Below are 144,179 nucleotides of genomic sequence, written 5' to 3' on the forward strand. Positions count from 1 at the left end.
CAGAGTTAGACAGTGAGAGAGAGAGAAAGAGAGAAAGGTCTTCCTTTTTTCCGTTGGTTCACCCCCAAAATGGCCGCCACGGCCAGCGTGCTGCGCCGATCTGAAGCCAGGAGCCAGGTGCTTCTTCCTGGTCTCCCATGTGGGTTCAGGGCCCAAGGACCTGGGCCATCCTCCATTGCCCTCCCAGGCCACAGCAGAAAGCTGGACTGGAAGAAGAGCAACTGGGACAGAATCCAGTGCCCCACCTGGGACTAGAACCCGGGGTGCCGGTGCCGCAGGCAGAGGATTAGCCAAGTGAGCCACAGTGCCGGCCTCCTTCCCTCTTTCCTTCTCTCTCAAAACAGAATTCCCTTCTTTCTTTGAAGCATATCAATTGGATGATTGGAGAAAGGTAATTTTTTTTAAAGATTTATTTTATTTATTTGAAAGAGTTACACAGAGAGAGGTAGAGACAGAGAGAGAGGTCTTCCATCTGCTGGTTTACTCCCCAATTGACCTCAATGGCTGGAGCTGCGTTGATCTGAAGCCAGGAGCCAGGAGCTTCTTCCAGGTCTCCCACACTGGTGCAGGGGCCCAAGGATGTGGGCCACCCTCTACTGCTTTCCAAGGCCATAGCAGAAAGCTGGATCGGAAGAGAAGCAGCCAGGACTCAAACCAGCGCCCTTATGGGATGATGGCACTTCAGGCTAGGGTTTTAACCCACTGTGCCACAGTGCTGACCCCTGGAGAAAGGTAATTTGTACTTAACTGTGCAGAAACCTTTGGACTGAGAGTTAAGAGGAGCAAGTATATATTTTACTTCTGTCTTTAACTAGTGTGAGCGTCAGCAAGATGAGGAGACCTTATATGTCTCAGCAGCTTCTTATGTAAAGTCCTTAATCATGATTTTCTGTAAATTAAGCATTAGATACCATTCATTTATGTGCACTAAGTTATAAGTACTAGGTGGGCTTAAACTTCATCATAGTATTTGCAAGCTCTTATCTGGAGAAATAAGTCACTAAATGATGGCTCCCCACCTCCAACTTTTTTTTGTCTAAGCTTAACTCTTGCCTTTATTTTCTCATCATGAATAAAGGAAAACTACTTGGCATCTTATTTCAGAAAGATGATCACTTCCTAATGTGAATGTAAGATTAGGTTAATGGCACTGTATGTTGAAAAAGCTATGAATATTTGTTGTTTAACTCTCTTTCTTATTCAGTGCAATGCTGGGGAGAGGTGCCATAGGCAGAAGAAATATTTCCCATGTTCATGCAACAATACCTGGTAAGAACAAGTTATCTCTAAGGAAACAAAATATCCAAGAGGGAGGAAATGCTCTGGCTCAAGAATTTGCCTTATTTCATCTTAGTGGCAAGATGAGAGTCCTGGCCCCAGGTTGACCTATCCTGGGCCTTTAAATATTCAATTCCCCTGCCCTGCTTCAAGTTTACCAAGTAACCCTCCAATTAAGAGTTAGCTTCTAATATAGATTGCACCAGCAGAGTCTTTTGGTAAGTAGTATTTCTCATTGTCAACTAAATATCCTAGCAGACTGGGTTTTCCGTGGTATCTATTTTGAACTAAGAGAGTAATAACAGGTTTCTTTACCTGGGAAATTTGGACACTAGTAATATCACATTTGTAGAACTACAAGACTGAAGGCCAGAATATGTGATGTGAGAAATATAATTCAATACATTTTGAGATTTGATAATTGTTTACAGCCCTTGTCTCTTCTGTTGAGGAACAGTGTTTTTTTACTTCATACTATTTCTTGAGCTCTTTTACATACTGTAGGGTTAACTTTACAATCATTAAGCAAACTGAAAGCAGATCTTTGTAAAAATTAAGAGTAAGAATGGGAGAAGCAGGAAGAAGAAGGGTTGGAGCGTAAGCAGGAGGGAGAATAGGGTGGGAAGTAGCACTATGTTCCTAAATCATCTGTGCATATAAAATACATGAAACTTGTATAACTCAAATAAAATTTTAAAAATAGTACTAAAAACAAAAGAAATATAACTCAATAGAGGGGTGTTCCAAAATGGCAGAATAGGAACAGGACTGTCCCAATCACACAGGACAAAATTAATATTTAAAAGGGGAGAAAATACATGCCTGAGATAAAGCCATGGGAAATTCACAGTGGGAAACCCAGCGAGACCAGCAGAGATGGTACAGGTGCTCTCCAAAAGAGCAAATAAGAAAAAAAAAAAAAAAAAACAGTGGAGGCTCGGACCCAGGGAGGTGAGCGCCAGTCCCTGGCAGACCAGGTGAGATGGGAATCTGTGGGTCTGCGGAGCTGTAGATAGTAGTGGGAGGGATAACTTAGTGAACTGCTTTTGAAGTTGCACACAGGAAAAAAAAAAATGAAGGAACAAATAGGGAAGTTGCACACCTCCCTCCCACCATCCCCCACCCTGCAGGGACTTCCAGCCAGCTGGGAGAAACCATTTTGTTTTTTGTTTTTATTTTTGGACACAGGCAGATGGCTGCTGCCCCTGCCTCCCAGGCGTGCACCCAACAATAGCAGGGTCACCTCACCTCACCCCTCACCCAAAAACGAGGGCCAGAATTCATAAGAATCCTTTCTCCCACCATGCAGGCTGTATGGCAAAGGGATGCCCTGCCTAGTGGAAGCTCGTATCTGCCCCCACCACCAGTGAGAAATGAGCTGGACTCCAGTAGGAGGGGCCCCTGCACTGCTCACAACACAGACCTATAGCAGCTCATAACAGAGGGAACTGGGCTCACAGGAAAGTCTCCACAGATCAAAGTGCAGTTCATTAAGCAGTGCGAACTACTGTTGAACGCACCAGGGCATCCTACAGCTGTAAGGAGAAGGGTGGGTAACACCAACAGAAGTGAACATCCTTCTACATCCAGATAACCAGAGGAGAGCTACAAAGCCCCACAGGGGCCTTTCCTTGGAAATTTGCTACACCCTGGAATACTGAACAGAGCACCCTTGGCCACATCCAGCACACCCCTCTTAGTACTCACTGAAAGTATAGACATTCCACTAAACCATAAAAACACAAATCAAAGAGAAAATCAGCAAGACAAAAAATATACAAATGCTGAAAAACAAAGGAAGAAACTTAAATAAGAATAAGGAAGACACTATGAGCCCTCCCCAAAGGAATGCTACAACACTTCAATAGTAGACAGAGAAGACAGATTGAGGATATGCCAGAAATGGAATTAAGAAAATTAATCACCAGATTATTTAGAAGCAATCAGAAGCAAATTCACGAACTAAATGAAAATTTTTCCCATGAAATTGAGATATTAAAGAGAAATCAGAATGAAATATTAGAAATGAAGAATTCAATAGAACAAATAAAAAATGCAGTGGAAAGTCTTAACAACAGAGTAGGTGAGACATAAGAAAGAATTTCAGAACTAGAAAACAAATTTCTGGAAATTTAAGTCAGACAAAAAAAGAAGAAGAAGACATTAGAAAACTAAAAACACTTTTTGAGATCTATAAGATACTATCAAACAACCCAACATATGGGTCCTAGGAGTTCCTGAAGGCATGGAAAGAGAGAAATGATTAGATCTTTTTAATGAAATAATAACAGAAACTCCCTTAATTTGGAGAAAGAAAGGGACATCCAAGTATAGGAAGTACACAGAACTTCTAATAGACGTGACCAGAAAAGATCTTCACCACAATACATTGTAATAAAACTCTCCACAGTAAAACATAAAGAAACAGTTCTAAAATGTGCATGACAGAAACCCCAAATCACATTCAGAGGAACCCCGATTAGACTCACGATGGAATTCTCATTAGAAACTTTACAGGCAAGGAGAGAATGGTGAGATATATTCCAAGTTTCAAGAGAAAAAAACTGTCAACCCAGAATACGTAACCCAGCAAAGCTCTCATTTAGGAATGGCTCACTTGGCTCACCCATCTATTTGCTGCCTACAAGAAACACATCTCACCAACAAAGATGCACGCAGACTGAAAATCAAAGGATGGAAAAAGATAATCCATGATAACAGAAACCAAAAAAAGCTGGTGTAGATATCCTAATATCAGAGAAAATAGACTTTAACACAAAAGCCAAACAGAGCTCTCAGGCCACACCCATCTCAAGCCTCTAAGGCTCCATCAATATCAGACAGTCCACTTAATACAGTCATAGTATAACAAGAAAAAACACCACAGCGAGGGAAGAAGAATACAAAGAATATCTCCACAATGCCAAGCAACAAACGCAGAAACTGAAGAAACAAGAACAAGGAAGACATTATGACACCCCCAAATGAACAAGACACCCCAAGCCAAGATTATGAGGATGATGAGATGGAAGAAATGCAAGATACTGATTTAAAAAAAATTTATGATAAGAACAATTATAAGTTTTCAAAAACAAATGGTTGAGCTACAGAAATCCTTACTTCGAGAAAACGAAATCTTAAGGAGGAATCAAAATGAAATGCAGAAACTAGTAGAACAGGAAAGTGTGATAGTGAAGAGAAATCAAAATGAAATGAAGAACTCAATAGATCAAATGACAAACACATTAGAGAGAATTAAAAACAGAGTCAGTGAAACAGAAGAGGGAATATCGGACTTAGAAGACAGAGAACACGAAAGGATACAGTCAGACCAAAGAAAAGACGAGGAAATTAGAAATCTAAAACATATTGTCGGGAATCTACAGGACACTATTAAAAAACCCAACATCCAGGTTCTAGGAGTTCCTGAAGGCATGGAGAGAGAGAAAGGATTAGAAGGCCTTTTTAGTGAGATAATAGTAGAGAATTTCCCAGGTTTGGAGAAGGACAGAGACATCCCAGTACAGGAAGCTCATAGAACCCCTAGTAAACATGACCAAAAGAGATCCTCACCACGACACGTTGTAATTAAACTCTCCACAGTGAAACATAAAGAAAAGATTCTAAAATGTGCAAGAGAGAAACGTCAGATTACTCTCAGAGGATCTCCAATTAGACTCACAGCAGACTTCTCATCAGAAACCCTACAAGCTAGAAGGGAATGGCAAGATACAGCCCAGGTACTAAGACAGAAAAACTGCCAGCCCAGAATATTATATCCTGCCAAGCTCTCATTTGTGAATGAAGGTGAAATAAACCTTTCACAGCAAACAGAAATTGAAAGAATTTGTCGCCACTTGTCCAGCCTTGCAAAAGATGCTTAAAGATGTGTTACACACAGAAACACAGAAACACGGTCATCAATATGAAAGAAGGTAAAGGAAGGAAACCTCACAGCAAAAGATCACAGGAAGTTCAGAGCATATATTAGAAAATATCTTTGGCAAATGGCAGGGCAAAGTTGCTACTTATCAATAGTCACATTGAACATTAATGGCCTGAACTGTCCAGTTAAAAGACACAGATTGGCTGATTGGGTTAAGGAACAAAACCCATCTATTTGCTGCTTACAAGAAACACATCTTTCCAACAAAGATCCATACAGACTGAAAGTGAAAGGCTGGAAAAAGATATACCATGCCAACAGAAATGAAAAAAGAGTGGGCGTAGCCATCTTAATATCGGACAACATAAACTTCAACACAAAAACTGTTAAGAGAGACAAAGAGGAGCACTATATAATGATCAAGGGATCAATGCAACAGGAAGATATAACGATTATCAATGTATATGCACCTAATTACAGGGCACTGGTTTATTTAAAAGATTTGTTAAGGGACTTAAAGGGAGACTTAGACTCCAATACAATAGTACTGGGGGACTTCAATACTCCACTCTCAGAAATAGACAGATCAACGGGACAGAAGATCAACAAGGATACAGTAGATTTAAACAACACTATAGCCCAAATGGATCTAACAGATATATATAGAACTTTCAATCCTACAGCTAAAGATTTTACATTCTTCTCAGCAGTACAAGGAACCTTCTCTAGGATTGACCACATACTAGGCCATAAAGCAAGTCTCAGCAAATTCAAAAGAATTAGAATCATACCATGCAGCTTCTCAGACCATAAAGGAATCAAGTTGGAAATCAGCAACTCAGGAATCCCTAAAGCATATGCAAACACATGGAGATTGAACAACATGCTCCTGAATGAACAATGGGTCATAGAAGAAATTAAAAGAGAAATCAAAAATTTTCTGGAAGTAAATGAGGATAACAGCACAACATACCAAAACTTATGGGATACAGCAAAAGCAGTGTTAAGAGGAAAGTTTATATCAATAGGTGCCTACATCAAGAAATTGGAAAGGCACCAAATAAATGAGCTTTCAATTCACCTCAAGGATCTAGAAAATTTGCAGCAAACTAGACTCAAATCTAGTAGGAGAAGAGAAATAATTAAAATCAGAGAAGAAATTAACAGGATTGAATAAAAAAAATTACAAAAAATCAGTCAGCTGGTTTTTTGAAAAAAAATTTGTTTATTTTTGAAAAAATAAACAAAATTGACACCCCATTGGCCCAACTAACTAAAAAAAGAAGAGAAAAGACCCAAATCAATAAAATCAGAGATGAAAAAGGAAACGTAACAACAGACACCACAGAAATAAAAAGAATCATCAGAAATTACCAAAAGGACTTGTATGCCAGCAAACAGGGAAACCTATCAGAAATGGATAGATTCCTGGACACATGTAACCTACCTAAATTGAACCAGGAAGACAAAGAAAACCTAAACAGACCCATAACTGAGACAGAAATTGAAACAGTAATAAAGGCCCTCCCAACAAAGAAAAGCCCAGGACCAGATGGATTCACTGCTGAATTCTACCAGACATTTAAAGAAGAACTAATTTCATTTCTTCTCAAACTATTCAGAACAATCAAAAAAGATGGAATCCTCCCAAATTCTTTCTATGAAGCCAGCATCACCTTAATCCCTAAGCCAGAGAAAGATGCAGCATTGAAAGACAATTATAGACCAATATCCCTGATGAACATAGACGCAAAAATCCTCAATAAAATTCTGGCCAATAGAACGCAACAACACATCAGAAAGATCATCCACCCAGACCAAGTGGGATTTATCCCTGGTATGCAGGGATGGTTCAATGTGCGCAAAACAATCAATGCGATACACCACATTAACAGACTGCAGAAGAAAAACCATATGATTATCTCAATAGATGCCGAGAAAGCATTTGATAAAATACAACACCCGTTCATGATGAAAACTCTAAGCAAACTGGGTATGGAAGGAACATTCCTCAATACAATCAAAGCAATTTATGAAAAAACCACGGCCAATATCCTATTGAATGGGGAAAAGTTGGAAGCATTTCCACTGAGATCTGGTACCAGACAGGGATGCCTACTCTCACCACTGATATACAATATAGTTCTGGAAGTTTTAGACAGAGCTATTAGGCAAGAAAAAGAAATTAAAGGAATACAAATCGGGAAGGAAGAACTCAAACTATCCCTCTTTGCAGATGATATGATTCTTTATTTAGGGGATCCAAAGAACTTTACTAAGAGACTATTGGAACTCATAGAAGAGTTTGGCGAAGTAGCAGGATATAAAATCAATGCACAAAAATCAACAGCCTTTGTATGCACAGGCAATGCCACGGCTGAGGAAGAACTTCTAAGACCAATCCCATTCACAATAGCTACAAAAACAATCAAATACCTTGGAATAAACTTAACCAAGGACGTTAAAGATCTCTACAATGAGAATTACAAAATCTTAAATAAATAGAAGAGGATACCAAAAAATGAAAAAATCTTCCATGCTCATGGATTGGAAGAATCAATATCATCAAAATGTCCATTCTCCCAAAAGCAATTTATAGATTCAATGCAATACCAATCAAAATACCGAAGACCTTCTTCTCAGATCTGGAAAAAATGATGCTTAAATTCATATGGAGACACAGGAGACCTCGAATACCTAAAGCAATCTTGTACAACAAAAACAAAGCCGGAGGCAGTTGTTATCAAAACATTATGCTACTGGTACAAAAACAGATGGATAGACCAATGGAACAGAATTGAAACACCAGAAATCAATCCAAACAGCTACAGCCAACTCATATTTGATCAAGGATCCAAAACCAATCCCTGGAGTAAGGACAGTCTCTTCAATAAATGGTGCTGGGAAAATTGGATTTCCACATGCAGAATCATGAAGCAAGACCCTTACCTTTCACCTTACACAAAAATTCACTCAACATGGATTAAAGTCTGAAATCTACGACCTGACACCATCAAATTATTAGAGAACACTGGAAAAACCCTGCAAGATATAGGTACCGGCAAAGACTTCTTGGAAAAGACCCCAGAAGCACAGGCAGCCAAAGCCAAAATTAACATTTGGGATTGCATCAAGTTGAGAAGTTTCTGTACTGCAAAAGAAAGAGTCAGGAAAGTGAAGAGGCAACTGACAGAATGGGAAAAATATTTGCAAACTATGCAACAGATAAAGGGTTAATAACCAGAAATACAAAGAAATCAGGAAACTCCACAACATCAAAACAAACAACCCACTTAAGAGATGGGCCAAGGACCTCAATAGACATTTTCAAAAGAGGAAATGCAAATGGCCAACAGACACATGAAAAAATGTTCAAGATCACTAGCCATCAGGGAAATGCAAATCAAAACCACAATGAGGTTTCACCTCACCCCAGTTAGAATGGCTCACATTCAGAAATCTACCAACAATAGATGCTGGAGAGGATGTGGGGGAAAAGGGACACTAACCCACTGTTGGTGGGAATGCAAATTGGTTAAGCCACTATGGAAGTCAGTCTGGAGATTCCTCAGAAACCTGAATATAACCCTACCATACAACCCAGCCATCCCACTCCTTGGAATTTACCCAAAGGAAATGAAATTGGCAAACAAAAAAGCTGTCTGCACCTTAGTGTTTATTGCAGCTCAATTCACAATAGCTAAGACCTGGAACCAACCCAAATGCCCATCAACAGTAGACTGGATAAAGAAATTATGGGACATGTACTCTATAGAAGACTATACAGCAGTCAAAAACAATGAAACCCGGTCATTTGCAACAAGATGGAGGAATCTGGAATACATCATGCTGAGTGAATTAAGCCAGTCCCAAAGGGACAATTATCATATGTTCTCCCTGATTGGTGACAACTAACTGAGCACCAAAGGGGAAACCTGTTGAAGTGAAATGGACACTATGAGAAATAGTGACTTGATCAGCCCTTGTTCTGACTGTTGATGTACAATGTAATACTTTATCCATTTTAGTATTTTTTGTTCTAGTACTATTGGTTGAACTCTGTAATTAACACACAATTATTCTTAGGTGTTTAAATTTTAACGGAAGTGATCCCTGCTAAATATGAGAGTGGGAATAAGAGAGGGAGTAGATGTACAATTTGGGACATGCTCAATCGGACTTGCCCCAAATGGTGGAGTTAGAATTGTTCCAGGGGATTCCAATACAATCCCACCAATGTGGCATGTACCAATGCCATCTCACTAGTCCAAGTGATCAATTTCAGTTCACAATTGATCAAACTGATAGGTCTGAGAGTCAAAGGGATCACACAAACAAGACTAGTGTATGCTAATACTAACTGATAGAATCAAAAAGGAAGAGAATGATCCAACATGGGAAGCGGGATACACAGCAGACTCATAGAATGGCAGATGTCCTAAATAGCACTCCGGCCTCAAAATCAGCCCTTAAAGCACTTGGATCTGGCTGAAGAGCCCATGAGAGTATTTTAGGCATGGAAAGCCAAGACACTCTGAAAAAAAAAAAGAAGAAGACCTAAATGAAAGATCTCTGTGAGTGAGATTCCAGTGGAAAGAACAGGGCCATCAAAGAAGGAGGTACCTTTCTCTGAAGAGAGGAGAGAACTTCCACTTTGACTATGACCCTGTTGGAATAAGATCGAAGTCGGCGAACTCAAAAGGCTTCCATAGCCTTGGCAACTCATGACTAGAGCCTAGGGAGATTACTGATGCCATAAACAAGAGTGTCAAATTGTTAAGTCAACAACAGGAGTCACTGTGTACTTACTTCTCATGTGGGATCTGTCCTTAATGTGTTGTCCAATGTGAAATAATGCTATAACTAGTACTGAAACAGTATTTTACACTTTGTGTTTCTGTGTGGGTGCAAACTGATGAAATCTTTACTTAATATATACTAAATCGATCTGTATATAAAGATAATTGAAAATGAATCTTGATGTGAATGGAATGGGAGAGGGAGCGGGAGATGGGAGGGGTGCGAGTGGGAGGGAAATTATGGGGGGGGAGCCAATGTAATCCATAAACTGTACTTTGGAAATTTATATTTACTAAATAAAAGTTTAAAAAAAAGACAAATAAGAGCACTATATAATGATTAAGGGATCAATTCAACAGGAAGATGTAAGAATTATAAATGTATATGCACCTAATTATAGGGCATCTGGCTATTTAAAAGAAATGTTAATTGACTTAAAGGGAGACATAGATTCAAATACAATAGTATTGGGTGACTTCAATACCCACTTTCAGCAATGGACTGATCACCAGACAGAAAATCAGCAAGAATATAACAGATAATCAATACTATAGACCAAATGGACCTTACATATCTACAGAACTTTCCACCCTACAGCCACATAATACACATTCGTCTCACCAGTGCATGCAACTTTCTCTAGGACTGACCACATACTAGTCCATAAAGCAAGTCTCAGCAAATTCAAAAAAATCAAAATCATATCATGCATCTTCTCAGACTACAATGGAATGAAGCTGGTAATCAACAACTCAGGAAACTCCAGAACATATGCAAACACATGGAGACTGAACAACATGTTCCTGAACGAACAGTGCATCATTGAGGAAATCAAAAAAAGAAATAAAAAAATTTTCTGGAAACAAATGAAGATGGCAATACAATATATCAAAACTTATGCTAAGACCTGGAACCAACCCAAATGCCCATCAACAGTAGACTGGATAAGGTGGCATGTGCCAATGCCATCTCACTACTCCAAGTGATCAATTTCAGTTCACAATTGATCATAATGAAAGGACTAAGAGTCAAAGGGAGCACATAAACAAGTCTAGTATCTGCTAACACCAACCGATAGAATAAATAAAGGGGAGAGTGATCCAACATGGGAAGTGAGATACTCAGCAGACTCATAGAATGGCGGATGTCCTAAATAGCACTCTGGCCTCAGAATCAGCCCTAAAGGCACTCGGATCTGAAAAGCCCATGAGAGTATTTCAGGCATGGAAAGCCAAGACACTCTGGCAAAAAGATCTCTGTGAGTGAGATCCCAGTGGAAAGAACAGGTCTTCAAAGAGGGAGGTGCCTTTCTCTGAAGGGAGGAGAGAACCTCCACTTTGACTATGACCGTGTCTAAACAAGATAAGAGTCGGAGAACTCAAGGGGCTTCCATAGCCTTGGAAACTCATAACTGGTGCATAGGGAGATTACTGATGCCATAAACAGGAGTGTCAATTGGTAAAGTCAACAACAGGAGTCACTGTGCACTTACTCCTCATGTAGGATCTCGGTCCTTAACGTGCTGTACACTGAGGCTTAATGCTATAACGAGTACTCAAACAGTATATTTCACTTTGTGTTTCTATGGGGGTGCAAACGACTGAAATCTTTACTTAATGTACACTAAACTGATCTTCTGTAAAAAAAAAAAAAAGAAAAAAAAGAAAGAAAGAAATTTTCAATTCCCAACTTGACTCTCACTGGGATTAAACATGACAATAGGTTTGATCTGATTTCATCATCATTTAAAAAAAATCATCTATTATTTTTCACTTTATGTTTCTGTGTGGGAGCAAACTGTTGAAATACTTACTTAAGGTATACTAAGCTGATCTTCTGTATATTAAGATAATCGAAAATGAATCTTGATGTGAATGGAAGGGGAGAGGGAGTGGGAAAGGGGAGGGTTGTTGGTGGGAGGGACGGTATGGGGGGGGAAGCCATTGTAACCCATGAGTCGTACTTTGGAAATTTATATTCATTAAATAAAAGATAAAAAAAAAAAAAACAAAAACAAAAAAAAAAAAACAGTAGACTGGATAAAGAAATTATGGGACATGTACTCTATAGAATACTATACAGCAGTCAAAAACAACGAAACCCGGTCATTTGCAACATGATGGACGAATTTGAAAAACATCATGCTGAGTGAATTAAGCCAGTCCCAAAGGGACAATTATCATATGTTCTCCCTGATCGGCGACAACTAACTGAGCACCAAAGGGGAAACTTGTTGAAATGAAATGGACACTATGAGAAATAGTGACTTGATCAGCTCTTGTCCTGACGGTTGATGTACAATGTAATACTTTATCCATTTTAGTTTTTTGTTCTAGTACCATTGGTTGAACTCTGTAATTAACACACAATTATTCTTAGGTGTTTAAATTTTAACTGAAAAGTGATCCCCGTTAGGAATTTGGAAAACATTATGCTGAGTGAAATAAGCCAGTCCCAAAGGGACAAATATCATATGTTCTCCCTGATCGGTGACAACTAACTGAGCTCAAAAAGGAAACCTGTTAAAGTGAAATGAACACTATGAGAAACGGTGACTTGATCAGCCCTCACCCTGACTGTTGATGAGAAACTTGATATGTTATCCCTGTTAGTATTTTTTTGTTTGTTCTACTTAATACTTTTGGTTGAATACTGTATATTGTGTAATCAATACACAATTCTTCTTAAGTGCTGAAACTTAACTGAAAAGTGATTGCTGTTAAATATAAGAGTGGGAATAAGAGAGGGAAGAGATGTGCAATTCAGGACATGCTCAAGCTTAATTACCTCAAACGGTAGAGTTAGAAACATACCAGGGGATTCCAATTCAATCCCATCAAGGTGGCATGTACCAATGCCATCTCACTAGTCCCAGTGATCAATTTCTGTTCACAATTGATCATAATGATAGGACTAAGAACCAAAGGGATCACAGAAACAAGAATAGTGTCTGCAAATACTAGCTGATAGAATAAAAAAGGGAGAGAATGATCCAACATGGGAAGTGAGATACGCAGCAGACCCATAGAATGGCAGCATTGGCCCCAGAATCAGCCCTTAAGGCATGCAGATCCGGCTAAAAAGCCCATGAGAGTATTTCAGGCATGGAAAGCCAAGACACTCTGGGGGAAAAAAAAAACTAAATGAAAGATCTCCACAAGTGAGATCCCAGTGGAAAGAATGGGTCATCAAAGAAGGAGGTACCTTTTTCTGAAGGGAGGAGAGAACTTCCACTTTGACCATGGCCTTGTCTAAATATCAGAGTCAGTGAACTCAGGGGGCTTCCATAGCCTTGGCAGCTCATGACAAGAGCCTAGGGTGATTACTGAGGCCATAAACAAGAGTGTCAATTTGTTAAGTCAACAACAGGAGTCACTGTGCACTTACTCCTCATGTAGGATCTTTGTCCTTAGTGTGCTGTACATTGAGATTGAATGCTATAACTAGTACTCAAACAGTATTTTTCACTTTATATTTCTGTGTGGGAGCAAACTGTTGAAATCTTTACTTAATGTATGCTAAACTGTTCTTCTGTATATAAAGAGAATTGAAAATGAATCTTGATGTGAATGGAAGGGGAGAGGGAGCGGGAAAGGGGAGGGTTGCGGGTGGGAGGGCCGTTATGGGGGGGAAGCCATTGTAATCCATAAGCTGTACTTTGGAAATTTATATTCATTAAATAAAAGTTAAAAAAAAAAACTTATGGGATACAGCAAAAGCAGTGTTAAGAGGAAAGTTTTTAGCAATTGAAGGCTACATCAAGATATTGGAAAGTCACTAAATAAATGAGTTATCAATGCATTTCAAGAACCTAGAAAAACAACAGCAAACAAAACCCAAAACCAGTAGGAGAAAGAAAGAATTAAAATTAGAGAAGAAATTTTAAAAAATCAAAACCAATAAAATTACAAAAAATCAACAAAATGAAGAGCTGGTTTTTCAAAAAAACAAATAAAATTGATACATCATTGGCCCAACTAACCAAAAAAAGGAAAGAGAGGACGCAAATTAATAAAATCAGAGTTGAAAAAAGAAATACAACAACAGATACCACAGAAATAAAAAGAATCATCAGAAATTACTATAAAGAGCTATATGCCAACAAAACGGGAAACCTAGAAGAAATGGATAGATTCCTTGACTCATGACCTGCCTAAACTGAGCCATGAAGACACAGAAAACATAAACAGACAATAACCAAGACACAACTCAAATCAGTAAAAAAGACCATCCCAACAAAGAAAATCTCAGGACCAGATGGCTTCACTGCTGAATTCTACCAAACATTTAAAGAAATTCTCAAGATATTAAAAACAATCAAAAGGGAGGGAATCCTCCCAAATTCTTTCTATTAAGCCAGCATCACCTCAATTTCTAAACCTGAAAAAGATATAACAGAGAAATAGAACTACATACCAATCTCTGATGAACAGATGCAAAAAATCCTCAACAAATACTATCCAATCAAATCCAAAAACATGTCAGAAAGATCATCCACCAGGACCAAGTGGGATTTATTCCTAGTATGCAATGATGGTTCAACATTCACAAATCAAGTAATGTGATACATCACTTAAAAGACTGAAGAATAAAAACCATATGATTATCTCAATAGATGCAGAGAAAGCATTTGACAAAATACAACAGTCTTTCATGATGAAAACTTAAGCAAATTGGGAATGTTTCTCAATACAATCAAGGTGCTGAAACATAGACATAAGCCTCAGCCATTCTTGCTCATGCCCAAAAGATAAATATTGGAATTTATTCATTGCCCTTGAATTTCAATTGAGTCTCACAACCTACTGCCTTCATACCCCACCCTCCATGGCCACCTGAAAGACCAGTTCCAGAAATTCACACCTCTGGCTGCCCCATACCCCCAACCCCATCTCTAACACTCCTAAAATAGAAAAAGGCCCAGCCCCTGGGGGTCAGGGCCTTCTGCCACATGCTGGCAGTTGGTTACCCACCTCTACAAATTTTTTTCTCTGAATAAATTTGGTCTGGCTGTAAATTCCTACACTGCCTCCTCTCTATTCTATGCCTCTTTTCCTAACATTTTTGGTGCCCCATGTGAGGAAGCATCATTTATGCACCTCTTTTCCTAATACAAGGAAATTTATGACAAACCTGAAGCCAGTGTCCTATTGCACTGGGAAAAATTGGAAGCAAACCCACTGAGATCTGGAACCAGGTCATACTCTCACCACTGTTTTTCAATATAGTCCTGTAAGTTTTAGCCGGAGCCTTTATGCAAGAAAAAGAAAGCAAAAGGATACAAATCAGGCAGGAGGAAGCCAAACTATCCCTATTTGCAGATGACATGATCCTATACATAAGGGATCCAAAAGACTCCACTAAGACATGATTGGAACTCATAGAAGAGCTTGGAAATGTAGTAGGATATAAAATCAACACACAAAAATCAATAGCTTTTGTATACACAGCTTTTATATGGCACAGCAGAGAAAGGGCTTTGAAGATAACTATACTTAACATAGAGTTAATCATATATGTATAAAGTTAATTTAAAATAGACCTTAGTAAGGAAAAAGAGTGAGAAGAAAGGGAAGATGAAGTGGGTGGGAGTGTGGGTGGGAGGGCAAGCACAGTGGGAAGAATTACCAAGATCCTAAAGCTGCAATTGTGAAATGTATGAAGTTCATAACTGCAAAGTAGTATAGTTCTATATATTTTCCTATGGAATTACATCTAAGGGTACAGCTTAACAACTTGCCATAGGGCCCCCAAATCCCTTAAGCTGGCTGATAAAAAATAGCAGCTTAAGTGTTATAAAGATCAAATGGATATGATTAAGTGGAAAACTGGCCATATAGATAGGATCAAGTGATAAAGTTATCATATAAATAGGACTGTTTGGAAACAATAATAGAATTAAAAACAAATAAGTGAAGGCTGCAACAAGAGAAGCAGTCCATACAGCAGATTCATAGAATGACAATCACTTTAAGTAGCACTCCAACCTCAGAATCAGCCCTTAAGGCAGTCTGGCCTGGCTGTAAAGCCCAGGAGGAGCATTTCAGGCATGGAAAACCAAGACTCTCTGGCAAAATAAAAGTGTCCTACTTAAAGGACCCCTATGGGTGAGACTCCAGTGGAAAGAAGGCGCCACCAATGAAGGATGTACTTTTCTCTGAAGAGAGAAGAGAAGTTCCATTTTGCTTATGGCTTTGACAAACTAGTGGATCCAAAAGGCTTCTGTAGCCAGACAGCTCATTTCAAGAGCCTTGGGAGATCACTTACATCATACATAAGAATGTTATTTGTTAAATAAACAACAAGAGTCACTGTGCACTAACTTCCCAAGCAGCACCTCTGTCTCCAAAAAGTGCTACCATGAGACTTAATAGTAAAACTTGTTGTTGGCCAGCACCGTGGCTCACTCCTCCGCCTGCGGCACTGGCACCCTGTGTTCTAGTCCTGGTTGGGGTACCGGATTCTGTCCCGGTTGCCCCTCTTCCAGTCTAGCTCTCTGCTGTGGCCCGGGAAGGCAGTGGAGGATGGCCCAAGTGCTTGGGCCTTGCACCCGCATGGGAGACCAGGAGGAAGCACCTGGCTCCTGGCTTTGGATCGGCGCAGCACGCTGGCTGTAGCAGCCATTTGGGGGGTGAACCAATGGAAGGAAGACCTTTCTCTCTGTCTCTCTCTCTCACTGTATAACTCTGCCTGTCCAAAAAAAAAAAAAAAAAAGAACTTGTTCTTAAGAATCACTTCCTTTTAGTGATATTATTATGTCTCATAAGTTATATCTAAGAGCTCACAAAAGATGTATCATCCTTGGGTTCTTCTTTAAAGACAATTACATTTCTAAAAGGAAGGAAGGGAAAAGAGGAAGAGAGGAAAAAAGCAAAATCACCTTTGAGAAATAATAGCATAGAACAGCCCTTGTCTAGATTTTGAGGAACAGTTCTATTAGTTTTTTTATTCCATCCTTTTTTCTTTCTTTTTCTTTTTCTCTCTCAGATAAAACAGGAGAGAGGGGAGGAAGGAGAGGGGAGAATGGGTGGGAGGGCCGGTACAGTGGGTAGAATTACTATGTTCCTAATGTTGTATTTATGAGACACATACAATTAAAAAAATAAAACTCAATGGATACTAGGAACTCCATGGTGGTCCCAATCAGTAACTCTTTCTTCAGTGACTCTTCAACCTCACCTTGTGTGCAGTTCAACACTACAGAAGTCCCACCTTCATCTGGGACTACAGGGGTGGTGATTAACCCTCCCTGAGGACCATGGGTGCCCACAGTACACCAAGAATGAAGTACAGTTGGTGAAGAATCTGGATGTTAATTTGCAGAGTGAGGTTTCTGGTCTATTCTGTTGAAAGGTTGAATAAAATTTTAAGTTCAAAAACCAAAAATGGCCATAATTTTATTCTATCTATCACTACCAGGCAAAAACACACTTAAGATACCTTAAAAAAAAAAAAACAAACTCCAGGGTCCTGTGTTGTACAGTAAGCAGGTTAACCTGCCAACTGCAATCCCATATGGGCAGCAGTTTGTGTTACCGGCTGTTTCACTTCTGATCCAGCTCCCTTTTAAGGTTCCTGGCAGAGCAGCAGAGGATAACCCAAGTGCTTGGGCCCCAGCCACCCACACTGGAAACCTGCAAGAAGCTCCTAGCTTCTGCCTGGCTCCACCCTGGCCATTGTGGCCATTTGGGAAGTGAACCAACAGATGGAAGCTCTCTCTGTCTCTCTCTCTTTCTTTCTCTTTTTCTTTCTCTCTCTCTGTCTCTCTCTTTCTCTCTTTCAAATAAATAAATAAATCTTTAAAAAATAAAAAAAGAACTCCAGTGAACCCCACCCAATCCGGGAAGGCCGTTTGTAGTTTGCTTGTGCTGTGGCTTACCATTTTATTTTTAGTACTGTGTTTTATTTTTATTACTATGTGTTACATTCTAAAACTAAGATAGATGCAAGATAGATAACTAAGCCAGGCCCAAGCTCTGCCTAAATAAAGATGCTGGCTGCCAGCCTGTTTCACTGGACTCCTATGAGGATTCAGAGCTGGCTTGAAAACTGAGAAAGTACTCCCTCAAGAAGCTATCAAAATCTCACTGCAAATAATTAACCCACTCTACTTATAAAACATAATATGTTTGTTATATGATATTATGTGTATATATATATCAGCATTGGAAAGTGCATAACTATATCTATCTGCCGTAATTATTGTGAAGATAATTGATTCCAAATGCCTAGCATGTGGTAAGAGCTCAAAAATGATAGTAATTGGTTTTAAATTATTATCATTACTATTACAACTGGCAACAAGATTGCCGACATAAAGCACAATTTTTAAGAATGGCAAGAAAGCTACCTAACACATTCCCGCCATACCACTTATCCTACCATGCTAGTACTTGAACCATTTATTTGGCAGATGGGGGAGTATGGAAGAGAACATAGAATGCTGAGTAAACACATTTGCCACTTTCTATTCGTTAAAATATGGAGATAACTTTATAAATATATCAAAGATAATATGGCAGGAATAGGGCCAGAAGCAGCCATGAAACTCTAATTTAATGTCTATTTCTTTGCCATTTGCCTTCGTATCATTCTGATATGAAATAACTTCTCACTTATCATAAATTCTTTCTCTCTAGGGATTTGTGATAACAAAGTCCAGTCAACAGGAAAGCCTTGAAGTCTTTACCTCAAATGAAACGACCAAGGAAAATAGTGGACAGGATTAGAATAGAATTATAAATCATTGGTTTATAGTCTCATGTGGATAAGAAAAAGAACAAATAAGCCCAAAGTAAGAGATGAGCAGGTAAATAAAAACTGAATGAGGAAGACCAGCTAATCTCTTTCAGAGGAAGTAACTCCGAAGGTCATCAACTAACAGAAGAAACATCTCATTTTTGCTTAGAACAGTAAACATTACCCAGCCCCACACATCATCTCAGTGGATCCTCATAATGACAATGTGGGCAGAAACCATGAGAGAATATACAAGCCTGCAAGAAGAGAATTAAACCCAAAGACACATTATTGGTTCTCCCAGGAAGGATTTTCTTTCAGGTTTTTTTTAGTTCTGCATTTTTTTTTTTCATTTCAAACAAGATTTATTTTCCAATCAACTGATTTGAATTAGAAAACTGGTTTTCAGTAAATCTGGTTCAAATACTTACTTGTTTTTAAGGATGTGATTTCTACTCCATCCCAAGCTAAAACAGTCTATGAAATATAGCAAATGCCAGGCGGTATACTTAAGATCAGAATATCTGATGTAAAGGAAAGAAACCCGCAAATTTAGGATGCAACAGACTTCCCAGTGATTTCAAACATGTACCTGATCAGTTTGAATCATGATAATCACAGAAAATGCCTTATTCCAGGAAGTTCCCTGGGAATTATTGTGTGTTCCCTCCCCAAGGTGACTGCAGGACAGTAGCTTGCTCAAAGAAAGAATCAGATACTCTCAGAAAATATCAGGCAGTTAGAGGAAGATTTTGAAATAGCAAGAAAGCAACTGGTTCCTCAATACCCATTTCCAGTTCTTCTCAATCCTAATTCCTTTCTTACTCCAGTTAGGCAAATAACCGTGATTAGACTTAAGGCAGAGGTGCTGTGTCCCTATCTCTATAGGTCTTAGCTCACTGTTCAACAGCTGGTAAATTTGTAAGTTTTAAGTATGTATTAGATAACAATACAGTGTTCAGCATATAGAAGATGCATAAAAAGTGTTTGCTAGATGGATGGCTGGCTGAACAAATTAGGTACCTGGGAGTCTAATAAAGGAAACATCACTTCTTTATGCCTTATCAGAAGACTCCAAAGAGCCATGCCTTTATTGAAAAATATTTGTGAATACTCCCTTTACCTTTCCAACTCATTGAAATGCAATACCCATTATATGTGGATTTTTTTTCTCTGTAAATATTCAGTGAGGATCAGGACTTTGTAATCCTATGGATCTTAGAAGCCAGAGAAACTGACGTGCTCTTGGGCAAAATACTTGGGACTATAATTGTTTCAGATTTCAGAGATTTTCAGATTTGGAGATATTTCTGTAAACTATTGGTTAAGTATATGCAATCCAAAAGTATGAAATTTGAAATGCACCAAAATTAGATTTTTTTGGATTAGTAATTCTCAATCTGTACTATCTTCACCCCAAGCTGCTTTAATATTCATAATTAGGCCAACTGCCAGTTGAAAGTGTTGGTAAACATCTATACCACTATATCACAAATTTATTTTTAATAATTTGATAATGGTCTGTTTTGTAATGTTTCCTTAACAGTACTAAATATTTTACTTTATGCATATAAAGTTTTATTTTAAGAGGAAATTCTTAAAATTTTAAATTGACTTTCCCAGGCTACCAATAGGGCCCATAGAACAAAAGCCACTGGTAACCACTGCTTGAAAGGCAAGATCTCAAGCATTTCCACTCTCTTCCAGCTGGTAAGAACTCAGGTACATGGCCACACCCTGCTGCAAAGTAGACTGGTAAATGTAGTCTTTCTCTAGGTCAATGCCATTAATGATGAGGCCTTTGAGTCCTCTTTCTGAAATCTGGATTAAAACATGCTTTTGAGCAGCACTAAAAACAGTATTTATCTGCTCTAAAGGAGATGCTATTTTATTATATTGGGGGTAAAAACCTTGGCCATCGGTGGTTTCCAACTAAGATTGATTATCAAAATCTGCTGACAGCTCTACAAAAATATATATTCTTGGCTCTCATCACCTGAGTTTATGACTCAGTAATTCCTAGGAGAAATCCACATAATTTTTAAAATTTTCTACAGTGATTCTGATGATCACTAGATTTAAGAAACAACACTCTTGATTACTGTTTACTGAGTACAAATCTGCCTGCATACATTCCCTCTTAGGGTATAACTTACACTAATTACATTGGATGGTAAAGTTAATAATACTTCATGTAAATTTTGTAAAAATCTGACCTTTCTTTTCTTTCTTTTTTTTAATTCAAGCACTCTCTCTAATCTCTCTCACCTTCCTTCTCTCTCTTCTTGATAGTTTTTGATCCATAACAAATAGGATACTGAAATATTAAAATAAAGCACATAACTGTGTTTTCGCACTTAATGCTGATTGGCAGGTAGCTGTCATAATAAAGATGAAAGTAATCTGCAATGATGTATTCATGCCTTTATTTGTATAAGATCTTTTTTCTTAAAAAGAAAATATACATTTATATGTAAACAAGTAATTATCATAGTTGACACTCATATAACCTTCTGACATCAGTATGATAGCTACTTTTGCCCTATTTTATAGAAAGACTCTGTGTAGCACTGGTATTAGAAAGAAGGAATGAAGGGCATAATCATGCATTATCTATGCACTGCCAGGCACTTCCCAAGTGCAATCTGCTTTGAAGTCTCCAACAACACGGTGAGTTAGGAGTCACTGTTCTCATTTTACAAAAGTACAAGCTCTTCTGAGGAGGCAGTTCAGTAGAGGTCACTCCTCTTGTAATCGGCCCTGCTTGGCAGGTGCTGACATGCCAAGTCCTTTCCACCAACGCGCCTCCACAGTCCTTTTAAAATGAAGTTCTTTTCTCCACAATCAGGACAAGCAGCACAGAGACTGAATTTCCTTGGCCTTAAATATGTATGCTTCACATCTGTTTAAAGATTTTATTTATTTATTTATTTGAAAGGCAGAGTTACAGAGAGGCAGAGGCAGAGAGAGAGAGAGAGCGAGCGAGCCTTCCATTTGCTGGTTCACTCCCCAGATGGCCACAGCACCCGGAGCTTCGCCTATCTGAAGCCAGGAGATTCTTCCAGGTCTTCCACGTGGGTGCAGGGGCCCAAGGATCTGGGCCATCCTCCACTGCTTTCCCAGGCCATAGCAGAGAGCTGAATTGGAAGTGGAGCAGCCGGCACTGGAACCAGCGCCCAGCACTCGTATGGGATGCCAGCACTGCAGGCAGCAGCTTTACCTGCTATGCCACAGCACTGGCCCCATGATTCACATTTTAACACCACTGAGATCTGAGTGTAAACCATGATGGATGGCATATTAAAATGTAATCGGTAGCATTTTTTTTTCTTTCTCAGTGGCACACAGAGTAACATTGTTAGCATCTTATATGTAATAAAATGTGACACCACAAAAAATTACCCTGATGTTTAACACTTGGCTTTCCTTTGCAATCCTGTTAATAACTCTTATAACTACAAGGAAGGGGACAGGAAGGAGAGCGAAAGAAGAGAGAAAGGGCATGGGTGGAGCCTACCACTGTAGCATAGAGTAAGTTCTTCTTATTTTTTGCCCCTCGTTAGAAATTGGCCTTTGGGGCATGTCCTAGTAGATCGTGGCACTCATTTCTTCTCTGCATAACTGGTATACTAGCTCTCAATTCTTCCATTCATCTAATGTTAGTGTGACCCGAAATTTTAAATTATCCTCATTGACTGCTCACTATATTTAGTGCTCTTCTAATCAGAGTCCTTTGCACACAAGACAATTGCCTGATGCAATTTTAATTAAATGGAGGCTTTGTTTCATTACATTTATTTAGAAAATGTACAATGTCTACAATAGCGCATGGAAAAGCAAAATGAAAAAAAACCAGCTCTACAGTGCAAAATATTCTTTATTATGAAGATAAATGATCATGGAGAAATAACCAATTTGAGAGAAGAGAAATAATTAGGAAACAGAAGAGAACTTCTAAAAAACTCTAGATGGTATTTTGGTAAGACTTAATATGATGTCTTTTTAAAATAAGAAAAATATTAAGGAAAATAACAATTGGAAAATATGTTGTGCAGTTTTAAAAATCACAAGAACAGGGGCCAGTGCTGTGGCATAGTTGGCTAAGCCTCTGCTTGCAGTACAGGCACCCATATGGGTGCCAGTTCATGTCCTGGTTGTTCCTCCTCCGATCCAGTTCTCTGCTTATGGCCTGGGAAAGCAGTGGAAGATGGCCCAAGTGCTTGGGCTCCTGCACTCATATGGGAGATCCAGAAAAAACTCCCGGCTTCTGGCTTTGGATTGTCTCAGCTCCAGGTGTTGCAGCCATCTGGGGAGTGAACCAGAGGGTGGAAGATCTTTCTCTGTCTCCCTCTCTCTGTAACTCTGCCTCCCAAGTAAATAAACCTTTAAAAAACATCACGACAACAGTTCTAATAGATCATGGGCATGCCTCTTGATGTAAAGCTACATCCCCTTACCTCTGCTGCCCGCCAGACAGAGAGCTACAAAGAGGTCTGCTTTGGAGCACAAGAGTCAATGTTCTTGGAGATGTGGTAAAGGCACTGTATTCACTGACATCAAGTGGATAAAGGACTGTAAGGATTGAAAGGAAGGAATATTGTTTCTTTTCAATATGGTAGTGCCCCCACATCTACAGTTTGGCTATCTGTGGTTTCAGATATTCATGTTCAACTATAATCTGAAAATATTAAATGGAAAATTCCATAAATAAATCTTCCTACATTTTAAAGTGCACTGCTAATGTTTTGCATGGTATAATGAAATCTCATATAGTTCCACTCCATCCTGCCTGGAATGTGAAATACTCCTTTGTTCAGCATATCTTTGCTATATATGCTACCTGTTACCCACTTACTGACTATGTTGGTTATTAGATTGACTATTGAGGGCTCATAGTGCTTGTGTTCAAGCAATCCTTGCAAAATAGCCTAACATTCTATCTGAATGCCCACATCATTCACCTCACCCTATCTCCTAACACTGGTATTCTGTTATCTCACATTATCACAGCAAGGAAAGAACAGTAGAATCAGATATTTTGAGAGACAGAGAGAGAGACAGAGAAAGACCGCATTCACATAAGTTTTATTACAATATAATGTTAAAGTTGTTCTACTTCACTATGAATTATGTTATTCTCTTACTGTGCCTAATTTGTAAGTTAAACTCTATAATATATATATATATACATATATATTTATTTGGTAAAATATAGTATCAGGTTCAGTATCATCCATGATTTTAAGATAGGAGTCTTGGAATGTATCCTTCACAGATAAGGGGAAACTATCACATAAATGCTTTTGCTCAGATCAGATATTAATGTGTATGAGTGAATGTGCACATATGGACAAATATATTTTGCAAACACAATGAAAATAAGAGGTAAAGAAATAGGTGCAAAAGGAAGGCAGAGTGGGACAATGTAGAAAATATATTCCATGACATTGTTTTGGTCTCCATTCCATAAAATTGCTGAGTTGCAATACTAATAATAGGAAACACTTAGAATTTTCTGTATGTGGGATACTGTTTCAAACATTTTACATGTCCCCTTTCATTTAATACTTGAAATGGTACTCCCAGAAAATAATGATCCTTCAGCCCTTAAAGCATTCGGATCCGGCTAAAAAGCCCATGAGAGTTTCTCAGGCATGGAAAGCCAATACATTCTGGCAAAAAAAAAAAAAAAAAAAAAAAAAAAAAACCTAAATGAAAGAATTCTGTGAGTGAGATCCCAGTGGAAAGAATGGACCATCAAAGAAGGCAGAACCTTTCTCTGAAGGGAGGAGAGAACTTCCACTTTGAATATGGCCTTGTCAAAATAAGATTGGAGTTGGTGAACTCAAGAGGCTTCCATAGCCTTGGCAGCTCATGACAAGAGCCTCGGGGGATTATTGACTTCATAAACAAGAGTGTCAATTGTTAAATCAACAATGGAGTCACTGTGCACCTGTCCCCCATGTAGGGCCTCTGCCCTTAATGTATTGTATTATGCAAATTAATGGTAAAAATACTACTCAAACAGTACTCTGTACTTTGTGTGTCTGTGTGAGTGCAGTCTGTTGAAATCTTTACTTAGTATGTACTAAGTTGATCTTCTTTATATAAAGATAATTGAAAATGAATCATGATAAAGAATGGGATGGGAGAGGGAATGGGAGATGGGATGGTTGTGGGTAGGAGGGAGGTTATGGGGGGGGGGAAGCTGCTATAATTCAAAAGTTGTACTTTAGAAATTTATATTTATTAAATAAAAGTTGAAAAGAAAAAAAAAGAAAAGAGTGATTATTTTCTCCATGGTACAGCTGAGGATGTGGTGGAGGCTCAGAGAGACGAATGCTCAGATGTATTTGGTCCTAGGTGGTAGTGCCAAGATTTGAGCCCCATGATCTGAGTCTAAGCAAGATGCTCTCAACACCTCACCACTCCACTGCTGTGCTTGTGAGACATGTAAAGGCATATGTCCTGAAGCAGTATCTCTCTCTCCCTCCCTCTCTCTCTTTCTCTCTCTCTCTCTCTGTTTCTCCCTCTCTCTCTGTAACTCTTTCAAATAAATTTAAAAATATATATTAAAAAAACTCAACATATAATTTAATTAAACAGATTAGAAAGCCCAGAAATTAATCCACAAACATACAGCCAATTGATTTTTGACAAAAGTACTCAGACCATACTTTGGAGTGAGGATAATCTCTTCAACAAATGGTTGGCAAAACTGGATGTAAATATGCAGAACAAGGAAATTAGATCTATACCTCTCACCATATAAGAAATAATTTGAAAGACTTAAATTTAAGACCTGAGACTATAAAGTTGCTGGAAGGAAGTTTAGGAGAAATACTCTAAGACATTGGGGTAGGTGGTAATTTCTTGGATAAGAACCCTAGAGCACAGGTAACAAACAAAAACTAAACAAATGGGATTATAACAAACTCAGAAGCTTCTGCACAGCAAAGGAAACAGTTAACAGAATAAAGAGACATCTGAAAGAATGGAAAAGAAATTTTTGTGAACTACCTATCTGGAAAAGGATTAATACTCAGAATGCATCAGCAACTTGAAAAACTCAAAAACAACAACAGCAAAAAATATCAATCCAGTCAAGAAATAGGCAAAGGACCTCAACAGACAGTTCTCAAAAGAAGAAATACAAGTGGCCAACAAATATATTTTACATGCGCAACATCACTAGCTGTCGGGGAGATGTGAATCAAACCGCAATGAAATATCTCACCCTGTCAGAATAACTAAAATACAGAAGACAGAGAATAACAAATACTGGTGAGGACGTGGAGAAGGAGAACACCTATACATTGTTGAAGGGAATGTAAATTAGTGCAGCTACTGTGGAAAACACTGTGCAGATAGCTTAAAAAACTAGAAATAAACTTGTCATATGATCCAGCAATCACACTTCTGCATATATGCCCAAAAGACAGGAACACATTGTATTAAAGAGATACCTGCACTACCATGTTCATAGCAGCACTGTTCACAATAGCCAAAATATGGAATCAACCAAGGTGTCCATCATCAGATGAATGAATAAAGAAAATGTGGTGTATATACACAATGAAACATTATTCAACTATTAAAGAATGAAAGTCTACCATTTGCAGAAAAATGGATGCAACTGGGAGACATAACATTGAGTGAAGTAAGCTGAACCAAAAAAGACAAATACCACATGTTTTCCCTTATATGTGTGACCTAAAATTATTTAAAAAAAAAAAGAAAACTAAAAAAGAAAGAAATGCCTGGGTCTGACAATATGGCTCCAAATACAGTTTTGTCAAACATTATTTTATATCTTTGTCAAACTAATGGTTAAGAATGTTGTACTATTTTAGTTTTAATGATCTGTGATTACTTTGAAATTTATTACATATGGATAAAAAGTCATTTGATTATTGTTTATAGCCTCTACCTACATTTCTGTTCACTTGTTGAACTCTTTATTTACTGGAGCATTAAGCCCTAAACAGCAATGTAAATTAAAGATATCTCAAAAATGAAGGAGAGAAAGGAGAGGGGAGAACAAGGACAGGAAGGAGGGAGAAAGAAAGGGAGTATTATTATATTCTTAGAGCTGTATCTATGAACTATACTGAACATGTTAAAACCTAAAAAATGAAAATTAACAAAAGATTAAGTCATTTGAAAGAGAAGGAGAAAATAAGAGCCAGAGAGAGAAAGATCTTCCATCCTCCAGTTCACTCCTCAAATGGTCCCAAGAGCCGGGACTGGATCAGACCAAAACCAGGAGCCTGGAACTCCATCTGGGTTGCCCATGTGGGTTCAGGGACCCAAGCACTTGAGCCATCTTCTGCTGTTTCACAGGGGCATTAGCAAGGAGCTCCATTGGAAAACAGAGTAGCCAGGACTCTACTAGGTGCTCATCTGGGACACTGGTATAGTCACAGGCAGCAGCTTAATCTGCTATGCCAAAACGCTGGCTCCTATCCTCATTTTTTCAGATGAGAAAATTGCAGCACAGAGAATTTAAGCAATTTTCTAAGATGAGAGAGGTAGTTAGTCGAAGAGCTTGAGCTGGAGCCCAAGAAGCCTGCAATCAGAGTACATGTTTTTAATTATGTTTCTCTACATGTTCCTGTTCTATACACATTCCCTTTCTGTACTCATTCTTGGCATTACACTGCAGAGGTGGGTGATTATAGTTCACAATAACCTTTTCATCTTTTATGAGCAAGTAGAGAAGAGGAGTTCCAGGGATCCAAACATGAAGCAATGTCAAAGAAAGAGTTTGATTGGTATATATTGTTTACATGTATTCAAATGTTGCACTGCAACCCATAAACATGTACAATTATTGTTAACAAAAAATGTTAGAAATTCTCAAAAAAAATAATGCTATCAACAGATTCAAAGGCTAAAACAAGTTATTAAGGGAACTCTGAAGGCTCTGTAGCTTTAGAAACAAGAAGGTAATTGGTGATGCTGCCCCAGTGGTGGCATGTGTTGAGGTGTGTGAAGTAATACAGGCATAGTAAGTGCATATAAGTCTTTCAGAAACTTGTTTATGATGCAGTATAGAAATACTGATTGGGCTCAAGAGAAACAGGGAGTACTAACACAACAGTGAACATATAATCTTGTAATCAAGAGTTTGGTTTAGTGTGAGCATTGCAGTATAGCAGGTTAAGGTACTCCTTGGCACTACATCACATCTTGGAGTGCCTGGGATTGAGTCCCACATCCGTTTCCAGGGTAGGTTCTCGAAGGCAGCAGATGATAGACCAACTACTTGGGTTCCTGTCACCCATGTGGGAGATCTGGATGGAGTCCTTTGTCCCTGGTTTCAGCATGACCCAGACCTGGATGTTATAGGAATTTGTGGAGTGAACCAGTGGATGGAAGATTTCTCTCTCTCTCTCTCTCTCTCTCTCTCTCTCTCTCTGTCTCTCTACCTACCTACCTACCTTTCTCTTTCACTCAAATAAATACTACATTTTTAAAGAAACTTAAAAAGTGCTTGTTTTGAATCCCTGCTTTTCCAAATACAGGTTGCATAATTGTGGATGGTGCTTCGCCTTCCTGAGCTTTCAGCTCCCTCATGTATATAATATAGAAAACATAACGACTTTAAAAGAAGTTGAGAAAAATAAGCTAATAGGGGCAAGTCTTTGCCTGGCAGATATGACACCTGAGTCCTGTATCAGATAGCTGGGTTTGATCCCCAACTCTAGTTCCAGCTCCTTGTTAATGCAGACCCTGGAAGGCAGCTGTGATGGGTCAAATAATTGGCTTCCCGACACCCAGGTGGGAGACCAGGATTGAGTTAGTGGCTTCTGGCTTTGACCATGGCCCAACCTTGACCCTTGCAGGCATTTGGGGAGCGCTCTCTCTCTCTCTCTCTCTCTCTCTCCTTATGTCTCTCTGTGTCTTCCTATCTCTCCTCCTATATCTTTTCCTGGCTCTCAAATAAGCTTTATTTTTTTCCAGAACACCATTGTCAGGCCTGATGATATTTAAATGTTGTTAACACCTTGCCTAATACAGACTAAATGCTCAGTAGATGAAAATTGCTGTTTTATTATTGCAACTCGTGTGCTATTTAGAAGGCTATTGAAATGTCCATGGTTGATGCAGGAAGCTGAATACAGAGGTAAGAATGCTCATTAGTGGAGTACAGTCTCTGAGAAGGCAGGGGAAGGTGAGACCCAGAGCACAGGTAGAGAAATTAGCCATAGAAAGAGTAGATTGGTAGGTGCTGAGTTGGATAAGTTTGCATGTTCAATAAAGTAAAGTAGTCATTTTCTGGCTGGTGTCTTCAGTTTTCTGAATAATGCAAATGTTGAAGTCATGAGTTGAGGGGTAGGTGACAGAAGCAATGTCTTGATAAGAGTAGGAAAAAATTTAAATATCTACCATGCGGAATGCAGGGAGCTATCTTCACGTTTCTGACACATGTGGAGGGCCTTATAAAGCACTGCAGGGAATTCAGATGATGTGCATCCAATGAGTCATGTTAAAATTGCCACGTTTTATGCTTCCTGGATCACTTGATTTGCTTGTCACCTACAGCAATGTGGATTGACCAAAGCAAGCAACAAAAGATCTGAAGGCTTCTAAACAGCTGCTAAGATCATTCATTCACTTGATGAATGCCATTTTGCTTAAAGTTTAAGAAAATGCTGCCTATCTTTGAGAAAAGAAATGCTGTTTCTCATAATTGTTGAAATGACTCACACATCCTATTGATAAGTGTGCTTACACCAATCTTTAAATAGCACTGGCAGGGAGAGAGATGCAGGCAAGCAGATTTTTAAAGCATTAAGTTGCTGTTCTTGCTTGTGGGATATACAAGGTTGAAGTCTAACTTCACATAAAACAGATTCTATTTTGAGTGTCAGTTCTAAGTGATATGGTTCCACAACTTACATAGATAATGTGTGACTCTTTAATAATCTTTAAAATATCATTTTATATCCTATATATTTTCTGCAGAAATCACAATGGAAAAACATCTCCCAATCTATCATAAAATATGACTAATTGGTTCTTCATGTTTCATTTGTTTGATCAAACCATTTGCTTCGTCAAACCATCATTATTTACTAAAATAAACAATGACATTTGATGAGAAGTCATCAAATGCAAAGAGTTTCTTTTTCAAATCAGCCTCAAAAACAAAAAGAACATTTATCCTCTTCTTTATTATAGAAACAGTACATGTTTAGTATAGAAAAGCATTTAAAAACTCAGCTATCTGACCATTACAATGAAATAATGAGTGTTTCACATTTCTTTCAGCATTTTCACTTTCCTTGAAAGGAAGAGAGAGAGAGAGAGAGAGAGAGAGAAAGAGAGAAAAGAGACAGAGATATTTTTTCATCTGCTGGTTCACTTCCCAAATGCCCTCAAAAGCTAGGGCTGGGCCAGCTGGAAATCAGGAGCCAGAAACCCAATCTAGGTCTCCCATAAGGATGGCAGGTCCATCACCACTGACTCCCAGTATGCACATTAGCAAAAAGCGTGATCAGGAGTGGAGCTTAGACTCAGACAAGACACTCATGCAGTGCAGGTGTCCACAGTGACACCTTAACTGCTGAACCAAACACTCATCCTGTGGGGAGCAATTCGGACTAGACTAAGTTACTGGAATTAAGACTTATTCTATGCATCTGCTCTCCCACAATATGGCGCTGGGAGAGGAGAAAACAGCTTCTACGCAGCTGCCTCCAGTTCAGCCAATAAACTGTAGGACTTGCTCCTGATTGGAGAGCAGCATACTCGGCGTGTGGGCAGCCGAGTTAGGATTGGCGGAGGAGGACTATAAAGGAGGAGAGAGACGGCATGCACCAGGAACATCTAAGGGGAATGTGGCAGGGGGAACCGCCCTTCCACGGAGGTGGAAGGGTCGGTAGCCAACCCGGGAAGAACCAGCAGCAAACCCGGGGAGGGCCGAGCAGAAGAAAGAACAGCGCAGGGTCTTGTGTCGTTCCTCCACGAAGAGGGGGAGCGACAGTCCCAGTATTTTTTCTAAAACAACTAAACATACTCGTTTTTTAAAAAGGGAATACAATGTCATTTTGATTTGATAATATATACTATAACATTTTCTAATGTTATAAATAATTATTTTCAATGTGCTTTTTAATTGCTGTTGTTGTTTAAAGGTACTAATATTTAGAAAGCTTATCCCTATTGGTAAACATTAAATGTTTAAATTGGTAAACAGAAAATGTACATTTTTTCTTGCTAAATTTATAACAAGATAAAAATCTTTATAGATGATGCTTGGTATATAGCCCACATTTTATATACATATTCCTAGAGAACTTAATGCTGTGTTAAAGACTATGCTTACTTTTTTAAACATGTGTTTATTACTATTACAAATACTTAGTGACCATTCAATAAGTGTATAAAATTAAAAATTATAAAAATTAAAATTAAAAACATATTATCAATTTATGAGCAGTACAGATAACATGAATACTTAGGAGGCAGAAATACAGTCCCTGTTTTAAATAAGCCTGATGCATAGGGCAGGAGGCTGTAATAAAAAACCCTTTGTTACACATTGTAAAATGAGAACCAGAAAGAAAATAGAAGCACTTCTACCATCAGCACTTGAGAGAACATACTTCTTATTTGCTCACCAATCTCCAGTACCAAGCTCAAGAATAAAATTGCCAATCTGATGACTGAAAATATTTCTTATGATAATTTGCATTTTTTGATTACTAGTGAAGTTGCATTTTTCATATATTTGTCCTACTCTGACATATGTTTGGGAAAATGCTGCTTTAAAAGCTATGAAATTACATGGCTTTAGGCAAGAAAATAAATCAAAGGGATACAAATTGGGAAGGAAGAAGTCAAACTATCCCTATTTGCAGACAACATGATTCTTTATATACGGGATCCAAAGAACTCCAATAAGAGACTATTGGAGCTCATAGAAGAGTTTGGTAAAGTAGAAGGATATAAAATCAATGTACAAAAATCAACAGCCACTGTATACACAGACAATGCCATGGCTGAGAAAGAACTTCTAAGATCAATCCCATTCACAATAGCTACCAAAAAAAAAAAAAAAATCAAACACCTTGAAGTAAACTGAACTAAGGATGTTAAAGATCTCTACGATGAGAATTACAAAATTTTAAAGAAAGAAATATGGGCGCCGGGTTCTAGTCTCGGTTGTTCCTCTTCCAGTCCAGCTCTCTGCTGTGGCCTAGGAAGGCAGTGGAGGATGGCCCAGGTGCTTGGGTGCCTGCACCCACGTGGGAGACCAGGAAAAAGCTGGTCTTAACCACTTAACCACACTTAACCTGGCTCCTGGCTTTGGATCGGCATAGCTCAGGCCATAGCAGCCATTTGGGGGGTGAACCAATGGAAGGAACACCTTTTTCTCTGTGTCTCTCTCACTGTCTAGCTCTGTCAAATAAAAAATAAACACTTTTAAAAAAAGAAAGAAAGAAATAGAAGAAGATACAAAAAAAAATCGAAAAAACTTCCATGTTCATGGATTGGAAGAATCAGTATCATCAGAATGTCCATTCTTCCAAAAGCAGTTTACAGATTCAATGTAATACCAATTAAAATACCAAAGACATTCTTCTCAGATCTAGAAAAAATGATGGTAAAATTCATATGGAAGCACAGGAGACCTCCATAGCTAAAGCAATCTTATACAAGAAAAACAAAGCCAAAGGCAACACCATACTAGATTTCAAGACATACTACAGGGCAGTTATAATCAAAACAGCATGGTACTGGTACAAAAAATGATGAATAAACCAATGGAACAGAATAGAAACACCAGAAATCAATCGAAACATCTATAACCAACTTATATTTTATCAAGGAGCTAAAACCAATCCCTGGAGCAAGGACAGTCTATTCAATAAATGGTGCTGGGAAAACTGGATTTCCACATGCAGAAGTATGAAGCAAGACCCCTACCTTATACCTAACACAAAAATATACTCAACATGGATTAAGGATCTAAATCTGTGACCTGACGCCATCAAATTATTAGAGAACATGTGAGAAACACTGCAGAATATTGACGCAGGCAGACTTCTTGGAAAATACGGAGGCACAGGCAGCCAAAGCCAAAATTAACAACTGGGATTATATCAAATTGAGAAGTTTCTGTACAGCAAAAGAAACACTCAGCAAAGTAAAGAGGCAACCAACAGGATGGGAGAAAGTATTTACAAACTATGCACCGGTAAAGGATTAATAACCAGAGTCTACAAAGAGATCAAGAAGCTCCACAACAACAAAACAATCAACCCAGTTAAGAGATGGGCCAAAAGACTTAAACCGACATTTTTCAAAAGAGGAAATCCAAATGGCCAAGAAACACATGAAAAAATGTGCAGGATCACTAGCCTTCAGGGAAATGCAAATCAAAATCACAATGAGGTTTCACCTCACCCCGGTTAGAATGGCTTTCATACAGAAATCTACTAACAGCAGATGCTGGCAAGGATGTGGGGGAAAAGGTACCCTAATCCACTGTTGGTGGGAATGCCAACTGGTAAAGCCACTATGGAAGACAGTTTGGAGATACCTCAGAAATCTGAATATATTGATACAGAATCTATTTTCTGTCCATAGATGCCCATTTACATACTATCTTTCCATGTTGTCAAACTTTGGCCTGTTTGCTTATGGTATCTAGAACTATAACTTCGACTTTGAAACCAGTGTCAGGGTATTAAGGATGGCTGAGTATGCATTTGGGTATTGACTTACCCTTAGAGACATTGTCTCTCTGACTTCAGTTTCCTCATTGGGTTGGGGCAGAGGTGTAAAAAGAGAGTTTCCTCTATTTCTCAAGTCATCATTTTATAAAGGTCATCTTAACATTAAAATAATAGAAAAGACACACTCTCACTCAAAAAATCTTTGAAGGTTAAATTAATTAAACCTTTCCTAAGAGTTTAATATTCTGTACTTATTTTCTTCATTTCTTTGTTGGGTAAAAAATTTCTCTGGACTCTGTCTGGAAACCACCTAATGAAATAAATCATATATTCAGAAATGAAATAATATTAACACATTTTTTAGTTCTAAGAATTCTGAGAAACTAAATATTATTGAGAACATGAAGACTAAGGAACTATCATAAATGTATAAGACATTAACCATAATCAGTAGTATTTAAATCAATTTCTGAAAAGAAAGGAATAGAACATTTCAGGTAGGTATACTGCATCAACAAAATCCCAAGGCCAAGTATAACACTGATAAATGAACAGGTATGGGGAGCATTCCAGATGGATTAGAATGGAGATTTCATTAGTGTGATGTTTCCTCAAATTAAGGCTTGTAAACCATGATGTTAGATTTTCTCAGAGGCCTTTGAGTTTTCAAAGACAATTTTCACACTAACTGTTCTCATTTCTTTGGTGATCTAACACATCAGTGTAAACACACGTTGATCATCAGCATGGACACTTAAACTTGTAACTACTGTGTAATTAGGGGACTCATTTTTCATTTCCATGTTTATGGTCCAATTCGTTTAAGAACTAAAGAAAATATTGGCTTTGTATAGCAAAGAATATTCTGTTGTACATTTAGGAGAATAGTTCAGAAAGTTCATAGAAAAATGGAATTAAAAGATATTTATTTTGGTGCAAAAATATTTGAAATCCACATATAGTTTTTTCATAATATGTTGAAGACCCCCCATGTTGTTTTCCTTTTTTTAGCTCCCAGCTGGCCTATATTTACTAGCCTCCTGAGCACTTGACTGTGGCCAGGTGGCTGATTTCTGCCAACAGGATGTGAGAATTTCAGTCTTGCCTATGGGCCAGGCTTTATGAAGCAGGCCTCTCCCCTCACCTCCCACACCTAAACCACATAACCATCCTGGCTTTATTTCTCTATCACCAGATGAACCGGTCTCTGAAGACTAAAGGAAGATAACAATGGAAAGGAACCAGGCCTTTGAAAAACAGCCTGGACAGACTGTGCCATGAGCGGAGCATGAACTTTACTGGGTTCAGTCTGTAAAAAAATTAAGGGCTTAACAGTAATGGCAGGTAACACTAACCTTGACCAGTGTACAAAATTTTCAAAACAGGAAAAGAGACAGAGAATGGAACCACACTGTTGCGTGGCAGTAGTTTAGACCTGCTGATCCCAAGATAATCAGATTCCTGGGGTACTACCAGAGCCAGTTTATTAAAGATTGAGAATAATTTTGAATGGTAGCTAACACAAAAAGAGAAATTTTCAGTGTTCTGATGGTAATTCAATTAGAGATTCTTTAATGTAGAATTCTGAAAGAGGCAGAACGCATGCATACCCTATCTTCAAGTAAATAAGATCATTTGCAGAGTTATAAATTGTTCCTCATTAAAATTGGCTTCTGAAGATTTGTCACTGCCTTGTAGTTATTAACAACACTCTGAACATTACATTTATGACAACATTCAACTTCCATGGACTCTAATTATTTACAATAGATAGCTCTGGATATTTTTCAGACTAAACTGGGTAATTTAGTCCCAGCAAAACAGCATCTTCTATCATGTTAATGCTACTACTAATTTAAATTTTATTGGTTTTGTAATTTGCTTGGGTCTTTATTTGTAATTTATTTGTAATTTATCCCTACATAAGAAATATGGAACAAAACAAGGAACCTGTTTTTTATGTATTTAAGCTTCTTATAATAATAATTTATGTCAGCACCAATAATCCACATGAATCGCTTTCATTAAAAGAGCTTAAATTTGAGAAACATGAGAGTAGATCAAGCCTAATCAATCTAAGCACTAAAATGAAAGCATTGTAAACTGGAAATCAGGAGCAGAGATTCTGCAACCAAGCCAATCTCAGCTTGAGCCTCAGTTCTGTTACTTACAACTGTGTGGCTCTGAGCCAGTCACTTACTCTCCTAAAACTCTGTAACTTAACTGAAAAGTAAGAGTAATAATTGCTGTCTCTAGCATTATGTGTTGCAAAAGCACTGGCCCATGATCAACAGCAGCTACTACTGTCATCTGTTCAAAGTCTGCTCATTTGCATTTCCCCCCATCTTCTGGCAGTCAGCGATATTAAGAGCTTTTGATTTGGATTTATACAAATTTCTGATTTTGTTAAGTTAATGTCATATTCAAATTCAACAATTTACTTATGAGAATCGCATGTGTTTTTAAAAATGTGATTTTTTTTTTTACAAGCATAATTAGTGACCCTGGGGTAGGTATTTGGTGCGATGGCTAAGATGCCACTTGGCATTCCTGCATCCAATATTGAAATGCCTGGGTTTGAGTCCCTCATCCACTTTTGATCAGTTTCCTGCTAATGAACACCCTGTGTGGCAGCAGGTGGTGGCTCAAGGGTCTGGGTCCCTACCTTCTAAGTGGAAGGCACAGATGGAGTTCTGGGCTCCTAGATTTGGCTTGGTCCAATCCTAGGTGTTGCTGAATCCCATTTAAGAAGACATTTAAGAAGTAAACCAGCAAACAGAAGCTCCCTCTCTGTCCCTCTCTCTCTTGTTCTCTCACTCTGAACTCTCTTTCTCTCTGTTGCTTCATCTTTCAAATAAATAAAAATAACAAAGGTAGAAAGTAAAAAATAAAATCAATAACCCTAATAACCAATAACACATAGTTTCTACATACAAAAGCAGAAGAGGAAACTCAACTTGGAAATATTTTACACTGAATTAATTATACTTCCTTGATGCAAATTTAAAAACCAAATGTTCTTTCCTGTACATGAAACAGTAATTCCAAATTTTTATTAATTTTAGCTGACCTGCTTCATAACTACCCCAAGTTTGTAAGTTGTATAAATTGAGAAGCCAGTGTTCAGTAAGTCATTTCTTCTTGAATAGGTTCCATTGAAGTGCTAAGCTATTAACTTTCCTGCAAGAGGTCAATTCATTCCCTATTCATCTGAGTTCACAGTGTAACCTATACACCACAGAAAAAAAATCCTTGCATAATTGGATTGAAATTAATCAGAGACTTTCAAACATGGTGAGTTGTCTTAGCTGGATCAGGCAGCATTTTAAAGAAGGAATTTATGTAGATAAAGAGACAAGACAAAATGCTAGTCATGCTGAGCCACAATCAGGTTGGGCCACTATGGAAATCATCTTTCAGAAGTAGCTTCTGGAGCAGGTATTCTGGTGTGGCTGGGTAAGCCACAACTTGGAATACTGGCATCCCATACCAGAGTGCCAGTTTCAGTACCAGCTACTCTGCTTCTGATCTAACTCCCTGCCAGTGTGCCTTGGAATCAGTGATGTAGTTCAAGCACTTCCATTTCTGCCACCCGCATGGAAGATCCAGAAAGAGTTCTTGGTTCTTGGATTCAGCCAGGCCCAGCCCCGGCTGTTGCAGGCATTTGGGAGAGTGAACCAGCAGACAGAAGTTATCCCTCTGTTATTGCTCTCTCTGTCTCTCTCCCTCTGTCACTCTGCCTTTCACATAAGTAAATAAATAAGTCTGAAAAAAAAGTCATAGCTTCTAGTTTCTTGCATTTCACTACAGGGTTGTATTTCTTCAGGCCAAAGAACAGGGTTGTTTTTATATTATTTTATATTTTTCAAATGCAGGCAGCCTCAACCAGAGGCTCTTGTACCACCAAGTTAATTGTGAATATTTGGATAGTCAGGGAGTGGTGAAGTTGTAGTGATTAGCAGGACTTTGGAGTCAGAAGTGTATCCCTTTAAAACCTAGCTCTGCTGCTTGGAAGCGAACTGGCCTGGATAGCTTATTTAACAATTCACTGTGTCACTGTTTCTTCTATCATAAAATGGGATGAAAATGCCTGAGCAGTCATTTTCTTGGGAATAAATATTATAGGAAGAAAGGGTCAAGCCTTTGACTCCAGCTATTCCTCCTCCTCCAACCTCTTCACTCTTTCTCTCTCCCTCCCATTCCTCCCTGCTTCTTCTATGATGTAAAGCTGGCATATTTAGGTCCATTCACTGATCAATTTTTGGTACCTATTAAGCACTAGGTACCCAGCAAAGTGTGTAAGCTGAACAGGGAAAAAAATAAGCTCTAGACAGGGAAGTTTTGTGTAAACAAATGTAGCATAATTATTAATTGATATTCTGGTGTTGTGTTATAACAATAAATTAAGGCCGGTGCCACGGCTCACTAGGCTAATCCTCTTCCTGCGGCGCCTGCACCTCGGGGTTCTAGTCCCGGTCGGGGCGCCGGATTCTGTCCCGGTTGCTCCTCTTCCAGGCCAGCTCTCTGCTGTGGCCAGGGAGTGCAGTGGAGGATGGCCCAAGTACTTAGGCCCTGCACCCCATGGGAGACCAGGAGGAAGCACCTGGCTCCTGGCTTTGGATCGGCGCAGCACCGGCCGTAGCAGCCACTTGGGGGATGAACCAATGGAAAAAGGAAGACCTTTTTCTCCGTCTCTTTCTCTCATTGTCTAACTCTGCCTGTCAAAAAAAAATACATTTAAATGATATTTTGTTTTCTTGACTAAAGGAAAATGTCAGAAATTACTTTGGAAAGTTAAGCTTCCTCTTCCTTCTTCTGTAGCTTTTCTTTTTTTTTTTTTTTTTTTTTTAGATGGTCACTTTAACACTTAAGATGGCATTTTTACTACCTGGCTTAATGGAATTTGGGGTCCCATGGCAAGTTTTTTTTTTTTAACTTTTATTTAATGAATATAAATTTCCAAAGTACGACTTATGGATTACAATGGCTTCCCCCCCATACCGTCCCTCCCACCCACAACCCTCCCCTTTCCCACTCCCTCTCCCCTTCCATTCACATCAAGATTCATTTTCGATTATCTTAATATTCTTCTGTAGCTTTTCAAAATGCAAATTCTAGACCATCTCAGAAGGAAGGTGATAGAAAGTTTGGAGGACAAGCAATGGACCAACTGTGGAAAGAGTCTCATAGCCTCTCCAAGAAGATGAAGAGAGAGGGTGGCAGTTCCACCTGTTGTGAGGACCTTCTGTCTGTTCTCATGCACCACTCCAAAGGTAGATGCCTGCAGACTTTATACTGGAAACCACACCCTTGGAAGCAACAGCTACGTCCCAGACGCTGAGTGGGAGATAGAGGAAGTGTGTGCCTGGTGCAGAGGAGCTGCCTATCTCTTGTGGACCAGGAGCATCCCAGATCCACTACCATGTCCTTTTATAACCCTATAGATAGAAGTAGAGGGCTTTATGTGATCTACAGGGAGAAGAAGAGGGCAAAAGCCCTGAAAAATAAATGATATATTTCATGCCAATGCAGTTTGGGACAGATTGTAGGAAGCATAGGCCAAAATTAATTTGATTAAGAAAAATTAAGAAGTCTGACATCATGCACTTAAGAGTTATGAAAAAATTCAAGTCATTCTCAGATAACCTTGTCCCATGTATTTTATATGCTATGTTTATATCCTACTGGGCACACGATCAAATTATCAGATGGAACTTTATAAAATTGCCTTTCAGCAGTTTCCTATGGTTCAATCTAATTCTGTGGTTGTACGAGGAGGGCATGATCAAAACAGAGATGGAAAACTTATGACTAATGCTATCTGGTCTGTTTTGTTTTCATTTTATGGCCTACAAGATTTAAAAAAAAAAACTAAATGTATATTTCACATAAGATACTGCTTCGTGACTTCTTTGGAGTAGTCAGAATCTTTTCGAAATGAAGGGCCCATGTTCTGTCATAGCAACAATTTGCTGAAGCTGAGTAGTGAATGGTCTCTTTAAGCATGTTTTCTCCAGTCTGCCACAGGCATCATAATTCATCATAATTCCCAATTCCCTCTAGGACACTGAGGTCAGTGATCAGTGGAACTTTTTATACTTACATATTGTCTGCTCCCCTCATTCACCTGATTGTTGGAGATACTTGTATACATGCCAGAAAGAAGGAGTGGAGTGGTAAATCATATATGGATGCATGATTGTGCCTTTCAGGCAAAATGAAGCTGGGGTGGGTAAAAAAAAAGGGGGCTGAGGATGACCCTGGGGAGGTAGGTGAGACAAGACTGTGAAGAGCATTGTTTGTGTTGTTGAGGAGTTTAGATGTTGTGACAGGATATGGGAGCCACTAGAAAATGTTTTTTATTATTTTATTTTATTTTATTTTTTGCCAGGCAGAATTAGACAGCGAAAGAAAGAGACACAGAGAGAGTTATAGACCATGAGAGAGAGAGACAGAGAAAAAGGTCTTCCTTCCATTGCTTCACTCCCCTAATGGCCACTACGGCTGGCACTGAGCCAATCCAAAGCCAGGAGCTGGGTACTTCCTCCCGGTTTCCCATGCAGGTACAGGGACCCAAGGACTTGGGCCATCCTGCACTGCCCTCCTGAGCCACAGCGGAGAGCTGGACTGGAAGAGGAGCAACCAGGACTAGTACCTGGTGCCCCAACTGGGACTAGAACCTGGGATGCCGGCACCGCAGGCAGAGGATTAGCCAAGTGAGCCATGGCGCCGGCTGCCACTTGAAAATTTTTAAGAAGTAAAATGAAACTATCATATCTGGAATTTAGGATAGTCACCCTGTTGGTAGTGAGGGAAATGGACTGGAACAGAGAGACTGGAGGCAGAGAGGCAAACTTGGAGGGTCTTGTTCTACTATAGCTCCAAAGATGATGACAATCTGGACTGCAGGGCTTTTTCTTTACTTAGATGATATGTAAGTCAGATATCCTTCCTATTTCTTTCCAATGGAAGACTCTTAAAAAATGAGGTGTAGTGGGTTAAGACACCACTTGGGATACCTGCATCCCATATCAGAGTACCTGATGCAAGTACCAGTTACTCTGCTTCCAACCTTGCTTCCTGCTAATGTGCACCTTGGGAGGTACCAGATGAATGGCTCAAGTAGTTGGGTCCTTACCACTCATGAGGGACATATGAATGTTGGACTCCTGACTTTGGCCTGGTCAAGCCTTGGCTGTTGTAAACATTTGGAAAGTGAACCACAGGATGGAAGATCTCTTCCTCCCCTCCCTCACTGTGTGTGTGTGTGTGTGTGTGTGTGTATCTTCCTTTCAAATAAAGTGAAAATAAATTTCTAAAAAATGTTAAATGAAAACCTAGTCAGTTTGTTCCAGTGATCACTGTTTGCTACAAGGAACAAAATGGAACAACTTACAAAACTGGGGCTGGGAATTTGGGGGTGTGGCAGGTAATGGTTGGTTAGCAAAAGTTCTCTCCTTTCTTGCTACCAAAGACCTGACTTTGTTTGGACTGCAAAGTATTTAGTATCATCAGATGAGCCATGATAGGTTATATCAGTTACAGCAATCTCTAATCCCTCTTACATTGATTGGACTATGGGTAGAAGATATGTCTTTCTGTCTTTCTCTCCATCACACTCTTTAAAAATAAATAAACTCTTCCTTTAAAAAGAAAGAAATCAGGTTTATTTGGGCTCATGGCTCCCTTGGTGCATGGTTGAGGGGGCCTAGTGATGGCCTTCTGCTGGTAGAGTCCTGAGGTGGCACAGGGCATCACAGGATAAGAGACAGAGAGTAGGTGTGTGTCTCTTCTGGTCTCTCTCCCTCCTCTTGTAAAACCACCAGGTTTCAGACATGAGAGCTCCTTATGAATGACCTAATCTAATGCTATCTACCTACCAAAGGTTCCAACCACTAAATAGCACAGTTAGATTAAGTTTCCATCCTCTAATACCTCACCTGGAGATCAAATGTCAATACAAGAAAATGTGGAGGCTACACTTAAACTGTATCCAAGCCATAGCAGCTTCCTAGTCCTCATCAGAACCCAGCCAGTGTGTGGGTGGAGTCAGTGTGTTGTGCCTGAGTGAGTGCTTACAGAGGGGCACCACACACTGATAAACTCTGGAGTCCTGTATTGCCAGTGGTCAAGAGTGGGCTCATTCCCTAAAGAACTCTTGACGCTGGGGCTCAAAAGCAACAGGGTTTATAAAGGCAAAAACCGGCCGGCGCCGCGGCTCACTAGGCTAATCCTCCGCCTAGCGGCGCCGGCACACCGGGTTCTAGTCCCGGTCGGGGCTCCGGATTCTGTCCCGGTTGCCCCTCTTCCAGGCCAGCCCTCTGCTGTGGCCCGGGAGTGCAGTGGAGGACGGCCCAGGTGCTTGGGTCCTGCACCCCATGGGAGACCAGGAAAAGCACCTGGCTCCTGGCTCCTGCCATCGGATCAGCGCGGTGCGCCGGCCGCAGCGCGCCGGCCGCGGCGGCCATTGGAGGGTGAACCAACGGCAAAAAGGAAGACCTTTCTCTCTGTCTCTCTCTCTCTCACTGTCCACTCTGCCTGTCAAAAAATAAAAATAAAAAATAAAAATAAAAAAATAAAAATAAAAAAAAATAAAGGCAAAAACCACAAGAAGGAGAGGGGGAATACATGGTTGCTAAACTTAGAGGAATAATAGTTACCAGCTGACCTAAAGCATATATGAAACTAATTTCAATTACAATCTTGACATTAGTTCAAGTACCATACACAAATTACAAACTTGACAGATAGTTTTAAGCTTGAGCAATCATGCTAGGGGATTTCTATGCTCTGCCAGGTGGGATGTAGTGTACTATTATTGTCTTAGTTTGAGACCATAGTCTCACAGTGGGGGGTGTTTTCTCAAGATGGAGTCTTAGGTAGTCTAAAATGGAGTCCCTATTGTCAGGGTGTCCCTTCAAATGCTAACAAGCCTCCTCTCCCAGTAGGCTGCTTTGCTGGCACAGTTAGTACTTTCACATTCCACCAAGCCCTGCTGAGAGCATCTCCTTCCAACACAAGTGACCACCATCACACTGGAGGGTTGAAAGTGACTGACCTTTTCACTCATGGAGTTCTAGTAACAGCTACCCCAACAGATGGCATCACCAAGCATGTTAGAAACCCTGTCTCACCTCATCTTTGTGTTCCAGCTACCTGGGATTCAGAAACATGACTTTCACTTTATTGATCAGAAATCTCAGGTTGAATGACATGACAAAGTTCACACAGGTAATAAGAGGCAAAACACATCCCAGTCTCATGAATCATTGTGTTGCCCCCAAATTTCGGTGTTGAAGCCCAACCCCTAAAGTGACATATTAGGTGGTAGGCCTTTGAGAGGAACTAGGTTAAGATGAATTCACAAGAGTGGAGTCCCCATGATGGGATCAATGCCCTTGTGAGAAGAGAGTCACCAAGATCTTTCTTTTTCTGCCATATGAAGATATAGTGAGAAGGCTGTTGTCGGACAGCCAGCAACAGGTCCTCACCAGGACCTTGACCTTGGACTTCCCAGCCTCCAGAACTGTGAGAAAAAAACATTGTTCAGGACAATCTGTGGATTGTCTTATAGCAGCCTGAGCTAACAAAGGCACCCAAGATGGCTGAGCCTGTGTTTTGTGCCTCTATGCTTTTTGCATTCCAATGAATATACATGTAATACTTTGTGATCTTAGTCCCAAGCATGAACCTCAAACTAAACAGGTTAATAACAGCTCAACATAAATACTCCTCCATCCCCTGAAATGATTTCAATTAAATAAGACTGGCTTTCAAAAGACATTAAAATATGCTGACATTGAAAGGTGGGAAAAAATGTCTTTTCACTTAATTGTTAAAATCTCCCCATTTATGTCCTGCCTACATAATTCCCAACTAATAATAGCCTATTTCACTCAGTGTCAGTCAAGAATACAGAGTGCTGTAATCCACATGTGTGTTATTTTGCTGCACATGTTTGCAAGCTATAATTAGTAGATATCTTCTTCAAACTTCAAGTCAAATGATTTTTAGACTTTTTTCTTGCTTACCGAAAATTCAAGAGCAAACCACTTGGGAAAACATTTTTTGAAAAATGGTAAGAAAAATCCTGTCTTATCTTTCTTCATGATCTGATTTTGAATCTATCATTATATTTGCTAATTCTTTTTAAGTCATGTTGGGAAAAGTGTAATTTGAAGCTGAGAATATACCCATCATGATCCAAACATCAAAGAAAACACATCAAAAAAGATTTCAGTAAGGGGGGGATGAATAAGAATTCCCTAAAATAACTCACTGGACTCAAAGATATGAAAATCATTAGTTACCTTAGCAAGTGTTGTTTTGTTATTGATGAATATGGAAGCATGTTGCACTGGGATGAAAAAAAATCATAGCACCTCCAGATAACAGACTACTCTACAGCAGTTAAATAGTTTGAAGTGTGTCTACAAGTACTAACTTAGAAATAGGAGAAAAGCAAGTTGTCAAACAACATGAATAATATGATTTAATATTTACAAGAATAAAACTATAAGTATATAGAAATTTATGCAAATAAAGGGAGATAGCCTAATTCATTTATTTACAAATGCCCGAGAATTGTTAAAAGGATACATGTACCAAAGACCTTCTGGGACCCAATGTCACATCCTCCCAACCTTCTCAATTTCAGCACTGATTGCTCCATGTAAGCCCCAACTCATGATGATGCTATTGTATCAATAGAACATGCCTGAGTCCTTTGCCCCTGGGTTCGTCTCCAGAGAACCTACTCAATCTTGCAAACAAGAGCCACCTGAGACAGTGAGTGACACCCCTAGGAGAATCCTTAGCCAATGGAGGATAAGAGCTGCAGAGTCTGAATGGACTAATCTGAGAGTTAACATGCATGATGTTTTATTGTGGTAAAATATATATAAAATATAAACTTACTATTGTAATCATTTTTAGGTGTATAATTCAGTGGCATTAAGTACATTTACAATGTTGGGCACTATCACTACTATGAATTTCTATAAGCTTCTCATCTTCCTCAACACAAACTCTGAGCTCATAAACCAGTATCTCCCACTCTCCCTCTGCTCAGTTCCTAGTAACCTCTGCTATACTTTCTATCTCTATTAATTGAGTATTCGGTCTCCAGTGGGACAATAAGACCTCTTTTACTTAGTCGATACGGATTTTAAGGAACAGTCCAAGAGGATAATCCCCAATGTACCTACCAAGTCTCTGCTTATATCACATTTACCAACATGCACTTAGCAGAGGCAAATCACACAACAATGTCAAGACTCAATAGGAGATGGGATTACCCAAAGGACGTGAATACTAGAAGGGGTGGTTCATTTGAGGCCACCAATGTGGTGTTCTGCCACACTCATCACTAACCAATAATTCATCTAAACTCACAGGCCCCACAGCCAGTATCATGGTGCGGTGGGTTAAGCTGCCGTCTATGATGCTGGCATTCCATATTGGAGGACAGGCTTGAGCTCCTTGATAAAGTGCCTTAGAAAGCAGTGGAGGATGGCCCGAACACTTGAGCCCCCGCCAGCCCTGTGAGAGATCCAGATGGAGTTCTAGGCTCCTGGCTTTGGCCACACCCAGTCCCAGATGTTTGGGGAGTAAACCAGCACATGGAGGATCTCTTTCTCTGTTTCTTCTCTGCCACTCTACCTTTCATATCAATTAAAAAAAAAAAAAATCTTTAGGCCAGTGCCGCGGCTCACTAGGCTAATCCTCTGCCTGCGGCGCCGGCACATCAGGTTCTGGTCCCGGCTGGGGCGCCGGATTCTGTCCCAGTTGCTCCTCTTCCAGTCTAGCTCTCTGCTGTGGCCTGGGAAGGCAGTGGAGGATGGCCCAAGTGCTTGGGCCCTGCACCTGCATGGGAGACCAGGAGAAGCACCTGGCTCCTGCCTTTGGATCAGCGCGGTGCGCCAGCCGCGGCGGCCATTGGAGGGTGAACCAACGGCAAAAGGAAGACCTTTCTCTCTGTCTCTCTCTCTCACTGCCCACTCTGCCTGTAAAAAAAAAAAAAAAAAAAAAAAAAACTTTAAAAAATAAATGTCACACATCCTGCAAGATTCAACCCTCACTTCTCCAATCCCATCTCCCCCTCACTCTGTCCTCTGACTGCACTCTCTATCCATAATAACAATAATTGGCTTGTACATCACACCGCATGTTAGGCACATTTCTAACCAGCATTTATTACTCTCACAACACATTTTGTAGATGGATAAGCTGAAGCATAGTTATTTTTTTAATTTTTTTTATTTCTTTTTTTTTGACAGGCAGAGTGGACAGTGAGAGAGAGAGAGACAGAGAGAAAGGTCTTCCTTTGCTGTTGATTCACCCTCCAATGGCCGCCGCGGCCAGCGGCGTGCTGCGGCTGGCGCACTGCGCTGATCCGATAGCAGGAGCCAGGTACTTCTCCTGGTCTCCCATGGGGTGCAGGGCCCAAGCACTTGGGCCATCCTCCACTGCACTCCCTGGCCACAGCAGAGAGCTGGCCTGGAAGAGGGGCAACCGGGACAGAATCCGGTGCCCCGACCGGGACTAGAACCTGGTGTGCCAGCACCACAAGGCAGAGGATTAGCCTAGTGAGCCGCGGCGCCGGCCAGCATAGTTATTTTTTTAAAAAATGTATTTATTTGAGCAGAGCAACAGAGAGAGAGAGAGAGAGAGAGAGAGATCTTCCATCTGCTGGTTCACTCCCCAAATGTCCTCAAAGACCAGGGCTGGGCCAGGCCAAATCCAGCAGCCAGGAACTCCATCCAGGCCTCCCAAGTGAGTGGCAGGATCCCAAGTACTCGGATCAACATTTGTTGCATTCTGAGGCACATTAACAGGAAGCTAAACTGGAAGAGGAACATGTAGGACTCCAGCCAACATTCTGATAAGGGACGCCAGTATTGCAGACAGTGGTTTAACCCAGTGTGCCAAGATGCCGGCCCCAAACCAAAGCTATTAGACCCAATTTTCTCAGATAAAAAACAACAGAGAAACTTCAGAGTCTATGCTATCTTATATGGTCTCTTGGGAATAGTGCTTAGTTCTGTGAGCACCATGAGCAGTGTGTGGCCTCCCTTTGGAATTCTCTCTGCTCTTGTAGAACAATGCCTATTTCACCTTTGGAATCAACATGTGAAATCAAAACTTCCTGGATCCCACCAGAGCATCTAGATATCTATTTCCACTGTCCACTTCCAAACACTGAGTCAATTATCATCTCATATTGCTTCTATTCATTTACATGCTTACCTCACTTAATGGGCCTAAGAATGGAGGAAAAGAACTTATTTAAATTCCTGGGTGCCTTCAATAACTCTGACATTGGCAAATGTTTCATAGATAGATGGTAAATAGGCTCTGCAGGACCATGTGGTTTCTTTCAGCACTACTGAACTCTGCCGCTGTAATAAGAAATCAGCCACAGATGATATCTAAGTAAGTGACCACGGCTGTGTCTCAATAAAACTTAACGGATACTGAAATCTAAATTTCAGATCATTTGGGGGGATCATGAAATACTTTATTATTCCACTTTTCCCTACCTTAACTAAAATATCCAAGAAGAACTTCTTGGGAAAGAAAAAATTTATTTCAGCTTACAGTTTAAAAGTTAAAGTTCAGGATCAGGTGACCCCATGTTCCAGTATCTGATGGAGGCTGCTCATGAGAGGTGCGAAAGAACTATCACATAGTGAGCCACGAAATATATAGAGAGAAGTAGGCAGAACTTGAACTCAGGTAATGAACTCCCCATGAGAACCACACTCTGAGGGCATTCCCCCAATGACTTAAACACCTTCCACCAGACCCACCTCTCAGATGCTATAGGTACATCATAATTCCACCCTTAATCCTTCAACCATTAAGAGAACAGAGTTTAAACATCTGCATGAGTTTTGGAGAATAAGCACTACTCAATCCATAACAGTTATTTTTATTTTGATTTCTTTCCAAGTATTTAAAATATTAAAAAATTCTTTAAAAGTTAAAAAAAAAAAATTCTTTTTCTTAGCTTATAGGCCATATAAAAACAGAATAGGAGCTGGTGCTTTGGCGTAGCAGGCTGACCTGCTGCCTGCAATGCCAGCAACCCATATGGGTGCTGGTTCAAGTCCTGGCTGCTCCACTTCCCTACTAATGTACCTGGAAAAGCAACAGAGAATAGCCCAAGTGCTTGAGTCCCTGCATCCATGTGGGGGACCCAAAAGAAGCTCCTGGCTCCTGACTTCAGTCTGGCCCAGTTCAAGCCATTGTATCCATTGGAGGAGTGAACCAGTAGATTAACTCTGCCTTTTCAATATTTAAAAGAAAAAGTCCACTCTTAAAAAAAAAGCAATAGGGGCCGGCGCCGTGGCTCAATAGGCTAATCCTCCACCTTGCGGCGCCGGCACACCGGGTTCTAGTCCCGGTTGGGGCGCCGGATTCTGTCCCGGTCGCCCCTCTTCCAGGCCAGCTCTCTGCTATGGCCAGGGAGTGCAGTGGAGGATGGCCCAGGTGCTTGGGCCCTGCACCCCATGGGAGACCAGGAAAAGCACCTGGCTCCTGGCTCCTGCCAGGATCAGCGCGGTGCGCCGGCTGCAGCGGCGGCCATTGGAGGGTGAACCAACGGCAAAAAGGAAGACCTTTCTCTCTGTCTCTCTCTCTCACTGTCCACTCTGCCTGTCAAAAAAAAAAAAAAAAGCAATAGGCTAAATTTGGCCCATAGGCCATAGTTTGCTGATCCCTGCCAAAGGCTATGAGTCTATGGTGTTATATTTTTGGTATTGGTCTATTAAATGAGTGAATCAATGAATAAGTGGGAAAAAAAGGACTGAATTTATTTCTTTCACATAATATAATAATTTTACCTAAAGATAATGTCTTTACTTTCTTAAGTGTTTATTTACTTATTATTTTTATTTATTTGGAAGGCAGAGTGACAGAAAGAGAGAGAGAGGGATTCTATCCTCTAGTTCACTCTCCAAATGACCACAATAACTAGCGCTGGGCCAGCCCACAACCAGAAGCTTGGACTTCATTTTTCTGAGTCTCCCATGTAGGTGATAGAGAACCAATTACTTGAGCCATAATCTGCTGCCTCCAGGATGCATATTAGCAAGAAGATGGATTGGAAGTGGAGTACCTGGGACTTAACTCAGGCTCCCTGCTATGGGATACAGCAGTCTTCAGTAGCAATTTGACCTGCTGCACCACAGTGCCCATCCGTAGACAGTGTCTTCGTTTATTTTTGATGGGGGGGGGGGGATTTTTATTCTCTATAGATCTGATTGCTTATCAGCAAAATAAAGTGCTAAACAGGATCAGTGAATGGATTTAAGTGTGAAGGGTAGTGTGAAGGGTAAGAGAGAGGAGGAAGCATTGGTGGATGCCAGGGACCCCTTATAATCACAGTGTCAGTGTTTTCTCTTTTTTTGTGTGTGTGTGTGTGTGTGTGACAAGCAGAGTGGACAGTGAGAGAGAGAGACAGAGAGAAAGGTCTTCCTTTGCTGTTGGTTCACCCCCCAGTGGCCGCTGCAGCCGGTGCACCGCGCTGATCTGAAGCCAGGAGCCAGGTGCTTCCTCCTGGTCTCCCATGTGGGTGCAGGGCCCAAGGACCTGGGTCATCCTCCACTGCACTCCCGGGCCACAGCAGAGAGCTGGACTGGAAAAGGAGCAACCGAGACAGGATCCGGCGCCCCCAACCCGGACTAGAACCCTGTGTGCTGGTGCCGCAGGCAGAGGATTAGCCTATTGAGCCGCAGCGCCGGCCATCTCTTTTATAATTGGTTTCAAAAAAAGATTGAGGGGAAAAAGTTCTTCCCCTAGTATTTTATTTTGTTCTGGAACTACCATTAGTGTAAGTAATGTGATCAGGGTAAAATAAAAAGGAATAAAAATCAGAAAGGAAGTGCCTAAGTTATTAGGCAGCAGATATGACTGTATATCTAGGAACCCCAAGAAACTGCACTGAAAAACTTACAAACAGTAAAATGGGTGAAACAATTTTTCCTGACATTTAGAAACAACCAGATAAAACAACAACAAATATACTCAGTGACAAATTGAACAATAAAAATGTAAAAGCTATGCAAAGAAAACTTTCAAATACTACTTGATATTGAAGATTCAACAATACTACTTTCTATTTAATTACTCATTAATATCAACAGGATTTTTTACTGGAAAAATAAGCAAAGCTAGAACAGACAGGAAAATTAGATCAAATTTATATGAATAATTCTCAGGAATTAAATAAACATCTGATGAATAACAAACACAAATGACCATTATATGGCATGAGAAAATACATTCTAAAGCTACAAGTAATTAAAACTATTTGCAGTGGTGCTTGAAAATAGGGATCAATGGATTAAAATGGAGAGTCCAGAAATACATATAAACACATATATATTTATATATTAAATATATATATGAGAATTTAGAATATGATAAAGGTGGCATTTCAATTCAGGGTAATAAAGATGGATTATTCAATAAAATAAGGTGGTACAATTGGTTAACCATCTGGTAAAAAGTAAAACTGGATTCATTCTTCACTTTTTTTTTTTTTTTTTTGACAGACAGAGTGGGCAGTGAGAGAGAGAGACAGAGAGAGAAAGGTCTTCCTTTTGCCTTTGGTTCACCCTCCAATGGCCACCGTGGCCGGCGCGCTGTGGCCGACGCACCGCGCTGATCCGATGGCAGGAGCCAGGAGCCAGGTGCTTTTCCTGGTCTCCCATGGGGTGCAGGGCCCAAGCACCTGGGCCATCCTCCACTTCACTCCCTGGCCACAGCAGAGAGCTGGCCTGGAAGAGGGGCAACCGGGACAGAATCCGGCACCCCGACCTGGACTAGAACCCGGTGTGCCGGCGCCGCTAGGCGGAGGATTAGCCTAGTGAGCCGCGGCGCCGGCCCATTCTTCACTTTTTATAACAAAATAAATTCCAGACAGATAAAAAGATTGAGCCTTAAAAAAGAAAGTATAAATGTACTAGAAGAAAATGTGGGAGGGCTATTTTTATCATATTGGAATGCACAATATCTTTCTAAACAAAACCTGGGCAGTGTTAAAGAACTGACTCACACATTGAAAATACAAATTATACATTTTAACATGTAAAAATATCATCAGCTACATTAATAGTCAGGTGACAATCCAGGGAAAAATGCTTGCAGCACATAGGCCAGAAATGAAGATGATTTTCTTAATATATCAACATATTCAATTAACAAGAGAAAGTCTATATGCCAACAGAAAAATTATCAAATAACTTAAACAGAGTTAATAGAACCAAAAATAAATGGCTTCTCAAGCAATGAAAAGGTAAAACATGTAATTTACCTCCTAGAGAAGTAAAAATAAAAGGTTTATAGCCCAATGTAAGGCTAGAACTTTAGGAAACAGGTATTTTCACAGATTTTTGGAGGAAGGATAATATGGAACAAACACTTTGGACACAATCTGAACATAGCTATCAAATTTTTTTAACTTTTATTTAATGAATATAAATTTCCAAAGTACAGAATATTGATTACAATGGCTTCCCCCCTCCATAACTTCCCTCCCACCCACAGCCCTCCCCTTTCCCGCTCCCTCTCTCCTTCCATTCACACCAAGATTCATTTTCAATTCTCTTTATATACAGAAGATCAGTTTAGCATATATTAAGTAAAGATTTCAACAATTTGCACCCACATAGAAACACAAAGTGAAAAATACTGTTTGAGTACTAGTTATAGCATTAAATCACAATGTACAGCACATTAAGGACAGAGATCCTACATGAGGAGTAAGTGCACAGTTGTGGGGAGCAACCCGGACTAGACTAAGTTACTGGAATTAAGACTTATTCTATGCATCTGCTCTCCCGCAATATGGCGCTGGGAGAGAAGAAAACAGCTTCTACACAGCTGCCTCCAGTTCAGCCAATAAACTGTAGGACTTGCTCCTGATTGGAGGAGAGCAGCGTGCTCGGCGTGTGGGCAGCCGAGTTGGGATTGGCAGAGGAGGACTATAAAGGAGGAGAGAGACGGCATGCACCAGGAACATCTAAGAGGAACATCTAAGGGGAACATCTGAGGGAACACCTGTGCAGCCCCCGAGAGAGCCGGCCGGCGGTGTGCCGCTCCCCTGCGGAAGTGGGGAATGTGGCCAGGGGGAACTGCCCTTCCACGGAGGTGGAAGGGATAGTAGCCAACCCGGGAAGAACCAGCAGCGAACCTGGGGAGGGCCGAGCGGACGAGGGAACAGCGCAGGGTCCTGTGTCGTTCCTCCACGAAGAGGGGGAGCGACATAATGGTGCCGTGACTCGGATAGGAAGCCTAGGCAGGACTTAGTGTCGTTCCTCCATGAAGAGGGGGAGCGACACACAGTGACTCCTGTTGTTGACTTAACAATTTGACACTCTTGTTTATGGCCTCAGTAATCACCCAAGGCTCTTGTCATGAGTTGCCAAGGCTATGGAAGTCTTTTGAGTTCACCGACTCTGATCATATTTAGACAAGGCCATGGTCAAAGTGGAAGTTCTCTCCTCCCTTCAGAGAAAGGTACCTCCTTCTTTGATGTCCTGTTCTTTCCACTGGGATCTCACTCGCAGAGATCTTTCATTTAGGTCATATATATATATATATATTTTTTTTTTTGCCAGAGTGTATTGGCTTTCCATGCCTGAAATAGTCTCATGGGCTTTTCAGCCAGATCCGCATGCCTTAAGGGCTGATTCTGAGGCCAGAGTGCTGTTTAGGACATCTGCCATTCTATGAGTCTGCATAGCTAACAAAATTTAAGCCCAGCAACCCTTTCTGGGAATATTCTCTACAGTTTTGTTATCATACCTGAGCAAAGAATGATAGCCACTATAGCATATATATGTATGTATGTGCATATATATATGTGTATATATATATATATATAAATTAAAGGTCATTAGGAAGATTTTAATCATGGCATATTAGTTCAAGGGGGAATTCAGTTGCCATGAAGAAAATGGATGACATAGGGTGAGGCTTTTGGCATAATGGTTAAGACATCACTTGAGAAGTCCACATCTCATATTCAAGTACCTGGGTTCTACTCAGGACTTGGCTTCTGAATACAGCTCCCTGATAATATGTACCTGGGAGGCAGTGAGTGATAGCTTCAGTACTTGGGTCCCTACCAACCTGTAGGAATCTCAGACTGAGTTCCAGACTCGGGGCTTCAGCCTGGCCTAGCCAAAGCTATTGTGGGCACTTGGGGAGTGAAAACAGTAGATGGAAAATTCTCTCTCTCTCTCTCTCTGTCTCTTTCTCTCCTCCTCTTCCTCTCCCTCCCAAATAAAGTAAAATAAAACAAGACACATGTAGAATGATCTCCTAAATACATTTTACAGAAACAAATAAAAAAGGAATAAAATAAAAATGAAATAAAAATAAAACAAACAAAAATCAAACTTAACATTTAGGCCTCCAGTTGTTTTTCAAAAAGAAGCAGGATTGAATACATGCATATATACTGGTATATGCATATAGGATTCCTATATAAATAGATATAAAAGGCTATACAAAAAAAGACTGATAATGGTTTCCTATATGTAGATGGGCTCAAAATAGTGATTTCTCCTCCACTATCTAGTATTCTCTAGTTATTTCTTACTAATGGGACTCCAGAATTTGGTGCACTCCATGTACATCTGGATTAAACATTACATTTTCTAGCTTTATTTATCAACAATGGCTCAGTTCTGGCCAATGGTACATTCTTAAGAAAAGGATGTGCTCTTCTCCTCTCTCTGTTCTTCCTGTTGGCCAGATGCTGTGCCTGAGCACCAAAGCTCAAGCCATCTTCTTGGAGTATGACAGAAAAGTCACATTTTGACAACACCAAAGCAAGAGGGTAAATGAAAAACCATGACCTCATCAGGCCAGCCTCAGACTGTTTGCTTCTATGCTTTATTTTCAAGGAAGAGAAATAATGTCTGTGTTGTTTAAATCATTAGCAAATTGGGGGGGTTATATCACTCATAGCTAAAGCTAACCCTGATTCAGAAGAGAGACTAAGGAATGGGGGGTGGGCTACAGGTTTCCCTCACGGAGTTCACTTTACAGTTTCAAAATGACATGGGAGAGGATGGAGAGCACCGTGAAATTTTGTATAAAGGACTGTTTCTTCTTTCTTCTTGAGTTCCTCTAACCTTGAAAGAGCACTTGGGCTCTCTTGATCCTTTAAAAATCAACACAGCTTCAGAATATTTTATCCATTCAGAAAGCCTACAAGCCCACATGCTAGACCAAATAATTTCTTACTGAGTATTCTGGCTGTGAGAATCTATGAAAAGAAGAGGTGGGTGTGAGTTTGCTGTGGAAAGAGAAAGGAGAGGAGAATATTCATCTTAGCATACCTCAATCTCTGCTGGATTTTCCTTAATTGTAGATACTCTAAGGCTGCAGCTTTTTATACCATTATAAATCAAGTTGCTTATGTCTGGATCAATTCTTAGTTGGAGCTATTCTAATGCCCTGCTAGGAGAAGTAGCTATTCTATTTAATTTAGGATGTGCTGGCAAGATGACCAAACAGTAACAAGTCCAGACACATCCTCAACCAGAAGGCACGAGGCATAGAAACATAGAAACCCTATCTATAATCTCTTATCTGTCTGTCTGTTCTGATTTGTGGATTTTTTTTTTTTTTGACAGGCAGATGTAGACATTGAGAGAGAGAGACAAAGGTCTTCCTTCCGTTGGTTTCCCCCCAAATGGCTGCTACGGCCAGTGTGTTGCGCCGATCCGAAGCCAGGAGCCAGGTGCTTCCTCCTGGTCTCCCATGTGGGTGCAGGGCCCAAGCACTTCGGCCATCCTCCACTGCACTCCTGGACCACAGCAGAGAGCTGGACTGGAAGAGGAGCAACCGGGAGAGAATCCGGCACCCCAACTGGGACCAGAACCCGGGGTGCTGGCGCCACAGGCAGAGGATTAGCCTAGTGAGCCGCGGCACTGGCCCTGGATCTTGTTTTAAGAGAATCAAAGGAAAGTGTTTGTGGAAACACTGGCCAGGATGCTAGGCATTGGGATCCTATCCACTTTCCCAGTAGCTTAGAATGAATTTTTTTATATTATCACTATACACTACTGGTCCTTAGTCATTAAAAGCACCTCCAGGGACTATTATTGAATATAGATTCTTAGACTCCATATCTCAAAAGCTCTGATTCAGCAGACCTGTTAAAGCCTAAATCTTTGTATTTAGTATAGTGTTTTTTTTGTTTTGTTTTGTTTTTTGTTTGTTTGTTTGTTTTTGTTTTTTTTGTTTGTTTGTTTTTGACAGGCAGAGTGAGAGTGGACAGTGAGAGAGAGAGACAGAGAGAAAGGTCTTCCTTTTGCCGTTGGTTCACTCTCCAATGGCCGCCGCGACAGGCACACTGCAGCCGGCGCACCGCTCTGATCCAATGGCAGGAGCCAGGTGCTTCTCCTGGTCTCCCATGGGGTGCAGGGCCCAAGCACTTGGGCCATCCTCCACTGCACTCCCTGGCCACAGCAGAGAGCTGGCCTGGAAGAGGGGCAACTGGGACAGAATCCGGCGCCCTGACCGGGACTAGAACCCAGTGTGCCGGCGCCGCAAGGCAGAGGATTAGCCTAGTGAGCCACGGCGCTGGCCTAGTATAGTGTTTTAAGATATTGGTAAGAGCACCCACATCTCATATCAGAATACCTGAGTTCCATTCCCAGTTTCAGCTCCTGATTCCAGCTTCTTAGAAATACAGATTCTGAGAATCCACAGGCTTGAGGCAGAACTGGATTGAGTCCTGGGCTCCTTCCTTTAGCCCCAGCCCAGTTCTGACCAATCCAGGGCATTTGAAGAATAAACCAACAGTTGGAAGAGCTTTCTCTGTCTTTTGAATAAAAAAATACCAATCTCTACATTTTTTAAAAGTTTCTCTGGTGATTCTGATAGCTGAACCCTGCTTCTGCATTTAGGAAGAGCCTACGTAAATCAATTCAATATTTTTAAATGTTTTAAGCACTTTGTCAAGAATAAGGGTCCAGCACTGTGGGTTAAGCGTCTTCCTGCAATACTGGCATCTCTTATGAGTGCTTGTTCAAGACCAGTTGTTCCACTCCTGATGCAGCTTCCTGCTAATGCACCTAGGAAGGCAGTGGTAGATGAACCAAGTGTTTGGGCCCCTGCCACCCATGTGGGAGATCCAAATGGAGTTCCTGCTTCTGGCTTCAACCTGGTCCAGCCCTGACCATCAAATTCCTGTGTCTCTCATTCTCTCTCCCTCTGTAACTGTTTTCAAGTAAACAAGTAAATCTTCAAAAAAAAAAAAAAAGAGGCATACTCAAACTAGAGAGGGGTGGAAGAAAAAGAGGAATCACCATCTCAGTAGAGTCACGGCTTCTTGCTGTTGTGTGGGGTCATTGTTATATCAGTTCCACAAAATTCAAGCTAGAACACTTGTCCCCTGCAGCTGGGACACTCTTGCAGACTTAGATACAGGACACAGCTGCATCTCAGCTGACTCAGCTATGCCCATTTGTTTCAAAGGCAAGTTCCTAAGAGTTCAGAATTGTTCAAGCTTGTTTTAAAGGAGTTCATGTTCAGAGTATTATTATCACTGAAAATATTATATAGACAAGGAAATTGTTTAGAAAAAATAGATTCAAGGACAGGCATTTGGCACAGATGTTAAGACACCACATTCCATATCATAGTGTCTACGTTCAACTCCTAGCTCCACTTCTGAGTCCAGCTTCCTGCTAAAATGCACCCTGGGAGGCAGTAGTGATGGCTCAATTAGGGTTCCTGCTGCCCATTTGAGAGACTCAAATTGAATTCCTGGCTTCTGGTTTCAGCCTGGCCCAGCTTCAGTTGTTGCAGGCAGTTAGGGAGTGAATCAGCAGAGGAAAGATATCTCTCTCTCTCTCTCTCTCTCTCTCTGCCTTTCAAATTAAAAAATGAAAATAAATAATATTTTTAAAATTATAAAGCAATTCAGTCTAGGTGCCAGCGACACAAGGTAAAATCCTGGCTGCATTCTCATGTCTTGTCATTGTTCCCCAAGCCACAACCAGTACGTCTTGGTGATATAGGGCTTGAGAAGCTTGCAGCAGGAGATACATGCTCTGTCTAAACAGCTCCTCATTACTTCTTGTGTTAGTCACCTTTCAATTACTTTAACTAAAATATCTGAGGGGAGAAACTTAAGAAGGAAGATTTATTTGGCTTGTGGTTTGGAAGTTCACAACCCAAGATCAGGCATCCTCATTAGTCTGACATCTGGTGAAGGGTGATACTGGCAGGGCATGCACAGAGGGCCAATCACATAGAGAGGCAGGAAGTAGAGAGACAGGGAATGTGCTTATTACATAACCAACCCTCTCATGAGAACCACCTTCCAAGGGTAAACCACCAATGACCTAACAATCTCCCACCAGGCCCATCTTCCAGATGCCATAATTAGATCAAGTCTCCACCCTTAATCAACTAACAATATTAAATATTATTATAACAATATTCAATAACTTTGGGATTTAACCATTGGCATAATTTTGGGAAGCCAAATCCTATTAAAATCACATCAGTTCCTAGATTACCAATTTATACTTCCATTCTTTTCAAAGTAATTTTATTTAAAATGCCTTACGTTTTCTCTCATCAGGTCACCTGGATTGGAGCTGCTTCACTTCATAAGAGATTTCTCTAATCCCAAAGAGAACGAAAAAAGAGCAGTGGAGTCTCTCTCTTACCTTCCAGAAAATTCTCAGATTTCATATTGTTGTACCCGAGCGAGTGTAAACAAAGGAGCTCCACACATTGATAAAATTTGATGGTCCTTTATTGCCGGCGGTGGAGAGTGAGTGGGCTCATGCCCTAAAGAACTCTTGACCCTGAAGCCCAAAGCAACAGGGTTTATAAAGGCAAAAACCACAAAATCGGGAGGGGAATTCATGGTTCCTAGGAACAGGGGGGAATACATGGTTACTGGGGTCAAGCTGACCTAAAACCTATGTGAAACTAGTATCAATTATAATCTTGACAATATCAGTTATGATGTTAACAATTCCAATTATAATCTTGACATTAATCCAGGTATTGGTTTTAATCATATGTAGGACATAGACAAATCACATTTTTATCATTAACCCAGGTGCAGCCTATCCACTTCCAAGCTTGAACGATCATGCTAGGGGGTTTCTATGCTCTGCCAAGTGTGATGTAGTAGACTGCTATTGTTTAACTGTTTTAGATCATAGTTTCAGACCAGAGTCTCATGGTGTTGGGGGGCATTTTCCCAGAATGGAGTCTCAAGTGCTCCAAAATGGAGTCCCTACTGTCAAGGTGTTACTTCAATATGCAAGCAGATCTACCTCCCCCACTCTTCCAAGTGATCTGTATTGCATATCAGGTACTAAGGAAATTTTTGTTCACCCATATTTTTAAATAAAAAAAAAAACCTGTCTTTGTGTAAGTAAAGGCCACTTTGTGACTCTTCAGATGGCTTGGGGATTCTGTCCTTGACATAGAAGAGACAGACATATTTCCACACAATACTTACCATATTAATCTCCATATCTAGGTACTTTGTTGTATAGATAACACATACACACTGATGTAGGTTGAAGTAAATTTGTGTCTACCAAAAAGATATATTAAAGGTAACCCTTAGTGCCTCAAATATGACCTTATTTGAAAATAGGGTCTTTGATGGGGCCGGCGCTGTGGCGCAGTGGGTTAACGCCCTGACCTAAAGCACCGGCATCCCATATGAGCACCAGGCTGCTCCACTTCCAATCCAGCTCTCTGCTGTGGCCTGGGAAAGCAGTAGAAGATGGCCCAAGTCCTTGGGCCCCTGCACCCATGTGGGAGACCTGGAAGAAGCTCCTGGCTCCTGACTTTGGATCAACACAGCTCTGGCCATTGCAACCATCTGGGGAGTGAACCAATGGATTGAAGACCTCTCTCTCTCTCTCTCTCTCTCTCTCTCTCTCTTTCCTTCTCTTCCCTCTGTGTAACTCTGACTTTCAAATAAAGAAATAAATCTTTAAAAAAAAGAAGGTCTTTGCTTATATCACAAAGTTAAGATGAGGAGATTCTGGATTAGAGTGACCCCTAATCCAATGATGGGTGTCCTTATAAATAAGAAGGAAATTTCAATACAGACTTAGAGGAGAAGGGCACTTGAAGATGGAAGTAAAGCTTGGAGTGATGCAGCTGCAAGCCAAGGAATGTTAAAAATCCCTGTCATCGGCCGGCGCCGCGGCTCACAGGCTAATCCTCCGCCTTGCGGCGCCGGCACACGGGGTTCTAGTCCCGGTCGGGGCACCAGATTCTGTCCTGGTTGCCCCTCTTCCAGGCCAGCTCTCTGCTGTGGCCAGGGAGTGCAGTGGAGGATGGCCCAAGTGCATGGGCCCTGCACCCCATGGGAGACCAGGAGAAGCACCTGGCTCCTGCCATCGGATCAGCAAGGTGTGCCCGCTGCAGCGTGCCAGCCGCGGCGGCCATTGGAGGGTGAACCAAAGGCAAAGGAAGACCTTTCTCGCTGTCTCTCTCACTCACTGTCCACTCTGCCTGTCAAAAAATAAATAAATAAATAAATAAAAAATAAAAAAATTTAAAAAATCCCTGTCAATGGCCAGAGCAAGAAGACAGGTAATGAAGGATCCGCCACATCACACCCCTCCCACAGTGCCTTCAGAAAAAGGATGGTCCTGCCAACATCTTGATTTCAGACTTTCAACAGCTAGAACTGCAAGAGAATAAATTTATGCTTTTTTTGTCCACTCAATTTATGATCATTTGTAATGAAAGACCTAAAGCTAATATACATGTTAAATAAGAACCTTAAAAATCCAGTCATAAACAATATGCACCTAATGAATCATAAGGACACCACCATGCTACGGCATTTTGGAGGAAGTCTAATCTTATTCTTAAGGTCATATGTACAAATACAAAAGTAGACCAAGGTCTCTGGCAACATCTCCACAAGATCACCAAACAAAGGAAATGCTATCTTTTTATGCCACTTATGTGGATAGTATCTTTTTCCTCACACTGTTTGTGGGGTAAATTATTCTGATAAATCAGCCTATGGTCATATCAACAATTTTTTCAGCCTGACTGTAACTCTCAAAAAAAAACCTTCATATTTTTCTGAACTACATTTAAAATAACAAATATTAACACCAAATGTGCAAGCCATGAAAGAAAGAATTGATAAGCTTCACTTCTTTAAAATTAAAAATTTCTGCTCCTTGAAACACACTATCAAAAGAATGAAAAAATGAGTCACAGATTAGGAGAAAAAACTTTCAAAATCTGTATCTGATAAAGGACTGTTATCCAAAATAGAAAAACAATTCCTAAATTTCCACAATAAGAAAACAACTCAATTTTAAAATGAAATTAACAAGCCCTCACCAAAGAAGATGTATGACAAATAAGCATATGAAAAGATGCTCCATATCATATGTTACCAGGGAAACACCAATTAAAATAGTGAGACATCCTACAACACACCTATTAGAACAGCCTATGTTTTGTACACTGACAGCAAATGCTGGAAAACATGTGGAGCAACAGAAACTCTCATTCATTGCTGATGGGAATTCAAAATGGTAGAGACACTTTGGAAGACAGTGTTTTACAAACCAAAATGCATCTTATCAATAACCCAGCAATCACACTCTTTAGTATTTACCAAAAGAAGTTGCCAGAACTTGGGGCTGGTGTGGCATAGCGGGTAAAATAGCCACCTGTGACTCATACATTCTATATGGGCCCCAGTTCATGTTCCAGCTGCTCCACTTCAGATCCAGCTCCCTACTAATAGCGTGGGAAAAATCGTGAACGTGACCCAAGTATTTGGGCCCCTGCCACCCACGTGGGAGACCTGGATGAAGCTCCTAGCTCTAGTTGCAGCCTGGCACAGCCCCAGCCATTGTGTTCATATGGGGAATGAACAAATGGGTCAAAGATTCTCTGTCTCTGTCTCTCTGTCTTTCCCTCTCTCTTTGTAACTCTGGCTTTCAAATTAATAAATAAACCTTTAAAAACTTTTACCAAAAGTTAATACCATATAAAAATCTACACAATATTTGAACAGCTTGATTCATAATTGCCAAAACTTGAAAGCAACTAAGATGCACTTCAATAGGTAAATGAATGAGAAATAAATTTTGGTACATCCAGACAATGGCATATTATTCAATACTAAAGAGAATATAAGCTATTAGGCCATGAAAAGAGATGGAGGAACCATAAATATGTATTACTATGTGGAAGAAACTATCTGAAAAATACAAATAGGTGATGCCAAAGGATTTGTAACACAGTGACACCATTCTGTATGATACTGAAATGGTTGGATATTGTCCTAATACATTTGCCCAAACCTATAGAACGTACAAGAGCGAGAGTGAACTCTATTGCAAACTGTGGGCTTTGGATGTGTCATGTAGCTTCATCAGTTACAAATGTGCCACTCTGGTATGGGCTGTTAAGAGATGTTAAGAGATTATGTATGTGCAGAGACAGTAGATACATGGAATCTCTCTATAACCTCCTCTCAATTTGCCATGAATTTAAAGTTGCTTTAAAAATTATCTTAAAATAAATATTAATATCTCTATATACTTTTATGGCATGAACTCCAGGATATATTGTTGTGTCATCTATCTATCCCTGAATAACAAATAACCCCAAAATAGAACTACTCAAAACAATGACTTATTATTCCTCATAATTCTATAAACAGGGATTTGGGCAGGGTTTAGCTGGTAATCCTCTTGCTTCATGTGGGTCATCAGCTCCAGTGTGTTTATGTGGAGCTGGGCTGGGCTCAAAGGTCCAAATAAATACTTATATATATATATATTTATTTATTTTCACTATTATAAATTTTAATATGCATATTTATTTTATGGCCATGTAATATTTTAAACAATGAAAGATAAGTCATTATTTACATGGTTATTTATAAGGGAAGAAGGCAACATGGGGACAGAAATAGAACATAGATTTCTCTAAATATTCCCTATTTTGTAGGTTTGACTTAAGACTATCCAGATATTTTAAATAAAAATTAAAACAAAATTAAACAATAAAAAGTCTGAATTTGAAAGTAATAGGAAGTAAATCTAATTATATATATTTGGTAGAATAGAGAGAGAGACAGAGAGAGAAAGAGACAAAGCAAGAAGAAGGAGGAGGAGAAAGGAGGAAGAAGAGGAGGAGGAGAAGGGAAGGGGAGGGCAGGGGAGGGCAAGGCAGAGAAAGGAAGGGGAGAGTAGAAATTACAACAAAGACCTTTAAATGCAGTAACTGTATATTACATTGCTGATATATCCTAAGGCCAAAGAGAGCTGCAAATCAAATCTACTTTTTCAGGGCTCATGTTGGTGTTGGTAATCTCAATTTTCTGTTTTCTGGGGAGGCTGTGTCCATTGTTTGGAGCTAAATCAAATGTTCAATTAGGCCAGTGTCACAGAAAACTGAGATTTTGTGTGAAAGTCATTGCTAGGTATACAACTGAGTAAGATTAAAAAAACTCATAATCTACAATTAAAAGTATAAATATGAATTAACAATGTTCATAATGTGTTTTTTTTTCTTAACAACAACAAAAACCAACATATTCTGTAACTCTATCCACTGAAAAGGCAAAGATCCAATAACCAACGCAGTAGCAAGGAGCTCCCTTGGTGCCCATATTATGATCTTGGTTATTTCCCTATAAAGCACCCAGGGCTCTTTGGAAAAATAGTTCTGCACCTATGACAGAACATGTAAAAGACAGCTGTAACATCTTATTATTCAGAAAAAATCAAGGAAGCTATTGAAAGCCAGCTGGATTGTATCCAAAGAATTCAGCAGTCAATCTAAAGAAGTTCTCTCCTCAGGGCTAAAATAGGAAATGAGTATCACTAAGCATAAAAACTTCAATGAATCAAAGTACTTCAAATGTCTACAAAACCATGACTTTACAATTACATGAAAAATAAACTAATTAATCACCTTTGGAGAATGCCACAAAAATACCTCATTATTTTGGAAAACTGAAAAATAAAAGGAAAAAGTCAGCCTTTTCTAATGAAAAACTATGGGTCTTATTTGGGTTACAATTCAAAAAATTGTAACAATACTTTTAATAGAGAAATCAGTTCAACATGAATTTTACATAATAATATTAATAGATTATTATAAATTTGTTTACATGTGATGATAATAGAATTTTGGGTATTTTAAAAGAGTCCTCATTTTCTAAAGATATATATTGAAATATTTACAGAGGAAATTGTTTAATATATAGGATTTCCTTCAAAATAATTTCAGTGATGGGGAGTTGAGGGCATATAGATAAAAAGAGCCTACCAGGTATTAATAATTTTTGAAATTGAGTGATAAATGCATTTTTAGTTGCACTTTTTTCTCTTTCATTTATTTTTATAATTTCCTTAAATAAAAGTTTTAAGATTTCAATATTTATAAAGGAGTTAGAATCCAGTTGCTATAATTACAGAATTCTGTAAGCTTCTCTTTTCTCTATAATCTTCTCCCTAAATTATTAGCTAATTCATGGGGAGAATTTGTGACCTTCATAGATCTCAATCTTAACACACTGATGGCACATGGTAGTCACTCAGCAAACACTTATAGAATGGTAACAATCACTTTTAGCACCAGTATCAAGCACTATTAACTAAGGCTAAATTGATTCAGTCACTTAGGGGTTGAGAGAGCTTCTGATTTCTTCATAGGCAACAAAAACAAGATAGCCTTGGTCACTTTCCCAATCAAGGAAGATTGTGTCCGCTCCACATTAAGTGTTACACCTTTTAGGTGTTCCTGCACCAAATCCCACGGTAATGCTGTATCAAACTTCAACCATTGGCAGAGTTTTCTGCTCAAGTATCCTTTCTTCCATATGCCTCTCAGAAATCCCTGAAATTTTGGCAAAATTTCTTTTCTTGTCACAGTTCTGAGGCTTTGGCCAAATGCTAAGCTTCTGAGAATTTTGCTGTTAACTCAGTGAATGTGAGCACTGCCTTGCACTGGTAGTTAGTGGGAGTTAAGAAGAAATGAAGCCAGAACCTGAAGCAGAACTTGTCTGGGAAAAAGAACCTACATGTGAAATGATTAAGCTATTTATATGCTCCTAGAATTTTAAGAAGGAAATTTTGTTGTTGTTGCTTTTTTTTTTTTTTTTTTTTTTGGACAGGCAGAGTGGACAGTTGACAGTGAGAGAGAGAGACAGAGAGAAAGGTCTTCTTTTGCCGTTGGTTCACCCTCCAATGGCTGCACCGCGCTGATCCGATGGCAGGAGCCAGGTACTTATCCTGGTCTCCCATGGGGTGCAGGGCCCAAGCACTTGGGCCATCCTCTACTGCACTCCCAGGCCACAGCAGAGAGCTGGACTGGAAGAGGAGCAACAAGGGCAGAATCCGGCGCCCCGACCGGGACTAGAACCCGATGTGCCGGCGCCGCAGGTGGAGGATTAGCCTATTGAGCCGTGGCGTCAGCCCTGTTGTTGCTTTTACAACTTGGAAATGTTTCTCAAATTCCTTAGACTGGTTTAATGGCACGTGCAATGGAATGTTGACCATCTCAATTTAGATGAAAACTAATTTATAATAGGATTGATTTGAATGTCTATCTACCAGAAGGTAAACCTTGTTAACATGAAATGGCTTATGATGAGTAGAACAGTGGTTTTATAAAAAGTGTCCACCTGCATTCCCAAAGGGCCCCCCAGGTAGTAACACAGGGGACCACAGAATGCAGACAGCAGCAGGCCATTACTGAACATTTCACTGATCTGGTGACTTCTAGATATGAGAAACATCGAAGACCAAGTATTATGGAAAATATCTTGGCTTTCTCTTTCCAAGATACTCTTGGCCACTAAATTGATGTTCTTGTGGAAGACATCTGCTTGTAGGTGATGACTGAGAAATGGAATAAGAATATAGCACAAATCTTCTGCCCCCGATTCCCTACCCTGCCAGCCATTACTAGTACATGTGGGTGTTAATTTGGTAGTCGTCCCAGATTTAATAAGACCAGAGATGACTTTCAGTTAAAAATGGTATCTTGGGGACTGAATTTAGCCACCCTTTATTCCATCCAAATTTTCTATTGAAATAACCTATACCTATACATATTTTAAACCGGGGGCATCTATGGCAATGTTAATTTGGAAATAAAGGAATCCTTGCTAAAAATCATGAAAATGATGACATGAAGAAACAGCCTATCATCCTGGATTTCCCTGCAATTTGGAAATTAACTGAAGAAAGACCTCAGCAAAATCTGGCTATAAGCTTAGTGCAAGGGCTGGAGGTGACAATAGGTCATTGGTGGCCTTGTAAGGGGCAAACATGAATCAACCTCAACCTCTGGGGAGTACACTGCATGCCACAGGCACAAGCAGCAAGGATTCTGGGGTCCTTCCAAATACTCACACTAACCCCGACTGCCACGCTGGGAAATGAGCAAAGGGACTGCCACAGCTCTCTGCAAATGAAAGCAGCTCTTCTGGAGGGGGAATTGAGTTGCTGCTCCAGCTGACCTTGGACTCCATCACAAACTGTTACAAGAAACTGTTACCTGGGGAATAGACCCTTTCTTCTGGTAGATTTCTGAACCCCCAAAGTACAAGTATAGTAATTGAAATATTTGTCCATCCCTATATCTTGGTTGATCTGGAACTTGGAAATCCACACACTCCCTAAAAAGAATTTAAAGCACCAACATAGAATAAACTTCAGTTTCTCTCTTCAGTCCAGTAAATGGCTGGAACTAGGAAAGGACAGACCAAGTCAAATAAGGTACCAATGTGAGTGATAAACCTCAGCAATGAAAGAAAAGATTCATGTATGGTTTTAGAAGCTCTGATTAGTTGAAGAAAATGTTTCATATTGACACCAGAAAAAGTAGTCATTTAAAAGGATGAAGGCATAAATCAGAAAAGTCTAAGATAAAAAAAAACCTGATTGTCAAGTTTTAAACAAACTAATGAATTAGAACCTAAGTTCCAAGCAATACTCCTAGAATTTGGTGGGGGGAAAATTAAGAAATAAAAGGGGTAAAAGAATGCTAAGAGCTATGGAGAATGAATGCAAGAGATGCAGTACACATTTAATAGAATCATATTTTTGCAACCATGAATTTTATTCCCCCCCCCCACTTTAAATTATGTTCCTATACATCCTCTCATGCTTCTGAGACTTATATATTCAGGTATTCTAGTACATTTGGCTAAATTCTTAAGGCTCACATTTAATGTACTAAGAAGTAATACTTATAAAGAAATCAGAGTCCCTCACATAGACAAGATACTAACATTCATCATTACAGTTCAGTATGAATCTTAAATCAAGTTAAACGGTAGACTGCAGGGGAAGTAAAGTCCATATTATTTTCTACATGGGGTTAAGCAGTTGGAAGATACAGAAGACAGCCAGAAAGGATGAAGACAGATGGTAATTCCAGAGTTCTTCCAAGGTTTGTTCATGTAAAGTACTGCAGTAATAAGACTTAAGGAAATGGGGCCAGTGCTGTGGCGTAGTGGGTTAAAGCCCCAGCTTGCAGTGCAGGCATCACCTATGGGCACTGGTTCAAGTCCCAGCTGCTCCACTTCCAATCCAGCTCTCTGCTATGGCCTGGGAAAGAAGTAGAAGATGGCCCAAGTCCTTGGGCCCCTGCACCCATGTGGGAGACCTGGAAAAAGTTCCTGGCTCCTGGCTTTGAATCAGCTCAGCTCTGGCCATTGCGTTTATCTGGGGAGTGAACCAGTGGATGAAAGACCTCTCTCTTTCTCTGGCTCTACTTCTCTCTGTAACTCTGTTTTTCAAATAAATAAAATAAATCTTTAAAAAAATACTTGAAGAAATGAGGAGGGGCAAGGACCCTGACCCCTATCAGCCTATCTCACATTCTTAGAAGAAATGGTGTGGGTGGTTCCATACCAATATATGACTGACAGGTCAAGTTAAAGAAGGGACAGATTAAGCCAGACTGACAAACAGCTTCAACAAAATTTTGTCAAATCTAAGTCACTTTTAGCTGAAGGGCATAATAAAGAAAAGTTGTACCAACTGAAGTATGATATGCTTCTAAGATATAGTCCAGTATCACAGAAGATACAATGCAAAAACGCATGCATTACAATTGATGAAAGGACAGCACTCCTAAACTACCATGTTATGTCTTAACAATCCTAGCAGCCCTGTCCCTGTTCTGCACTTGACTTGCAACAGGTGCTCAGTAAATGTTGAAGAAAAAGGAAGGGGGGAGGGGAGAAAGAGAGAGAGGAAGGAAGAAAAGAAAAAGAAAAAAGGGGGCCCGGGGCTTGTCCAATGTCTGAATGCAGCCCTTAGAACTATATAGAACCTATGTCCCTTTCATTCTTTTCCTTTTTATAAAAAGATTTATTTATTTATTTGAATGTCAGAGTTACACAGAGAGAGAAGGAGAGGCAGAGAGAGTTCACTCTCCAGTTGGCTGCAATGGCCAGAGCCATGCTGATCTGAAGCCAAGGAGCTGCTTTCCCAGGCAGTAGCAGAGAGCTGGATTGGAAGTGGGGCAGCTGGGGCTCAAACCAGCACCCATATGGGATGCCAGCACTTCAGGTGGCAGCTTTACCTCCCAAGACACAGCACCGGCCCCATCTTTCATTCTTTTAAATTCAAAATTTTAATTCTTGTTTTTGACCATTTCTGCTCTAATCAGCTCAGACCAACCACGAATTCTTCCTCCAGGACACGTCAGCTTGCCCTATTGCTGTAAATCATCTGAGATACCCCATCTCTTCCTTTACTTCCAGTTTAGCACTTCTCCTGTCCAAAGTGTGTCAGAAAAGAATAATACAAGAACTGACCACAAAGAAGGCTCTTTACCTAAAGTTTAAAGCACAAAATAAATATACTAACTGGCATAATAAGACAGGTAGAGACAGAATAATCTCTCAGAAGAATTCAGCATGCCATGTTGATTATAAAAAAAAGTTAAAAACAAAATCCAAACCTTTTATTGCTCCAAAAGATAGCTTTTCAAAATTTTACATAATAGATGGCGGAATAGTGAGGGCACACACCGATAGTTTAGTTTAATAAAAGGGGAGTTACGGTAGCCTCAGAAAAAAGAACCAGCAAAATATTGCAAAGGAAACTCTTCTGGATCCAGTGGTCATGAATTGGAGGACCTACTGGGAGAACAAGGTCGCCCACTGCGCGAAAGCCGAGCCGCGGGACCGAGCCACGGGACCGAGCCGCAGAAGCCGAGCCACGGGACCGAGCTGCGCAAGCTGCAGGGTCTGCGCGCAAGTGCTCGAAGGGGAGTGAGTGCCACACAGACAACAGCGGAGAGACTTGGGACGTCCAGGGCTCCGAGTCCACACATCGGCGCTGGAAGGGGAGCGGACCTGCGTGGAGAGCGTGGGAGCCCACAGTTCGGGACACCAGCGGCAGACTCAACACACCAGCGCTGGAACGCGAGGTGAGCCGAACCTCAATAACCCGAGACACCGGCAGGCAAGCGGAGAGAGGAGACTAGAGGGAACGACCCCCCCGGGGGGGGGACTTCACCAAGCTAACTGGAAGAGAGAGAGAGGAAAAAAAAAAAAGGTGACTGGTACGGACACAGGTTTCTCTCTCTCCGCTCACCTCTCAAGGGCGAGCAAGACAAAGAGCAGGCGCCATCTTGGACATACGTCATAAGCAGAGCGACCTCAGGTCTGCACCGGCCCTGAGCCTAGCAGAAAAACCTGACTCTGGGCGGGGCAAATTAACAGGAGATTAGGACCTAGTAAATTTGTGGTGCTACTGAACTGAGACTGTGAAAAAAGAGACGGTGGGGGAGAGATCTCACGGAATTCACATGAGCACTCTCCAGAGACGCTACAATTCCGTAACTTTGGCAACCCAGTAGGAGACTGAAGGAGAATTTGAGCCCACTCCGAGGGCCGAACAGATTCCCTGTGTGGTCCTTGGGAAAGAGCTTCTGATCTCTGGCTCCTGTGGGTATATCATTTGCCTGCTAACTACCTCCAACTTCGTTCAGCTGTGCAGAATAACTTCCCTTTTGAATCAAAAAAAAAAGAGAGAGAGAGAGAGAGAGAGAGGTTTACCACGCCTAACCTGGGAGTGTCACCTTTGGCACACCAAACAGAGCTCTCAGGCCACACCCATCTCAAGCCCTAAGGCTCCATCAAAAACAGATAGTCCACTTAATCTAGAGTCATAGTATAACAAGAAAAAGCACCACAGTGAAGAAACCAAATATCTCCAATATGACAAATAACAAATGCAAAAACCAAGGTAATAAAAACAAGGAAGTCACTATGAAGCCCTCAAATGAAAAAGACATCCCAATTCAAGATTATGAGGATGATGACATAGAAGAAATGCAAGAAGCAGATCTCAAAAAATTGATAAGAACATTAAGAAGTTCTCAAAAACAAATTCTTGAACTACAGAAATCCTTAATGGACAAGATAGAAAATCTCTCTCGTGAAAATGAAATATTAAGGAGGAATCAAAATGAAACGAAACAACTAGTACAACAGGAAACTGGGATAGTGACTGAAGTGAAGAATTCAATAGATCAAATGAAAAACACAATAGAGAGCCTTACAAACAGAATGGGTGAAGCAGAAGAGAGAATATCAGACTTAGAAGACAGAGAACAGGAAAGGATACAGTCAGACCAAAGAAAAGACGAGGAAATTAGAAATCTGAAACATATTGTCAGGAATCTTCAGGATACTATTAAAAAACCCAACATTCGGGTTTTAGGAGTTCCTGAAGGCATGGAGAGGGAGAAAGGATTAGAAGGCCTTTTTAGTGATATATTAGCAGAAAATTTCCCAGGTTTGGAGAAGGACAGAGAAATCCTGGTACAGGAAGCTCACAGAACCCCTAATAAACACGACCAAAAGAGATCCTCACCACGACACGTTGTAATTAAACTCTCCACAGTGAAACATAAAGAAAAGATCCTAAAATGTGCAAGAGAGAAACGTCAGATTACTCTCAGAGGATCTCCAATCAGACTCACAGCTGACTTCTCATCAGAAACTCTACAAGCTAGGAGGGAATGGCGAGATATAGCCCAGGTACTAAGAGAGAAAAACTGCCAGCCCAGAATATTATATCCTGCAAAGCTATCATTTGTGAATGAAGGTGAAATAAAGACTTTTCATAACAAACAGAAATTGAAAGAATTTGTTGCCACTTGTCCAGCCCTGCAAAAGATGCTTAAAGATGTGTTACACACAGAAACAAAGAAACACGGTCATCAATATGAAAGAAGGTAAAGGAAGGAAACCAAGGAAGGAAAGCTCACAGCAAAAGATCACAGGGAATTCAAAGCATATATTAGATCTTATCTTTGGCAAATGGCAGGGCAAAGTTACCACTTATCATTAGTCACATTGAACGTGAATGGCCTGAACTGTCCAGTTAAAAGACACAGATTGACTGATTGGGTTAAGGAACAAAACCCATCTATTTGCTGCTTACAAGAAACACATCTTTCCAACAAAGATGCATACACACTGAAAGTGAAAGGCTGGAAAAAGATATACCATGCCAACAGAAATGAAAAAAGAGCGGGCGTAGCCATCTTAATATCAGACAAAATAAACTTTACCACAAAAACCGTTAAGAGAGACAAAGAGGGACACTACATAATGATTAAGGGATCAATTCAACAGGAAGATATAACAATTATCAATGTATATGCACCTAACTACAGGGCACCGGTTTATCTAAAAGATTTGTTAACGGACTTAAAGGGAGACTTAGACCCCAATACAATAGTACTGGGGGACTTCAATACTCCACTCTCAGAAATAGACAGATCAATAGGACAGAAGATCAACAAGGATACAGTAGATTTAAACGACACTATAGCCCAAATGGATCTAACAGATATATACAGAACTTTCAATCCTACAGCTAAAGATTTTACATTCTTCTCAGCAGTACATGGAACCTTCTCTAGGATTGACCACATACTAGGCCATAAAGCAAGTCTCAGCAAATTCAAAAGAATTAGAATCATACCATGCAGCTTCTCAGACCATAAAGGAATCAAGTTGGAAATTAGCAACTCAGGAATCCCTAGAGCATATGCAAACACATGGAGATTGAACAACATGCTCCTGAATGAACAATGGGTCATAGAAGAAATCAAAAGAGAAATCAAAAACTTTCTGGAAGTAAATGAGGATAACAGCACAACATACCAAAACTTATGGGACGCAGCAAAAGCAGTGTTAAGAGGAAAGTTTATATCAATAGGTGCCTACATCAAGAAATTGGAAAGGCACCAAATAGATGAGCTTTCAATTCACCTCAAGGATCTAGAAAACCTACAGCAAACCAGACCCAAATCTAGTAGGAGAAGAGAAATAATTAAAATCAGAGAAGAAATCAACAGGATTGAATCAAGAAAAACATTCCAAAAAATCAGCCAAAGGAGGAGCTGGTTTTTTGAAAAAATAAACAAAATTGACAGCCCATTGGCCCAACTAACTAAAAAAAGAAGAGAAAAGACCCAAATCAATAAAATCAGAGATGAAAAAGGAAATGTAACAACAGACACCACAGAAATAAAAAGAATCATCAGAAATTACTACAAGGACTTGTATGCCAGCAAACAGGGAAACCTATCAGAAATGGATAGATTCCTGGACACATGCAACCTACCTAAATTGAACCAGGAAGACATCGAAAACCTAAACAGACCCATAACTGAGACAGAAATTGAAACAGTAATAAAGGCCCTCCCAACAAAGAAAAGCCCAGGACCAGATGGATTCACTGCTGAATTCTACCAGACATTTAAAGAAGAACTAACTCCAATTCTTCTCAAACTATTCAGAACAATCGAAGAAGAGGGAATCCTCCCAAATTCTTTCTATGAAGCCAGCATCACCTTAATTCCTAAGCCGGAAAAAGATGCAGCACTGAAAGAGAATTACAGACCAATATCCCTGATGAACATAGATGCAAAAATCCTCAATAAAATTCTCGCCAATAGAATGCAACAACACATCAGAAAGATCATCCACCCAGACCAAGTGGGATTTATCCCTGGTATGCAGGGATGGTTTAATGTGCGCAAGACAATCAATGTGATACACCACATTAACAGACTGCAGAAGAAAAACCATATGATTATCTCAATAGATGCTGAGAAAGCATTTGATAAAATACAACACCGGTTCATGATGAAAACTCTAAGCAAACTGGGTTTGGAAGGAACATTCCTCAATACAATCAAAGCAATCTATGAAAAACCCACAGCCAACATCCTATTGAATGGGGAAAAGTTGGAAGCAATTCCACTGAGATCTGGGACCAGACAGGGATGTCCACTCTCACCACTGCTATTCAATATAGTTCTGGAGGTTCTAGCCAGAGCTATTAGGCAAGAAAAAGAAATTAAAGGGATACAAATTGGGAAGGAAGAACTCAAACTATCCCTCTTTGCAGATGACATGATTCTTTATTTAGGGGACCCAAAGAACTCTACTAAGAGACTATTGGAACTCATAGAAGAGTTTGGCAAAGTAGCAGGGTATAAAATCAATGCACAAAAATCAACAGCCTTTGTATACACAGACAATGCCATGGCTGAGGAAGAACTTCTAAGATCAATCCCATTCACAATAGCTACAAAAACAATCAAATACCTTGGAATAAACTTAACCAAGGACGTTAAAGATCTCTACGATGAAAATTACAAAACCTTAAAGAAAGAAATAGAAGAGGATACCAAGAAATGGAAAAATCTTCCATGCTCATGGATTGGAAGAATCAATATCATCAAAATGTCCATTCTCCCAAAAGCAATTTATAAATTCAATGCAATACCAATCAAGATACCGAAGACCTTCTTCTCAGATCTGGAAAAATTGGTGCTGAAATTTATATGGAGGCACAAGAGACCTCGAATAGCTAAAGCAATCTTGTACAGCAAAAACAAAGCCGGAGGCATCACAATACCAGATTTCAGGACATACTACAGGGCAGTTGTAATCAAAACAGCATGGTACTGGTACAGAAACAGATGGATAGACCAATGGAACAGAATTGAAACACCAGAAATCAACCCAAACATCTACAGCCAACTTATATTTGATCAAGGATCTAAAACTAATTCCTGGAGCAAGGACAGTCTATTCAATAAATGGTGCTGGGAAAATTGGATTTCCACGTGCAGAAGCATGAAGCAAGACCCCTACCTTACACCTTACACAAAAATCCACTCAACATGGATTAAAGACCTAAATCTACGACCTGACACCATCAAGTTACTAGAGAACATTGGAGAAACCCTTCAAGATATTGGCACAGGCAAAGAGTTTCTGGAAAAGACCCGGGAGGCACAGGCAGTCAAAGCCAAAATTAACTATTGGGATTGCATCAAATTGAGAAGTTTCTGTACTGCAAAAGAAAGTCAGGAGAGTGAAGAGACAACCGACAGAATGGGAAAAAATATTTGCAAACTATGCAACAGATAAAGGGTTAATAACCAGAATCTACAAAGAGATCAAGAAACTCCACAAAAACAAAACCAACAACCCACTTAAGAGATGGGCCAAGGACCTCAATAGACATTTTTCAAAAGAGGAAATCCAAATGGCCAACAGGCACATGAAAAAATGTTCAAGGTCATTAGCATTCAGGGAAATGCAAATCAAAACCACAATGAGGTTCCACCTCACCCCGGTTAGAATGGCTCACATACAGAAATCTACCAACAACAGATGCTGGCGAGGATGTGGGGAAAAAGGGACACTAACCCACTGTTGGTGGGAATGCAAACTGGTCAAGCCACTATGGAAGTCAGTCTGGAGATCCCTCAGAAACCTGAAGATAACCCTACCGTTCGACCCAGCCATCCCACTCCTTGGAATTTACCCAAAGGAATTTAAATTGGCAAACAAAAAAGCGGTCTGCAGCCTAATGTTTATTGCAGCTCAATTCACAATAGCTAAGACCTGGAACCAACCTAAATGCCCATCAACGGTAGACTGGATAAAGAAATTATGGGATATGTACTCTTTAGAATACTATACCGCAGTAAGAAACAACGAAATCCAGTCATTTGCAACAAAATGGAGGAATCTGGAACACATCATGCTGAGTGAACTAAGCCAGTCCCAAAGGGACAAATACCATATGTTCTCCCTGATCGGTGACAACTGACTGAACACCAAAAAGGAAACCTGTTGAAGTGGAATGGACACTATGGGAAACGGTGACTTGATCAGCATAGCCCTGACTGTTAATGAACAACTTAATACATTATCCTTCTTAGTAGTTTTTTTGTCTGTTCTACTTAATATGACTGGTTTAATTATGTAATTAATACACAGTTATTCTTAAGTGTTGAAATTTAACTGAAATGTGATCCCTGTTAAACATAAGAGTAGGAATAAGAGAGGGAAGAGATATATAATTTGGGACATGCTCAAGCTGACTTGCCCCAAATGGTAGAGTTAGAAACATACCAGGGGACTCCAATTTAATCCCATCAAGGTGGCATGTACCAATGCCATCTCTCTAGTCCAAGTGATCAATTTCAGTTCACAATTGATCATAATGAAAGGACTAAGAGTCAAAGGGAGCACATAAACGAGTCTAGTACCTGCTAACACTAACCGATAGAATAAATAAAGGGGAGAGTGATCCAACATGGGAAGTGAGATACTCAGCAGACTCATAGAATGGCAGATGTCCTAAATAGCACTCTGGCCTCAGAATCAGCCCTAAAGGCATTCAGATCTGGCTGAAAAGCCCATGAGAGTATTTCAGGCATGGAAAGCCAAGACACTCTGGCAAAAGATCTCTGTGAGTGAGATCTCAGTGGAAAGAACAGGTCTTCAAAGAAGGAGGTACCTTTCTCTGAAGGGAGGAGAGAACCTCCACTTTGACTATGACCTTGTCTAAACAAGATAAGAATCGGAGAACTCAGAGGGCTTCCATAGCCTTGGAAACTCATGACTGGAGCATAGGGAGATTACTGATGCCATAGACAGGAGTGTCAATTGGTAAAGTCAACAACAGGAGTCACTGTGCACTTACTCCTCATGTAGGATCTCTGTCCTTAATGTGCTGTGCATTGAGATTTAATGCTATAACGAGTACTCAAACAATATATTTCACTTTGTGTTTCTATGGGGGTGCAAACTGTTGAAATCTTTACTTAATGCATACTAAACTGATCCTCTGTAAAAAAAAAAAGAAAAAAAAAGAAATTATCAACTCCCAACTTGACTCTCACTGGGATTAAACATGACAATAGATCTGATCTGATTTCATCATCATTTTAAAAAAAATCATCTATTATTTTTCACTTTATGTTTCTGTGTGGGAGCAAACTGTTGAAATCCTTACTTAATGTATACTAAGCTGATCTTCTGTATATTAAGATAATCGAAAATGAATCTTGATGTGAATGGAAGGGGAGAGGGAGTGGGAAAGGGGAGGGTTGTGGGTGGGAGGGACGGTATGGGGGGGAAGCCATTGTAATCCATAAATCGTACTTTGGAAATTTATATTCATTAAATAAAAGTTAAAAAAAAATTTTACATAATAATTTATGTTTCATGAACATGAATGCACAGTGGGTTTTCTTCTTACAGATAGGCTATTCTTAGGCACGATTTATGAAGGCAAGGTCTAAGAGGTTGAAAGGGGTGTACTTAACAGAGTTGTCTAGCAATTTTTGGCAGCAACTGCCTTGACCCAACAGACCTGCAAATATTACCACTGTAGAAAAATGCCACAGTCTACTTTTCCGCCTACCTTCCTGGCCTCTCCTTCTTCGCCTCTTTTGCTTGCTATGTCCCCTTTTCTAGAGAACTACCATTTGGAGCACCCCCAGAATTCTTTCCTTAGCACTCTTTTCTTTTTCATATTTCATTTTTAATTTAATTTTGAGATTTCCAAATACTAGGTAAACCTTAAAGAATATAGACCACAACTAGATTGAGGCCAGGCAGGCACTCATCTTTGGTGCAAAATTTATGAGGCGCACATACACAAAAACTCTTAATCAAGTGAAGTCATAATTAATGCACTATTTAAAAATCAAGGGAAAACACCTGGTACACAGCTCATATACAGCTTTTGATGCTCACATCCCATATCAGAATGCCTGGGATTGAATCCTGGCTCTGCCTCAGATTCCAACATCCTGCTAATGTTCACCCCGGGAGATACCAGGTGATGACTTAAGTACCTGAGTTCCTGCCACCTATGTGGGAGACTCGACCTGAGTTCCAGGTTCTTGACTTCAACCTGATCCAGCACTGACTGTGGCAGGCATTTGGGGAATGAAACAAAAGATGGAATACCTCTTTCTTTCTCGGTCTCTCTCTCTCCCTCCCCTCTTCATCTTTCTGCCTTTCAAATGAATTTTAAATTTTAATCACAATCAATATGGAAAAAACATATCATCAAAAATAAATATTTTAATAAAGAAAGATTCTGACCCTGTACTTTTACAACACTGACTCATTTGTCTCACTCTAACCTTCAGCTCTAAGTCCTATATAAGTTTATGTACAAAAATAAATGGCTGGCCTGAGAGCTGTGGATTGCCAATTGATTTTTGAAAAATAGCATTAAAGTATGGTTTATCTTGATCAATGAGTTTTTAGGCATCCCCTTAAATTTTGTACCTGAGTCCTGCCTTTTGCCTCTTTTATGACATAGCAAATATAATTTGGTTTTGCTTGTTCATCAATTTTGTGACAATAAATCATAAACTGCATAAAACTTGAATGTATATTTATATGATCTACTTTTTCTCTTCTGGTAAGAGAAAACTTCTGGATGTCCTAAATTAATTACAAGTAGAGGATGGAGGGAAGGAGAGATAAGGAAAGCTATTTGTTAAAAGTTGTGGGCCAAACCAATGAAAGACTATTCCATGTTCCATGTTTTACTGACTCAAATTCCCAGGTAGCCAGCCATTACTTCTTGCATACAACTCCAACCAATCCAAAAGCAACATGTACTTCTCCTCAATGACAATACTCCTTTCCCAAAACTTCCCCACTCTGTGTTATTTTACCTCTGTTATTTATAGCCAATATATGTTCTATGTAAACAACTTATGATTTCCTACCCCAAATTTTCATTATAAAAATGCTCTTGGCTTACAGGTCCAGAGGACATATTTCCAACTGCCTTGAGGGGTCTTTATAAAGTTTCCTTGGAGGGATTAGTGTTGTGGTGCAGTGGGTTAAGCCAACGGTTGTATTGCCAGTTTCCTGCAATGAAGTATTGATTTGAGTCCCAGCTGTTTGGCTTCCAGTCCAGGTTCCTGCTAGTGAACTTGGGAAGGTAGCAGAAGATGGCCCGAGTACATAGTCCCCGGACACCCATATGGGAGACTGGAATGGAGTTCCAGGCTCCTGGCTTCAGTCTGGCCCAAACCTGGCCATTGCAGCCATTTGGAGACCGAATCAGCAGGTGGAAGATCTCTTTCTTTGTCTCCCTCTCAGTCTGTCACCCTCTCCTCTCTCTGTCCCTCTGTCTTTCAACTAAATCTGTTTCAAAAACAGAAAAGAAAAATGTCACAGAAGCATGTATTGTGAAAAGCTAGGCATAGATATCAAAATAAACATCTTTAAATTCTATTTTTCCTCACACATTTTGAAGTACTCTCATACTTAACCTCGCTGCCAGAAGTTGCAGGAACTTTTCCCAGGACCTGGTCCTGTTCTGGTTAATATCTCTAATGGGTCAATAGACTATTTCAGAGATTTCTCAGTTTCAAGAGTTTGAGTTTCATATTTTACCTAATATATTCTATTTAAAAGAGTTCTCCATGCTTATGTTAACAGCTGTAGTTCATTCATCTTCATGGCTTCATAGTGTTCCATTGTATCATTGCATCATTATTTATGCATCCATTTTCCTAATGATAGATGTGTGGGTTGTTTCCAGCTTAGTCATTACAAATCTTGCTTCTGTAAGCATTCTTGTACATATAGTCCAATAGGTTCGCTAGACCTCAAATTCTATTCTTGTGAAATGCTGGATCACAGGGTGTATTGAAGTTGATATTTACTAGGTAAAGTCAACTTGTTATCCAAAATGCTTATACCAATATATACTAACACAACAGAGTTTCTGTTACTCTTCAGACCCAATAAAATTCAATTTTAAAAATTTTACAGGGCTGGCATTGTGGCATACTGAGTTAAGCCACCATCCGCAACACTGGCATCCCATATGAGCTCCTGTTCATGTCCCAGCTGTTCCACTTTCCATCCAACTCCCTGCTAATGGCTGGGGAAAAGTAGCAGAAGGTGGACCAACTCCTTGGGAACCAGCTACCCACCTGGGAGACCTTAAAAAAACTCCTGGCTCCAGGCTTTAGCCTGGCCCGGCACTGCCGTTGTGACAATCTGGGGAGTGAACCAGTGAATGGGAGATATCTCTCTCTCTCTCTCTCTCTCTGTCTCTCTCTCTTTTTGTCTGTAACTCATTCTTTCCAATAAATAAATAAATCTAAGAAAAAGTTTTGCAAGCCTACTGGGTTGAAAATGATATATCACTTCTGTGATTAATAAAACATTTCTTTATATGCTTTTTTTATCTTTCATAACACGGACTCATGTACTTTGCTCAATTTGATATTAGAATATATCTCAATATTTATAACATATAATGATGCACTGAGACAGAATATATCTATATTTTGTTCATTTTTTTCTTAAAATCTTCAGAAATTCTATATTCCAGATAACAATGCTTTATTGAATGAATTCAAAATATGTTCTCTAAGTTTGTGACTCATCCTTTCACTTTTTGTGATTTTTCATTTTAAAAAGTTCTTATTTTCAATGCAGTCACATTTATCATTTTTATATTTTATTATAAATAATTTTTGTTTCTTGCTATAAAAACCATTGACTTCTCTGTTATCATAATTTCATATTTGTCCTCAAATTATATTGAAGTTGTGGCTTGAATTTGTAAGCCTTTAATACATCTGGGTTGAAATTTGGGTAGCACATGGAGCAGGGCTCCATTTGAAGTTTTTTCAATATGGATAACCTATTGCTGCAAGAGAATTTACTAATAAGCCATCCAGTCACCACTGATCTGCAATGCCTCTGCTTCCATATATCAGATTTCAATATGTGAATATGTGTGTATACTCTATTTGATCACATCCCCTTACCTAGTTCTTTATTTAAGGAATACCCTGGATATTTGTTCCTTTTAGAATCAAATCACTTTGTTTCATTGAAAAACTGGGGAAATGCACCATACAACATTGCAGTTAACAATGGACCTACATGATGGTGATACTGTGAGATTATAAAAATTTCTATTGCCTACTGACATTCTAGTTGCCATATCTGTAGCACAAGCATTATTCACATGTATTGAGATGATACTATGTAAACAAACCCACTGTGCTGCCATTTGTATAAAAGTATAGTACATGCAATTATGTATAGTAGTATATAATACTTAGTAATGATCATAAATAACTATGTTACTGGTTTATGTATTCACTATGCCATACTTTTTATCCTAAATAGCATGCCATGTTACACCAGCAGCAGCCTCACACATTTCATATTTATCACATCCCTTTTTGCTTCAAGAAGCCATATCAAGCGACTGACCTATACTATCTAGGTTTATGTAATGCTTCTGTCATGTTTACACAAATATGAAATGACCCAATGACACATTTCTCAGAATATGTTTCAGTCATTAAGCAACACATGTATGTAACTTATATACACTGCAACATTTTAGCAAGGGTTAATATCTTTATAATATTTGTCTTTATAACTATAAACATAGTACATTTCTCTGTTCATTGGGTTCTTTATTGAAGGTAGTGGGCTAAATGGTGGCCCCAAAAAGATATTTTTGCTTTTTTTTTTTTTTTTTTTTTGTATTTTGGAGGTAGAGTTAGACAGTGAGAGAGAGAGAGACAGAAAGGTCTTCCTTCCATTGGCCCACCCTCTAAATGGCCGCTAAGGCTGGTGCTGCGCCGATCCGAAGCCAGGAGCCAGGTGCTTCCTCCTGGTCTCCCATGCCAGTGCAGGAGCCCAAGGACTTGGGCCATCCTTCACTGCCTTCCCGGGCCACAGCAGAGAGCTGGACTTGAAGAGGAGCAACTGGGACTAGAACCCGGCACCCATATGGGATGCCAGCAACTCAGGTGGAGGATTAACCAAGTGAGCCACAATGCCGGCCAGGATATTTTTGTTCTTACCCTCAGAACCTGTGGATGTAAACTTACTTACATTAGAGATGTAATTAGTGATCTCAAAATAATAAAATTCTGGATTATTCAGGTAGTATTAAATCTAACAAAAGGACCATAAGAGACAGAAGAGGAGGCAACACAGAAGATGCAGAGAGCCGTGGAGCACCTGGAGCCACCAGAAGCTGGAAGAGGCAAGAAAGGATTCTCCCCAGGAGCCTTCAGAGGTGTGTGTGGTCCTATCAACATCTTGATTTTAGTAGTAGGCACTTGGCATAGCAGTTAAGACCCACATCCCATATCAGAATGTCTGGATTCAAGTTCCAAGCCCTAGCTTCCCTCCTGATTCCCTCCTGATTCCAGTATCCTGCTAATGTATGCTCCATGAGGCAGCAGGTTATGGCTCAAACCCTGATGGAGTCCTTGGCTCCTGGCTTGCAGGTATTTGCGGGAGTGAACCAATGGATTGGAGATTCTCTCTCTCTCTCTCTCTCTCTCTCTCTCTCTCTCTCTCCCCCCTCACCTTTTCAAATAAATAATCAATTATCTTTTAAAAAAATCTTGATGTTGGGCTTTTGTCCTCCAGAACTATGAGAGAAAATAAGTTTGCGTTGTTTAAGCCACCCAGTTTATGATAATTTGTTATGAGAGCTCTGGGAAACAATACACTTTCAATAAACTTACAAAATTTCTTCACGATGATCTTGCATATCATGTATTTATCATCAAAATCAGTATTTTATTGCTATTGTAAATTACATCTTTTAAAATGCAAATTTATTACTGGTTTATTAATGACATTCAGGAAGTCAGCTCTATTTTGGCCACAATCTTGTATTCAGAAACTTTGCTAAAATCTTTATTTTAATAAATATGTTATCCATATGTTATGAAAATCTTGAATGCATGCAAGAAAAATGCTTCTTGTTGATAAATTAAATTTACTCCTGGTGGGAGTATTTTCTAGAAAAAGAAAATGAATTGATTTTTCATTGTTAGTCTAGATAGAAAAAGAAAGAACATTCTCAGTAAAGGTCACCAGACTCTTGACTGGTAGCCATCTATGTAGGTTACTAGCTACCCAGCACAAGTTCTCATCCCACCGGAATTCATTATAAACTGGCAGAAAGATTTATTAGAGCTAATTATTTCCAAAGAGTATATTAATTACAGCCTGCAAAAGCAGCGTGACCCAGAACTTCTTTTTTTTTTTTTTTTTTTTTTTTTTGGATACTGAGATCATCACTTTGCTAAGCAGACCTTCCAACTTCTACTCTTGCTCATGTCTAATTCATTCTCTAACCTGCAGCCCGCTTTTTAAAACTCTATTTTGGCCTCACCCTATCATTCCAACTTGCTAGAAAAGCCACATTTTTCTTGGATAGAAGTAAAAATCTTTACATGGCTGTTAGTCCAAGTAGGCTTGGTCTCTCTGTCTTAACTCTCATATCTCATCATCTTTGCCCTCATGCTCTGGGTTACAATCACAGCAGGATTCTCTCAGCTTTGAGAACCAAAAATACTCCTTTGTTTTGTCAAATATAGTCATCCCTTGGTCCTGGTTCCAAGACCCCCTACAGATACCAAAATCTACAAATGTTCAAATCTCTTATATAAAATGGCATTGTACTTGCATATAGCCTACGTATATCCTCCCATATATCTCAACCATCTCTAGATTACTCAAAATACCTTGGAAAATATAAACACTACATAAAGAGTTGCCATATTGCATTATTTAGGGAATAATGACTAGAAAAAAATAGCCTGTACCTGTTCAGTACAGATGCAGTATTTTTTTCAAAATATTCTCAACCTCTGTTTGGTTGAATCCACAAATGCAAAATTTGCTAAGTTATTTCCTCTGCCTGAAATCTCCTCTCCACACTGATCTACTAACTCCCTTCTATTTCTTCATTGCTTAGCTTAAAATTGCTTCATCAGATTCTTCTCTGAAACTCTAACATAAAGTAGACTCCCCTTATTATATTTTAACTCCCAATATCTCTTCCTACCAGTATTCAGGGATTTTCCTTTATTAATTTCTAAAATTTCAATTTTTAATTTATAATCACTAAAATTCACTTGTTTTCCTGCATAATTCCATTGTATTTGATGAATGCCATACAGAACAATTTGACTGCTTCCCAAAATACCCCCATGATGTCTTTTTATAGTCAATCCATTCTTTTACTTTCAACCCCTGGCAACCACTACAATTTTTACTTTTCCAAAATATCATTAAAATGGTGTCAAAGAATATGTGGCTTTTCAGGTATGGCTTCTGTTATTCAGCATAATGGAGTTGCAATCCATTTATTTTGGGCATCAATAGTTGGCTATTTTTTATTGTTGAGTAGTATTCGATTATAAGGTTGTACTACAATTTGCTTATCCATTCATCAGTGGAAAGCTATCTAGAAAAATTGTAACTTTTATCAAATTATCAACCTTAACTCTTCTACAGAAAAGTTCATTTATCATTTTTGTAACACTATTATCTATTATACCTTCTTAATCTGGTTTCTCTAACATTTAATCTGTCATATTTTCCAGATCATTTTTAATTTTATGCAGCTGATCCTTCTTTCTATTCTGTGTATATTACTGCTTGTTCAGATATATTTGATACTTCATTATTTAAAAAAAATATTTATTTGAATCAGAGAGAGGGGCCGGTAGGGGGAGTTTCCTACCTCTGATTCATTCTCCAAATGGCTGCGACGGCTGGGGCTGGGCCAAGCAGAAGCCAGGAGTCTACAATTCCATCCAGGTCTCCCACATGGGTGGCAGGGGCCAAAGCACTTGGATCATCTTTTGCTGCTTTTCCAGGCACATTAGCAGACAGCATCAGAAGAGGAGTAGCCAGGACTGAAACTCGTATTCACATGGGATGCTGGCAGGAGATGGACTAACCCATGGCACCACAATGCTGGCCCCTCTACTTCACTAATTCTTACTTTAGCTTGTATTTCGCCCTTCTACATTACCTTAAATTTTGCTTATTTCTCCTTCTATTTGCTTTTTTCCTCATATATTTGGTGTGGTAGTCTCTTATTTCTTTGTCAAATTTCATTTCTTCTTTTTATCTGGTTAAGCAATAATATCTCATTTTGTATTCTATACCCAATAATGCCAAATTTGAACATTTCTAGATCTGTTGTTTGTTGTTCAAAGTAGCTTATTTGGGATAGGTGTTGTGGTACAGCCCACCCTCCCCCCATCAGAGTGCCTGGGATTGAGTCCCAACTCTGCTTAAATCCAGCTTCCTACCAATTGCACCCCAGCAGGTGATATCATAAATACTTGGGTCCCTGTGATCTGCATGAGAGACCCAGATAGAGTTCACAGTCCCTGGCTTCAGATTGGCCCAGCTCTGGCTGTTGCAGGCATCTGAGGTATGAACCAACAGATGAAAGATCTCTTCCTCTCTCCTTCCCTCCCATACCCCTTCCTTCCAAAAACTAAATGTACATATATTTTTTTTTTGACAGGCAGAGTGGACAGTGAGAGAGAGAGAGAGAGAGAAAGGTCTTCCTTTTGCCATTGGTTCACCCTCCAATGGCCGCCGCGGCCGGCGCACTGTGGCCGGCACACCGCGCTGATCCGATGGCAGGAGCCAGGTGCTTATCCTAGTCTCCCATGGGGTGCAGGGCCCATGCACTTGGGCCATCCTCCACTGCACTCCCTGGCCACAGCAGAGAGCTGGCCTGGAAGAGGGGTAACCGGGACAGAATCCGGCGCCCCAACCAGGACTAGAACCCGGTGTGCCGGCGCTGCAAGGCGGAGGATTAGCCTATTGAGCCGCGGCGCTGGCCAAACGTACTTAATTTTAAAGTAGCTTATTTCTTCATGTGTTTTAGATTTGCTTCAATTGTATTTTTGGAAATCTTTGAGGAACAAGTTTCCCAGAAGATTTTTGAAGAAAGGAGGATTTGTGGTTTCTCCATGTATCTGAAGATTCTAAAGTCTGCTTAAAAAACTACAGTCCTTACTCCATGTTTCTTAGGACTGTGAGAAATTCAGCCAAATCCCTGAAAGCGTTTTTTTTAGAAAGAGACATTTCTGTTCTCTAGTCCTCCATCCAGTACCTTGGCCAACAGTGCTATCTGCTTCTGAGGGTTGACTTTTTTTCCAGTTCTTCCTTTTCTTCAGGATGTAACCCTCCCTGTTTCCTGCTTTTATATAAGGTTATCTCTATTACATCTATGTCTCCCACTGATCCAAGGCTTTGTGTCTAATATCCCTGGTGTCCCAAACCTCCAAGTCACCCAAGAGCTTCAATCCACGTGAGGATTTAGGCTTTCTTGAATCTAATGAGTCTGCTCTGGTTCCCCTGACAAAGAGCCATAGCATGTGGTGACTTCACAGCAGAAGTGTATTTCGTCCGAGTCTTGGAGTTCTGAAGCACAAGATCCAGGTTCCTGTTGACTCTACATTGGGTGAGGACTCTCTTCCTGGATTCTTAGCTGTCCTCACATGGCCTTTCCTAGAGCAAGTGTGGTGACAGAGGTGGCACACAGGGTGAGCGCCCTGGTATCTCTTCTTATAAGGAAATCAATCGCATCAGATCAGGACCGCATCTTTATTACCTTAATTACCCCCTTAAAGGCCCCATATCTAAATATAGCCACACTAGGGCTACGGCTTCAACATGAATTTCTGAGGGGACACAGATATTTAGCCCATGACATTTGTCTCCAGATTCTCCAGTTCCTTCTTATTCCTAACCTCAGAGGATTTCCATTAAATTTTTTAAAGACTTGGACTATCTCAATTTTTTCCACGGAATATTTTTAGTTGTCATACAGCAGACATGAGTATCAGAATTTCTGCCTTTCATATTAACAGAAAAATCCATCTCTCTTCTGTGCATAAAATACCCACTGGTCAGATAAATTCATAAAAGATCAGGTTGAAACAAATTTTCTTTACCTAAATAATTTTCAGAACCTCTAATATTCCAAAGTATCTTTTAGTTTTCCATCACAGAATATCATACACAACTTTTTCTGAACTTCCCTGCCAATGATACATTTTTTATATGAAGTGTCTTGTAGGATAGGAGCTTGAGAAATGATGAATTGGAGACTTCTGTTTAAGTTATGAAAGTCAAGTTATGAAAGTTGCCTATAAGACATGATATATATATATAAAGATTTTATTTATTTATTTGAGAGGTAGAGCTACAGACAGTGAGAGGGAGAGACAGAGAGAAAGGTCTTCCATCCGTTGGTTCACTCCCCAAATGGCCTCAACATGCATAGCTGCGCTGATCCGAAGCCAGGAGCCAAGTGCTTTTCCCAGGTCTCCCATCTGAGTGCAGGGGCCCAAGGGCTTGGGCCATCTTCCATTGCTTTCCCAGGGCACAGCAGAGAGCTTGAACAGGAGCAGCTAGGACTAGAACTGGTGCCATATGGGATGCCAACACTGCAGGCAGAGGATTAACCTACTGTGCTATGGTGCTGGCCCCAACATGATATATTTTTATATAAAAATTGGAAAGAGAAAAGAATTTTCCAGGTATAAATGCAAGTAGGTTTCTGGTCTTGTCTTCGTTTCCAAGTAACATAATTCAGCATTCACCATCATCAGAGTAGCACAAGAAAGATTCCACAGATAAATCACTTTTGTCACAATAAGCTCTTACCCTCTTGGGCATAAAATTAAAACTATGCTCTCTCATATTCTTCACTGTCACAATATCTATCAAAAAAAACTTATAAAAGTTTCCAAAATGTGATGCCATGCATGCATCCATGTGTCCACAGCAACAGACATCAGTATATGATATGCAAATACACTGTTATTGCAAATAAGAAATCAAGGTTCCTAGACTATAAAATGTCATTTCCTGATACTAAGAAGGTTTTACCTAAGCTATGATTCTAGAACTCTTCATTATTTTGAATAGCAACCTGAGGAATAAAACAGAACTACAGGGCCAGCCCTGTGGAATAGCAAATGATGCCACCGCCTGTAGTGCCAACCTGGTTTGGGTCCCGGCTGCTCCACTTCCAATATAGCTGCATGCTAACAGCTTGGGAAAACAGTGGAGTTTGGCCCAAGTGCTGGGGCCTCTTCACTCACGTGGAAGACCTGTTGGAAGCTCTTGGCTCATGGCTTAGGCCTGGCCTAGCCCTGGCCGTAGCAGCCATTTGTGGAGTGACTTAGTGGATGGACGATCTCTCTGTCTCTCTGTCTTCTCTGTAACTCTGCCTTTCAAATAAAATGAACAAATCTTTAAAAAAACAGAATTGCATCATTTATAAGTCAATAGAACAATAATAATATAATTGCATATGATAATCTAGTCCCTTCATCATAGACAGACATTGAAGATCAGGATGATGGGTTAACTAGTTAAGATTGCTGGGGGCCACTGTATTGCCACCACCACCAAGGTGACTACTAGAGAGGCAGGACTGTGTCCTGATTTTCCTGGAAAGAGCTCTCCCAAGGTCCCAGCCTACCCAACTTTAAAGACTCTGTGTGCCCAGCTAGCCTGGATTCCATTATTGCATTCACAACTTTGCATCCTACAGACAAGCTAACTTGTTCTTCTAACCTCCAAGGGAAAACTAACTTAAAAGGCAGAAAAGCAACTCATGACACCCTAAAAAAATTGCATGTGCTCATGTCTTCAGGCCTTAAACACCTGAGGAAGCAGAGGTACAGTCCTTTGGTACAGTGGTTAAGTCACCACTTGGGACACTCACATCCCACATCAAAGTGCCTGGTTCAAGTTTGAGCTCCTCTACTTAGGATCCAGCCTCCTGCTAATCCACACCTTGGGAGGCAACAGATGATGGCTCAAGTGCTTGGGTCTCTGCCACCCCCACATGGGAGACTTGGACTGAGTTCTGAGCGCCTGGCTTCAGCTTTCAGCCTTCAGGCCTACCCATGGCTTTTGTGGGCTTTTGAATGGAAGATCTCTTTTCTCTCTTTCTCTGCCTTTCAAATACAATTAAAATACATAAACACTTTTTTAAAAAAACATCTCCACTTGGAACCACAGCCTGTACCAGCACAAAGAATTCATCCAACCTCACTGTGTCACTGTTGTTACCCAATGTCACGGATCCTCATGTGCCCTACTCTCCAGAGTACTCTGGGATTCTTTCTCCTGACCTTCCTTCCATCAAATATATCCCGTCCATTCAGCAAACATTTATCTAGCACCCACTGTGTGTCAGACACTCTGCTGGACATTGAAGGAGCCAAGGTGGCATTTCCTCATTCAAGGAGTTAAGTCTGATGAGAGCAATTACAGAGAAAATTCTTTTAAAGAATGTTCTCACCCACAGGTGAGGAGATGACTAGGGTTAAGATAACAAGCATACAAAGCATACAGTCCTTAGCGTTTCTCTCACTGGTTCCTCTTTGCCATCCCTTCAGTTCTGCTTCCAGCCTTTACTGTCTCTCGACCGAGCTAGTGCAACCCCATTCTAACACCTTCCTTAAAGCCAGCCTCACCTTTGCCAGCCTAACACTCAGTATTCTACCAGAATGATTTTTTTAAATTAATTTATTTGAAACACAGAGTTACAGAGAGGCAGAGGCAGAGGCAGGGGGGAGAGAGAGAGAGAGAGTCTTCTATCCACTGGTTCACTCCCCAAATGGCCACAATGGCCAGAGCTGGGCCCATCTGAAGCTAGGAACCAGCAGCTTCTTCAAGGTCTCCCATGCAGGTGCAGGGGCCCAAACACTTGGGCCATCTTCTACTGCTTTCCCAGGCTGTAGCAGAGAGCTGGGCCAGAAGTAGAGCAGCTGGAACTCGAACTAGAGCCCATATGGGACGCCAGCACTGCAGGCGGTGGCTTTACCCACTGCGCCATAGCGCCGGCCCTTAGAATGATTTTTTTAAAATGAATTAAATATGCCTGCATCATAGTAGAAACTGAATAAATAATTATTAAATAAACTACATCACTCCTGTACTTAATGCCATTCAGTAAAGTCCTAATTCCTAAAGAACTGATAGCAAGACACTTCTATTGATTTATTCCTAATGGAGGAGGTGAATGCAAAAATATATATACCGGAAGATATTGTTCCATAAAATGAACAAATCTATGGTGTATGGCTCAATAACATTTTACATTTGCTGAAGCATATGTGTCCACCACTTGAGTCAAACATGAAATATATTCATCAGACTATAACTTCTCCTCACACCCCTTCTCACTCAGTCCTCCAGAGAGATAACCACTATTCCATCTTCAATCATGGTAGGTTAGTGTTGCCTGCTCTTGAACTTCTTATGTCCAATGCGATCACAGAAAAGACACTGTTGTTGATGTAGGTGTCATCTGGGATGACATTTATGAATCCAGTCACCTTTCCCAGAGCATCTCAGGTGGAAATGTCCACTCTAAAGCCCCAAGAAGTTCAGTAGCCACTTTCAGGGTCTTCCATTCTATAATGTTTGCTTTCACCAAATCTATTTCCTACAGATACCACTGAGAGAGTATCAGAAAAACACTCTGACTAAAGGAAAGGAAATACAGATTCAGAAAAAACATGTTCATAATTAACACCTGGGAACCTGTTTTTGCATGAACACATGTTTGTGGATTACTAAATGTATAATGTCACCTGCATTCAAGGAAATGTCTAATAGTGGCTCATTAGGGCCAAAGGCATATTTGTAATGAAGATATTTTAGCAGAAGGAAAACTTCAAGAGGGAATGGAAGGAAAAGTAGCATTAATAGGAGATTATTATGGTCTACACACAGGGCTAAATCCCAGAGGATTTAAAAATGAATTTGACACACTGAAGTTCTAAGTTGGCTTTACCTTTCTAGAAAACAAATTGCCAGTGTATACACAAACTTAAAAAAGATATGTTGTCGGCCGGCGCCATGGCTCAATAGGCTAATCCTCCACCTAGCAGCGCCGGCACACCAGGTTCTAGTCCTGGTCGGGGCGCCGGATTCTGTCCCGGTTGTCCCTCTTCCAGGCCAGCTCTCTGCTGCGGCCAGGGAGTGCAGTGGAGGATGGCCCTAGTGCTTGGGCCCTGCACCCCATGGGAGACCAGGATAAGTACCTGGCTCCTGCCATCGGGTCAGCGTGGTGCGCTGGCCGCAGCGCACCAGCCGCCGCGGCCATTGGAGGGTGAACCAATGGCAAAGGAAGACCTTTCTCTCTGTCTCTCTCTCTCACTGTCCACTCTGCCTGTCAAAAAATAAATAAATAAAAGATATGTTGTCTCAGTAATTCCATTTTGATGAATTTATCCTAAAAAAATAGTCAAACACAAATAAAAATATAATGAAGGGGCCAGTGCTGTGGTATAGCGGGTAAAGCCTCCGCCTGCAATTGTGGCATCCCATGTGGGCACTGGTTCGATTCCTTGCTGTTCCACTTCCAATCCAGCTTTCTCTGCTGTGGCCTGGGAAAGCAGTAGAAGATGGCCCAAGTCCTTGGGCCCTACACCCATGTGGGAGACCAGGAAGAAGCTGCTGGCTCCTTGCTTCAGATCGGCACAGCTCTAGTCGATGCAGCCATATGGGAAGTGAACCAGCAGATGGAAGACCTCTCTCTTTCTCTGCCTCTGCCCCTCTGTAACTCTGCCTCTCAAATAAATCTTAAAATATATATATATATAAAATGAAAATGTAAATTATTAAATAAATCATAATAAGCCTATATGGTTGGATATTACAGAAACATATATATATATATTAGAGATAGAGAGAGAGTTAATGACAGAACAAATAAACTATGAAGCTAAGTTTTCAAAAAGCAGGCTACAAATCTATAGCTATTGGGATAAAAGCTATATGCGACTGCACTAGTAAATTAGCAGTGCAGGGGGTTAAGCGTGTGATGTCAGCATCCTATTTGAATGTCAATTCAAGTCCCAGTTGCTTGTGCTTCCTATCCAGCTCCCTGCTGATGCATCTGAGAAAGCAGCAGAAAATGGCTCAAGTACTTGGGACCATGCTACCCACATGGGAGACCCAGGTATATTTCCAGGACCCTGGCTTTGGCCTGGTCATTGCAGCCATTTGGGGAGTGAAGGAGCAGATAGAAGCTCTCACTCTGTGTATCTGTGTATGTGTCTTCCTCTCTCTAACTCTGCCTTTAAAATAAATAAATAGATGTTTTAATAAAAGTATATGTATACCAATGCGCATACATACTTATTTGCATTTCTCCACACTGACTGAAAGTGCAAATTTCAGAACACTTTTTCTCAGTAACATTTCTATTTTCTCATCTTTGCCAACTAGCAAAATGTTATTTTAATTTAGATTTTAGTTTTTAATAAATATTATTTTATAAATCTTATATTCAGCATTAATGAGAGCATGGGAGAAAAAGTACTCATACATCGTAGGTTGGTGTGAAAATTGATATAGCTACATTCAGGAGCAATTTTTAAGATTTTAAAAATGTTTATATATTTATTTATGAGACAGAGAGACAAGAGAGCTCTGTTCTGCTGGTTCACTCTCCAAATGCCCATGATGGCTGGGCTGGGCCAAGGCCAAATCTGGAAGTCAGGAACTCAATCCAGGACTTCCTCATGGGTGACAACCATGGCCTGCATTAGCAGGAAACTGGAAACAGGAGCCAGAACTGGGCATCAGGTATCTTCATATGGGAACTGAGTGTCCTAACCAATGTATTAAATCCTATCTATTGAAATACTGAAGGGATAAACACTATGACAAGGTATCTCACTCTTTGGAATCTATCTCAGAGAAATAACTTGCATGTGTATACAAGGTGGTACAGTATACACACATATAGCGTTGTTCATCATAAAACAATGTGCTTATCAACAACGGGGTGGCTAAATAGTTCACAATGTATCCATAATAGCAAATACTGTAGAGCACAATAATTAAGCAGTTTTCATGATTGACATATAAAGATTTTGAACATATCTTTACAAGAAATACGAAGGGGAAGGAAGAATATATAGGATATGATGTTATTTTATTAAAACTAAGATAAGGCCGGCGCCGTGGCTCACTAGGCTAATGCTCTGCCTGCGGCACCGGCACCCCGGGTTCTAGTCCCGATCAGGGCACCAGATTCTGTCCTTGTTGCTCCTCTTCAAGTCCAGCTCTCTGCTGTTGCCCGGAGTGCAGTGGAGGATGGCCCAAGTCCTTGGGCCCTGCACCTGCATGGGAGACCAGGAGGAAGCACCTGGCTCCTGGCTTCGAATCGGCGCAGCCCGCCGGCTGCAACGCGCCAGCTGTAGTGGCCACTTAGGGGGTGAACCAACAAAAAAAGAAAGACCTTTCTCTCTGTCTCTCTCTCACTGTCTAACTCTGCCTATCCAAAAAAAAAAAAAAAAAAAAAAAAAACTAAGATAAAAGTTCTATTATGTATATTCCCGTAACCATACCAAATACATCTTCCTTTTCCTTTTCATATTCTGATGAACAAAAGCTAATTACCAAGTTTGTAACTACAGGGTTCAATTCAGCAGATAAATAATGCTTGCTTGTGAATTCCAGAAACTGGCCTGGGGAAAGCCAAGTGAAGTTGCAAAGTTACCCTGCTTCCCCAGTCAATATGACCAGAAGACTGGATTTATTGTAACAGAGTGCAAAGGGGTACAAATAAGCATACATTCTAGGCTTAGTGGGCCTCATCCTGGCCAATGAAACTCTTAGCACAATACCTCAACTCTTTGAGATCCCAGCCAAATAAATTTTGTAACTGGTTGTGTAGAACATCAGGTTATGCCCTCCTCATGATAAATTCAAGTCGTCAGCAAGTTTCTCAAAGTGCTGCACTGACATTCGAGATAGTATCTTGTTGCCAGACACGGCGTCTGTCTAGTCCTGACTTGCCATTAGTCACATCCTCAGTAGCACCTCCCTCTCTTGCACTCCTTAGAAGCCCCAGACCACCCTTACTGAGAGGTTCAGAGTTCTTAAGCCCTTAGTCTGCTTCCCTCTACATCCACCATAAGTTATTAAACTTTATCTTTTCTTTATACTTAAACCTTGTTCTCATTATTCTAATTTGACAAAATTGACAAGAACTAGATTTTCGGTAACATTCCAATGTTACAAGTGTATGATAAAAATGCACAGAATAAAAAGGATACCCTTGAATAAACTACAGGGAATCTTTTTTTTAATATTCAGCATATTGATAATGTGGTGACATTTGAGAAAGATACCAGGTTTGGCAGAAACATGGTTAAGGAGATTTTAACAACCTAAATATTTTTATTTTATTCAAGAAGTATGTATTAATTTGTAATTATATATTAATTTAGAAATAAACATTATTCTTAAAAATCAGTTGTCGTTTAAGGATTATGTGATTTTCTTTTTTATATACAAATCAAGACCAAATACTTTATATAATAAACAAGAATATGCCATATGGCTATGCATATCCCGACTAAATAATCACTAACATAGTGAACATAGATATCTTTAGCCAACCTACAGTTAGTCAACTTAACTATTGACTGATTTAGCCCTATTTTGTTAATTTCATGGGTAATGTGATTGATTAAATTCCATATATACCAGAATGTTCAAGTGAAAAATTTTCCTGTTGTCAAGGGCAACTTTTACTGTTTAAACCGTTGGGAATCTAGTAGGTCAGGAACTTGCTGTTGGTGTCAGTTATAACAGATTTTACCACAACAGAAATTTTACCTGCTGTCATCCTTTTACACAAGGTCAGACTCAGAAAACCCCCATAGTACCTTCATGAAAAAGAAGGATGGGTATGAATAGCTGAAATGGTACATTTTAGCCAATCTGACAATTCCTTTCCTTTCATTTTATTAAGTATTATACTGTTAACTATCATAAAATGTTTTTCCTTATAAATATGCCATTTTTTCAGTGAAAGAATTAGTTTAAGGACAAAATTAAATGAATACTTTCCTTTTGGTCAATAGTTTAAAAGTTTTCTGATAGAATATTATTCTGGAAGCACCCTCTATCTTACTTCACATTTTTGTATTACACAATTGTAATTCAGGGGAAAAATGAAGGGAAGGAGTAATATTGGATAGTAAGAAGACAAATTTAAAATGTTCTGACAGTAGGGAAAGTTTTACAGTGAATTTTTGGTAAAGAAATGGGTACCTTAGTTTTCCTCCTTCACAAAATAAATTTATTTGCACTTGCTTAATTTTTCCTAGTCATTTCCCTTAATAAGATAGCTAACACAGGAGGAGCTGTGTGGTAGAGTATATTCACATGCCACTTGGGATGACCACATCCCATATCTGGGTGCCTTGTTTCAGTCCCAGTTACTTAGCTTCTGAACTAACTTCCTGCCAATGCACCTAGGAAAACAGTAGATGATGGCTTAAATACTTGAGTCCCTGCTACCTACATTGTAGACCAGTTCCTGGCTCCTGGCTTTGACCTGGACCAGCCCCGACTGTTGCAGATATCTGGGGAATGTATCTGCAAATGGAAGATTTCTCTCTGTGCCTATGTCTCCCTTTTTCTCTATGACTTTGCCTTTCTAACAAATCAATTAATTAATTATATTTTTAATTGTTAACATAAATCTTTAACTTTATTACTTCCCTAGGAAAGGTTTAATGGTGATATGTGTCTTCCCTTCTTTTATCTTTTTGACTGAAAATCTGAGAATGAGAAAGGTTGTCTTTGTCGGTGTTTTTATCTTATTCTGCCTATTATGTGGTAAGTTAACAAGGTACAAATAAAAAGAATTTGCTGTATTACAATATGACTAAGTGGATAGTGGCCTTAAATAAGGCAAGTTGAACAGCACTGCTGTAGAAGTCACCTTCTTTTTTTTTTTTTTTTTTTTTTTTTTTGACAGGCAGAGTGGACAGTGAGAGAGAGAGAGAGAGAGAAAGGTCTTCCTTTGCCACTGGTTCACCCTCCAATGGCTGCACCGTGCTGATCCGATGGCAGGAGCCAGGTACTTCTCCTGGTCTCCCATGGGGTGCAGGGCCCAAGCACTTGGGCCATCCTCCACTGCACTCCCTGGCCACAGCAGAGAGCTGGCCTGGAAGAGGGGCAACCGGGACAGAATCCAGCGCCCTGACTGGGACTAGAACCCGGTGTGCCGGCGCCACAAGGCGGAGGATTAGCCTAGTGAGCCGCGGCGCCGGCCTAGAAGCCACCTTCTAAACATATTGTTGCACCAACCAACTTCTCACTCTAATATACTGTGGGTGCCTAAACAAGGCCTGAATAGGCATTCAGTTAATTAATATTAATATTAATATAATAGGCACTAACACTTACTGAGCACTTACTAAATGCTGGGTTCTGTCCAAGACATTTCATTTGTATCAAATCATTTAATCCTCGTGACAGCTCTGTATCTGTGATTCTATTATTTCTCACTTTATAGATGAAGAAACAGAGCTGTTAGATCGTATGTGGTCCTGCATACCACATATCACTATTATCATTGCTAATGTTGTTGTTGCTTTTAATATTGCTAGAAGCCCTTATAAATATGTCCAAGGAAATTAACTGGAACAAAAGGAGCATAGATGTGGGCCTCCTGGAAGTTTTCTTTGCTTTTTTTAAAATAAGATTTAGGAGACTTTTTAAAGATTTTTTAAAATTTATTTGAGAGGGAGAGTTACAGAAAGAGGGAGAGATAGAAAGGTCTTTCACCCATTGGCTCACTCCCTAAATGGGTGCAATGGCCAGAGCTGAGCTGAGCTGAAGCCAGGTGCCAGGAGCTTCTTCCAGGTCCCCCACACAGGTACAGGGTCCAAGCACCTGGGCTATCTTCCCCTGTTTTCCCAGGCCACAAGCAAAGAGCTGGATTGGAAGAGGAGCAGCCAGGACACTAAATGGTGCCCATACGAGATGCTGGCACCACAGGAGGAGGCTTAGCCTACTACGCCACAGTGCTGGCCCAAACTTTTCCTCTTATACATGCTCTTTGCCATCTACTCCAACGACCCTTCATTTACAGAAGAATCATATAGGGGCTGGCACATGGTGCAGAGATTAAGTTGTCACTTGGGCTGCCTGCATCCCATATGGGAATGCCTGGTTCAAGTCCCAGCTACTCTTCATCAGCTCCAACGTCCTGATAACGCACACCTGAGAAGGAAGTAGGTGATGACTCCAGTGGTTAGATCCTACCACCCATGTAGGAGACCCAGACTAACTCCTGAGCTTCCAGCTTTGACCTAGCCCCACCCCAGCTATTGTAGACATTTGGGGAGGGAACAAGAAAAAGGAAATATCTCTCCATCTGCCTGTCTGCTTTTCAAATATAATAAAAATAAATGACTACGCTTTAAAAAAGTAAGCAGGTAATAGAAAAATTTCAGTTCCCACTACAGAATTCATAAAAGCCTTTCAAGCTGGGTAAATATTCATAATGGTAATGTTGCCAGCTGGGCATGGTCGAGCACCACAGTGGAGTCTATCAATGAAATATGAGACAGTAAGAAGCACAGCTGTTCTACGCAGAACTCAGACGGAGACAGCACATAGTCATTCAGAGTGAGAAGATGGCAGAGGAAGCAGCAGAAGGCAGCTTCCTGCAGTAGTACTTTACAAATGTAATATACGTTTCAGTCTTTCTGTTGCTAACAATGCAGTACCATAGCCTGAATAAGTTACAAAGAGGTTTTTTGGGCTCACAGTTCTCATCCAAGGTCGAGGGGTCACATCTGGTGATGACCCTCTTTCTGGCAGCACAGGCAAGAGACGGGACACTAGAAGGAGATCTAGCCACGCTGCCTTTTGCTCCTATGGCAGACCCAGGATTCTGATAACCTACTAAGTCATTAACCCATCACATGAATGGATTAATCTGTTCATAAAGGCAGAGCTCTAATCACCCCTGAAAGGTCTCACCTGGTCTATCAGTATCCCACAAAGAAGGGATAGGTTTCACATATGTTTCAGAGAGGACCACCCACATTCAAACCATTGCAACATAGGAATCACCTGCAGATCTCATTAAAATGAAGAGCCTGATTCCGTACATTTGGGGTGAGGGCCTGAGAGTTTCCAACAAGCTTCCAAGTGATGCTGATATTATTAGTCCAGAGACCACAGGACAGTAGGAAGAATATATAAGGAATCCCAGAGATAGATAAAATTCTAATATTGAGACCTAGAGAATTTTGGTGCCAAATACTGGAGTTACCAACTCAAATTATGCATAAAGTGTTTAGCCAGAAAATAAAAATGGGGCAAGTCCATCAACTACCACACAAAGAGGGAAGGCTGATACTCAGGCACAAATACTTCCTGCCTTGGAAAAAGCACGGTCTACCACTGCTAAATCTTCTGCTGATTCTTTGGGAAAATTTAGAAACTCAGGCTTATGGGGGAAACTCTCAATTTTTAGACATTATCAACCAATACAATTTTCAAAAGCTCTAGTTAACTCAGTCTGGCCCACAGAACACCAATTGGTGGTTTCCACATACTCTGATTTCCAAGTACAGTGCACAGTAGAATTCTGATTACCCCATGCAGAAAAGACAACAAGAAACTGAAACTGCACAGCTGGGGTCTCCGATGCATTACAATTTCTTATATCTCTCTTCTAAAAAGAACACAGAGGGGAGCATTTGAATAGGTGAGAAATAGCAAGACAATGCCTTCAGTGTCTTGGGTATCATGAAGAAATGATTCAGGGATTACATTAATTTTTCTGGACCTTTAGGAAAGAAGCGAGGGCAAAAGAAGAAAATTCAGCATAAGGAAAATTTTGTTGTTGGAACTTACTGCTTGCATCTCAGGAAGACAGAAGTGGTTATCTTAAAAGATCACCATCATCATGATTTATACTATATGTTCAATATCTCTATATTTATATGGTTTATAATACACATTTAGATAATTATATGTTAGTTGTTTCTCCTATAATAAACTCACAAATAGCATACTTCAAAATTGATGATATAAGGAAATTATTCATTATTCATCTAACCTGAAACATTAAACTTAATTATCTAATTGGATTATCTCAGGGTAGAAGTTGTGACCCAGGAGGTTAAGTTGCCCCTTAGAACTCCCACATCCCGTATCAGAGTGCCTGTATTCAAGTCCCACCTGGCTTCCAATGCAGCTTCCTGCTAATGTATACCACAGGAAGCAGCAGATGGCGGCTCAAGTGCTTGGGTGCCTGCCACCCACAAGGGAGACTCAGACTGAGGTCCTGGCAACTGGCTTCAGCCTGGCACAACCCCAGCTGTTTTATCAGCAAATGGAAGATCTCTCTCTTGCACTCTCTCTCTCTCTGTATCACTCTTGTTTCAAATAAACTTTTTAAAATTGGATGATATCATATAGTAAGTACACTAATAAAATCAATAGTGCATTTTCAAATAGGGACTGGAAGAAAGGAAATGGGGTCTGAGAACATATTTCTAAGTATTCAGGCAACTGAGTAATCACTATTAACAAAAAGCCTGCAAGCTAAGGTGTCATTCTCAGATAAAATGAAGAATGTCAGGGCAAGGTTTTAGGAAGAAGGCGGCAGTGGACATTGGCTATGGAATCAGAAGCACAGATGGTCTGAGAGGGAGAGAGAAAAGCTAGAACAGACTTTTCCCAGCTAAACAGTCCAGGACCTTAGACAAAGTGCAGGTATCGTTACAACAAATACGAACCCAAGGAACTTGCTCTACCTGCGATGAACTATGAGGCACATGAACAAACTGGGAAGGCGATTAAACAAAAGAGATTATTGAAAAGAACAGAGGGAAAGCGGCTGGGAGGGGCTTCTTCAGCAGGGAAGAGCTGTTGAGAGAAGTGATCTGGAGTTTTACACCCTTTGGAAAGTTTGTACAAGGTCCTTTAAGAAAAACGTTTCTTGTGTGGTGAGCTGCTTCTGCCGTCTTATCTCCCACTCCTCGAATTTGGTTGTGACTTTTAGAGGACAGAGAAAAAGTTTCATCTTTTTTTTTTGAAGGAAACAGAAGCAAAGCCTGTTGCAGGGAGGAGGGGAGGGCTCTTTGTCTTCACCATACTCCCAGAGCAGCCGCCAAGAGCTGCAGCCACCTGGCCTTCTGCGTGGCCTTGGCGCCAGGGCCTGCTCTTCTCCCAGCTAAGAAACCAAATTCTTCATATCTCTTTCATCATCACACTTGGCTTTGTAGCCCAGGCTGCTTCCCCAGCTAGGTTAAGAAAATGTTCCACATTACCCTAGAGGGACCTTTGTTCTCTCTACCTTTTCACCATTCACCATCCCCACTCTGTCTCCTTTCAATATCTGTGAGCTCTTCACACTGGGGTAGGGGGTGGAGGGGGTGTACATCATAGAGTTGAGTGAGGCTCTAAGGGCAAGTTCTGAGATTAAGCTGTCACAAATCCAAGAGCAAAATCACTTAGGGATAACTTGAAGAAGCACACGGCTCTAGTACTCCAGACAAACCATTGACACTGCTCCAGGAAAAGCCAAGATCTCCAGCAGAAAGAGGTTTATCAGGAGATTTGGAATATACAAAAGGTAGACCGCTCCAGGGACACTGCGCTCTTACTACTACAAGGGCTTGGATTCCCTCAGACGTTTCTCTGCCACTTATGCAAATTATTAGGGTCTCAGTTTTATTTGAAATGTGGACAACTACAAGACCTACCTGAAAGACATATTTTGGTATATAATTGAGCTAATGCATATAAGTTGCTTTGCAGAGTCCTTAGCATTTGTTTCATTGTTTTTTTTTTTTATTCTTTTTTTAAGCTGTTTATTTGAAAGATAGAGTGACCTAGAAAGGGAAAGGGGGACCTTCCATCTGCTGCTTACTCCCCAAATGCCCACAACAGTCAGAGCTAGGTCAAGCCAAAGCCAGCAGCCAGAAATCCACCCAGATCTCCCATGTGAGTGGCAGGGGGACCACATGCTTAAGCTATCATCTTCTGTCCTCCAGGTGCATTAGCAAGGAGCCAGATCAGAAGCAGAGGCAAGACTCCATCCAAGGCACTCTAATACGAGATGCAGGAAGCAGATGTCCCAAGTAGTGGCTTAATCCACAGCACCTGCCCCATATTTTCCTTTCTGACAAAAAATTTGTTGTGTGATCATTGATTATGGATTGCAAGTCTGTCATACTTAGTAGGAGAAGCAACATGAAATTTACCAAGATTCTTCAGATAAGGTCAAATCTGGAGAGAAGTCAATAGTTGATTTAGCCTCATCAGCCAGACTGTTTCCTATTATATCTTTTAACTCCCAATATGGCAGCGGGAGATGTAAAATGCACTGTAAAAAATGTCTAGTAAACTCTTCTTTGGGGTTATCAGTGAACAGCAGTGATATGGCAGAGGTTGCCATGTATTGAAAGATGGAAACACTAAAACAAATTTTAGCTCAAATTCAAAATCTTCCAACAATCTAAACTGTTTTTACTGATCACAAGATTTTCATTACTGGCCAAGGCTCCCTGCAAGAAGTTATTACAAAGTAGATTCCTGAATCAATGGATTTAATGGTTCTCAAACACTGATCCAAACATTTATAGCAAAATCACATTTCCTCAGATATTTATATATATATATATAAATACAGATTCCCAGGCCACACCGCCCATAGATTCTAACTCAGCTCTATGGCAGCTCAGGGAATCTATGTTTATTTTTTTTTAACTGTGCAAATAAACTGATATATGTTGGAATATGGAAACCATTCTTTATAATGTCTCCCAACCTTGCCTATGTTGACTAGGTCTCAAGAATCTCTGGAATATTTCTACATAACCAAAGTGAATAATGCTTTTGAGTCACCAAATTTGAGTATTGAAGGAACTAACATGTAAACATTATTCCACAAATATTCATGAAGAACCTGCTAAGTATAATACAGCACCATAGCCATTGAAATGAAGCCTTAACAGTGGATATGTGACTAAAATTAAAATTAAATTTTCTGGTGAAATAACTTTGGTTTGATTTAATTAAGCACTGAAGCACTAACCAACTGAGTTGGTTAGACCACCTGGCTTTATTTCTGATTACTCTCATAAGTTCAGGGTGTTTCCAATTCATGAATGTAGCATATGCTTTAAAATTTCTCTCATTAAATTCTTGAAATGAAAATAATTTTAATTTATGCAAGTTTTTAGAATTAATTTTAAAATACTTCTTTTAAAAGCTGAAAATCACTGATTTATTTCTGGATCTCTCCTCCTCTTTCTTTCTTTCTCCCTGGTTTCCATCCCTATCTGTCCCTTATTTTTTTGCCTCTATACTTGGAGATGTTGGAGGTGTGATATGCAGATCATGCAACCTCTCAGTCCCCTTCCATGGATGTCTTTTAGACTTTGGAACGTGCAGAACAAAGCCTGGTCAGTACTGTATTAAAGAGGTCCACACCAAAGGTAAGTATTGACAGTTAAAAATATGAACTTAAAATAATTATAGGGAAAATTTGTGTAAGAGCAAATATTCACTGAACATTTATTACAAGCCAGATGTATACAAAGAGCTTTCCCAGGGCTACAATACACAAGAAAACAATGGGATGGACTAAATCGATCCTGCCATTGTTTTCATGTTACAGATGAGAAATCTGAGGCACAGAAAGACTGAACGCAAGTGTATTTCAAAAAGTTCATGGAAATTACATACTATGAAAAGCTAGTGATGGATTCCAAACTTTTTTTGAAAATGGATTTCAAAATTATGTTTCCACCAAAGTACATATATCTTTGAAGTCCATTTTCCATAATCTTTTGTCTTTTATTTGAAAGACAGACAGACAGACAGATGTTTTCCATCTGTTGGTTTACTCCCCAAAATGCCCACAACAGCCAGTATGGCTGAAACCAAGAATCAGGAACTCAATCCACGTCTTCAACAGAGGTGGCAGGGACCCAAGTACTTAAAGTATCACCTGCTGCCTCCCAGGAGCCACATTATCGGAAGCTGGACTCACAGGACATCGGTATGCTAAGCAGCATCTTAACAACTACGCCAAATGCCCACTCCTCTCCCATGAATTTTCTGAAGTCCTCTAGTTATTTGCACAGTTACTAGAGACTTGGTTCTCAGAGACTGATCTCTTCCTGAATGTGAACAATGTGTCATCTAATCAGACTGGCATCCAAATGAGTATGAAAGCATTAACTCTACACACAAGAAAGAACCTGGAAGCTTAGATGGCAAAATAGCTCTTGGTGGGAAAAAGGCCCAGAAAGAGTACATTGAGGTGGGAAGAGCAATTCCCTCTCTTGGAAACTTTGCCATTTCACACAGATGTGAAACAAATAGAAGCAAAACTTACACTTTGGTAGTTTTATAGATAGGGTTTCTCAAGTTGGGCACCATGGGAATTTGGGGCAGGTTAATTCTTTGTCACAGAGGGCAGTCTTTTATGTGGTAGGTTGAATCACAGCATCCCTGACCAAGACCTCTTTCCCCCTCCACCCTGCAATCCCATCCAGTTGTGATAACAGCACTGACTCTGGGCATTACCTAACGACCTGGGGATGAGCAAGCAAAAATCATCCTGAGTTGAATGCTGTTTTCTTAAGTATCCAAACTTCATGTGTTTTGCTGCCTTTGAGGAATTGCTTTTTTCTTCCCTAACACCACTGACATTTAGGGTGGTGCGATTACAAGATGTTACATTTATTTTGCACTTTTATATATTTTTTTGCATTTTCAACAGTAAATATGTGACTTCTTTAATCAAGGAAAAAATTAAGTAAGGTCATGGTGATGGATAAGCTTCCATTTCTGAGAATCTTTTGCACATCCACATGATCCCTTTGTGGATTCAGCCCTTTGAAAAACTCATGACCTGGGTGAGGCCGGGGGATAATTATCAGGAGGATTTCAGGCAGCCGCTCCACAGGCAAAGCAATTGCATGGCTTCTATCATCTTGAGTCTGAAAGCCACCTTGCTTAATTTCAAGGCTGTGGAGTCCCATGTATTCAACTCAAATTGTTTATGCGAGAGTTCTTAAGGGCAAGATGATGAAATGAGCCATTCCTAGTGGTAGAAACTCTAGGTAGAAAACCTAGGTTTCAGTTTTGTTTTTGCTTTCTGTTTAGTCTAGTTTTGTTTTGTTTTCTAGTTGGTTATCTGAAGTATGGCCAGGCAGGTTGTACCTCCCAAGACAGTTCCCTTACATCTACCTCTTTTCTTTCCTTCAGGTGGTATTCAATGGTTTACAATTAAAGGCTGCACAGAGAACATTTCGGAGTGCTTCCAGAGAACTGTGACTGCTTATGAAGCTCACACTACTCACTGCTGCCACCGCCCTTTGTGCAATTTCTGAGGAAATGGTTCATATGCAAAATACTTGGCTGATCAAAACTTGACCCGGTTATGGCAAAACGGCAGATTCCATCAATTAGCCCTCTTCAAAACTCTTAGAAGCTTGCAGGTCATAGTCGGGTTATGGTCTTAAATTAACTTTGGTTTTCAAAGAGCCCAACTCGCCACCCACCACCTCCAAGTCACCTCAGAAACATCCTTGCCAATGCCTTCTTTCTCTTCTACTTAGCTCCTCTGCTCAACACAGATGATTTCAATATTACCAAGAAGTGAAAATTATACTCTCCAAGTGGAATGATGCACATCATCTCTAATTAGCTTATTACCCTAAGTATTTCCATGTTCCAAAATATAGTTACAAATGAATTGTATCACAAGATACCAGTGACATGAGAGTGTTCATTTGGTTTCTAGAATAAACTGACTTGTTATTCTGGGCTGATTTATGGTATGGGAGAACCTGTTTTGACAAATAACACAGAAAGAAATGAACCACGAATGAGCAAACAAGGCCTGTGGGAACCATGAAGCCCAATGACAAAGAGTTGAACCAAGTGAGAACGCTTGCACTTATTCCTCCCATCTTCATCAAGCTAGGCCCAGATTCTGGACCCCCATATATTAACCACACTTAGGTGCTTTGGCTTGTCTAATTTTGGCATATTAAACAACTCTAGTCAAGCAGAAGAATAGATTCCAATCCATAGGAATTTAAAAGGGGTATGAATACACTTTATATTTCACAAGCTTTTATGTGTTACAGATTATATTTAATGTTTTAAGTTGAAAGTTATTGTATTTCAAATATTTTAAAAATTTATTTGAAAGGCAGAATTACAGAGAGGCAGAGGCAGAGAGAGAGAGGTCTTCCATCTGCTGGTTCAATCCCCAAATGGCCACAACAGTCGGAGCTGGGCTGTTCCAAAGCCAGAAGCCTGGAGCTTCTTCCAGGTCTTCCATATAGGTGCAGGGGTCCAAGGACCTGGGCCATCTTCTACTGCTTTTCCAGGCACATTAGCAGGAAACTGAATCAGAATGAGAGCAGCTAAGACTTGAATCAGCACCCATATGGGATGCCAGCACTACAGGTGGCGGCTTTACCCACTATGCTCCATTGTTGGACCCTGTGTTTCAAATTTTAATTTAAAGTCTTTATATTTTCAGGAGTTTGATAAATCCAATTGGTAAATAGTGAATGTCAATGAAATCTTCTTTGATTATCTTTTTTTAAAAAAGATTTAAAAGGCAGAGTTACAGAGAGAAAGGGAGAGACAGAGTGTGGTCTTCCATCTACTGGTTCACTCTCCAAAGACTGCAACATCCAGAGTTGGGCCAGTCCGAAGCCAGGAGCCAGGAGCTTCTTCCAGGCCTCCCACGTTGGTGCAAGGGCCCATGGACTTGGATCATCCTCTGCTGCTTTCCCAGGAGCATTAGCAGGGAGCTGGTCTTTAATTTGCTTTGATTGTTGACTTAAGGCAACCTCTCACACAGTGAGCCCTCAACAAATGATTCTCTATAAGCTTGGAAGAAAAGCAAGCTTTTTTTTTCAAAGATTTATTTTATTTATTTGAAAGGCAGAGTTACAGAGACGGAAAGCTAGAGAGAGAGAATCTCATCTGCTGGTTCACTACCCAAATGGCCGCAATAGCCAGGGCTGGTCCAGGCCAAAGCCAACATTCAGGAGCTTTTTCTGAGTCTCCTGCATGGGTGACAGGGGCCCAGGAACCTGACCCATCTTCCATTGCTTTTCCCAGGTGCATTAGCTGGGAGCTGGATCAGAAGTAGAGCAGACAGGACTCAAACTGGTGCCTAACTCGGATCTGGCTGAAAAGCCCATGAGAGTATTTCAGGCATGGAAAGCCAAGACACTCTGGCAAAAAGATCTCTGTGAGTGAGATCCCAGTGGAAAGAACAGGTCTTCAAAGAGGGAGGTGCCTTTCTCTGAAGGGAGGAGAGAACCTCCACTTTGACTATGACCGTGTCTAAACAAGATAAGAGTCGGAGAACTCAAGGGGCTTCCATAGCCTTGGAAACTCATAACTGGTGCATAGGGAGATTACTGATGCCATAAACAGGAGTGTCAATTGGTAAAGTCAACAACAGGAGTCACTGTGCACTTACTCCTCATGTAGGATCTCGGTCCTTAACGTGCTGTACACTGAGGCTTAATGCTATAACGAGTACTCAAACAGTATATTTCACTTTGTGTTTCTATGGGGGTGCAAACGACTGAAATCTTTACTTAATGTACACTAAACTGATCTTCTGTAAAAAAAAAAAAAAAAAAGAAAAAAAAAAAGAAAGAAATTTTCAATTCCCAACTTGACTCTCACTGGGATTAAACATGACAATAGGTCTGATCTGATTTCATCATCATTTTAAAAAAATCATCTATTATTTTTCACTTTATGTTTCTGTGTGGGAGCAAACTGTTGAAATACTTACTTAAGGTATACTAAGCTGATCTTCTGTATATTAAGATAATCGAAAATGAATCTTGATGTGAATGGAAGGGGAGAGGGAGTGGGAAAGGGGAGGGTTGTTGGTGGGAGGGACGGTATGTGGGGGGAAGCCATTGTAACCCATGAGTCGTACTTTGGAAATTTATATTCATTAAATAAAAGATAAAAAAAAAAAAAAAAAAAAAAAAAAAAAGAAATGCAATGAATGCCGCTGAACTGTACCTTTAGAGATAGTTACACTGGAAACTTTCACACTGTGTGCATTTTAATATAATAAACAGTTTTAAAAGAAAAAAAAAAAAAGAAATGCAATGAATGCCGCTGAACTGTACCTTTAGAGATAGTTACACTGGAAACTTTCACACTGTGTGCATTTTAATATAATAAACAGTTTTAAAAGTAAAAAAAAAAAAAAAAAAAAAAAAAACTGGTGCCTATATGGTATGCTGGCATTGCAGGCAGCAGCTTAACCTGTTAAACCACACCACCAGCCCCACATTTCTTAAAAATCCAAGGAAAACTTGATTTTTCCTTCTACACTCACTTCGGTCCCTATTCTACATCAACTACATTGGTTGCCTTGGATCAGTGAGTTTCATGGAAATTTAGCTTTTATTTTTCTTATTTTTTTCTATTTTTACTATGACATTATTTAACCAATCATGGGAGGGGTGCAAAAAATAACAAGATTACATAATCAGTGGCTTCCCAAGTCTAGTCCACAATCCACGGGATACAATGAAAAGAGAATTAGAAAGGCAGCAGTTTCTCATGTCACACGGCCTCTCGCACCTCATTCTCCTCTCATATAAGATGAAGAGGATTGGATGACCCAACCTCTTAGATTCACTCAAGTTCTAACATCCTATGACTCAATATCAACTCTTTCATACTTCTTTCCTGTCTTTTCTTTTCTTTTTTTTTTTTTTTTGACAGGCAGAGTGGACAGTGAGAGAGAGAGACAGAGAGAGAAAGGTCTTCCTTTGCCGCTGGTTCACCCTCCAATGGCCGCCGCTGCAGCCGGCGCACCGCGCTGATCCTGGCAGGAGCCAGGAGCCAGGTGCTTTTCCTGGTCTCCCATGGGGTGCAGGGCCCAAGCACCTGGGCCATCCTCCACTGCACTCCCTGGCCATAGCAGAGAGCTGGCCTGGAAGAGGGGCAACCGGGACAGAATCCGGCGCCCCAACCGGGACTAGAACCCGGTGTGCCGGCGCCGCAAGGTGGAGGATTAGCCTATTGAGCCACGGCGCCGGCTCTCCTGTCTTTTCTTAGGTTAAAAATAAGACTTGGTATTGAACACAGACCTTGAGATAGGCCCTGGGTAGACAACCAATGTTCCATATAATCCAGGGACGTGATAGGAGAAACACAAGCTGGGAAGGTGATGACCGTCACTGAAGCCACTTATCTTTATGACAATGTGACCCAAAAGTCACACTGGAAACAGGAAACAACCCTCGAGACCTTGGTGTGGTGGGCTGAGTTATCACTTTCCATAGCGTCATCTGTGGAGCCTGTGAAGATGTTAGCTTCCTTGGGAAAAGGGACATGGCAGGTACACCTAGATTAAGAATTTCTGAGATTGGGAGATGTTTCTGGATTACTAAGGGAGGTCTGATGTAATCACAATGATTTCTATGAGAGGAGGGAAGAGAGGCCAGCATCAGGGAAGAAGATGTGATTATGGAAGCAGAGGACACAGATTTCGAGATGCAATGATGCTGGCTTTGAAGATGGAGTTACAAACCAAGGAAGTGGGACAGCCTCTAGAAGCTAGAAATAGCAAAGAAACCCATTATCCTCCAGAGCCTCCGGAAAGAATGTGACCCTGGAGAAACCTTTTTAGACATCTAACCTCTAGACCTGGAAGACAACAAATTTGTTAGTAGCCATGGAAAGAATACGCTTGGCTGTGCAGTGCGCACTTCCCCTCCCTGAGGTTGATACATTCAGTACTTGGTTTCCATGGGATTTGATTTCAAGAGGGCACATTAGTGTCTATTGTTTTCCTTTCCTTCTCCTGATTTTCTCACAGATGGCCTTAGACTCACAAGCACATCTTTTTAGCTGACACCTCCCACTCAAGCCCCTATCCATTCATGATTTCTTCAGCTAACAAGTTCATTCTTTTCAAGTCCTTCACACCTAAATATGAAGTGATCAGATTAGCCTGACTGTAACCCATAACATATCAGACTAAAGGGCAAGTGGATCCAAGGATCTCTCTAAATACCAGACTGGCTTCCTTGCTGATGACATTTCTCTCTGTATCTGTGGAAACCGTGGTAGTTAAGTTAATGCCACTTAAAGTCTCTGAAAATTCAGGGCATCTGGATGATTGGGCAGCGTAGAGACTGAAGTGACGTGGTGAGCAAAGGAGGGAGGTAGTACTTTACCTGCTGGCACTCAATGATAACGTTTCTGGTATTTCAGAGAGCACACTTTTATAACTGAGTTAACTATGGGTATGTTCTCTACTAATGAGAAGTCTGAAGCCCTCTAAGCTGGAAGATGAGAGAGTGGGAACTTCTGTGAAAGACATGTGATCCTCAGCCCTCCACAAATGCCATCACTTAAGAGAATTACATGGAACCGGCGCTGCAGCTCACTAGGCTAATCCTCCGCCTTGCGGCACCGGCACACCGGGTTCTAGTCCCGGTCGGGGCGCCGGATTCTGTCCCGGTTGCCCCTCTTCCAGGCCAGCTCTCTGCTGTGGCCCAGGAGTGCAGTGGAGGATGGCCCAAGTGCTTGGGCCCTGAACCCTATGGGAGACCAGGATAAGTACCTGGCTCCTGCCATTGGATCAGCGCGGTGCACCGGCCGCAGTGCGCCGGCCGCGGCAGCCATTGGAGGGTGAACCAACGGCAAAAGGAAGACCTTTCTCTCTCTCTCTCTATCTCACTGTCCACTCTGCCCGTTAAAAAAAAAAAAGAGAGAGAGAGAGAGAGAATTAGATGGGTGGACAAGAAGCTGAGCCCCTGGGATACTGCCACTCCAGCTCGTTAGCCTATGCTTCCAGGGTCTGGGAAACGAGACTTGGGTGGGGGTCTCTAAAGGAAGCATGGGAGAGAGGCAAATGGAATGGATGATGGTTGATCCCTAAGCTTCACAAGCAACTCTGAGTTTAAGTGAGGACTTTGGAAAGAAATATTTAGTTAGATAATAATGAGAAAAAAATCTAGAGACCTAAATGTTGTAAATTGCATAATAGGGAGCCAAATTTTAGTTCATACTATTCTACAGTTAGGACTTCATATGCTAATACATTTAATGCTAAAACTTCTGGCTAATGTATGATGTTAGCAGAAGACTCCACTTGAAGAGATGTGGGGACATCTCAACACAGACTGTTCAGAGTCACTCTCTCTCAGATCCTTAAGGCTGCAGATCCTGGAAATGAAGGTTTTAGAGGTGGCTGTACTTAGTGAAAGGCACACATTTTTCACCTTGCACGTATCATTGATCTTTGAAGGTCCCCACCTGTAAGCAATGCTGTAACCTTTGGCTGAACCTCAAATCCTAAAGCTCTACTGAGCAAAAGGAATAGAGAAAGGTAGGTTCACGTTCTATCCTACCCATAATGTCCTGCTTTCAGTGCATTTATTTTCTGCCTCCTCATCCCCACACATACTAAATAAAGTTAATAGCTCTGCCATCAGAAATTATTATGTACAATGAAATTCCCAGGCAGAGCTGTAACTAGCAATTTGGTGCGAGGGCAAGCACGAAGCCTGCCCTCAAATCCACTTTGTGATTCATGTCTCAGCTCCCATACGGCTGCTACTGATAATATTCACCATCTGGTCGTTTCCTATTTTAACTAATTATTCTTGCTAACTAGGTGTTAAATTTAGTGGTACTATGTGCATTCCTAGCCTGTTTTGTGTTGCTATAACAAAATATCTGAGACTGGGAAGTTTAAATAGGCCTATTTAGCTCAGAATTTTGGAGGGTGAGAATCCAAGATCAGGCAGCCACATCTGGTGGGGGCTTCACACTGCATCCTAACATGGCAGACAGCATCGCATGTGCAAGCACATGTGAGAGTGGTGTGAGACAGGAGGGGACAAGGCCAAACACATGGAGTGGCCTTATAAGAATGCATTCTCATACTAACTAATCAGGCCTATGAAACCTAACCCACTCATCTGCATAAATATTTACATATATATGATTTATTATATTTATTTGAAAGGCTTACAGAGAGAGAAGGAGAGAGAGATATTCCACCCACTGGTTCATTCTTCAAATGGCTGCAACAGCCAGGGCTTAGCCAGGCCAAAACCAGGAGCCTGAAACACCACCCAGGTCTCTCATGGGTGGTAGAGGCCTAAATACTTGGGCGATGTTTGCTGCTTTCCCAGGTGCATACGCAGGGAGCTGGGTCAGAAGTGCAGCAGCTGGGACTCGAATTGGCATTCGATGACAGTGTTGCAGGCAGCTGCATAACCTGCTGCACCATAACACCGGACCCCGAAACCCACTCTTGTAAAATGGCATTAATCCCTTCTGAGTGTGGTGCTTGCAATAATCTAATTATCCCTCGCTAGGCTCTAACTCTTAAAGGTAACACTACCTCTCAATACTGTTACATGGGGACCAAGACTCCATCCAGCACATGAAACTTTAGGGGACAAACCACATCCAAATCATAGCAATGTGCTACTGAATTAGCTGCATAATATTTAAAACTAGCACACCGAATGTTAGACTCTACAGCAAGAGCATATTGGTCACATCTAGTTACAACTTTCAAGGGAAGTAGTGTCTAAGCCAAAAATCTGAAAGATAGAAATTAGAAGCATTGGGAGGTTGGAGGGAAAGATTCTGCAATAGTTAATTTTGTGTGTCAACCTGACTAGAGACCACAGTATCCATATATCTGGTCAAACATTCTTCTACATGTTTCTGTGAAGCTAATTTTTAGATTAACATTTAAATCAGTAGACCTTGAGCAAAGTAGATGACCTGCCACATGTGAGTGGGTCTCACCCAGTCAGTTGAAGGCCTTAGAGAAAAAAGAGTGATCACCCCAGAGGAAAAAAGAATTCTTCTAGCAGATGGCTTCATATCAGAACTGAAACTCTTATCTGGTTCTCCAATCCTCTGTAAATTTTGAATTCACAGCACTCAAAATTGCACAGGCCAATTAGTTAAAATAAATCTCTACTACCATTATTCTACTTTACAACAGTGTGAAAGGACACAATTTAAGAACACTACTTTTCATTTTCAGTCAATTATTCAATAAATTACATGAAATATTCGATGTTTTATAATAAAATAGTCTTTGTCTTAGATGATTTTCGTTGACAATAGGCCAATGCAAGCCTCAGAACACATTTTAAGGTAGGCCAGGCTAAATTATATTCAGTAAGTTAGGTGTATTAAATGCATTTTTGGCCTAGAATATTATTAGCTTATGGATTTATCTGGACATTCATAAATAAGAATCTGTACATAAATTATTTGCTCTTTTTAAAAATATTTATTTTATTTGAAAGGCAGAGTTACAGAAAGAAAGGGAGAGACAGAGAGAGAGCTCTTCCATCAGCTGGTTCACTCCCCAAATGGCTGCAATGGCCAGGGCTGGGCCTACGAAGCAAGGATCCAGGAGTTTCTTCTGGATCTCCCACATGGGAGCAGGGGCCCAAGGACTTGAGCAATACTCTGCTGCTTTCCCAAGCACATTAGCAGGTAGCTGGATTGGAAGTGGAGCAGCTGGGATTTGAACAGGCACTAATATGGGATGCTGGCACCGCAGGCGGCGGCTTTACCTGCTATGCCACAGCACTAACCCCATTTACTCTCTAATACAAATTCTAAATAAAGAAACCAAGAGGGCCATTGAAGCATAATAAAAACTTAGCATGCCTGGTGTTCAGACTGTGAGATGAAGAGCCACAGATAGCTTATATGTAGGCAGGGTCAGAAAAGGCAGAGTCTTGAAGCATGCCAAGGAATCTGATTTGCTTTAAGAGCTGTGATGGGGTATGGGGCCAGCGCTGTGGTCTAGAGAGAGTGAGCTCTGATAGCTACTGTGCTGTCTACCACCTCCCCTCTATTTCCTGAAGATAACATCCCATTTGTCTGGGAACTGACCCTCACTGCCACCCCAACTGAAGAACTTCCATGTTTATCTTACCCAACTTCTTGAAAAGCATTGATTGTTTTTCTAGATTAAGTATATAACCCAAGACAGGTTATAAAGACAGTTCTTACCTGGAATTTTCTAACTGAACTTGAGCCAGAGAGGAACAGTCACTAGTTATCTGCACAAAAAAAACCTAGAACTTGTAAACCATTGTGTTTCCCATTTGTGAAAAACACCAGTCTGAGGGACAGAGAAGAAAGTCAATAATGGCCACTGCCACGGCTCAATAGGCTAATCCTCCACCTACAGCGCCAGCACACCGGGTTCTAGTCCCGGTCGGGGTGCCGGATTCTGTCCCGGTTGCCCCTCTTCCAGGCCAGCTCTCTGCTGTGGCCAGGGAGTGCAGTGGAGGATGGCCCAAGTGCTTGGGCCCTGCACCCCATGGGAGACCAGAAGAAGCACCTGGCTCCTGCCTTCGGATCAGCGTGGTGCGCCAGCCGCAGCGCGCTGGCAGCGGTGGCCACTGGAGGGTGAACCAACGGCAAAAGGAAGACCTTTCTCTCTGTCTCTCTCTCTCTCTCACTATCCACTCTGCCTGTCAAAAAAAAAAAAAAAAAGTCAATAATACAAATGAACAGCAGTGGAGGAGATGAGGGGGCTGGTTAGAGACTCTCGGCAGCATTGGAATCACTTGTTCCCTTGGTTCTCGAAGTTGAGCTGCAATTCAGCTCTTCCCGCACTGTATTTACTTTATTTCTTTAGAGTCTCAATGCACAAAATTCACATTTGCCTGAGCGAGTTGTGTCTGCTTGAGATCAAGGGTCTAGACTAACACGAGACTTCCCTGAGAGGATCAGAAGGGCAATAGGTGAACAGTCCTGAATTTTAGAAAGATCCTGAGGGCTTCAGGTTGGAAAATGATTGGAAGTGATGGCAAAGAAAGCATTTAGACTTTTGCAGCAAGCCAGATGAGAGATAACGGAGGCCTGCATTAGGAAAGTGGCAGTGAACACTTAAGAGTAAGAAACATTTCTGGCACTTACTTTGAACCTCTGGGTAGCAGGGATAAGCAATAAATACCTCCTGATTTTGGAGAACTTACATTATTGTGGGAGGAATAAGGCAAAAAAAGCAAAACTAACCTAATTTCTAAAAACAAACACTGTGCAAATAAAATTAAGGGGGTTATGGAAACATTGGGCGCTTTGTTTTAGACAGAGTGGGCAGAGCCAGGCATCTCTGGGCAGAGAGCTGAGAGGGTGGAGGACCAAGTCATCTTTCACACATCTTCCATGTGTGAGGCACACATTGCAGGAAGCAGAGACCTCAATGTTCTCTTTGAACATATTAGATTCAACTATATGAAAACATAATATGAGATAAAACATATAAATTCATAGAAAAAATAGAATCATGATATGTACTCAGGCAAAAAAATTAAAATCCATACATACAGTTTCTTTCATACAACATGCTTTCCATGATCTTTTGGAAGAGCCCTTGTACAAGTTGGGATGTCAGGAGAGAGAGCTGACTGTAGAAATTGGGATTCATTGGCAAATCCACACTATAAAATAGCTTTGAACTGAATTAGACCACCCAAGCACAGAGGTAGAAAGAGGGTCTAGAACTGGGCTCTGGAGCCCTGTAAAATGAGACCTAGAACAGAAAAAGATCATTCGGCCTCCACACTGGGCAAGTCCACCAAACAGAAGCTGAAAGAGAAGTTAAAGAACCCTTCCACAGAACTGCCACATAGTGACCTGGCTTACAGGAAAAAATGACTGGAAATAAGGCCAAGGAGCAGAGTCTAACTTGCTGAAATTCAGCACCTGTCAAAAATTAAAATACGTTCTTTGAGGTCTTAAGAATTGCAGTTTGGGAGACACAGTTTCAGATAACTCTGTATCAGTGTTCTGAAGAAGGCAGGAAAAGCAGGAGCTCACAGGGATATTGAACGCTGAGAAGAAACAGAGACTATGTGACTGACAGAAGATGAAGAATCTACAAACAGAATATAGAAGTGTCTACACATTGGAGTCCAACAGTATTGTGATAAGCATACTGAGCCTCAGTACAACGAAACTGTCCAATTGTCTGAACTGTTCCAGATGCTCGCGGTCAGAGCATAAGGTTCCTGAAGTTCACAGTCCTAGGCAGCAGCTGCAATTGTGCCAAAGTCCTGCTCCCTCAACCTCCCAACTCGAATTTAATAGTTCTTTTCATATTGCTTTCATCATAATTTTCCTTTTATTTTTACAAAGTTTAGTGCCACTAGTTACTAACTATGTAACCTGAAACCATTGCCCATCATTTTGAATTATTGCTTCCTTATTTGTAAACAGAACCAACAGAATCCATTCCACCTTGCAGAGAGTTTGGTACATGATGAGTGCTCACCAACTAATCCTCTGCTTTCTTCATTTCTGCCCTGAAGATTCAATCCAGAAAGCAAGGCAGGATAGGATAATAGCAATACTAAAATTAGAGGTGTATAAAAGAAGATGAGTTGTAGATTTTGGAAGAGACTACTCTATGAGATAAAACTTGTGTCATCTTTTGGTAAGGATGGGTCACAGGTCTGTAAATCTGAAAGCTTTGGGGTCATTAGAACAGCCAGGCAGCTTAATAAAATGAACATTCTCAAGTTATTAGGTTGGGCAGGGGACCAGATGCTTTTACTGCAAATACTGCCTGGCCCACATGCTGAGGACAAACTAATACAAATTCAGAACATCCTGAATGGAGTGTGGGAACAATCATGGGTTAATGATCTATTTAAGTACAGTATTCATGTGAAAAATCACAGCCTATAAAGGAGAACATTGAGACCCAGTAAATGGAATCTGAAATTTTGGGGAAGAAAACAAGAAAGGAGTGAGTGTACACATAACTTTGGGTTTTTTCTTACTTGCTGTTTTTAGGTACAGACACAGCAAAAATTTTATTTTCTTCATTTTGAAATTATTGTACGATTTTTTTTTCGGTGTTAAAATTCATCTTCAAGTGTGATTATCAAGAAATAACAAGATGGGCTGACATTGTGGCATGGTGGGCTAAGCCCCTGCCTGCGGCTCTGGAATCCCATATGGCTGCCAGTTCGAGTCCTGGCTGCTCCTCTTCCAATCCAACTCTCTGCTATGGCCTGGGAAAGCAGTGAAAGATGACCCAAGTGTTTGGGCCCCTGCACCTGTGTGGGAGACCCAGAAAAAGCTCCTGGCTCCTGGCTTCGGATCAGCACAGCTTTGTCCATTGCAGCCATCTGGGAAATGAACCAGTGGATGGAAGACCTTTCTCTCTGTCTCTCACTCTCTCTGTCTGTAACTTTGCCTCTCAGATAGATAGATCAATCGATCGATCAATAGATTTAAAAAAAAAAAAAAGAAATAACAAGATACCAAATGTAGAAATTATGGAGTTTTATAATTTTCTCTGTTGCTTCTTTAAAAAAAAAGATTTATTTATTTATTTGAAAGGCAGAGTTACAGAGAGGCATAGACAGAAAAAGAGAGAAACAGAAAGTCAATCTTCCATTCATTGGTTCATTCCCCAAATGGCTGCAACAGCGGGAGCTGGGCCGATCCCAAGTCAGGAACCAGGAGCTTCCTCTGGGGTCTCCACATGGGTGCAGGGGCCCAAACACTTGGGTCATCTTCTACTGCCTTCCCAGGCCATAGCAGAGAACTAAATAGGAATAGGAGCAGCCAGGACTCAAACCAGTGCCCATGTGTGATGCCGGCACTGCAGGAGGAGACTTAGCCCACTAAGAAGGCTTAGCCACAGCACTGGCTCCTCTTTCTTGCCTCAATCCACTGAATATAATTGCACAATTCAACAGTTTTGGGCAGCTTCTTCATTGCTTTCTTTTTTAAAATTTATTTGAAAGGCATCATTATAGAGGTAGAAAGCGAGAGCCACAGAGAGAGAGAGATGTTTCATCTGCTGGTTTACTGAAGCCAGGGGCTTCTTCCAGGTCTCCCAAGTGGGTACAGGGGCCCAAGCACTTGAGCCATCTTCCGCTGCATTAGCAGGGAGCTGGCTCAAAAGTGCAGCAGCTGGGACTCAAACTGGTGCCCATATAGGATACCATCACCACAGGCGGCAGATAATCTGCTACGCCTCAGCACCAGCCCCTTCATTACTTTCTTTGGTTGATATTTCTCTGGGCAACAATGAAAGTATATTTAATAATAAACCTTCATTTGTTGAACCACAAAGAAAAGCACATATCCCAACAGGACCCAAATTCAATGGTCTGTTCCTACGAATTTCATTAATAACTGCTCACAGGTGAACAGCTCTCTGGTCACTTGACAAATACAACTGGAAGCCTTATTTCCAAGTATCCATGGAATACAGTTGTTATTTTGAACTCACTTTCTTCACCTACCTTAATTTTGCATTCAGTTGGAAATAATGCAAGCATTTTGGAGATGTCATGACAAATGGAATTTTGAGTAAGATTTTGAAAACTGCTTTTCAGTTTCTTATTTGATGGATTAAGTTCAAGTGTTATTTCTAGAACAGCTGCAAAAAGTCTACAGGGGCCGGTGCCATGGCTCACTAGGCTAATCCTCTGCCTGCAGCACCAGCACCCCAGGTTCTAGTCCCGGTTGGGGAGCTGGTTCTGTCCCAGTTGCTCCTCTTCCAGTCTAGCTCGCTGCTGTGGTCTAGGAAGGCAGTGGAGGATGGCCCAAGTGCTTGGGCTCCTACACCCACATGGGAGACCGGGAGGAAGCACCTGGCTCCTGGCTTCGGATCGGCGCAGCGCACCAGCCGTAGCAGCCATTTTGGGGGTGAACCAACAGAAGGAAGACCTTTCTCTCTGTCTCTCTCTCTCACTGTCTAACTCTACCTGTCAAATAAAAGAAAAAAAGAATTCATATACTTGAGGCACATATATGAGATGGAGACAGCTGTTCACTTAATACATTTCAAATTCTGGACTTCATCAATCCAAGGAAGGTTGTTTATTTGATTCGACACTGGAGATGGCACTGGAGAAGAGGGAAAAGTGGAGCCATTTACCAGTGTTCATTTTTCATACCCTAATTTCTTCTGAAACCAGTAAAGTTGCTATATTTACAGAGGAAGTACCAGAGATTGGAAAAGCAGAAGAAAATGAAACCACATTTGAAGGAGAATTAATCTGATTCAGAAGAATTTGGAGGATGAAATTTCTGTAGACATCCTCCACACTAGAACCCGGCACCCAAATGGGATGCCAGTGCCGCAGGCGGAGGATTAGCCAAGTGAACCATGGCAAGTATATGAGTTCTAAACAGACATCATCCTCAGGTTTACCTCCTGTGTAGGGGTGTGACTATTTTTCCCATCTCATCTTTTCCCCCATTGGGTGCTTTTTCTTTTTCACTTTTTTGTTTTCTTTATAGACTTCATAGCAGCAGCTGTCTGTTAGCTACCTAAACATTTCCAGGATAGGAACAAAGAGACATCTGGTAAACCATCTCATACAGCTTTGATTAGGTACCAAGACTCTACCAAGGCATCTTATGGGGCCTGCCATATTCACCATTCAGAATTGTCTCTGCTTTGGATTTAAAGATCTGTATCTTATTTCATGACTAGGAAAGGTCACACAACAGAAGAAGCTACTGAGGAAGAGGAAAGCAGAAAAATCCAAGGAAGAGAGAGTGAAAGAGACTCAAAAAAAGAGCAGAATAGAATCTTAGGAAAATCCATTGCTACCAAAGCACCGTGTGTCCTGCGGCCAGGATTCACTGACTTCTCTCCTTTCTGCCATTTGGTAAATGACCCCTGAGATTTTTGCAAGTTCCATCTTCCTTTGGTACTCAATGGTGGGTGTCGGAGAGTGGCAGAGAAGTAGCCCATGAACTTGGATAAGGAAAATATTTATATCTTTATTGCTTTATTTTCACTTTTCTCTAGCTGAAATTTAGCTTTTCCTTCATAATAAATAAAAGCAGAACCTCACAATAGTGTTACAGGTACCTGTGGCTTTGTTGACCGAAAATAGCAAATACTTTTATATCATATCTCATTGTGCAGATATATTCAAATATCACTTATGTTCACCAACACTTTAGAGACATTGTAGGTATGTTATCCAACACAAGATCTTATTTAACACACTAATAAAGAAGCATATGTATATCATACCATGTATTACTTTTTAATGGTTTGATATTCCTTTCTAATCCTATACAGTATGTATTTGGAAATCTTAGCCCAAAAAGAGATTTGCTTATGTAACCAATTGCTATATAGCAAATTACCACAATACTTGGAGGCTTAAAACAGCAATCATTTTATGATTATCCTCCATGGTGCTGAGCCCTGATGGGGCTACTCTGGGAATTCACATTTGGGGTTTCTCATGCAATTGCAGTCAGACAGTAACTGGGGCTGGAATCATCCAAAAGCTCCTTCACTTGCATGACTATCACCTAGGCTGGGAAGACTAAACAGCTAGGGGCAGACAGGTGTGACTCAGCCAGCTTCTCTCTCTCTGCCTCTGTGGGACCTTCTCATGTGGTATGTGCTCTAACATTGCATCCTCAGAGTACTTGACTTCTCTCTCCCATTGAGGCTCAGGGTTCCAAAGTGAAGAGTCCCAAGAAACAGAAATCCAGACAGACACTGTCTGTATCATATTTACAATTTTGCCTTAAAAGTCATTTAATCACTTCCATCATACTCTGGTAGCTGAGGTAGTAGTCACAAAGGCCCACTCAGGTTTACGGAGAGAGTCCACAGACTCGACTCTGGGTAAGGTGGTATCAACCCTGTGGGAAAAGCACAAGACTGGCTGGCATCACTTTTGTAAAACAGCATCTACCCCAGGATCCATAAAAGGTTCTAGGGGTATAAAATGGAGCCAGAGCATAATACAGGTTTAGATGTCCCTTCTAGACCCTCAGCACATACCAAGTCTCACTCACTTTTCATTACTCACCCTACAGTGCTAATCACCTGTTCTGGATGCAGTCTGGAGATATATCCAGTCTGTTGTCTGGCTCATTTGTTTATGTTGTATATTTTTTAAAAGGATTTATTTATTTGTTTAAAAGGCAGAATGATAGAGAGGGAAAGAGAAAGATAGAGAGAGCTCTTTCGTCCACTTTTTCACTGCCCAAATGCCTGCAACAGCCACAGCTAGGGAAGGCCAAAGCCAAGAGTCAGGAACTCCATTCTGGTCTCCCACATGGATGGCAGGATCCCAAGAACTTGGGCCATCCTCTACAGCCTTCCTGGGCTTATTAGCAGGGAACTAGATCAGAAGCAGAGCATCCAGGACCCTAATCCAGTTGTCCGATATGGGACAGTGTCACAGGCTGGGGCTTAACCCACTGCACCATAATGTAAGCTCCTAATAACAACTGTATTCCATGGACACAAGGAAATAAGGTGTGTCCTGAGGTGTCCAGCTGGATTTGTCAGGTGACCAGATAGCTGTTCACCTTGAGCAGTTATTAATGAAATTTGTAGGCACATATCACTGAACTTGGGTTTTGATGTGGATCCTCTGAGTCTTTCTCTTACAATGACCCACTCTTCCTCTCCACTTCCACCCTTCCCCTCCTAGGTTTCAATTTCCTGGCACTAGTCCTGTATTAAAAGTAGATGAAACCCACTAGCAAATGCCATTTTCTACCTGTCTGAATTATATTTACCAGAACAATTTGCCCTCCCTACTGAGAACGCTGCTAACAAATCTTACACCTTTGACTCAAACCTCTGAGGAGCCTCACCGGTATTCAGTGTTCAGTGCACCTTCTGCCTTCCCTCCATGAGTGCCTCTGCCATCTGGTGGCCAACAGTGATAACTGCACCAACTCTCCAACCTCGTGGCTCTCTGGCTTGCACCCATGAAGCCAGGCTGCTCTACTGTCTCTTTAGGTTCCAGTGTCCTGCATGAAGTAAGTTATTCAGAGGCAGCAGGCTGGGCTTATCACAACACACACAAAACAGTCCTCACTAAAAACAGAATCCTGTAGCAGTGCCTGTGGAAGAGGGCTGAAGTCTGAAAGAGGGGGACAAAGTGTAAAATTTAGCATGAAAAAAGGAGGAAAGATGAACACTGAGTCCTGGTGAATTTTCTTGACCCAGTGGATTATGTATCTCTGGAGTTCAGAATTGTGAATTCTGTGTGCCCTGTTGAGAACCACACCTGGATTCTAATCTGGCCATCCAGCCAACTAATTTGGGCAAGTATCTAACTTCTCTGATCAACATGGTTGATCATTCTGAAAATTATATAGCCCAGTCATTAGCAGGCAATAAATGCTCAGTGATTGGTGATTTTAATTAATGTTGCTATGGAGATGGCTTGTGTGTGTGCTGAAGTGCTGGAAAATCTCCCTTTTATGGACACATGCTCCCCTTTCTGGCTCTGAGAATTACTCAGATATGAAAACCTGGAAAGAAATGGTTTATTGTACTAACTGACATCAACGTGTTGCTCATGAATTCTTAATTTTTTTCTCATTATATTAATAAAGCATCACCCTAGCTGGCTACCCATCTGTCTCACCTCCAAGAATACCATGTTCTATTAACCATCACTACAGGGGCCAGCGCTGTGGTGCACTAGGTTAATCCTTCACCTGCGGCGCCGGCATCCCATATGGGCACTGGGTTCTAGTCCCGGCTGCTCCTCTTCCAGTCCAGCTCTCTGCTGTGGCCTGGGGGGCAGTGGAGGATGGCCCAAGTGCTTGAGCCCCTGCACCCGCACTGGAGATCGGGAAGAAGCACCTGGCTCCTGGCTTCAGATCGGCGCAGCTCTGGCCGTTGCAGCCATCTGGGGAGTGAACCAATGGAAGGAAGACCTTTCTCTCTGTCTCTCCCTCTCACTGTCTGTTACTCTACCTCTCAAATAAATAAATAAAATCTTTTAAAAAAACATCACTACTGATCCCTGCAGGTTAACATGCTTTGCTTGACACTCCAGTCATGCGGCTAGTTACGATAATCTTGTCTACAGCAGTCTGATGCTTAAGCACTGCCCCTGGTGTCTGCTATTCTGGAATCTTACCGTCCTCACTGGCACCAGAGATAAGTTGTGCAACAAAACCTACCACTGTCAACTCCAACCTACAGAGGACAAGCACCACTGAATTTTCCATATTCACATGATCCTTAGTAGCACTTCCATGATCACTTGTGTAGAAGCAGCTTCTGGGCTTCTTCAGGAACATAATCAGCAAATGGGTCATCTGGTTTCATGCAATAAATCCATTCTGGGGTGCTCTCCCTCTCCGAGTTTACTGACCTCTTCCACTATCCACTGTCATGTCACTTCTGACATCCCCACCTTGTTTGCTAAAGACCATCATCATGTTTAAGTTTCAAGTAGCTATACCAGCAGCATATTGGAATCAGTTTTATGGTTCCTTTCAAGGTCACTTACTCCTGAGCCATAAGAGAGCCCCAGTATCATTTCACTGTCCCTTATCCAGCTTTCCTCCATGCTACTCCACCCTCCCCATCCCGATACTCTCAAATCCATTCCTACACATCCCACCCTGATTCTAGACAATACCTATTAGTGAGGGACAGCAATTACCACAATAGCAAGCACTGAGTCCTCCCTCTTCAGTGCTCCCTAGACATGGCCTTAATTACTGGTCTGGAGGCAACTAGCTGCAGGATGGGAATATAGGCATCAGATCTTGAGAAAAACACCATCTTTGAACATGGCCACTTCTTTTAAAGGACTCCAGGAAAGAGGCAGCTGCTCTCCTGTAGGAACGACAATGATAGCTTCTACCAACCAGGAAGCTTCAAAGGAATATAGAGAGGGATTCCAGTTCTCAAGCACTTTCATACAATGTCTTTGTCATGGAGCTCTGATTTTAGCATAGGAGACTAGTGGAGGCTGTCCATTCACATGCTGCTTGCAGCCCTGCTGCCTTATTAAATCTTGGACTTGATTGTTAGCATAGGCTGCCCTACAGCTGCAAAAAACAAGCCTCTCTTTATAAGCTCCCAAGGAAGCCTTCTGGCTTCTATAGCCTCCTTGAGTTACCAGCTGGCTGACCTACCTCTGTTCTTTTCCCTCCAAGATGCCAAGGCAGAAATCCAGCCAATTCCATCATCTTTATAATTACCTTTGCCCCATACCACTCAAGTGCTAAGCTTCTGAATCATTCAATGCTTACCTTTCACTTACGTTTTAACCCAACCCACCACACAAAGAGCATTAGCCATTGTGATGCTACAGCACACAAGGAGTTAACATCACTGCTCTTACCACCAGTGAATAGTAGAGTTCTAGAAGTCCACACATAGGGCTTCTAGGGTTAGTTCTGGTAACTAATGTATTAGTTTGAGCCTTCCTAAAGCAGAACTTTTATTGAGGGCTTGTAAACAATTTGCACATCTGTGAGGTAATTCCAGCAAACAGGAGTGAGAGAGGGAGGAAAATAGGTGAAAAAGAGAGTCAGTAAGAGTGAGTATCCATAAAATTTCTCCACTCTCATTCTTTCACCACCTCCTGAAGAGGGTACATGACACCTCCTAAATTTGACCACCTAAAGGACAGAAGACTTAGAGAAGTTGTTCACTGAAAATCATCCCACACTGGGCCGGCGCCGCGGCTCACTAGGCTAATCCTCCGCCTTGCAGCGCCAGCACACCGGGTTCTAGTCCCAGTCGGGGCGCCGGATTCTGTCCCTGTTGCCCCTCTTCCAGGCCAGCTCTCTGCTGTGGCCCGGGAGTGCAGTGGAGGATGGCCCGAGTGCTTGGGCCCTGCACCCCATGGGAGACCAGGATAAGTACCTGGCTCCTGCCATCGGATCAGCGCGGTGTGCTGGCCGCGGCGGCCATTGGAGGGTGAACCAACGGCAAAAGGAAGACCTTTCTCTCTGTCTCTCTCTCTCACTATCCACTCTGCCTGTAAAACAAAACAAAACAAAACAAAACAAAACAAAAAATCCCACACTGTTTGAGAACTACCCTGGGATAAGGAACTCCTCTCACTTCTAGGATGCACTTAGCAGGGTCACCTTCAGGACTAATTAAACTACTAATCCACAGAAATAGTAAAACCTTGTAAATATACCTTGTAAATAAAACCCCTTGGACACAGGTGCTTTCTTTAACCCAAAAAAACCCTCAAACACAAGCTTATAGATATTATTCATGGAAGTTTTTGGGTTTGGCTGTGTAAGACTTATTCATAGCAATGGTAATGTTAACTAAATGAATTTAGTGAAATAGGCTATTTTAAAGATACTTTTCAGTATTTTTCCTAAGGCTATAAAGCCCTAGAAAAATAACCAGTAGAAATTTTAAGTGAATTTTACTTAAATATAGATAGTAATTTAACCAAGATTTCAGTAGGTCTACTAAAACTTAACCTTATTGTTGAAAATGTTAATCTTGGCACTGATTTCAGAAAATTGTTCCTTTATGAATTCCATGGTTATCAAATACTACAGTAAAATTCCCCTATGAACATGTAATAGTCATTATAAATACTCCTTTCAACACAGTTATATTTATAACATATTTGAAGGGATCTGCTTATGAAGACAATAATAAAAAACTTTAATATTATTAAAATATGAAAAATATTCATAGAAGAAATAGTTAACGACCATGGAATTCTCAGTCTAAAACTAAAGTCGCTATATGCCTGACTCTTGGTATATCTGAAAGTCAGTTCATAGGACAGTCTACTGATGAGGACTCTGCTCCTCTTGTTTATTAAAAAAAAGTTCATTGGGCAAACAAAACACTGGCTGGCAAACAGGTCTGATGCTATGGGTACAAGGACAGTTACCCCTTGAAGTCATGTTTCATACTTTCTTAATTCTCTAGAAGGTGATATTCTATCCATCTATTCCTTGCAGGAGAATTTGTAGCATTAGGCTTTTGAAGCCACATCCTTGGCCATGACCTCTGGAAAGGTACAGCCCTTTAAATCCCATAACACTCCTCAGCACCACTACAGAGCCACTTTTTTCCAAACCAAGAATTTCAGTAGACATCTACACCACTATTGACCCCAGATTTGAGCAATAAAGCTGGGATAGGCCTACTATTTGGTCCAACGTAAGGGATGGTTACTCCTCGGAGATCCTAAGAGGCAGCAGCATATAAAGCAAAGAGCATGGGATTGGGCATGCATACATCTTTATTTGATTGCCAGCTTACTGAGAACCCTTGGGGAAAGTATTTATATTCTCTGGACTACCATTAGCTACCATGAGGAGGTCACTAATGGCCATGTTTCAGGTCTAAGTCAGAAACAATTTGTAAAGAGCTCCTGTACATATCATCCACTCAATAAATTACAACATATTATGGGGTTGAAAATTTGGGCTCTAGAGTTCTTACCACTTACTGGTTGTGTGATCTTGGGAAATTTTTAATGTCTCCATGCCTCAGTTTCCTTATCTGTAAAACTGGAATAATGACAGTACCCTCCTGTCCTGACCTCTTTATTTAGCAGACACACCAAGTTTATTCCCATCTCAGGATTTTTACATTTTCCCCCACCTTTAATATTCCTTTGCAAACTATTGTGTTTGTTTATTGGTTGGTTGGTTTGTAAAACACTCAGACTGAACCTGGCATAATGTAAGTGCTCTGTAAGGTTCATCTATTTCAGTAATCATTAGTTCCCTTAACCCACAAAACTAGCTACAGTTCTGCTGCATAAATTGGGCCACTAAGAAACATGCCTCTGCACAAGCACACCAGTTCCTTGGTCAGGTACTTGGAATAGTCACAAATGAAATACAACCTCCATCATTAGGCTCAGCTAGCTCACAGAGGAAAATACTGGATTTGAAAGTCTGTGTAGGTTTTAGCATTGGCTCACACTCTTGCTGAGTGACCTTTGGATCCACTGGGTATTATTTTAGCACCTTCTTTAAGTATTGGTTACCTCATAATTTGTTAAGAACATTAAATAAGCAATACTATTTCACCATATGTAAAACACATTGGTTAACTCACCCATTGAATGGATCTCCATTGTCCTTGGAATAAAACCTAAACTGAGGAGCAGGCATTTGGCCTAGCAGTTAAGATTCAGATTAGGATTCCTGCATCCCAAAATCAGAGTACCTGGGATTGATGCCTAGATCTGGTTCATGATTCCAGCTTCCTGCTAATGCAGACCCTGGGAGGCAGCAGTGATGGGTCAAGTAATTTGGTTCCTACCACCCAAATGGGAAACTTGGATTGATTCCTACATATTGGCTGCTGCAAGTATTTGGGAAGGGAACTTAGCAAATGGGGGAGGTTCTATCCCTCTGTGTTTGTCTCTTTGCCTCTCAAATAAATATAATAAATATATTCTTTTAAAAATTTAAACATCTATTTTATTTGAAAGGCAGAGTTACATACAGAGATAGAGAGGGAGAGAGAGACAGGGAGGTCTTCCATTCGTTCATTCACTCCACAAATGGCCACAACTGCCGGGACTGGGCTGATCTGAAACCAGGATCCAGGAGCTTCTTCTGGGTCTCCCACATGGGCGCAGGGACCCAAGCACTTGGGCCATCCTCCAGTATTTTCCCAGGCACATTAATAGGGAGATGGATCAGAAGTGGAACAGCTGTGACTTGAACTGGCACCCATATGGGATGCTGGTACTGAAGGTGGTGGCTTTACCTACTATGTCACAAAGCCGACCCCTTTAAAAAATTCTTTTTTTAAAAAATTTATTTATTTGTTTGAAAGGCAGAGTTACAGAGGCAGAGAGAGAGAGAGAAAGAGAGAGAGAGAGAGTTTTCCATCTGCTAGTTCACTCCCCAAATGGCCACAATGGCCAGAGGTGGGCTGATCTGATGCAGGATCCAGAAGCTTCCTCTGCGTCTCCACACAGGGGCAGGGGCCAAGCACTTTGGCCATCTTTCATTGCTTTCCCAAGCAATAGCAGAGTGCTGGATAGGAAGTGGAACAGCCGAGACTCAAACCAGTGCCCAAATGGGATGCTGGCACTGCAGGGGGCAGCTTTACTCTCTATGCCACAGCACCAGCCCCTAAAAAATACTTAATCTAAGTGTCTTATCATGGCCTTGGACTTAGGGGACCACATCCTAATACTTGCCATTCTGCCCATCACTCTGAATGTATTAGTCTCTGAATGTTCATCAAACATACCAAATTTACTCACAGCTCAGGAACTTATATGTTCTGGGCCACTTACATCCTGGATTTTGTTCCTGCTCTTACAGAACATGTTCCCAGAAAGCTTGATCTAGGGTCAGTTCCACTCAGTGGTTGCTGGTTGTTGGTTCTTCCACCAGTCTTCCTAGCCTCAACACCTTTGCACTTGGTCTTTTTGCCCTTTGCCTGGGCACGACTCTTCCACATCTTCAGGTGTATATTCCTTTATATCCTCCTGGCCTTGGCTCAAAGGTTTATCTACTCAAACCTGACCTCCCACTGGAAAGCAAAGTCCCTGAGACCAGGAACCACTCTGACTTATACATGCCTTATATCCTCCTGCTCCTAGAACAAGGCCTATCCCACAGTAGGTGTTTAATGAAAACTAATTAATTCATTGAATGGCATATGAGTTCAGTATTTTTGCCAGTCTATTTAGATTCTCAGTTCTGTGTTGCCAAGATATCTATATCTACATTCTTTGTCAGTGATTTGCTAAGCTTCAAGTTAAGAGCATTGACTTTGGAGTTGATGAGTAGACCTGAGTTTTAATATTGGCTTTGACATTTCTAGCTGTATAATCTTGAGTAATCTCGTTTTGATTTTATAAATAATAATTTTATAAATAATGAAAGAGTTCTCATATGCTAATTTAATATTAAGTAAGGGGCCAATGTGCAGTAAATTAAGCTGCTACTTGCAATGCTGGTATCCCAGTTAAGTGATGGTTTGAGTCCCTGGTATTCTGCTTCCAATCCAGCTCCCTGCTAATTCATCTGGGAAAACAAGTACTTGGGCACCTGCCACCCACGTGCAAAACTCAGGTGGAGTTCCAGGTTCCTGGTTTCAACCTGGCCCATCCCTTGCTTTGTGAGCATTTAAGGAGTGAACAAGCGGGTGGAAGATATCTCTCTTTCTCTCTGGGTCTCCCTCTCTGTCTCTGTCACTCTGCCTTTCAAATAAATAAATCTTTTTTTCAAAAAGTACAAGACTTTGGGGCTAGTGCTATGGCATAGCAGGCAAATAAAAGATGCCTACAGCACTGGAATCCCATATGGGTGCCAGTTTGAGTTTCTGATGCTCCACTTCTGATCCAGCTCCCTGCTAAGGCACCTGGGAGAGTAGCAGAAGATGGCTCAAGTGCTTGGGCTCCTGCACCCATGTGGGAGACTCAGAAGAAGCTCCTGGCTCCTGGCTTCAAATCAGCCCAGCTCCAGTCATTGTGGCCATTTGGGGAGTGAAGCAGTGGATAGAAGTGCGTGCTCTCTCTCTTTCTCTCTGTCTTTCAAATACATAAGCATTTCTTTCAAAAAAAGAAGTATAAGCCTTGGAATGGTATAAGATCTCAACCAATCCAATCCATGAACATTATAGACTAGGGGCAAAAATTTAGTCTAGTAGTTAAGATACTGGTTAAGGTCCCTATGCTTCATATAAGAGTACCTGGGATTGATACCTGGCTCTGACTCTAGTTCTGGCTTCCTGTTAATACAGATCCTGGGAGGGAGTGGTGATGGCCCAGGTATTTGGGTTTCTGTCAGCCACATGAGAAATGTAGATTGAGTTCCCAACTCCCAGCTTTAGCCTGATGCAGCCAGGCTGGTGGTTGCAGGATTTGGGGGAGTGATCCAGAGGATGTGATACACCTCTCTCTCTCTCCCTCTCTCTCTCTCTTCCCCACTCCCACTCAAAACTTAAAATAATACATATATATATAGAGAGAGAGACTAATCTCATGATTACTTGTGCTTTATCACATATGCACTTTGCACTAGGAACAAAGTGTAACTTAGTAAACTTGCCAGCCGATGGCTCCACCTGCTCCGTGCACATTCCTTACTTTACAGGTCACTTCCACGTCTTCCACATGTTTATTAAGCAGCCACTGTGAATGAGTCTTAAAGGATGAGTGGGACTTTGAAAGTCTAGAGGTGGACATGAGGGCATTTCGGACTGAAAGGCACTGGTGAAAGAAGACAGTGTTGGGAGGTTTCAGGAACAGCAAATGGTTCCACATAGCCAGACCATGAGTTACATTCATCCACCCTTTTGCTGGAATAACACTGTCAAGTTGTCTGCTATTAACAGGCATTGTGCTAAATTTTGGGATACAAAGGAATAGGATGTGGTCGTTGGCCTCAAGGAGGTCAGTGTAGACAGAGGACATGATTGTGAACAGATCTGTTACATGGGCAGCCACGAGAGCATGAGCTACAGGAAGGAACACAGGAGAAAGAAATGAATTTCCATGTCGGGAGGAACAGCTGAGAACAGGACTGTGCCACACCATGGAGGCATTGAAGCGGGAGCTGAGAGGAGTGTTTGCTGGAGAATCACTGGAAGGTTTTGAACAGAGAATTATAAGAACAACACAACTGTAAAAAGCAGAAAAGCAAATACCGATTTTAGAAAATCCCATATTCACCCACCTTGAAAGCCTGAACTATCAGAAAAAGAACAGCAATATCCCTTCATTAAATTAAGCCACAGCCTCCAAAGCTGACTGTGGCAGCATAGGAAGGGACAGCGGGGCTTGGAAACCTAGACTCTTCCTCTCCCCTGTATTTAGCTGCTTTTCTTTTCTACTGTTGCTGTGACCACATGGCCTCCAGAGGGTGCTGTTTCACTAAATTCTCGGGCTCAAGCTGTAGCTCTTAATCATGAGCCCGCATCAGGATCACTTCATACAACTCACAACACTGGTCCTCACCCTGGAGTTCCTGACCCTGTATGTCCGGGGGAGACCTAAGCATCTGGCCCTCCAGGACCAAAGACCCTGTGTCTTCAGACAACAAGGCCAGAATTTTGAAAGGAGACCTTACTAAAGGTTCAGCATGGACAGCATGGAAACAAAAATAACACAAAGCTAGACCCAACCATACCCTGAGGTTTATGCAGTCCTATGTGGCTCTGAGGGCCAACTGAGCTCTGGCTTCCAGACTGAAATCTGACCTGTCCTCCCCAGTCCCATCCTTCAGGGTGGATGCAGATAACTTAGAAAGAAGTTTTACTTCATGGTCAAGAATATAAACAGAACACAGGAACTGTATATACATAAAAGAGCAGCATGTTTTTATTCTCTGACAGCGTCTTATTTATGTTGTAATTCCCTTGAATCCTTAGAGCAAGGCTTTGTTCCCCGCGTGTGTCTAATAAATGTCTGCTTAGAGCATACAACATCTCCTTGTGCATAGAAACACAATCCACTGCACCCGCGTTACTCATCTGTTCTCACCCAGCTATATTTACCCAATGAACTTTGAATCATTTATTATTTTTAACATTGCTACAGCCTTTCCTGATAGGAAAAGGCTCAGTAAAAACTGATTTCTTCTTCCTTATCTCTGCACTATGTCTTCCTTGATCCATTATTTTGCAAGAGATGATAAAATTCCATGTAGAAACCTGTGCTTAATCACTAGTACTATACTTATGTCAGCAGTAGGGCTTGTCATGACTATGGGTTGTTTTTGAAGCAAAATATGCATAAAGTTTCTCCTTTGCAGGTAAACAATCCCTAGTTAGCGTTTTTTGTTTGTTTTTCAGACAGAGTTAGACAGTGAGAGAGAAAGACAGAGAGAAAGGTCTTCCTTCCGTTGGTTCACCCTGCAAATGGCCTCTACGGCTGGTGCGTTGTGCCGATCCAAAGCCAGGAGCCAGGTGTTTCCTCCTGGTCTCCCATGCGGGTGCAGGGCCCAAGGACTTGGGCCATCCTCCACTGCCTTCCCAGGCCATAGCAGAGAGCTGGATTGGAAGAGGAGCAACTGGGACAGAATCTGGCACCCCAACCGGGACTAGAACCTGGGGTGACGGCACCGCAGGTGGAGGATTAGCCAAGTGAGCCACAGCACCGACCCCTAGTTAGCTTTTGATACCACCTATGATCCTCTTGGAACTAAATTAACTTCCCCACTTATGTTTCCCTTCTTATCTTCTTTGTTGCTGTTGTTGTCTACCTCTCACAGCTGAAAAGCCAGCACAGCTCCCTCAAATTCCCAAAAGCCTGGAAGTCCTCGGAACTCAGCCCAAAGCAGGGGCAGGAGAAAAGGAAGATGGGTGAGAAGAAATGACAGCAGTCAGCAGTGTCCGGATCCCCTAGAGCTTCTGTGGACTCAGTTCAGTTCCTAGTAAAGCAGGACAGGCTGGAGGTCATCAGGGCTCCACGAGTCCTCTTCTGTCCTCTGCCCCATCGTGTCTCAGGCTGAAGACTGTGCTAGACCTTAGAAGGACACGTCACAAAGAAAAATCAAAGCAGGCCTAGAAGTTAGAGTTGTAGAGTATGTGAGAACAAGAGCAGGTGACAGAGAACAAGATGGAGAGAGGAGAGAAGGAGAGGGGGAGAGGAGAGACAGAGACTCCACCAGAAGGATGATTTGCTCTTCTCTCCATGCCACATACTCTCTCCCTTCCTCCCTCCTCCCCACCCCTGCCACACAGACACACACACACACACACACACTCCCACAAACACCTCACAAGTTCCTCATTCTGGATGTCCAAGCCTCATCCTGGCTGACTCACTCCCTAAGACCTAATTAAACTGCTTAACCTAGTTCTGAAGAAGATTAGTTTTAGGCTCAGTCACCCACAGATTCTTCCTTTATAGTTCAGTGGCCACCCCCAGTAATTAATGGACTAAAGCCAATTTTCTTGACATCAGATGTGAGACATCAACTTCATGCACACGACGTTTGTGTTGAAAAGATCACTGGATCCAGAGACTGAATCAATTGAATGTGGACCTCAGAATTCTCACCCAGGGGCCAGCCACCGAAAGTTCGTCCCCCTTCCTGGAGCAGGTCAGAGAAATGAAAACAGTAACAAAAAAGTCAAAATGTAGTAGCTGTTCCCAAACCCCTCCTGGAAGCTCATCTCTTCTAAAAGAATAGTATCTTGAAGAGCAAGAATCTTGCTTGGCAGATAGGGAATGGGTGATTTAAGAACATTCAAACTGATAATCCATGGGTGAAAGAAAACAAAATTTAAAAGGTACTATTAAAAAATTTCACTGGATGCTCACCATAGCCCAGTGAGGAAAGGGAGCTTAACTGACACACGAGGACACTGAGGATCAGGAAAGGGAGGTCATAAGCCTGCGACCACACAGGAGGAACCCAGACCTGCATAGATCCCAGTCCTTCTAAAGTGGAGTCTAGTGCTCTGAGAAGCATACAAAGACAAAATGTCGGCCCTCCCAAAACTTAAGACTAGGAAGTACAGTCAGCACTGTCAAAAATCCCTATGGGGTTATGCCTACACATACATTTATCCACAGACAATATAGCTTTACGATAAAATAAAAAGGTGATCGGGTTTTTACCTATAAAGGAAATTGTATCTGAAATTGAAAGGAAGATGACACTCAAGAATCAGATGCTTATTTAAAAACAATTAGCCAAGGGGTTGGCACTGTGGTACAGTGGGTTAAGCTGCTGCTTGCAGCAGCAACGTTCTATATTGGTGCTTATTTGAATTCTGCCTGTTCCACTTCTGATCCAGCTCCCTGCTAATAGCCTGGGAAAGCAACAGAGGATGGCCAGAGTGCTTGGACGGCTGTACCCCACAAGGGAGACCCGGATGAAGCTCCAGGCTTCAGCCTGGCCCAGCCTTGGGCATTGAAGACATTGGGGAGTGAACCAGTGAATGGAAGATATCTCTCTCTCTCTCTTTCTCTCTCTCTCTCTGTAACTCTTTCAAATATTTTTTTTAAAAAATCTTTTTTCTAAATAAACAACAATTAGCCAAGCAAATTCTTTTCATCCTTGAACTCCCTCTCAATCTCCCTTCTTAGGGTGTGCTGTTTGTTATGAATCAAGAATACCAGACAATTGTGGAAAGCTTCAAATATGAAAAAGCAGAGGTACACACACAAAAGAACCCAGAGGAAATGAGTACTAATGCAGGAAACAGAATAAAACATTTTTAAAGACTGTCAATATTATTCTTGTCAAGATAGAAGATATTTCACCGGTAAAAACTAAACAGGATATTATGAAAGACACATTCAGCACAATAAAAGTTCTTAAAACACAGAGCATGACTAACAAAATTAAAAATTCAACAGAAGGGTTGGACAATGAAACTTCAGTAAATATTCAAAATGTAGGACTCTAAAAAACAGGGATATAAGAGAGAAAAGGCAAGAGATTTAGAAGAGAATGTGTATCAAGTGATTAACATTGGTTTTAGAAACACTAAACATAAAATAAGAGGAAAAAGATTATTGTTAAAGAACTAAAAGCAAAAAAAAAAAAAAAAGAGAGAGAGAGAGAGAGAGAGAGAAATCCAGAATAGAAGAATACAAGTCTCCAGATTGAAAAAGCTCACCAAGCAGAATCCAACGAAAATGATCTGCACATCAGTATATCCCAATAAAAGTCTGTAGAAGCAAAAGTAACCAGAAGACTCTAAAACTTTTCAGAAGAGAAAACCAGGTCACAGACAAAGGCATCGACAAGAAATGCACTGCTCAACGGCACAATGAAAGGGCTGAGAACAAACACTTCAAAATGTCTGAGAAACCATGCCTACAAAACTCTGTGTCGAATTACAAATCCAGGTGAAGACAAAGACCTCTGTAGACATACTAGGACTCCAAAAGCTTACCTCACGTGCCCTTTCTGTAGAAGCCACTGGAGGACATTCTGCAATGTACACATGCATCTAAACCTTACATGGTATTCCATAAAGACACACAATTTTTTGTCTTAAATAATTTTTTTAATTATTAAAAAATAAAGATGGTAGGGTCAATGTTTGGCTAGAAATTAAGACGCCCACTGGGATGCCTACATCCCATTTTGGAGTGCATGGGTTTGAGTCTACATCTAGCTGCAGCTACTCCAGCTTCCTGCTCATACAGTCCACCCTGGGAGACAGCAGGTGATGGCTCAAGTAGCTGAGTTTCTACCACCCTTGTGGGAAACATGGATTGAATTCCAGGCTCCTGACTTAAGCCTGACCCAGGTCTGTCTGCTGTCGGCATTTGGGGAGTGAACTAGCAGATGGGAGAGATCTCTCTCTTATACTCTCTCTCTGCCTTTCAAATAAATAAAACAAATTAATTTTTGAAACAAATTAAAAGGTGGATTTTAAAAAATAAATAAAGTCATTGGAGAATATATTTCAGCAAATAAAAAGAATTATAACAACGTGAACAAAACCAAACAGTATGAAATGTAGAAGTCAGAGAACCTACATAGAATGGCAGCAGAGACAGTCTGAGGTCTGAGCAGCCAGCTCCAGACCATCCTGGGCCCTGTGGGTGCAGGAGGGTGGATCAAAATCATGGTCAACCTAAAACCATACACTCTGTGAAACTCTTCCTTCTCAGAAAAACAAGGACTAAGACTGTTTCCATGGAAAGACTCTTACTGAACAAACAATCAAAGCTATTTCTTAGATGGCAAACGATCACAGAAGACAGAAGAAAACTGGGGACGGGGAAGGGAAAGAAAACAAGCAGGCAACACGCCGGTAATTGTTAACACACAGGCTGCCTCCAAAAATCAGTGATAATGAAGTCTAATTTGGGTGGGGAAAAAAAAAAGATGGAGCTAAAATTAAAAAAAATAATAAAATGTTAAGACAAATGAAGACAGCCAAGGGCTCTTGAATTCAGGGGGAAGAGAGTAGAGATACAGAATCATCTACATTTTGTCAAGTGGGCATACTAAGTTTTAAGGGTTAAAAGGAAACAAGCTTTCATACTGTCTTTGAAGTAGGAACTGCTCTTAAGAGGCCCAACCAAAAGAGAAACTTTTTGCCTTTCAAAGAACTACAGCTAATGCATACAGAAGAAATAAAGAATTATAAAGTACCATTCTGTAACCCTTAATGAAAAAAAAAGTTTTGCAAGAATTATCTAAGTATGCCAAAACCCTTATGTGAAATCTTGATGAGGAACTGAATATTTGCAAAGTTACAAGGTGTCACCCCACAGGTTACTTGTGAGTCACAGGAAGAATAACCAAACATTGCAATGAAGGCATCAGGCTTACCTCATCTAAACACAGTGACAAATACTAGCATCACTATTAAATTGACTGAGACAATATGTGCATCCCCATGTGAAGCAACAGGAAATAAACACCATTGTTTAGGATGCAGTCTCATCCGAAACAGTTAACTTGAATCAAATCAAGTGTTTAGCGCTCCTTGTTTATAGGAAATACAGGGTTTGGTAGAATAAGTTAACATCACAAGGAGGCAATCTGACAAATCTAGAACTTGGGAACTTCTACAAGGCAATTGGCATGGTTTCTACAACTAGACAATGTCATAACAAAAAAGGAGGGGGAAGTATTCTAGATTCAGAGGCTTAGGAGGAAGCATAATGACCAAGAACAAAGTATAGATCGAGACTGGATCTTAGTTCACACAAAGCAACACTAACAAATATTTTGGAAACAATGGAGAAATCTGAATTCTAATTGGGCTCTAAATAATACTAAAGAATTAAAATAATTAATGAGATTAATATGATAATGGTATTATGAATACACAAAAATTTCCTTTTTTGTTATTATTGTCTGAGAGGCAGAGAGACGTATGAGAGAGAAGCAGACAGAGCCCCCAGCCATTGGTCCTAGACCCAAACGCCCACAATGGCTAGGTCTAGTTGAGACCAAAGCCAGGAGCCCAGAACTCAATTCAAGTCTCCCGCATAGTGTCAAGGACTCAACTACTTGAGCCATCACCTGCTGCCTCCCAGGGTATGCATTAATAGGAAGCTAGAATTGGGAGCTGAGCCAGGCTCTGAACCCAGGATGGAATGTCAGTGTCCCAAGCAGCATCTTACTGACCAGCACTCACCAGGAAATTCCATGCTAAACTAAATTAGAGTAAAAATAATGACTTTCTGCAACTTTTAAACATGTAACAAAAAATACACAAAGTGATTATGATACATGGTTAACATTTGTTAAACACAGGAGACAAGAGACATGTATTTATTAAACCAATGCTTCTTACTCTTTAATATGTAGATAAATCAAATGCAGATCTTGTTAAAATACAGATTCTGAGTCAAAGAGTCTGGGGTGGGGCCTGAGGTCCTTTTTTCTATAAAACAGCTCTCAGAAGATGCGTGCTGCCACAGTTCCTGAGCCACATTCAAGTGACAAGAAATTATAACATTTTCTCTACATATAAATTCCAAATAGAAGAAAAAAGTCAAATTAGAACCAAATAATGCAAAAGAAAGTAATAATAGGAAAAGGAAATATGTATTTTTTTTGACAGACAGAGTTAGACAGTGAAAGAGACAGAGAGAAAGGTCTTCCTTCCATTGGTTCACCCCCTAAATGGCCGCTACGGATGGAGCTATGCCGATCCAAAGCCAGGAGCCACGTGCTTCCTCCTGGTCTCCCATGTGGGTGTAGGGCCCAAGGACTTGGGCCATCTTCTACTGCCTTCCCAGAGAGCTGGACTGGAAGAGGAGCAACTGGGGACAGGACTGGGACTAGAACCCAGGGTACCGGCGCCGCAGGTGGAGGATTAGCCAAGTGAGCCACAGCACCAGCCAGGAAATATGTATTTTAAAAAGTGGGATGATAAAACATCAACTAGAGGTAAATTTAAATTTATCAGGAGTCACAACAAACATATTTAAATAAATTTCTCAATTAAAAATACTGATTGTCAAGTTGAAAGATAAAAGGTTTTTTTTTTAAAGATTCATTTTTTATTTAGTTGAAAGGCAGAGTCACAGAGAGAGAGAAGAGAAAGAGAGAGAGAGAAAGAGATCTTCCAACTACTGGTTCACTCCCCAAATGGCCATAACACCCAGGGCTGAGCCAGGCCAAAACCAGAAACCAGAAGCTTTACCCGGGTCTCCAATGTGGGTGCAGAGACCCAAGCACTTGGACCATCCTCCGCTGCTTTCCCAGGTGCATTGGCAGGGAATAGGATCAGAAGTGGAACAACTAGGTCTCAAATCAGTGCCCATATGAGATGCTGGAGTCACAGGTGGGGACTTAACCTGTATAATACAACATTGGCCCCAAAAGTTTTTGTTATATCATGTATACAAGTGACAAATCAAAAACCTAAGGACTTAGAAAAACTGATAGTAGGGATTGGCGCCATGGTGCAGTGTGTTAAAGCCCTGGCCTATGGCGCCGGCATCCCATATAGGCGCCGGTTCGGTTCCCAGTGGCTCCACTTCAGATCCAGCTCCCTGCTAATATGCCTGGGAAAGCACTGGAGGGTGGCTTAAATCCTTGGGCCTCCACACCCATGTGGGAGACCTGGAAGAAGCTCCTGGCTCCTGGCTTCAGATCAGCTCAGCTCTGGCCATTGCAGCCATTTGGGGAGTGAACCAGTGGCAAGATCTCCCTCTCTCCCTCCATCCTGCCCTCTCTCTCTCTCTGCCTCTCTCTGTAATTCTTTTAAACAAATAAAATAAATCTAAAAAGAGAAGAAAAGAAAAAACTGATAGTAAAGAATTGGAAAATAGGTATCTGAGAGATCTTCAAAAAGTGCATGGAAAATGCTTATTGTGAAAAAATGCATTTTAGAAATAAACTTATAATTTCTTTTTCAAAGAACTTTTTTTTTTAAGATTTATTTTATTTGTTTGAAAGACAAAGTTACAGAGAGAGGTGGAGACAGAGAGAGAGGTCATCCATTCGCTGGTTTACTCCACAGATGGCTGCAACAGCCAAAGCTGCGCCGATCCAAAGCCAGGAGCCAGGAGCTTCGGGTCTCCCACGTGGGTGCAGGGGCCCGAGGACTTGGGCCATCTTCTACTGCTTTCCCAGGCCATAGTAGAGAAACAGATCGGAATAAGAGCAGCCTGGACTAGAACCCGTGCCCACATGGGATGCCAGCACTTCAGACTAGGGCTTTAACCCACGGTGCCATGGTGCCAGCCCCTTCCATGAACTTTTAAAAGAAAATTTATTTATTTATTTGAGAAATAGAGGTAGAGAGACAGAGAGACAATTCCCATTCCCTGCCTCACTTCCCAAATGTCTGCATCAGCTGGGACTGGGACAGGCCAAATCTGGGTGCCTAGAAACACCCCAGGTCTCCCATGCAGGTGGTAGCAGTCCAATTACTTAAGCCCTCACCACTCTACCTTCCAGGGTCTTGAATTAGCAGAAAACTGGAGTACGGAGTAGAGAATGGCAAATCCAAGCATTCTAACATGGGATAGCAGCATCTTAATGGCTAGGCCAAACACATGCCCCCACACAAATTTTTTGAAGTACACTTACAAGTGAACAAATTGGATTATCTTTTTTCTTTTCAAGGCAGGACATTAGCAATTCACTTAAATTTATTTCAAAGTAAATGAAAAATAAAGCCACATTATAGCTAACCAAACAGAGCCTTGGTACAATGATACAATAATTCGTTGAAGTGCCTATGAGTTATTCTTTTCTAGGAGTTTAATGAGGCACAATAGTTTGGGTATATTTGTCTTAGTGGCCAAGGTTAGCTTTCCCTGCCACACACACCAATATTCCCAGAGTAATTAAAGATGTTTTGTGTTAAGACATATTCCACATATTCTTCATAATTCCAGCTGGGGTTGGGCCAGGTGGGAACCAGGAGTCAGGAACTCAATCCAGATCTCCCATGTGGACAGCAGGAACCTAACTACTTGAGCCCCCACCATTGCTTCCCAAAAATCTACATTAGTAGAAAGCTGGAATTAGGAGTGAAGTGAGGACTCAAATCTAGGCAATCTGATACAGGATGAGGATCTTAACTGTGAGACAACACACATGCCCCTGAGATGCACCTGTGGATTTACTTGTGAAATGCAAGTTTATTTTGTAAGCATAAGGGAAATATAACAAGATTATTTGAAATAACTATATATGTTTAAGTGTAGATACAAGAGACAGAATGATGACCATGTTCAGACAAATAAAGAAATAGTGCCAAACATGATCAGAAAAGGGAGAAAAAAAAGGGGAAGAAGGAAGAAAGGAGTGAGGAGGGTAGAAAGAGGAAGGGAGGGAGAAATAAGAGAAGACACACAGAGTATAGAAACAGGAAGGAAATAGTGATGGATGGAATAGGAAGAAAGAAAGGGGAGAAGTAAGAGAAAACAGTGGCTCCATGAAGGAAGGTGAAATGTCAAAGCTAAGTACATCCTACAGAAACAGGGGCTTCAGTTAGTCAGGTTGCAGTTACTTCTCTCTCAGTGCCAGAGGTTACTGGAGAAGTCCAAAGGAAAGAGCAAGCATCAAAATGTTCCTATAAGAAAGATAAATAAGTGGCTGTACCACTCCCTCAACTTAATAAGTTAATTTTAGTAAGATGTCGATTTGTAACATCACTGAAGCAGGCTAAGGCAACCTTAAGCCGAGGGAGAGAAAATGAGACTACACCTAACAGTATTTATATCAGAGGCATTGTTTAGGGGCTGGGTTTCCCAGAGGTGGGACAAAGGCATTAATGACACAAGACACAGAAAGAATCCAGGAAGACAGCCTTTGCTGAGAGATCCCTGTCAACCTCTTTCTTGCTGTGATGGCTACAAGGTGTTTGCGGGCTCAGGCAGCAGGTGGTAAGATAAAGAATTCCTGAGGTGGTTTCCCATTTTCTTAAGTTTCCCATACTCTGCCCTCTCTTCCTAATCCAATGAGACAGAAACTCTAACATAGTGTCCTCTTCCCAAAGCCACCACCCTAGCAAAATCTCTGACACTTCATGCCAGAAGGTGTCCTGCATCAGCCTCCAGATCGGCACCTAGGCAACTTTTCTTGGCTTCACCGTCTCAGCCAATGACACATTTAGTCTTTGGGGGAAACTTTTCAGTTCTAAACTTGGAAGGCATCCCTGAAGCCTCCTACTTCTATTCAGGGTCATGTTATGACTTTCATTGGCCCTGTGCACTTTTCGTCCTGTGAGCGCCTTCCTCCATAAAACATGCACACACATATAACTGTATTTTACACCTGCAAAGGTATAAAAACGGATTTCAGACTGAATTCAGTTTATGCAGTCATTATTATTGCACTCATTTTTTACTTGTTTTGAGGTAAATTAAGCTTAAACCATTTGTGTGGGCTCCTGAAAGTATTCTGGACCCTAGACACTGTCTGTTCTCTGGCAGCCCTGCTCCTGTCGTGATCTCACCATTCAGTAACATCCACAGCCTATAGGGCCAAGTCCTAACTTTCTATCCTAAAGTCCAAGGCTCTTAGAAATCTGAGTCTTCTTTCTTAAAAGGATGCTTTCCCTCTGTCAAGCTAGCCTGCCCACTGTCTCTCAAACATATTGTTTCTTGCCACAATTATTAGAGTTACTTCTCTGTTGTTTTTTTTTTTAATCTCCATGCCAAAAATCTTTACTGAAGTCTTTATTTGGCCTATGAAGAAAACTCAATTTCTGTTGTGAAAGAGATGGCATGGTGTAGGCAGAAGGACATGAAGCGGATTTAAGTAAAGTTAAATTCCAGCTCTGCCTTGAACCTGTTAACTCTCCTTTCTGATAGGTGCCCTTATTTATAAAGTCAAGATAACAGTATCCCTCTCAGAACTGTCATGAGAATTACATGAGATGAAGTATAAAACAAAAACCCTAGTAAAGTATGTGACACAAAAGCATCCTTCTTCCTTTCTCTTTATCACTTCTGCCTAACTGTGCTAGCTTCCAGCAATTTATTTCTCCATTGGATTTCATATGTTACACGTTTAAGCAAACTCAGGCAATCTTTCCTGGATTGGGTTATAAATATAAACAGTTTTGTTGAGGTACAGGTGACAGACTACAAGTTGCACATATTTAAAATGTACAATTTTTTTGAGTTATAAAATGTACAATTTGATAATCAACCCCCATCTCTCCCCTTCCTTCCTCAGGCAATCACTGACCTGCTTGCTGTCACAATAGACATTTTCTAAAATTGTATGTCAATGAAACCATAAAACATGTACTCCCTCTTTGAATCATTTTCCTTTTGCATAATTATTTGAGATTCTTTTATAGCTTTGCATGTATCAAGAAACCATTTTCTTTTAAAGATTCATTTGTTTATTTGAAAGGCAGAGTTACAGAGAGAGAAGAATAGACAGGCAAGTGGCTGCAATGGCCAGGGCTGGGCCAGGTTGAAGCCAAGAGCCAGGAGCTTCAACAGATTGCCCACGTGGGTGCAGGGACCCACATATTTGGGCCACCCTCCGCTGTCCTTCCAGGTGCACTATCTGGGAGCTGGATCAGAAATGAAGCAGCCAGGACATGAGCTGTGCCCATATGAGATGTTAGCATTGCAAACAGTGGCTTAGCCTGTTACACTACAACACTGGTACCAGAGGTAATTTCTTTATATTGCTGAATAGTATTCTATGGTATGGAAAATCACATTTTTTAATCAATTCACTTGTTGATGGGCACTTGGATTCCCCCCAGCTTTGGGTTACTATAAGTGAAGCTGCCATGAACAACCTTGCACTTTCATTTCTCCTGGGGAATGACCAGGAGTGGAATGACTGGGCCATATGGTTAGTATGTGTTTAACTTTTCAAGAAACTGCCCACGTGTTTCCCAAAGCGATTGTTCCATTTCACATTCCCAGGAGCAATGTACAAGCATCCAGCAACTCCTCGTATTGCCAACACATGATATGGCCAGTCTTCTTTAAGTTTAGGCATTCTGGTGGGATAGTTTTTGAAGTTTATGTGTCTGTTATTCAGAACATAAAACAAATTTCTCCTGGAAACACTGCTGTACACTAATGCACCAGTCAAAAGCAGGTAAACACCCAGAGCTGAATTAGTGCTCATATTAGCTGTAAGCCCCAAATAACAATTCTATTGTTTCTGAATTGAATTTCTACGTCTGAGTCTCCTACGCCCCAAGCTTCTACTTCAGGATTTCTAAAGTTTAATATTCAGCCTCTGATACTGATTCCCTCCGAAGCCCTGGTTTAGCTGACGGGAGTGAAAGAGAGGATGAGGAGAGAAGGTTGAGTTTGCTTAATTAGACTTTTGGTTTCTGTTTATTATTTTCTTGTTTTACACAACATGTCCACATAATGCACCTATAAAGAACCTCACAAGAAGCAGATGGCTGACTCAAGCTGGATAATTTGAGAAACTATTAAATGCACAATTTTTAGGCTAGGGTAGGGTGCAGGGAACACCTGAAAGATGGCACAATGAGTAACCATGGTCACCGCTATTTTGCCTGGGCCTAGAAGAGTAAAGGAAGGCAGGGTTACGGAAGCCCAGAAACTTAAGAGCACGGTGTGGACACGGTCTTCAGCCGAAGGACTTGCCAGCCCTCAGTGACCTTTAGCAGAGGAAGATAAGGGAATAAATCCCCTAATCTCTCCTTCCTTCTACCCTCCAATTCCTGGTGGATGCTTCACAATGGCTAAACTCACAGGAAATTAGAGCTCCCAGCCTCCTGAGCATGGAGTTGGGATGAGGACAGACTGAATCTGAAGATCAGCACAGTCTACCCCCTTTCCACTCAAGCATCCACTCCTGTCTTTCACCCAACTGAAATCTCACAACCCCAACACAAGAGGAAGATGAATGCTCACTGGCCCCTGCATTATCACCTGGTGATGTCAATTCATTCTTATTCTCAGCTGAAACAAAAACCATTAGCCACCAGCAGTGTTCTTCATATAAGGCAGGCATACAAAGAAGGAGAAAAAATAATTGAGAAAGCTGTGCTGCTGGAATGTCTGTTTCTGTTAGTAACTATAGATACCTTCTTTTTATAATTTAATCATTTCATTTTTGAAAGCTTTTGTTAGTTTTTAACAGATTGAATTCTTCTGCCATCCACTTCATGCTTTTAATGTTTGAGATGTAGAAAAAGAGAAAGATCTTATCTTCACTGGTTCACTCCCCAAATACCCAGAATGGTCAGGGCCAGACCAGGCCAATGCCAGGAGCTAGTAACTCAATCCCATGTGGGTGGCAGGAACTCAATTACCTGAGTTATCACCACTCAGGAATGGAACAGGGACTTGAACCCAGGTACTCAAATATAGGATGCAGGTGTCTCAAACTGCATCTTAGCTGTTGTGTCAAACACATGACCCAATTTCATGTTTTCTGTGAGAACTCAGTGGGAAGTGTTCTTTTTTGTGGGGTAGCCCACACATTTAGTTCTGTGGCATTTGAGTTCCTGGTGGTCTGTTCACAATTCACATTGATTCTGACATGTAGGGAAGTGAAAACTAAACAGGTGCCTTGTGAATCTGCATCCCAGATGCATCCTCCTTTTCCCTTACTGGATGGTAACAACCGAAGCAATCACAGTGCCCAGTGGTATGGCCTTCTTCTCAGCCCACTTGCTCAGTGTCGTGAGGAGCCTACAGAGGTCATGGTTCTCGAATCACTGGAACCATCACGATGTTTCCTCCGGGGAAGAATGGGGTTCCCTCTCTAAGTCTAAAGAGAATGGTTCTGACAAAAGTGCTGGAAACAAGGAAGATAAATTAGTATCCAGATTATGTGTCTGATCTTATGGGGGATAAACTATTGCTGTCTCCATAATGAAAGGAGTCCAGCCTGCAGGCCAGTGGCTCTGGGAGTAGCATGGTTTAACAGGTTCAGGATGGCCTTTGCTATGGGCAGGTAAAGCTTTCAGGAGAGACAGCAGCCAGATGAGGGAAAGTTCACAGTGTTGAACTTAGTTCTAGCTCCATTCCTGAATCCGTGGCCACTTTGTATATAGGTTTATTGAGAAAACACAAGAGTGGCTGGGAAAGAGAATAAATGACACTCAGGGACAAATCTCCTTGTCCATCTATAAGAGCTGCATCTGCTCTGTGCCTGTCGTGAAATTTCCCTTCATAAACGGCTCTACGATACCAATTTTCCTATATTCTTTTCTCTAAGTCCCGAACAACCTAGAGAATCCATCTGTTTAGTGTGATTTATGAGTCATGTGTGCTCTAATTAGATGTGCTGTCCAAAGTCTTGCCCATTGGGAGGATTTCCCTCTGCCATGGTCTTTTGGGGCCATCTATGAATGAAACTGTACTACAAAAGCCAGGATACATAAAAGATTCTTCAGTAAACCAGGCCCATCAAGTGGTCACAGAATATTCACATGAGGCCATGTGTATGAGGTGAGGGTGGGCATTGAAGCAGCAGACTACCTGCTTGCAGAGTTTACTTGAATCCTGGAACTGTGTGGGGCCGATGACATATAGCCCATTTTCATTTGTAATGGTATGCTGCTGCACACACAGTGCATACCTTATTCATAATGAGTATTTTGCATCACATACATATGGTGGCCCATGGTGAAGTTTTTGCTCCAGCAAGGCCCAAGAATAAGCAAGTCCTTTAAATGTTAAGTTACCAGCAGGCACCAGTATTCCATTTTCAGGGGATCTCTAAGACTTATGGGTAATAAGGCTCAAGTGGCAGGACAGCTTGCACCACAGTCTGGTCCACATCAGAACCCGTTCTTATTCTGGATCCCACTCAAAATAATCTGCTTCACAGCTAACTAGAGAAAAGCAAGCTAAAATGTGGCATACACTGAATCCAAATCCAAAGGCTCAACACATGTAGTATCACTTCAAGGTTAACAACTTGCTTCTTGTTTTAGAGAGAGACACCCTCAGATTGTTACTCCCCTCAAACTCACACATTACAGATCCCTGAACTTTTAGGGACTTTTACCACCTACTGAATGTGACTTCTTAAGGCATCAAGGATACTTGTTACTTCCTACTCCCCAGTTCTAGTCAGCATTGTATCATCATTGTAATGGATTAGACTGAGGCCGTGTAGACACTATCAAAATGACTGGTCCCTCTGGATTGTGTAATAACAGAGAGCAGCAGAGTCACACGGTTTGGAGGCACATTAAGTGAAGGTATACTATTGCTCTAACTTGAAAAAACAAACTACTTCAAACTGCTTCTGATTTTTGTTAATGATGACAGTGGGAAAAACAAGCATTTTGCAGGTCAACAGCTATAAATGGATCCGTAGGCTGTGCTGATTTGTACCAGAAAAGATACAGTCTAGATCTCAGTCGTGACAGGCATCATCATCTGTTTAAGTGCGCAATAATACACAATCATACTCCATAGCCCATCTGACTTTTACAATGGTCAAACAGGCGACACGAAGTGCACCAGTGCATCTTGCAAGTATCTGATAGTGGCACCAACCTCTGCGATTTTCTTAGGGATGGGGAATTGTTTTTGGTTTACCATATTGAACAGAAGAGAGTACAGATCTTGTGTCGTCACTTGATTGTTTCTATCACTGTGCCCCCAATCCATGAATCAGAGAACAAATATGGGCATCTGTCTACTACAAAGTACATCTAGCCCCACTATCAATTCTAAGACTAGGCTATAACCCAATATGGATCTGAGATCCTACTGGACCAACCATAAGATGGACTTGGGTCTTGAACAATAAGTTATGTGACTGGTAGACCACAGTCTCCTGAGACAGATGTCAGTTCAGAGTAAGCATCTAATAACTTGGGGGAGGTCTTGTTATTTTTCTTTGAATTACTTATAGTTTCCTGAGTAAATGGCAGGCTCATCCTGGGAATGGGAAGGGCATGATTTGTGCTAAATACCTCACCTCTGCTGTAGCATCCTTCCTTGAGGGACTGTGGGAACTGGAGTAAGAGGCCCAGATTCCTTGAATGAAGATGTCTTCCATCTATACAACAAAATTTTCCACCAACAGGAATTTATATCAAGTATTTATATCAATATATGTTATTGCCGGCACCGTTGCTCACTAGGCTAATCCTCCGCCTGCAGCGCCGGCACCCCAGGTTCTGTCCCAGTTGCTCCTCTTCCAGTCCAGCTCTCTGCTGTGGCCCGGGAGGGCAGTGGAGGATGGCCCAAGTCCTTGGGCCCTGCACCCGCATGGGAGATCAGGAGGAAGCACCTGGCTCCTGGCTTTGGATCGGCGGCCATTTGGGGGGTGAACCAATGGAAAAAGGAAGACCTTTCTCTCTGTCTCTCTCTCTTACTGTCTAACTCTGCCTGTCAAAAAAAAAATCCTTATCAATATATGTTATTTATATCAATAATGTCAGTAGTGATTACATATTTCGAGAGAGCCTATGCTCACTTAGCTATTGACATAGGTGCCTGCGGTTCAAACTGTTGTGATTCCTACTGTCTCTATGGCTTACATGGCCACTGTGATTAGCCTGCCTTTGACAGTTAAACACTGACATTTGGCCTCAAACCTCCAGGATTTAATATTCCCATGAGATCAGGAAAATCGATCCATTTGTAACACCTGCAGGTCATCTCTGGCCTCTTGAGCTCCAGTCACCAGCTTTTCCAGCATGCTGGTGTCCTCCCACTGATGCATTTCTGTGACTACTGGAGGAGTCGTCAGGTGATTCCAATGGTATTGTTTGGGGCCACAGTTTGAGACTCACTGATATTTCAACCTCATTATATCATAGGCCTCAAAGGGTTTTTCTCAAGCTTTAAATGTGCACACATTTAAATCAGTTCAGAGTCTTGTTAAAATACAGGGTTTTGATGTAGTAGGTCTGGAGTGGATTCTATTTATTTAGAGAGACAGAAAGAGACCTCCCACTTGCTGACTCATTCCCCAAATGCCTGCAACAGCTGGAGCTGCATCAAGTTAAAGCCAAGAGCTAGGAATTCAATCTGGGTCTCCCACGTGAATGGCAGGGACCCCACATCTTGGGTCACAAGCAGCTGCCTACCAGAGCACACATCAGCAGGAAGCTGGAACTGGGAGTCCAGTCAAGACTCAAACCTAGACC

At 40.9% G+C, this 144,179-nt stretch overlaps 1 protein-coding gene across 1 annotated transcript; it reads left to right on the forward strand.

Moving 5' to 3' along the window:
• The first annotated feature begins 23,122 nt into the window (after nucleotides 1-23,122).
• On the forward strand, nucleotides 23,123-101,915 carry C1H9orf57 (chromosome 1 C9orf57 homolog). Its single transcript, XM_089306615.1, has 4 exons — nucleotides 23,123-23,235; nucleotides 93,153-93,265; nucleotides 99,775-99,897; nucleotides 101,678-101,915. Exons 1-4 carry the CDS (start codon nucleotides 23,123-23,125, stop codon nucleotides 101,800-101,802), a joined length of 474 nt encoding a protein of 157 aa, XP_089162741.1. The 3' UTR covers nucleotides 101,803-101,915.
• Nucleotides 101,916-144,179: the final 42,264 nt, after the last annotated feature.

This window comes from Oryctolagus cuniculus, chromosome 1 (genome assembly GCF_051225735.1).
Source record: "Oryctolagus cuniculus isolate XC-2025 breed Fujian yellow rabbit chromosome 1, ASM5122573v1, whole genome shotgun sequence".
Taxonomy (NCBI): Eukaryota; Metazoa; Chordata; class Mammalia; order Lagomorpha; family Leporidae; genus Oryctolagus; species Oryctolagus cuniculus.

Bases quoted from the DNA above. Each gene is read 5' to 3' on its own strand.
- C1H9orf57 (XM_089306615.1), top strand. From the start codon at position 23,123: ATGGGCATGCCTCTTGATGTAAAGCTACATCCCCTTACCTCTGCTGCC. The intron at 23,236-93,152 runs GTAAAGGCACTG...TTACTTCCCTAG, and splicing joins TCAATGTTCTTGGAGATGTG to GAAAGGTTTAATGGTGATAT. The intron at 93,266-99,774 runs GTAAGTTAACAA...CTATACTTGGAG, and splicing joins CTTATTCTGCCTATTATGTG to ATGTTGGAGGTGTGATATGC.